Source organism: Larus michahellis, chromosome 1 (assembly GCF_964199755.1).
Source record: "Larus michahellis chromosome 1, bLarMic1.1, whole genome shotgun sequence".
NCBI classification, from domain to species: Eukaryota; Metazoa; Chordata; class Aves; order Charadriiformes; family Laridae; genus Larus; species Larus michahellis.
In genome coordinates, this window is record NC_133896.1 from 132,332,976 (window position 1) to 132,442,965 (window position 109,990).

General features: G+C 40.7%; 1 protein-coding gene across 3 annotated transcripts; it reads left to right on the plus strand.

The window, feature by feature from the left end:
• Positions 1 to 38,459: 38,459 nt before the first annotated feature.
• On the plus strand, positions 38,460 to 87,911 carry TAB3 (TGF-beta activated kinase 1 (MAP3K7) binding protein 3). 3 transcript variants are annotated; one of them, XM_074604240.1, is made up of 8 exons: positions 38,460 to 38,600; positions 67,846 to 68,034; positions 74,157 to 75,291; positions 75,436 to 75,609; positions 78,738 to 78,898; positions 81,340 to 81,433; positions 81,972 to 82,055; positions 85,043 to 87,911. In XM_074604240.1, exons 2-8 carry the CDS (start codon positions 67,933 to 67,935, stop codon positions 85,183 to 85,185), a joined length of 1,893 nt encoding a protein of 630 aa, XP_074460341.1. In that variant the 5' UTR covers positions 38,460 to 38,600; positions 67,846 to 67,932; the 3' UTR covers positions 85,186 to 87,911. The 3 variants fall into 3 exon arrangements, with proteins under 3 accessions (XP_074460341.1, XP_074460351.1, XP_074460332.1); XM_074604250.1 differs by having other exon boundaries at positions 75,472 to 75,609; XM_074604231.1 differs by having other exon boundaries at positions 74,157 to 75,609.
• Positions 87,912 to 109,990: the final 22,079 nt, after the last annotated feature.

Genomic DNA, 109,990 nt, shown 5'->3' on the forward strand with positions numbered 1-109,990 from the left:
AGAGCATTTTTTTTCCATGTTGTAGCACTGGACTCTGAGAGCTTCTCAGTTTTAATTCTCGGTCTGCTAGAGGGGTCTTCTTTACCATCAGGAGGTCAATTAATACTCCAAATCTCCATTTCCCCACAAACATCAAGCAGTGTTGTGGTAATAATTGGGAGTTTTTGATGGAGCTCTCATTAGCAGCAGCTTCATTAAAATTTTATTTAAAAAAAAAAAAAAGAAAAAAAAGAGGGGCTTCCAGCTGACATTACAAAAGAGTATTTTATGCAGAGGAGACAAAGATTCTGAGAGCAGGGGGTTGGAAATAGATGATCTTTAAGGTCCCTTCCAACTCTGACCATTCTATGGTTCCGTGACCTGTCTCTGACCTGGCCCTGTACAGCACGCTTGGTTAGCTTGCTGACGCCTACTCGGGCAGCCGTGGCAGACAGGTTTTTTCCTCACGCCATGAGCTCCGTGCATCCCCAGTGCCGGCGCCGATGGTTCCCAGCTGCACGGCAGAGGTGGGCTGCCCAGAACCACATCACAAATGCTGGGACCCTATTTATCTTGGTGGGTTGCAAAAAGGGCTGTAAATATGCCATGCTTCCAAAACCAGTTCCCAGTGCAACGAGAAGGCTTTTCTTTTCTCTCCCTCACCCACTTATTTATTATTTTTTCCCCCTTCCTGTAGCAGCAGGTAAGACAGCCCTCCCAGGCAGAGGCAACCTGCCCCAGGAGCGTGACCCAGTGGAGGAGGAACAAGGAGCAGCGGCTGCATCAAAGGCAGCCAGCTTTTCACCCTCACAGTATGGCATGCTTTTAATTGAAAAAGGAGGCCTTAACAGGCCCAGGGAACCGCTCAAAGCCTGCTTCTAAAAGGTACCGAGCGGTGACTCAAGGCCAGCACGCATTTTTCTGTTCCCTGCATTTCGGCTTGAGGCAGCTCTGTGCTTCTCAGGGGCTGCTCGGGACCCGCCAGCTCTGACTTCCAGGTGCCGTGTCCCGACAGAAGTCAGCGTGGCAGCCAAGTACTAAGAGGCACTAATAACGTTGTTATGCTTTGCAATCAGCTACTAGATTTTGCTTCTGACAGTCAGTTGGCAGGGGTCTTTTTTCTGAGTGTACCGGCACCCCTTGCTGACCAGCACGCTCGTCTTCAACACAGCACACACACCGGGGCGTCTACAAGGAAAATCTGTGATTTTTCTGTGCAGCAGGAGAATATACTGGAGTGTTAGGCCATAGAATCAGATGAAAGCAAAAAGAGGAAAGTGCCTGAAATATTATATTTTAATGTGTTTAAAAGTATTCTTAATCCGACAACTCGCAATATTCACATAAGCAGCAGGAATGAACTCTTAATGTTTTTGATTTCAGTGCCAGTCAGTTTTGGCGTGTGCCAACAGACGAGCTTCCCTGGCATCTCGTCAGGATGGGCCTTTATTCCCTGCCCTGTTTCTAAAGGGCTCCTCCTTTCTCCTCCTCCTTCCCCTGCTCTCTGTCCACATGGAAATTCATTTAAAAGGCAAAATAGCCAGAATGCCCTTTTACTGTAACTGTGTGTGGACTTCTTTCAAAACTCCCTTTAGAGCTCACTCATGGTTAATTAAAATCCTCTCATTCTGAGGAACCAGTTTCTGAGGTGGCATTGCCCTTGTTTTGCTGCCCTGCATACCCCCAATAAAGAGAGGATAAAGTAAATTCCAGGGCATCTGTGGCATCTGTAGCAAATCCCCCAGAAGGACAAAACAATTGCTGAGCAATATCTACACCATTCTAGCTTCTTGCTACGTTCAAATACTTAATGACAGCTAAAAAATATCCCCTGAGTGCAACGTCTGAGGAATATCGCAGTAAATCGTGCTTATCTGCATTGTTGCTGTTTTCTGCAGTATTGTTTTATATAGCGAAAAAGTAATTCTTCCTAAAAGCAATATTGCACAATTCATAACTGAAGGACCAGAAGGTGTTCTTGTGCAGTTATGCCGTGTTTGTGCTTTTATCGAGTCGGTTCTGGCCTGACGCAGGTCTGTGAGTGGCAAGTGCTATAAAAGGGCCATGGGGGACAGTCATCTTTCTTGGGTCTGCTGGGTGACATGCTGTCGTGTGCCTGAACTCTCCTGGCTGCCCAGCCTCCCTCCCCTGCCCTCTCCATGTGCTCCGGTCTGGGCACATCACACGCTACTGGGGAGGTCTGGTGAGGCTCCTCACCAGCACCGGGCTCTGCATTCGCTCTTTGCCGTGTTTTGCATCCCTCGGCCTCTGTCACGGCTCTGCTGGGCCTCTTGGCAGGTAGGGGTGGGAAGCATCGGTAAGGATTCAGTACCCGATCACATCCAGCAGGACGGATTCAGTATCCACTCACACACGTCACTTTACGGGAGGATTAAAATGCAGCAGCTCTAATAAGCTGGATTGGTATGCCTGGGCAGTCTTTTGAGGGATGCCAGAGGCTGATGGTGAGGTCAGATATCACCAATATCTGCATAGACACATGCAATTTCTGACAATACAGGCTCCGAAGGCATGGCTTTGGGACATCAGCAGGAATTAATCTTGTGGGTAAGCAGGGAAATACACCAAGATGCTTTAAGATGCGCTTTTCCCGGAGATACGCAGCAGCCTGCCTTAGAGTAATCACTTCTCAAAATCAACTTGTAATAGCAATCATTGCATTTAGCTTTTGCTTTGTTTGAACCTCGTGCTGGGAAAGAGTAAGAGGATTTGGATAAAAGCCTAAACCCGATTAATCTCTTAGGCTTTTATGTTTCCTCAATTTGACTTTGTTTTTTTAGTGTATTTTACATATAAAATTCTTTTATCTAGGGAAGATAAGTTTACATTATTTTGCTATCCGTGCTATTTCCTAAAGCAGGATGAGGCAGTCCATAGATCTGTAATGCCATTCAGTGGTCGCAGGTTATACAGCATTCAGCCTGAAGCACACGTCACTGATGGCATTTTATTTCTCTAAAGTATCACGCTTGGAATTTCCCAACAGAGAGCACTTTGGGCTTAAAAAAAGGGTTGTATGATTATTCTCCCTGCCTTGGCTGTTTGCTGAATGAGTTCTTTGCTCATGCACATGGTGAAGACAATGTCCAGAGGTTGGAGTCAGTAACACACTGTGTTTGGGTCTATGCTCACTAAATCCTGAGGTGGACAAATTCCCAGGTAAGGAACTGAGTGTTTCTTAAACACTCAGATACACAAGGATACCGATACTTTTGCAGGATATAAAACCAAGCCGGGTATGACAGGAAGGTGGCAAAACCACGACAAAGCAATTATGCAGCAGCAAGAGAGCAGCTCTGCCGACATCCCAGTCCGCCCTCGCGGCTGGTAACACCAATTAGCATGCCGCTGCCTCACCTCACGTTCATTAGCATATGCACATTCACACATCTCGTAAATTTTTATCACATTCAGTAAAAATTGTCCTTCTGTTCCCTTTTACCCTTCTGTGAGGAGAGGCATCGCCATGGAGCGGGCGAGAGGCAGTTTCCGAGGCTGCGCCAGCCGTTTCTTGGCTGGTGGTGGTGGTGGCGGCTGCCACCCGCGCCAGGCAGGGTGACTGTCCCACTGTGTCCCGCGGTGTAGCGGGAAGTCAAGCAAGCTAGGACCTTTGGGGAACGGGCAGAAAAATTGCAATAGGCTGTGTGAAAGGGACAACTATTACAAGTAACCATTTATTTTTAAATTCCCCTTCTAGCTGCTCCCAGCAAATGCAACATCACATGTGCCCTTTTGTCCCTTGCTGCCCGTGACGCTCTTGGCAGCAATGGAAGCCGTCAGGTGCTACACAGCACCTCGCGCTCGTCTTGGTTAAGAGACTGCTCTCTCCCACTAGCTCACTCAGTGATATATCGCAAACTCATTGTCCCAGATTTTTTAATTTATTTTATTTTATTTTATTATTTTATTTTATTTTATTTTATTTTATTTTATTTTATTTTATTTTATTTTATTTTATTTTATTTTATTATTTCATTTTATTTTAAATGCTTTTCTGAGAGCCTGAGACAAAAGACTGTCATAGTGTCCCTGTGTATCTACTGCACAACTAAAACCCCTTCCACCTGAAGTGATGACTCCTTGTACTTTGCAGTTTTAGCCTCTGAATGATCTGAAATGCCCTGACATTACTGTTCATTTAACCATGAGGAAATTAAAGTCCCTGGAACACATTTTCCTAACCCCTACTGACTTTTGTCCTACGAAGTGCTTAGTGTTTTGCTGTCACATGAATACCTGCAGCCAGTTAACACTGTTGTCATTAAGAAGTTTGAAAAGCTGAGTTTTCTTCTCCCTACATCAAAGGGAACTCAGATGAGCAGAAGCCAAGCAGTAAATCTCAAAGAGGGCTTTGTCTAAAATATCACAGTAACCCCCGTGCTAACAGTGAATGCCTAATGGAGACAGTTAATTCCCAGATAAGCCCAGATCAATAAGCCCAGGATGAAGCTTGTGACTATCGACAACAAAGTCTCCTTCCTCGAGGGGCTGCAGTGTTGGATGGGGGAGGATGTTGGGGCTGAGCAGGGCTGGGATATGCTACCTAACTCTTGTCCTTAGTCTCCCACTGAGGCAGCAGGAGTGGAGCGGAGAGAGGAGAAGAGAGGAGAAGAGAGGAGAGGAGAGGAGAGGAGAAGAGAAGAGAAGAGAAGAGAAGAGAAGAGAAGAGAAGAGAAGAGAAGAGAAGAGAAGAGAAGAGAAGAGAAGAGAAGAGAAGAGAAGAGAAGAGAAGAGAAGAGAAGAGAAGAGAAGAGAAGAGAAGAGAAGAGGAAACCTCTTTGCAAAGAGTAAGGAGATCTTATGCAGAAAGTCCCTGTTAAGTTTATCAGGCTATGGCTATGGAGATTGTGGGAACTGTGTCAATTTTTTTCAGAAACTGTTTTCTACAGAGTCAGCATTGAAATAAATGTGTATGATACTAATTTTTCCACAAAACCTTCATTGATTTCTGTGGCCCAGATTCAACAAAATGCCCATGTATGCTCTTAATTTTGGCCTATGGTGTACCCTAGTAAAACAAATGGGCAGAGAATACTTCTGCCCCACTGAAATCAAATGTTTCCTTACTGTCACAGCAGAGACCATCCCCAGTCCTTGCTCCGCAGAAGACTCTGTTTGTGGGCAGTTTGCTTGCCCAGAGATTGAACATGAGGAAAGCACAGAGCATCCTCAGCTAGAGGAGAAAAATGGAGCCATCAGCTGAGCAACATGGGGGTAGATGATGGAGTGCTGAAAAGTGTGTGCTGAAAGAAGAATGGAAGTACAATATTAGATGCTCAGCATTTATTTAAATTAAAAAAAAATAATCTTTTAAAACAGCAGGCAAAGAATGTGGAAAAGGTTTAGAGAAAAAAGGAGTACACATTTTTGTGTCCATACCACTAGCAATGTTTCTTGGGCTATTTATAATGATGTTTAAGACTAAAAATCTTTGAGATTACTTTAAACAAGCAGGCAGGCTAATCAAACTGACAACAGAACCAAAGCAGCAGTTTGGTAGGAAAACCCCAATCATTATAGGTCTTTGTATGAACACAAGCCAGTTATATTAACTTAATACAGTGAGAAAATCTTTCTTTAGAAACGGTTTTAACCTGAAAAGCAATCATGTGTCAAGTAAGTCCCACTTCCAAATGACTGTAAGTGCTCTTCTGTGCAAGATTTATCATTTTCAAAGATTTTTAATACCATTTGATTTGTTCCGCATCCAGCTGAGTGATCCCCTTCATGAGAGGGCACCAGCAAAAATCAGCCAAAGATCTTGCAGCTTGAAAATGCCAGCACTTTTGGTAAGGTTCAGTACAATTTCACTTAACACTGGTTTTCTGATAAGGGTCCTGTATGTGACCACAGCGAGCAGAACTAGTGGCTCAGCATTAGGCATTTAAATGTTGCCATCCACCTAACGCTCATACATACCAATCTGAATATTAATTTGCTGACTCCTTTTTTGCAGGTATGTGATGACACACTGGTCACGGGAAGTATAACATAAAAATATGTGAACTGCATATCAAACCTTGATACTTAAAGCACCAAAACAATGGTTTCTTTTCAGGCGGAGACACCTAAGATCTCCTGCTGAACAGCTGCGGTATTGGAGGAGGTAAAAGCACGACAGAAGCATCCACCTTTTTCCACATGGCAGCTCTGCAGTTGATCTACTCGCAGGAGTCGCGTTTCATGATTAAGAAGGAACTTGGGGAAGGAGATTTCTTCTGATTCTTGGTATGCAGCAGTAGAATATCAAGACCAAATATTTGTCTTAAAATCCGGGAAAGTTGCCTCAATAACCCATTCTTCTCCAGCCAGACTCTTCACTGCGAGGTAAGGAGTTGACTCTTCACTGTGAATCGAAATGCTGAAATTTCTCTTTCTACGTATGCACGTATGTCATCAGTCGCAAACCCGAGCGAACGCCACCGCAGCTCCCGGTAGCCTCAGAGGGCACCGCAGGACTGACACGGTGCTTCCCATCACTACCAGGAGGCGCAGCACTGAACTCACAGGTGACTCCGTTGTGACAGACACAGCTTTCCAAGCAGCAGAACTACTGGCATTGGTGGGGTAACCTGTGAATAAAGTTACTTGGCAATTACGAATTTTGCAGACTTAGGCCCTGTTTACTTGACTTGTCCTTGGTTGCTGTGACCAATCAAATATAAATCAAGTTTCAGATGGGAAAAACGTGCCAAATGCTGTTACTTTTGTCATTTAATACATTGTGACTTTACGACATTGAAAAATCCCCAAGGCATATGTTGCGCCAATTAGCTTGCTTTCAATAGTTGAATACATCTGAATAATAAATTCAATTACAACCTCTATGCATGTTATGGAAACGGCATGACATGAGGCCCTACTGATGTTTATTTAGCTGTGTGAGGATGATACCCTTAGCACAAGAAAAAAAATTAGAAAATATTGTCTTCATTGCTGAAAGAAGAGTGAAGCCAAGTCCTGCCCTGAAGAGGTCCAGCTACGGTCGTGGTGCTGCAGAGCCACGAGGGCCTGATGAGAAGGTGGTGCGGTTGGCCAGGGGGTTGCCATTAGCTTCTGCAGGCTTCTGCTCAGGTCCTGGGCTTATACCCAGGTAAGGATAATATCGTTGTGAGTGCAGAGGAAACGTGGCCAGCCAGACAATTTTTTGCAAGGCAGCAGAATATATCCCCTCAAAGAGCAATGTGGTGGTTGGTTCAGGAGAGAGGAGCAAAACCTCCAAACCCTCCTGTTACACTAACTCAAAGGCCTCATACTGAGAGTTTCCCCCAGTGAGGTCCAGCGACGCCCATTTCTTGCACAGGGATGAAGGAATTAGGAGTCTCTTAGAGAGCTCGACTGGTTTGTGATAAACGCTTGCTCAGAAGTCTGAGGCAGAAAAACCCCCAGACATGCATTGTGAATTATAATGTGTCCTCTTTCTAATTTGAATTAAACTACTTTGCTTTATTTGTTTAGTTTCTCCTTTTCTTGTTTTAACTGAAAAGCCAGAGGAAAAGCAAAGGACCAGTCTTAAATAAAACTGGTGATAATTTGTCATTTACATAATATAAGTACACTCGTGTTTGTTGAAATCACTTTATCTGCAGATAGATGCATACGACAACTGTATTCTCAGCTCAGGAGACAACATCAAATTGATTACACATATACACTGTGAAACCATAAAAATTGGCGTACTTTGTTTCACTAACATTTGGCTCCTCTGAGGGCGTGAAAGTACGACTTTGAGCATTGGCCTCAAGGACTAAATAAAGAGACCATAAGGAAAATCTTGCATCCCTTACAACCTTTGTGTTATAACCCCTCCTGACTGACCTGATCACTCTTTGTCATAACCTTGTATTTAATTATGAGCCAAATAATTATTTTGCACTAAACGTAGCGTAAACTCTGTGGTAATCAATTTAGGTCCCTGGAAGCAATTCCTATTGAATCCCTGTTTATCAAAGTTGCCATAAATAAAAAAAAGGAGGACAGTTTAAGGCACCGACTGAACTTAAGGGAGCCTGAAGGCAGTGCTTTGTTTCAGCAGCGTTGCTTCCCGGCTGTCCGTGCAGCCCTGCTGCTTCATGCCAGCTCGGAGGTGTCCCCTGCTGGCTGTAACATCAACAGGACCGGCCACTGACTGCCCAAAGCTTTCCTGAGGGATTAGATCAAATGCTCCAAAATGTAGGCAATGGATCAGGCTAAGTGTAGGTAAAATAGAAAAGATTTTAACAACAACAACAAATATATATATATATATGTATCTGAAAAAGCTTTTATATGATTGGGGTTTTTTTTCTTTCTTTGTAGCATGGGGAGTTGCCCACCTCCGTGGGTTTCCAGCGTCATCTAACCCATCCCTTGCTACAGCAGTGAGTCAGTATGATACCCCGCTCTTTTCTGGGCCACATTACGCCCGCTTCCCTTATACTTTCTTTCTAACTCTGTCAGAAGTGCTGGCAAATGTGTTTGTGCCCTGCAATGCCTCGGCGTCTGCAGTGTAACGCAAAACGCGTTCACATTGCTCAATTAGCAGCCCATGGAACGGTTTGCAGGGGCAATGGTGGTCCCTTCTGAATCCGCATTTCTAAAAATATTTCTTTGTTGAAGCTAAACTGTATGACCTTGCCTTTTGACACATCCTGTGCAAAGCTATGCTTATTCAAACATAGGCTTTTTACTACATTATAGCTGCTCAAAATGGTAAGAACAAACGTAATATAACCTGAAGTGCAGCAGAGGAATTGCAGGTCAGAGCTGTGAAGCCTGGTCTCACTGGTACTTACTACAGAGAAAATCTCTGTAGGGTAAACATTGTCCAGGTTAAAAGCAGAGAAGGAATGTGGGCAGAAGGAGAGAATAAATCAGCATCTTCGGAATACTTAACAATGTGACCCTTGATGCTTCTATGTTACTGACACTTAGTTCCTCACCTTTAACTGAAAATATGTATCCGAGGCTTCAGGGGACAGCAGGGTATAAAGGTTTTACTGGAGCTTACATGATATGGCACACCAAGAGAAATGCAGCACGCAGGTCATCTCAAATTAGTGCCAATAAGACTTTTATGTACTCTTTTTGAGTACTTAAATGGTGCTCCCATCTCGGTGCTAGCCAAGCACCATGAAGCATCAAAGTGCCCTGCTACACCACACTGCCGCGATTCTGTATGTTTCAGGTGTTTTGGATACTATTGCCATGGAAGCCACGGAAAGGATGTATACCAAATCAAAATGCACGGAGCGATGAATGTTTTAAAATTATTATTGAAGTAATTTTTTTATCTCTCTACCTAGAAGGCAAATTCTTTCATTTCTCCCAGGCCATGCTGTCCCATACATGCAAAATGCCAAAGAGGGGGTCCAACAAAGAAAATGGAGGAAAACGGTGGAAAGCAGAATACCCACTGGTGCTTTACTATGCTTTGGTGAGTGGCACTGGGCCAGGCTGACGCTGAGGAGCAATCTTCCCTCAGCCCACTGGCAAACCCAGGGTGGCAGCTCTGGCCTGCTCTTCGTAGATGCCTGACCAAGGAGCAAGGAATTTGGGGAGGCCAGTGTGCACAGGCAACTGCCTCCCTCTGACACTGGATATTCAGGGCATAATCCTAACCACCTTTTACTTTCCAAATCTAGCCTTAAGGGGCTACTGGGAACTAAAAGGAAACAGAAACAGTTTTCTCATGCATGAGAATGTGCTGACTTTAAGATCTACACTGACATTTTTAGAGCTAGAAATAAACGCTACGTATTACAGAGAGAAACTGAGAATATCCCTGCTTTGGTGGTATCGAATTATACGTCAAACCCTATGCATTGCAAAGCACTGAATTTTAAACATTTGAACGGTGAGAAAATGAATATTGCCCTTTTAAATGTGGAGAAAGAGGTTGGAGAAAGAAAGAGAAAAAAAAGTAAAATTAGTAATGAAGAGAGACTGTTTCAGTGTGCTGAGTCCTTGGAAATTAGAGTTAATCCCAGAGAAAAGGACTAGAAAAGATAAAGGGCAGGTGTATAAATCATTAGTGCATTAATCTATCCATAAATTTGTATTTACTGTAGTTGCCCGAGGAAGCTTAATTTATTCTCCTTGTGCTCGGATAGTAACAACAGTTTTGGCCAGAGGTCTTTCTAATCAGTTATCTGCATCTGGTTTAACTTGCATAGCCAGGAACAGGCTCCCTGATACAAAATGGCCAACCCCATTTCTCCTCCATTTTTAATACATTTTTTTCAAAGGAATCTCTTCTCTGTGAAAAGATAACCCAGCGAGGAACCAAAAACGGAGAAATAGTACTGAGCTGTCGAGCTTAACATCCTTCTTTGGTCTTGCCCGTTTCACTCTGCCCCAGCTGTTTTCCCAAGTGCTGTAATGAATAGGCCAATTGATTTCTTTTTTTAGTACAAGTTCATTGCAATTTCCATTTTTAAATATGAATTGGGCACTGAAACCCAATGTCATCATTGTGCCTGGTAGCCCTTCCTCTAGCTAATGTCACCAGGCTTAAATGTCTTGCTTTCAGATGCTTATGATTTAGTAACCTTTAAGATTTGCACCAGAATTTTCCAGGCTGGAGGCCTGCTTTGAGTTGTCTCTTGTTGTTGATTTTAAGTTTAAGTCATGGTGATCCAGCTGTTTGAGGGAATTAAGGGAAAGTGTTGGTAGTGAAAAAATGAAGTATGACAGAGAGGGTCATGCTGGTGTCAGCAGCACATCCTGATCGCTGCCAGGAAAATCTGTCCCCTCAAGTGACGTAAGCGACGACTATTAAAGAGGCAGAGTTTGTTTACAGAGACTCATTAGGGGTTAACAGGGAATTTTCCAAACATTATAAATGAACTTCAGCACCTCGCAGCTTCCCTGTGTACATGCTCACGGTCCTCGGTGAGGAACCAACCACGCTTTCCCACCGAGTGACAGGAACTAATCCAGTTTACATCTCGGTTGTTTCCTCTGGCTCCAACGCTCCAACAAGAAATGCTCCAATGCTCGTCCTCCCTCCAGCTGCCAAGCAGCACCCTTGGGGGCCTCTGCTGCCACTTGGGGATTAAGGAGGAAGCAAAGGCCATTCATTGGAAACACGAGTGATGAGGACCTGGACCTGCAGAAGGCAAAGGAAAAGACAGGGACAAAGCGCCCAATGGAGAGGGGACACTTGAAAGAAGGATGCTTGAAACTGTTGAGCAATTTTACTTATTGCCACCACCATCATCTCTGCCTCTGATAATCGTACTGATCTCTGTTGATACGGTATTTGTTCCAGGTTAAGCAAGGTGCTCCCTTGAGTCAGTTCTGGACAAGCACTTTTTAAAATCAGATCTGCTGGCAAATGGGGCCACCTGGACTCCCTGCAGACAGGTGGGAGCTGAAAAGTGTTACGTGTGCTCTTGAAGGTGGTATTCTGCAAGCACTTGTTGGGGATGCTGAGAACCAACTTCACGATTCCTATTCTAACTGAACAGATGGGGATCAGGAGATGAAGTATTAATCATCGGCGGAGGTGCTCTTAGGAAGGGAAAAGCCACCATTATTCTGATGGGGTGATTATTACAGAGAAAAGTCAAAGGATTTTGATTTCTCCCTGAACAGGAGCAAGATTACTGTGCTTGTTAAGACTGAGGTTTGCTCGTAAGCAAATTAAGTCTCTGTGTAGCGGAAGTGACAACCTGCCTCAGCAGAACCCTAATCTGCCTTGTAATTAACTATGAGCTCCAAAGAGCCTCGATCAGCCATCCAGGTTGCCAGCTGCAAATTAGGACACAGTGAGGCTTAAGACCTTGGTCTGCTAAGGTAAAGTAGTAATAACTCATTCTTTTATAGCATTTAACGTTGCCAGATCGAAGTACTTCATCACTAAGGTCAGTATCACCGTCCCCTTTTTCCACAAAAGGAGAAGTGGCAGCACAGGGAGGTGAAGTGATGTGTCCAAGATCATCCAGCATGCCCAATGGCACTTGTAGAAACATAACTGAGGACTCCTGAGTCTCAACCTGGTGCTGCAACTACCAAATTTTCTTTTATTGGAGAGAAACTATTTTTTACATAGAGTCAGGAGCACCATTTAAAACTGACAGGAAAATTAACACAGGAGAGAGGCTGAGGAATACATAGACTCTATATAAGCTTGCAGAGCGATTAGGCCTTGTCTTGTGGCAACCATGCTGGTTTAGTTGTGAAACTGTGCTAAAGCACAGACCTGCAAGTTGAGCCTCAAGGTCTCAGGGAAAATGGAATGACCTCTGCAACCTCTTGTACGATTCCTGATAAAAGGAAAAATTCTTGCTCCAGAGGCTGATCCAGCATACTGATGTGGTCCAGCAGGACGAAGCAGCTGGTCAGCATTGGCTTAGGAAGCTTTTCAAAGTCTAGCACTCTGGCTTCTGTCAAGAGACTGCTTAAATTATAGATGAGCAGACGTGAAGCTTTTCAGAGGCACGCATCAGACCCTGTGTCGCGCAAAAGGCATTGCCAGCATCTTTTAATAGAAAAACACAGACAACGAATTAGGACTGGAGAGTGATTCCCTTGTTTGGCTCAGGAAGCCCAGACCATACTCCCACAGGCCTATCTCTGCCCTGCCTGGTGTCTCATCTGTGAAACTGCGCAAATGCTACCTTTTGGCAAAGTACTTTCCACGTGAAACCGCTGTGAGAGAGAAAATTATTATTATTTCTTGCTATTTGCTCACAGTTGGTATACCTGGACTGGGGAACCTGAGAAACAAATACGGGGACGTGTGGGTAGGGAGCGAGTTAGAGTGCGCCTCATCTGGACCTCCACCCATCATATAGGATTCAGCAGACATGGACAAACACTCTTACGCTACAGCTCAGAGTCTGTGTAGTGATCTGCCTCAGCCTTAACCCCTGTAAATGTCTCAGACGTTTTTCAGAACTGAATTTCCACAAATGAGATCACAAATCGGTCCAAAAACACTACCGCGCCTCCAAATGCTCAGATTTGGATGTACATTAGAAAGGTAAGTTGTGTTTACTTCCAACTGCTAACACACACAAAAAAGAAGCTTGCAGAAAAAATGCTGTCCCATGTTAGGTTTTTTTCTTAATCTTGTTCTGAAAGAAAAGATACACAAAGAGTTTTACACATCTTTATTGAAAGTGTCTGAAAAATGTCATTGCATGCCACCAGTTTTGAACATGTTCTGTCAGAAGCACATGAGTGGCAGAAGGAAGAAGGATAATGTATGTGAGGCTGCATTGTATTGACACATATTGCAAAATAAGTAGCACAAACATCAGTCTAACAAAGGAAGGCAAAACTCCCCTCTAATACAGCTTTCAGGTGAGACCATGTGCAAGACAGACAAATAGAAAAAAGAACCAAAAAAGGGTAAAATGAAGATGGTATTAGGTAACACAGGCCAAGTCTTGTTTTATTTAGTGATTCAAGATCCGTATGCTTCTTAAAACATAGTATAAAAGCTATAAAAGGAGCTAAAGCAGTCTTCTGAACTCTGTTTTCATGCCTGCAGCACACAGGTAGGGCTGAGAGTCACTGCAGGCTTACGGCCACTCCAACTGAGAGGACAAGTTGGTCAATGAGACCTTAGAAACTGGACTACCTCTCGATTCTAACGCCTTTCAGTTCATGACTCCTTTCACTGAAATGAACTTTCTAAAGACGGGGTGAGGATATTCTTGCTCAAGATCTGACATTTACTTTTCTCCATTTTCCAATACACTGAAGTAATCTCTCAGCGCAGATCACAACAATACACGACTGGATAACCCAGCGCTTCCTGCCTTGTTCTTAATTTTCTACTTTGTTCTTGCACACATCTGAACTCAAAAAGGTCAGCTCATGAACACTGCTTCTGCTCATCAGAGCTACACAGGTTCTGAGTGCCGAGCACAGGTTACAAATGGGGAAATGCACAGGGAGTTACCAACATAGCCTCCACCATTGTGGGAATTTGGTCTGCTTATTTCCTGTGCAAACCTTGCGGGTGGAGATCCAAGAGGTCGCTGTGAGATCTTGAAGGCCGTGGTGCCCAGAGTGAGACCTTCTGCTTGATTATCTATGAAATTAATATTAAAGTAGACAGCCCTGAATATGATCATGAGTTTAAAGAAGAACATGCTAAACATATATGACTATAGCACTCAACTCATAGAATCATAGAATGGTTCAGGTTGGAAGGGACCTTAAAGATCATCTAGCTCCAACCCCCTTGCCATCGGCAGGGACACCTCCCACTAGACCAGGCTGCTCAGAGCCCCATCCAGCCTGGCCTTGAACACTTCCAGGGATGGGGCATCCACAGCTTCTCTGGGCAACCTGTTCCAGGGTCTCACCACACTCACAGTAAAGAATTTCTTCCTCATATCTAATCCAAATCTACCCTCTTTCAGTTTAAAACCGTTACCCCTCACCACTCTCCACTCAAATCTTGCTAAAACGTCACCCCAGGGAGGGGAAGAGATAAGGTTATGATATAAGGGATATCTGGCAGAGAGAGATCTCTCCCAGGGAGAAGAAGCTTGAGACTTAGATGAGACAGTCGACGGGCTGTGCTCCTCTTCCTCTACCAAGACAGGGATGCCTTCTTGGTAAGCATTGCGCCATCACCTTTTGGTGAAGAACACCCGGGATAGCACTTATTCATCTATTCATTTATTTTGCTAGCATTATTATAGCATATTAGTGCTGTTGCAGCTAGTGCATTTATCAATGGCAATTCCAAATCTGTTGTATCTGTCGTTTCAATAAATCATTTTTCTTTTCAACTTTGTGAAACTGTCAGTGAAAGACCTTTGTGGGGCTCTGAAACAGGGAAATGATGAACTGTTTCAGTGAAAGCCCTTAGCAGGGCTCTGAAACAGGAAACTGTTCATCTCTTCAACTTTCCGATGCTGTCTTTGTGAAAGCCCTTGGCAGGGCTCTGAAACAGGAACAAAACCAAACCCTTAACGCGACAACCATGCCGTTGAGGTTACAGCTGTGTGTCTCCCTGTGTGTCTTCACCCAACTGCTGCTACAAGGCTGGAGCACCCTCAGATTTGTCTTTTTAATGCAGGACCACACATGAGGGACTGCTGCCTTTTCATTTCTTCTTTTCCGTCCATGATTCCTTGCTTTCACCCAATTACATCCATGAAAGCCAGACAAACACCGCATCATTGTTCTGTCTTTACCCTGTGATTTTGAGAGCAGTCTGCTAATTCCGTATCAGACCAAGCCCCAAATAGGTGTAAACAGCATACTTTCTGCTAACTTCCCATTAACTAGACACAGAATCACAGAATCACAGAATCTTCAGAGTTGGAAGGGACCTCTAGAGATCATCTAGTCCAACTCCCCTGCTAAAGCAGGATTGCCTAGAGCACATCCCTCAGGGCTGCATCCAGGCGAGTCTTGAAAGTCTCCAGAGAAGGGGACTCCACACCCTCCCTGGGCAGCCTGTTCCAGTGCTCTGTCACCCTCACCGTAAAGACGTTTTTCCGTGTATTTGAGCGGAACTTCCTATGTTCTAACTTGTGCCCATTGCCCCTCGTCCTGTCACTGGGAACCAATGAAAAGAGTTTGACACATACATAGCAACTACCATGGCGGACACTAGAGAACAGCTAAGCCCTTGCTTTGATATTTCCAAGGTCTAAGTGTAGCCCTGACACAGAGGGTCTCTCCTGTCTTTGAAACAAATCTCCACCATGTCTGTCACCATCAAAGAGATGCTCTGCTTTCTTGCTTCCACCTGTTTGAATCAGGAGCATGTTCATTTGGCTTACAGAAAGAAAATGATTACATCTGCAAAAATCAAAATTGTGATGCATTAGTGGTGACATTCTTAGGGTTGCATATGATCTACGCTTTATATTACATCCAGTTTGATATTGCTGGACTGAGCAACAGAGTGGAAGATTATTTTTCTTAGCCATTCTACTTTCTATCCTACGATCTACTAAACAAAACTTTCTCAACTGTAATGTTATTCAGTCATTCACTTGTCTTGGTTCAGTCCACCTTGAAATATACAGGGTATACTTATATTCCATTGCTTCATATTTGCTGTTTGTTAAGAAATAAATATAGTTATGTGCTAAACTCACATTTTTAAACAAAATGTCCCAATTATGACAGCCTAAATGGTTGTCTCTGATATGCCAATATACTGATGTATCCATGTAAATTCAGGCTTTGGGTCTGACTGCAATACAAAACAAAAAAGACGTCCAATCCCTGCAAACTTCATGTTAACACTGAGATAAGAGACAGAAGCAGTCACTAGAGGGAGACAATGTAATTTCACAGAACACATCCAGAAAACTTTAGTTGGAGAATTTATGAAAAGCTGTATAATCCATACCTGTGAGAGGGTTAACTCGCTGGTATTACCTTGCCTAGTGAACTCAGAACTACAGAACCACAGCAATATTTGCCTAAGCTGGAAGTAGAGAATAGACATTACAGAAAAAAAGAACTAACTAACTAACCCACTTTTCTGTCATGAGCAGTATTCACTTTTAAAATGCTTTTTCTGAGAGCCTGAGACAAAAGACTGTCATAGTGTCCCTGTGTATCTACTGCACAACTAAAACCCCTTCCACCTGAAGTGATGACTCCTTGTACTTTGCAGTTTTAGCCTCTGAATGATCTGAAATGCCCTGACATTACTGTTCATTTAACCATGAAGAAATTAAAGTCCCTGGTACACATTTTCCTAACCCCTACTGACTTTTGTCCCATGACATACTTAGTGTTTTGCAAATTTATTTAAAAGCGATGGACAAGTTTCCTCAGAAACAAAGTTTTGGGATCTACAAGAAAATATAAAAACACCAGGAGGCAGTGCTAGGAATGCATTACATATGGGATTCAGAATATATTCAATTTTAAGTTTTAAGGGCTAGACAGGAAAGTTAACAAATTCATAAGCTCTGAGGTATGATATAGGTGTGTTGCTTTTGGTAAAAATACTCTCCTTAATTCAGCAAAATGAACTTACCTCAGCAGCCATTTCTCTTCTTCATTCTCACTTCTTTCCTTTAGTTCTCTGTTTCATCCCTTTCCCCATTCTTCTTTGCTTATGCTGCCTGTGGCAGCACCATTGATGACCTAAGGTTTAGTCTTCTGCGTCTGTCCAACTACAGACCCATCAGATGATTTTGATGAAAGATGCTAAGAGAGGGGCAGCACAAATGTTTACTGTTTCACAACCAGGTTTATTATGACTAAGACCTGGATAAAGCAAATTGCGTATTATATTCTTTTCCAGGAGTACTTGGGTCAGTGAAGCCAACAGGTTCCATGGTAAATTGAGGAAATTCAGCAAAACGCCGAGTGAGGACTGGCAGTAAAATAGCGGTCCCTGATAGGGACTGTAAAAGGATTGAAGATACTGCTGCCTCAGGGAGCTCCTTGCACTTTCTCAAAGTTTTTTCAATACAGGAAATTCATATTAGTTTAGCTGTGCTGAATTAGCAATATTCTTCCATGAGAGAATTGTGTATGCTAATCTAATCACCATTATTCATTTATAACAATATTCACACTGGAGGCTACCTGCTATAGCTATTTCTGTTTTAATAATAATAACAGCTAAAATGATACAAAACTTGTTTTATATGCACCCAGAAGCATACAAAATCAGCACCTGATGCAAAAGCGCTAGTCCTAAAAAATTTGTAACAGATGCCTTACCAATATCTACCATTCGAGTCTCGTCATCTGTAATTATGGAGCAAATGCTTCCTCCCAAAGCCCGCTTTCTATTTATTGTTCAGACCCCTCTTGAGATAAAACTGAAGCATAATCAGCTTTGAACTAATTTCTGTTCTCTGTCTTCAGAGGAAAAAATAATTCTACATTCTCCTGTTTCTGTCCTGTTTCTGTCACTTGTGACAAACCTGAAGATGTCCTGCCTGCTAACTCTGCTTGCAAGCATCCAGTGACAAATAGCAGCTGCTCTCAAGTGTGACAAAGAATGTTTGTGTTTTACCAAAATCACAGGTTGAGTTTTGTTGTTAAAACTTTAAGAAAAAAACCCCAAAACTCTCTCCTCTCTTCAATCCTTTTATCTGCTTAAATCTTATGCAAATGACAAAGGTAATTAAGTAAATTACAGATCGTGAAAACTGATGTGTTCATTTACTCAGGGCTGAAAATGAAGGGAATGAATATTCAAAGCAGTGTGATGTACCACTGTGTGAGGGGAAAAGACTTCAGCCAAACTGAATTAACTGTTTATTGGCAGCATCTTTGAACTGGATCTTGCTTTTATGAGTAACAAGGTCACTCGCCAACTACTTATAGAATCATAGAATCATAGAATGGTTTGGGTTGGAAGGGACCTTAAAGATCATCTAGTTCCAACCCCCTGCTATGGGCAGGGACACCTCCCACTAGACCAGGCTGCTCAAAGCCCCATCCAGCCTGGCCTTGAACACTTCCAGGGATGGGGCAGCCACAACTTCCCTGGGCAACCTGTTCCTGTGTCTCACCACCCTCGCAGGAAAGAATTTCTTCCTAATATCTAATGTAAATCTCCCCTCTTTCAGTTTAAAACCATTAACCCTTGTCCTATCACTACACTCCCTGATAAAGGGTCCCTCCCCATCTCTCCTGTAGGCCCCCTTCATGTACTGGAAGGCTGCTCTAAGGTCTCCCCAGAGCCTTCTCTTGTCCAGGCTGAACAACCCCAGCTCTCTCAGCCTGTCTTCATAGTACAGGTGCTCCAGCCCTCTGAGCATCTTTGTGGCCCTCTGCTGGACCCGTTCCAACAGGTCCACTCAATAGGTACTTCTCACTGAACTCAACAATCAGAAAAAACAGTGAACCACCAGCTCCTGCCTTTCACCAGACACTAAATCCTGCACACAGTAGTCCCCTTTCTTCTAAATTCAGAGGATCTGGACAGATTCTGTAGAAATGAATAGCATTTCTTGTGGAAACCCAGTTTCTGCTAAATTGGGTTGTGGTGCGCTTCACTTCTGCCTCCACCCCAGGCATGACACATTCTTAACATATATTTAAAAAAAAAATCCAAAGAAAAAACACAATTCAAAAACACTACAGCTGGTATGCCTTACTGTTTTTTAACCTAATCCTTGCCTCTTGTCACAATACTCAGCATTTTTCTTGGTTTGGGAGATTGCTGTGGCACTGCCTTTGATGGAAGGTTCAATTCACCTGCCTAATCCTACACAAAGAGCACTCGGGAATTATGATGATGGATGTGGTATTCAAAGAGGCAAGGTCAGCTAAGCCACGAGTGAGCTGTACGCTCCTGAAACAGTATGGATCACAAATCGTCTGCAAACAGATCTTTTTCATCCCAGAGGAAGGGTCTCTTGCTTTTTTCTTCTTGTGCTCTGATTTGTGGTTTTGCTTGAGGGAAGAAGTGAAGAGGAGGCTGCTTGAATGATTTCAACTGACTGGTTTCCATGTCTTTAGAGCTGCTTGAAGAAGCTTCTGTGCCATCACCAGAACTCCGCCTGTACATATTATAAACCGCAGATTCTTCAGATGGCAAAGTAGGTGAGATTTGGATGACAATTTGTGTGCATTTCCTATGATTGCATAAACTAGCTGTCCAAATTGCCATGCAAGTCCACAGAGGTACGGTAGATCCACTCTATTCCCTTTTCCATCCCTTTAAAACCCTCTCTGCAAGCATCCTTCTTTGGCATGGTAACAAAATTTTACTTACAGAAATACTTTCAGTGTTTATTTCAGAGTAACCTTAATGGCTTTATTTATGTTCTGACAATTATATCAGGCTCTTCAAAATACTGCTAATGACTCTGATAAGTAGGAAGAAAAATGCATCATTTATTTATGCTCATTTGCTACTTTTAACTTAATTCAAGGTGTCAACTACAGATAAAAACTGTTACCATTAATTTCAGTCCTTTTATATGACATAGTAGATGTCTACAGAGATCTTTATGCTGACGATCTTCTCTGTATCCCATGTTAATTCTAGCTTTTTATTGTTTCCGAATGTCATTCACTTATTACTGTGCATACAATCTCTGAAAATGTGTTGGAAATCCCTTTATTGCTGTAAATTTGGGAATAATCCTTTTATTTTCCATGAGGTGTTATTTGAATAAAATGCCACTAGAAACCTCTATACCCCTGTCGCAAACTGAAAAATAATTTTCTCATTATTCGAAAGTGTTCATCCAAAATTCCATGCTACCAAATACTAATTTCCTAAACAGTTTGTTTTTCTTCCCACCACCATATTTGGTTCACTGTCATTATAATTAATATTCATATTCTTGCCATAATTAGCATTATATTAACATAGCCTCACATCCTCAGTGCTAATGCTCTGACTACCATATTCAGAATAGCTCTTCTCGCCGACAGGTAATTTGTGTTACGCTGCTTTGTTGAAAATTGTTGCACTCAACCGTTTTGCTAGACTACTTCAAGATTATTAAAATTAGGCACTAATCTGTCTTTTCACCCGCTCCATCTAGAATTGTTTGTAAAACCCAGGCTGCTTCGCTTCTTTTGTAGGTTTTTCCTTAGTATAACATTAAAAGCAACAAACCAGTGTCTGCAGCCTGTTCTGCAGTTTCTCCTGCCCTCTGCTGGATGCCACGTTAGAACAGCTCCAGGAATTTGTCGTCTTCATTATTTTGTGCTTGGTCAAGGTGAAGAATTTACCCTCCTCTTTCTGCTTCCCAAGCGAATACTACTACTTATGCCTTCTCTCTCAGGTGGTAATATGTATTTGTGCAAAGGAAAGACAAAAAAAAAATATAGCTAGTCTTTTATTTACCAGGAAAAATAAAACAGGTAAGGCTTTTTAGGTTTCAGCTTTGGCACACTTCTTGCTCATACTTCAGCTTAAACAAGCGCGTGGGCTCTCTGAAATCAGTTTAGATATTGGAGTACCATGAGGTTAAACACAGTATGGTTGCTTTCCACTTAACTAAAGAAGAACTTACACTGGACCGGCTCTCTGGAGGTCATCTGGTCCAAGCCCTGCTTGAAGCAGGTCCAAAAAAGTCGTTGTGCCCACTGGAGTTTTGAGTACCTCCTGGGATGGACACCTCACCACCCCTCTGGTCACCTGTTCCAGTGTCTGACCACCCTTACTTGTGAAAACGTCCTCTGATCATTATCTACAAGCTCTCAATTTGCTCATCACCCTGCCACCCCTTTGCACAGAGCACAAACCTTCCTCACTGCCTTCCTGGCTTGTCTTTTCCTGAAGAGTTGTACATCAATATCACTATACCTACCTATGCAGCACGCCACTCATAGACGCTATCTCCCCACGTATGTGCCAACAAAGTCACAGCTCTGCAACTGTTAACAGGCTTCTAATTTCTCCTCTTTGTTTCCCCTGCAGCATAGATTTGTCTACAGACACTCAAAACGGACCCCGTCACTCTACATTCACAGAGAAGTTCAAGACTCTCCCCATCGTGCTGTCGCTTCCCCGTTGCTCCCTGTGCCTTTACTCCTCTATAGGTTATGACAGACTTTCCTCAGCTTACCCAGTTTCAAGCTGTCCTCACTAGGTCTGAAGCCTGAAGACACTCTTGCCATACTTTGTCAGATGGATCTTGTTCCTGCTTTGAAGTCTTCGCTCCTCCAAAACGATCACACGCGTGCAGAAGCCAAACTCCTGCCTGTGACACCAGCCATGCACCAAGTGTTGATCCACTGAAGGTGGATCACCCACTCCTGTCCAAAGCTTCCCCTCTCACTGGAAGGACTGAGAACATCACTTGTGCCCCCTCCCATGCCATACTGCTAATTACTGCTGGTAAAAGCCCGTTATGCCCTATCCTTGACCAAGCCATGTATGTATACTCCGTCATAAAGAGGCTGGGCTCTAAAAACGGAAAAAAGCTGTAACACTAGTGGCAAATTTCATAAGCATCAGCAAAGACAACAGCACATTAAACATGATCTTAATTTGTGACATGCCTTTGAAGCTATGCCACATGCTGAGAATGCTGACACCATGTAAGTGGCATGTTCTCTGCCCTTATCTGCACTGCTTTTCATACAAAATGAACCGGCAATCTCTCTCAGGTATAGAATCTAAATCAAAAACAAGTAAAAATATATCTAGTCATACCACTGATGTAAATTACCATGGTAGTAAAATTTTAAATGGCAAAAGGGAAAAATTCCCATGTTTTATCTTTAATGTATTTTCAGTTCTCTTGAAAGACTCCTAACTAGAATTCCCAGTGAAATCCCCCGTTTGCTCTCATGTCACACATACACTTGACAATACAAAGTCAAAATTTCTTTCTGTGACTCATTATTGTAGTCAAGCCCAACCAAAAGCATCAGTTCTAATTATGACAGGTATGGTCTTTGCTGCTGATAGGTCTTTTTGCTTATTTGCATTTCTGTTGAAGCCACTGGTGAAGATGCTACATATTTAATTAACTTTCTACAGTTCGCTTTCATACATGCAAACATAATTCCTTCAATCTGGACTACGTCTCTACCTACACAATGTACTAAAACATTATTTGTCTGATGACTTTTCTTCATCATGATCAACTTTACCCTGTAATCTGTATGTTGTTCCTTACTGTGCTGTTATTTCTCTTTAATTTTGCTTATGCTTTGAAGTGTTCAAGGTTGCAAAATAAAATGGTCCTGTCACTAAGCAACTTCCTTCTAAGCTGAGAGGTATATACAGAGACGACAGGATACAGTGAGGACCAGACATCCGATCTCGGTGGATTAGCAAAAGTTTTTACTGCTTTCCTAGGAATTATTTTGGATTTCCCCATGTGAAAGTAGAAACCGATCAAGAATGTTTGTATAGCCCAAGCAATCCCATACGCTGCTCACACTTCAATGGCAAAAGATTCAATATATTCACAAAAGTGAAAAAAAGACGGCAGCTTTGATTTAAGATTAGAAACCTTATGCTATCAGGACATAAATGAAAAATGAAGCGAGCTACTTTCCGTATAGGAAGAAGACGAGATGACACCAGACATGGAAAAACTCTATCAGCGAGGAGGCCAGATGTAACACTGTAACGCCCTGGGGCAAACTAGGGCAACTAAAACAAAGCAGCATTTTCAGGATTTCTAGAAAACTTTAGAATTCAAACCCATACAAACCAGGTGAAAGATTCTTCACAGCCTTCTCAAAAGGAGGCGGCTACTGCAGGATCACAGTCACACAAACATAACCCTCTTTAAAAAGGCCCGGGGTGGAGCTAGGAAATTATAGACCAGTTTGACCTTGGTGGTAGGCAAGATCCTAAAGATATTAATAAGAGATGAGATCACAAGGAACACAGACTGGGCAAAGTGATTAAAGGACATAATCTACTTGGATTTCAAAAAGGTATTTGACATAAAACTGCAAAGTAGATTAATGCACAACGGTAGCAAGCATAACATAGAAGGTGCCATCCTTGAATGAATAATGAGAAGCACAGATACTCCGAGACGATCTGCAACTGCACTCTCACAGGTGGTACGTTAACAAGTCAGATTCCTTTGACATATAAACTGCAGATGTACACACATTAAGGCTTATTTACTGTCCTAGGGCTGCTGGTCTCTTAAAGATATAGTGGACGTACTTTGCTCTCAGTTACACTAGTGAAGTCAGTAGAGTTGCTTAAAGTGTACAAAGGCAGGATAGACTGGAACCTACCCTAGGTCACTTGCCTTTGCTTAGCAGACATGTTTCACATATTATTTTGTTAGAACTAGTTTTTTTGGTTGTTGTTCCTCCCACCTCCGCCCCCAGTATACTGCATCAATTTCTCACTCTAATGTCTCATCGATACAGGTTTGTTTAGTGTCTCATCAATACAGGGCTGTTTGCTAGCAGATTTAGCACAGTGGGTGCTGAAGGCTATACACGTTCTGTATTAGGTACCGCATTTTCCTGTCAAACTAAATTATTTTGATTTGTCAGTCTTACTTTGGATTTACAACAGCGTAGATGAGAGAAGTATTTAGCTCTTCTTCCGCAGCACTGAGTACTTTGCTGGTCACTTTCAGGACCCTGATTCTGTATCCTTTGCATGTTTGTATCAATAGAAATCCAGGGCAAACCAGAGAAAGCTGTTCCACTCGCACAAACAAAAACCTAGCATTGAAAGGATTAAATGCGTACTTTGGGCCACATCGTCTGGAGAGACTTCATCTGAAGACTCAATTGCATCAATTACAGCAAGAGAGAATTTGGCTTATGTAGCTTCTTTACTGCTGATCCCTTGTAATGCCAAAAGGAAGTTCCTACCATTTACAAGCTGACGTATATAAAATGTGAATCCACTGGGACATTGTAAGTCTCCTTTGGAAACCTTGTCAACATCAACAGCTCAGGCTAATATCGGCAACTGCTGCGATAACAGTTCAGAACAGTCATTCCTTTTCCCAAGTGTAAAGTTGAAATGGCAAGATAAAGTTGCTGCTTACACTCGTGTTGTTACTTCAGTTGGTTATATTTATCTCATTACTACTGGAGAGCTTGGCAGTTCACTGAAGCATCGTGATGAACCGAAGTTAATGACAGCAGGGAAGCCAGCTCTGTTCCAGATTTGTCACGTGGATGTGACGCCATGCACCGTGGACTGCGATATCAATGAAGGAATCGGGGTCAGCTGATCGCCACAGATTCAGGCACCAACAACTACCACACAGCCACAACATAAAGTCTCCCTACAGCAAGAGACCATCAGACTGCATACTTCTGGTACTAGAAGAGGCTGCTGGCAGGAAAAGGCCCAGAAGTGTGTATACCAAAGTGGCGACGAATCTCTAAGTTCAGCTGGGTAACTGAGAAGGGAATTTGACTCATATCTGTTGACAGCCATGCGTGTGCAAGTCACAGTGCCTTTCAGGTGTGTTGTGGTGGGAGGCTGGTTTATTTTGGTGGGGGTGATGTTGCACCAAAACATGTTCTGAATTTGTTTCTGGGCTCTACCAGAAGTAACATCAGCACTTGACAGTAAAAAAGCTCTATTAAACTCTCTCTACATCATTGACCTCATACAAACCCAGTCCTCTGATTTAGCAAAGCCACACAACCCAGGTTGGGAAAATGCACGTTTCAGCTATTTACATTTATATTTTGCTAATGGTGCTCCCCTTTTGTTGGATCTCTATCATCTGAGAATTTCACACAGCCCTTTCCAAAAGGAAGAGAAAGCCAAAGAAACTATGTACTGATCCTGCTTCTTGTCCATGCCACAAATTTCTTGTAAAACTTATCAGAGGCAGCCTTAGGGCTTATAGTCCATGATCCCTTTCTTGCAGATGATATGCACTATAAAAAATAACCTTATCTTTTATTTTTAATTATGTCTCCAGTCTCTCTCTTTGTCAGAATAGTCATAAGCTGTTATAAAGCAAAAGAAGGGAATCTAGTTGCCAAGAGACTCTTGGAAATGACAAATAAACAAGACCCAATCTTTCCTCCTACAAACAGCTAAAATCTCCAAGAGAGAGGTCTCTCTCACAACATATTGGAGATTCGTATTTCAGTCTCTTTCTTTTCACTGGAAGCCTGGCTAATTTCTTGGTTACTGTTCCTCTCAGTCCTCCTCAACACCTCCTCGGCTGACACTTCCAAGTTTTTGGTCATTCAGATATGGTAGATTAGAAAGAACATGGAAAGAAACACATGTGTGTAGGAAGTAATGTGACAAACGAACTTAGAAAAGATGTAGTTATGATAGTTAAGAAGGATCCAATTACTAATGGAAGAGAAAACCAAATTCACAGATTTCCTGAAGCAGAAAGAAAATAACCACTGGACAAAGAAACGGCACAACTTTATCTACCATGATCTATCCTAAGACAGAAAAATTGAGTAAAGCCAGGAAGAATAATAAGGTTTACTGAAATGGTCTGAGTGTCAAAGGCATGGGGAATCATCTCACATACCAGGAGCTGGCACAGAGTATAAGACATTTTTGGAGAGTCATGGCTGAAACAAATTTGTTTTCCCATGCATGAATGGCCTTCTCTCCTCTTGTGGGCAACACAGGTCACCTCAACAAGTTATCAAAAATACAACCCAAAGTGATTTTTGACCCCATTACAAAAGCATTTTACATCAGTGCCAAGCTCTGCTGAGTTTTATTTCTTCTTACACGGACTCGGAATTTTATACAGTTATGACTTTAAACCCTTGAGCTTTGTGGCCTGGAGCAAGCAAACCCAATCAAGCCCAGAATTCAGACAGCACAGAGACAGCATGAAATTACTTTTGCCCACCTTATTCTCTGCTGGAGCCTCTTGCCAGGCTAAATACAGAATATGGCCCATCGTTCCACATGACTTGAACTAGAATTGTTAAAACCAAGCTGATGTTTACTTAGGATATATGTTCTTACTATGAATATTTCTCTTAAAGCATTAAGACAGCAACAACGTAAATATGTTAACACATGAACTACTTTTTGTCTGTTTACCTTACAATTTTATCAGAAAACGGGTGCTAATCTCTAAATAGCTTATTTACAAAACTTTTTTTTTCAGGAAAATTATCAAAATGCATTTTTTTCATGTAATGCTTACACGCATATTAGAATACAGTGGCTACAGAATTACTTAGAAGTCAATTCCGCTGAGCAAAACCTGCACTCTGTTTTAGATTCATGTGGCACCCCGGCAATAAAACTACCACGGCTCACTAGGGGAAGCGAGAGGCAAGTTTTTTTCAGACAACATACAGAAGCCCGTGATGGTGAAAACTGAACTGTCAATATTCTGTGCTTTCTGTAAAGCCGTGGAAAAAGACGCACATGGCTAACAGATCCCTCTGTCTCCAGGGGTGCTTGCTTCCTTTTGCTAGGAAGTAATGACCATGGAATTGCTCCCTTTTGGTATGCCATCTATAAATTGAGGGCTGTGTTGCTGTGCTGGAGGTTTAGCCCTAAGGACAGTGTGTTTTCTGAGTCCTACAAGGGATTTCAATGAGCAAAGGATTCTCAAATAAAGCTGTGAATCTGCCTCAATCTGTCTGCTTAGCCTTGTGACTAATTGAGCATCTCACAAAATGAAGGCAACTGAGGGAAGGCGGTACCAACTAGGCATGCAAATTAAATCGTTACAAAGATATGTGTTGAACAACTTTAGATAAAATAAATCACATTACTATGAAAAATTATAGGCTGTACAATTACACAGACTAAAGATGCTTCTAATTATCCAGTGTTAATTACCTACTTAAAATACATTGGGGAGGATGAACGAATAGGGTATCTGTTAGGAACTTGGTTTCTGCTCTTTATTGTGCAGGTTGCAATCACAGTATACGAGCTAAATTGTTTTAAATGAATGCCTGGAGAACAAAACAAAGGTGTTTTGTATCTTGGAGAGCAAATCAATATATAGAGAGAGTCTCAATATAACTATAGTTTAACTGTACTGGCAAAATCACATATAAGAAAAAATTTAAACTGCCTCACAACTTCTCGGCCAAATTCAGGACTTGGCGACATGTATTACGAATGTTCTGGTGTCACTGAAGATGCAGAGATGTAACTGAGGAAGGTACTTTTCACATTATTTAAAGAAAAAAAACATCCCATGTAGTTATTTTTGCCAGTGCTAAATGGATATGAAATGCTACTACTTCAGCCCAGAGTGTCCCCTACGCACACTTTGTCCCCGCTCTTGACCATTACAAATTATGAGATGTGGTGCAATGTAGTAACCGCTCACATGCAATCGTATGACAGGGTAGGGACACTTCCACAGCTGGTAGACATCAACATTAATAAACCATTACATTTATCTGAGAAATAGTTGCAGAACAGACAGAATTGGGATCTAACAAAACTTGACGAGATGCTAAGGCCTTGCAGAAATCAGCAAGAACCGTGGAGGAACAACAGTTTGCACAGGAGCAGGGATTTCTATACCATGGCAGTAGTGTAACATAGAAAACATAAAGATGCGAAAGATGAAGACACAATTCAGGCAAAACTGAAGAGTTTGGAGAAAGTTATTTATATAAAAAGAAGATATTGGACTGGAACTACCATTTCAATTTTAATTATAAAAGTCACCTTGTAAACAATTACCTAAACTGAGCTGACAAGCTGTCATTTCAGTTAGGACTCCAGGTTATCGTACTGCATGCATCATGGCAAAAGGACAGTGATCTAAACAGACCTAATTATAGACTTTTCCCATTCGTAGGCTACATGGAATTGAACTTCAAACAATTTAGCCTCTGGCAACCTTAACCTGGAAATAAACTGCAGTTTTGGTCTATCTTTAATGAGTATATTCCTCTTTTAATATATTCTGGGTGGTAACTTGGACTTGGGGGTATTAGCGTACCATGGTAAAATCTAGGTAAGATTCTCAGCTTACACAGACAACTAAGAGGACTGAAATGGAAATATAAATTGACAGTACGGGTTTCTGATGTCTGGGGATCCTGTCATTATCAACTAAAAACCACGCAGCAATGAAAATTTGCACATTGTCATAACTTACGGAAGAGAAAGCCCAGAAAAAATAATAATTTACCTATAGGAAGACATATATGCACGTTTAGTTCTCTTTCAACTAAGTATATCTTCGTCTTGATTCTCTTCTCAGATATTTAGGAGGATGGGGCCAGGCTCTTTTCAGTGGTGCCCGGCGACAGCACAAGAGGTAACGGGCACAAACTGGAACATAGGAAGTTCCACCTAAACATGAGCAGGAACTTCTTCACTGTGAGGGTGGCAGAGCACTGGAACAGGCTGCCCAGAGAGGTGGTGGAGTCTCCATCGCTGGAGACATACAAAGCCCACCTGGATGCGTTCCTGTGCAACCTGCTCTAGGTGACCCTGCTCTGGCAGGGGGGTGGGACTAGGTGATCTCCAGAGGTCCCTTCCAACCCCTGCCATTCTGTGATTCAGGGTCTGAGACAACTCAGGGGGAAATCTTCCAGCTATGTTAGGTTTAAGTGTGCTCCTTAAAAATCTAAATATAAAACCAGCTGTGATGAGTTTAAGAGTTCATTTCCGTACACTATGTATTTTTTTTCTAGAGTTGAAAAAATAAAAATAATCAATGCTGGTCCCATTTGATTACTGTTCTAAAATCTGCCTCATCCTTCAACAAACCCAAACCAAACAACAAATCACACAGCTTTTGCAAGTCCTTGCAAGCTTATTGACTTCAGTAACATTTTTGTCTGGGTGATGCTGCGGGGCTGACAGAATTCAATAGCACAAACTTGCTCCTGGACCTATACCAGCTCCCTTCTATGTACACCTTGGCAGACACATCTTCTGGCTCAAACACTGCACTGAGATAGGAAATAGAAGCAGTGAAAATCAGCCTCAGCCTCCCCTATGCTGATGGGTCGCAGAAGATTTATGGCGTTGCTAAGAAAGGCGCGGGGCCAGGAGCCCTGCAAACCCTCCGCTCCGGGGATACGAGCGGAGTTTTGTCTACGCTTTGAAGCTGGCTGCCTTCCCATGCAAACGATGCAGAAGGATTAGCTTCTGTGCCAAAGTAAGCGCAAATAATTTTGCCTTGACTTGAATGTTAACAAGTAGCAGACCCTCCGTATGTGAGATTTGAAAGGTAATTTTAAAAAGCAGCTATTTCTTTAAGCTTCATGCGGCGTTCTAATTACTGTAGAACTGAATGGTTTTCACTTGAAACCAGACACAAGATAGCCTGATAACTTCAGGTGACAGTTTTGGAGTGAGGTCCCTATTTCCAAGGATGAATAACATAATTCCAGCTATTATGTTGCTGAAAGTATTTTCAAAGGCATACGTAGACTCTGAAAGAAAACATTTTCTTGGGGACAATGTAGACAAAAAAAGTAACTTTTCATACCTGCAGACAGGCACAGCCTTCCCACACCATCAGCCACTGTCTAATGTGAAAAATGTAACCCATGTCAAGAACGTGCTCTGGTGGTTTATTGCAATAAAGGATTGTGTGTCTCCCTTGTGGCAATGTAAATTAAAAACACACAGCTATCTGTGTTTGGAAATTAGTAGATACCTCATTTGACATATAACTGAAAGAGGGAGTGAAGAAAACGATTGTAAGGAGAGGCTGAAAAAAAATAATGATTAAAAGGTTATTTAAAAGGTATTAGTTCCCTGAAGTATGTCTCTCTGATACTCAGAATTAATCTTTTTTTTTTCTTTTTGTTTTTTTCCTCCCTGAGAACTTTGCCTAGGTTTTCTGATGGCCTGCACCCACGCTAATTTTGCCTGGTCACGCAACTCTGGAGAATTGCTACAATTCTCTTTGTTTGCTCTTATTCCTGCGGTACCTGATAGAAGGTTAATCAGAACCTGCTTCTGTGCTCTGCTAACCTGTGTAGAGAAAAATATACAACGCTGGACTGTGACAGCCTTGAATAGCACAGAACAAACGTATCTAAGCTATGCATTTTAGAATAGTCGTGCAAGTCTATAAAATGTAAGCCTTCATACAAATCCAGCAGCAGTTTAGTTCTTCCTTGTCTTCAGAGAATATGCTTCTTTTCATTAAGGAGAAAAATGGTGGACTAAGTTGAGGAGTGTTTAGTTTTAGAGAGCGGAAGGGGTTGAATCTTTATTATGAGTGTCTCAGTGAAACACTTTCCCATAGACCATTTGGAATTTCCTAAAAATGGCCTTACTCAACATTCGTCTAATTCCACCTAGTGACAGCAGTGTTTATTTCCAAGTTTCATATGCTTTATATTAGGTCCTGTAACTAGCTTTTCCCAAACAACCAGTGATCTGCGCATGGAAACAGGATCATAGATACTTGATGTTGTGTGGCTTGATTCATTAATTGCTTTTAGGTTGTTACCAAGGTATATGTAGCAGCTAGCAAAAGGACCTCAGCAGAGAGACAGATGTAAGGAGAAGTGAAGATGTTTTTTTTTGCGTCAGCTGTCTTCACGTTTCACTTCAGTTGGGGTAAACTGCATTGGATGTGTTGGAAGCACCTGCTACTATTGACCGTCAGGTGGAAAAGCAGGGACAATGCTTTTCAGGTAGCTAGAGATGAGAAGTCCCACTTGGAAACTAATGCAACTCAGCAAGCAAGTTTGCAACCAACTCAAACAGCACATATGACCTGGTACGACTTTGACAAAATGAAGTTACATGCCCCCAGCTCTACAGGAGACACATTTGCAAGTGACTCTGCAAAATCTCGTTGTTGCATACAATAGTCCGCAGTGCCAAGGCTGCAGAAGGACACAGTACTACAAGCACAGAGGTCATATTGTGTGCAGTCCTTGAGAACCACCAACACTGTCTCGTGCTCTACTCTGACCTTAGATTATCATTAGACCTTTACAATATTCACAGATGTCACAGGCTGCTGGCTGTTTAGTGCTTTACTGATTATTGTCTTGAGGTGGGAGATCACAACAGGGAATGCAGTCACAGATATCTTCAGTTAAGCGTTAGCTTCTCAAGAATTGAGGGAACTGTTTCAATGAAGCATTGCAGCACAAGCCAGGATTTAAAAAACATGTTAGCTCAACTCTCCTGAACTACCAGTGTTCTTCAAGAACCCCACTCTTCCTCTACAAGTGGTGCTGATGACTTACAGAACTACTCTGGCTGTAAGGTATGCAAGTACTAGCAAAATAATCATAAACTGGAAATCAATGATCAAGACATTTTTAACTATTTAATTATGGGGGTTTACCTTAAAGCTTCCTTTTCAAGGTCCAAGAAGTTATATGCTTTGTCCAGTTACCTGAGGCAAAATCCTCCGTTATTACCTAGCAACACATGAAGGTCATAAATTACCTTTATCTCTGACTACTAACCCATAGTACTACGTACTATGACGACACTGCAGCCTCTGTGCAGTGTCTCCACAACAGAGTTGGTTGTAGTCTACTTGTGCATGCTCACATTAACTTCTATCTAGCTAGAAACAGCAACAGGAGTAATACAGACTCAGCAGCGCATGCTTCTTCATTGGCTCTACAAACCTGCAGAAACCCCTGTATATATACATATATATACGTGAAGTTTGTGAAACCTCAATAAAACCTATAGTGCTATGTTTTTATGACTGTTAAATTGCATGCTACTAGATTAAACTTGGCTCGGTTATGCCCCATCATTTACTGCACAAAGACACTCAGTACTAGCTCAACAGACTGAATGCTAACAGTGTTTTCTGCGCATCCTACGTCCTACTAAAGCAGTCCTACTGCTGCCCCTAAATATTTTGGTAGGGTTGAAACTAAACATTCCATATCAGGCTGTAAAATACAATTAAAACAATCACAGAATGAGATATATTGTATTCTAGTTAATGAGTAGGAAACGCCACAAACCTCATGTATTTGGTTTTTATTTGTATCCTGCAGCACAGATGCAACTTTCTGTAGTACTACAGAGCATGGTTTGAAAACTGTTTTCTATTATACTTGTGTATCTTTTCAGGAATATAACAACAGATATCAAAAGGAAATATTTTCATCGCAGTCAAAACACACTGTTCCTCCCCTCTGGAACAAAACACACAGCTCTAACACCCTTTATGTCTCTCTTGCCTGACAGATATGAGTAGGAAAGCAAGAGAGAAGGAATGTAAGAAATATTTGATCCTACGACAGTAGCGCTTCCTATATGTTGCACAGAACTCTTAGTCATTCCCATAAGGATGGGTATTTCCTTTCTACAGATCGGGTTTTTCTGACCCAATCATTCTGACTGCTCTTACTAGCAACTATATCTGATGCGATGTGGTAATCTGCTATCTGCCCATACTCCTGTTCACAGGACAAACTGTCACCGAGCAATGACTGGGCCGCTGACAGTGCGTGATGATGAGTTCAGACAAGCAGTCAGTACAATTCAAAAGTACTATCTCCCTTTCAAATGCCACATGTCAGTGAAAAATATGGGCACTGGAAATACCACCCTGATGGCAAAAAGGTTACTCTCATCTTGAATGGACTGCAAACCATCAAATCACCCTAAGTTAGGAAGAGCACATGCGATCTTCTGTTATGATAATTTACAAATGTATCTCTTTTATTCCTGAGAATTTCAAAATCCTTTTCCAGCAATTTTACAAATCACATACTTACCAATCTAGGTATATCTATACAACACATGTAGGTCATAAATGGTAAAATGGACTTACACCACAGTCATTGTGCCCACTGCGGAAGTATAGCCACACCTAAGATAAAAAAGAACAGCTAATTTTATAGACTACAGTAGCCTCACACAATAGTACTGGCACAGAAGGAGCAAATTACATCATTCATTTAAATTCCTGCTACCACAGGGAAACTAGGTATTCAGAAACTGGAACTGACCAGAGCACCAAAGTTAATTGCAATGAAAAATTCCCCCAAAGGAATCAATTATATATATCATCCAAAAGATAAATACGGTCTTCATGTCATTTTAGGAAAAAAAAATAATCACAAATCCTCTTTGACTTGTATTATTAAAGCATTTGAACCCTAACAACAAAAATGCATGCATGCAAGCATGTCTTTTGACTTCTCTCATACTACATATCCCTTTCAACCACTCAGAAAACACCTATGACACAACACTTGCTTTATATGTTATCACTGATTCAATTCATCAGCCTTTCAGCACCAAGTAGCTCTAGTGACAATAACTATGCCAGGACTGCAGCAGTTAAGAAGACTCTGCAAAGGAACACCTGAAACTTCTCGTAAGTTTTTAAATGTGCTTATGGAGTACCCGTATTTCTGTAGAATCTAGTTCTTCCAAGTCACAGAATAGAAATCTGTAAAGCAGCAGATTTAATTGTGGAAATTGCAAAGAGAAAAACAGGGACTGCTCCATAGCTTTTCTTTGAGGAGAGTGAACGCCAATTAAAAGGTGCACGCTGACACTAGCTCTACTGCTCTCCCCAGTATCTGTTGTATTCTGTGTCAAAAGACCATTCCTCAAACAGCAGCAGAGCTCTGTCCTCGCTTGCTAGACTCACTCACAGAACCCAAGAATACAAAGGCATGCCTTGAAAACTTCCTGGTCTATATACTGATGTGATCGTGGTGTTATATGTCTCATGTGGAGAACACCAGACACAGAAAAAACAATACTGAGGGATAATGCCTTCTCTGCCTTCTCATTTACTGGACACATATATGCACATTTATACATACACCAACAGGTTCCCCAAACTCTGTCAATTCCCTTCAGAGGGTGTAACAAGGGACAGTTGCTTAGATCTGCACTTTGTAAGGTAGAAAAGATTCCACCTTAAGACAAAGTAATAACATTTTTTGACCGCTCTTATGAATCTTTCCCATTTTCTCAAAGGTTTATTCGGACATCTCAATTTTGGTATTGCTGTGTTTACTCCTAAGTTCCAAGATAGCTTCATTTTTAACTCAGCTTCTTGATCCATGCTCCCCATTAAAACAATAAACATTTTATACTGTTCTCTCAAGAGTTACATGGCTGACACAAATTTGAAATGGAAAAATAACCAGGGTACCTGGTAGAGTCAAAACAACTTTGCTGCAAAAGGAAAAGTACAAAGGGTGATGCATAGGTCCAAAAAGTTTTGACTATATTTGGAATCTAGTAGATGAATCGTGCACTACAAACTGGTTTTAGGGCATAGAATTCACCTTAAGATGAGGAAAGACCGAGGACACATTCATTGAAATGTAATGTAATACAGAGAGGGGAGGTGGTCTTACAAACCAACGATACAGGATTTATTAAAGAACCGCTAGACAGTTTGAGGAGTTTAAACTGACACACCAGGACTAAAATTTCCTATTCAATTCTGTAGGCAGAATTAAAATTGTTATAGAAAGGATATCCTTCACTGTGAGCTCTGGTTCTACAGGCTTTCACACAAATAACTCTGCTTAGACCCTTAACTCTGCAGTTTCTTGTACACAAGTAAACTAGCAGAGGAGCCAGCAGGATCTGGTGCTAACTCAAGGTATTACCACAGGCCTATAGATTACTCTGCCTAGACTTCATCCCAAGATAGTATCCTTTCATATGTAAAGTGATACGAAAAAATGGTACCTCCTGACTTTAGACAGGCATTCTTGACATTATTTTTATAGTGATGTTAGTTACTTCAAGTACACAAAGACCAAAAAATGTTACTTCTTTTTGTAACTAAAACTATGACAAATTGGGTCATACGGTATTCTACTTTATGCATCATCAAATAAACCCATTAGGCGTATTCCAGTGACAAAATACACATTACTGACCACTGTGTAATAGGAAGAAAGAACTCAGTTTGACATTGTAGATTCAAGACTCAGTTTACAGTGCTTACATTGAAAAATTACTCTTTTGATTTGTAAATAGAACTAACTCAGTATAGGAACTACTCAGACAGAAAACATATGGAATGCTAGAGGGCCGTTTTATCAAGATACTTTTCTGGCTGCGATTCTTAGGCACAAACATACAGAAAATTGCTTTCTTCCAAAATAGGAAAATGTGTCTCTTAGATTGCTGTTCATAAAGAGGAAAGGGGAGCAGAAATAACTACATTTTTGTTCTGCTTGAAAATGAATGTAGCATAGAATTTAAATCACAACCTGAAATCTTTCAAAGATGCGTAGTAATAACTGCCATAAGCATTAATTTTTTAAAAAAACTCACAAAAACCCAAGGGCATTTTCATCTAGAAGTTATTACAGAACTGGATTTAACAATGAATTCCATTCCACTTTGAGTTACTGCCTGAGCAGCAAGTACTGAGGTCTAGTTTTCAAACTTTTCATTGCATATACTGCATTTTTTAAAATAAAGAAAAAAATGGTGATGTATTTCAGAGCCCTGTCTGATACTCTGGTTCTCACACAGCTGTCTAAGAACTGCCCTGATTACTCAGTGCCAGCTCTCCTTGTTTCCAGCTGCTAAATCCCATTAGAAGCAGCTAAAAATACATTAAATACTTTCCTAATATTACTTTTCCATATAATCAATTGTTGTAGTTGTCACATGGATAAGAGGAGGCAGAAGAATTGGATCAGCAGTAAAGTGAACTCCTTTCAGAGATGTGTTCAGCAAAGTTAAAACATATACAATCTTTGATTTCTGCGGTAGTCAGGCACCTAATATCCATAAGGATTTTTTTCCTAAACTCTTGAGCGGAGCTCTGGCTCTGCTATGATTAATTGTGAAGTTTCCAGACTGATTAATTTGCCAGTAGCACAATCCTACTCTCAAATCTATGACTAGCTAAGGGCAGATGAAAAATGCAAAGCCTCTGCAATTTCTGTTGGAACACTCCTGCTTTGAAAGTGGGATGGGTGCAGACAAATCAGGCAATTGCTAGCTGATAGTCCTCCATTACAGTCCATTGCAGAGGACTGCAGAGGAGAAACATCATTTCCAAACAAAAATAAAGGACTGGTTCCTGCTGAACAGAAATGGAGCCATTGACCTCACTTACATGATGCTGTGCTGGCTAGCTAAGATACCCTGGAGTACAACGAGTTTACAGACAGGCGGTGAGAAACCGCAGAGGAAAGGTTTGACTCGGATGTTGATTTGAAAGATCTGTAAGCAACAAATGACAGGATGAATTAAGACCGTAGGCTGGACAACACAAAAAATGCTGAACAAGCCAGGGACAGTACTTGAAATCCAGGGCACAGAGACTCTCATGTGCATAACAATCAACAGCTACACAAAGGGCTGTTTCTCACGTTTTAAGAAAGTGAGACTAGATAGAACTACTGGAACTATTCACTGGGTCCAAAAGCATGCATTTGTATTTGGAAATTATGGAATTTTGCTGAGGAATGTGCACTACAGCATCTTGATATTAATTCCAACCACAGGATAAGCATCAGTCTCTCTTAGGTAACAGTATTGTTGCACCGAGATCCTGTTTACTTCTGGTTTTGCATCTTGCCTCTCCAGAAATGCTAGTCAGGCTTGGCTTGTTTCCGATGTAGGGATTAAAATACAGGAATTCCTTAATTAACTTCACGCAATCTCTGACACAGAAGCCAAGGCCTCCACATGCGGAAGATGACGTGGAGAGTCAGTAATCACAATACGAGACACATGCCCCCTCCTTTCACCCCTTCACCCAGATCTTTACCAGAGAGAGACAGAAGGCACTCTGCATCTGCTCCGATTAATTTCTTTGCAATGGTGTTTCCGTGGCTCTGATGAACAGCACTAAGAGGAAGAAAAAAAGATCTAAGACAGATGCTAGCTAAACAAAGAATAATATTTGAACACAAAAAGAAATGAGAAACGCAAATCATGGTCTTTATCATTTGGGAGGAGATGCTCTAGACCAGTTTACACAGGCACACTCGCAGAAGATAATCTCAAACTAATGGCCCAATCTGTGGACGAAAACTCGACATACACCGACTAAACCATCTGCAAGGCTGTGCCCCAACAGGAAGATTTCAGCCTCCGTTGACGTCAACAAAAAGTCAATCTGTATCGTCACAATTGCCTGTAGTTTGTCCTGCAAGCAGAGGGACACAAAAACATTACTCAGAACGGCACAGGATGATGAGAGCTTAGGGCAGGAGCACAGCACATGGGCGTTTTTATGCTAATAGGTATCCCCCTACATAAATTGAGAACCGTGCCGTAGACTTTGTGTCTGCACACCTCATTGTTGCTGTCAATAGTCGAGAAAATAAGGCCCCAAAATTTCAATAACCGTGCTCAGAGAGAGGTTTCTGTCAAGGGGTAAGCTCTTACATAGTGATGCCACCTCCCACCCACTCACTCTGCCTCCCAGGCCCCGGCTGCCCGCTTGCCCCAACCAGGCCCCGCCAGCACCGCGGGGCTGCGCAGCTCCACGGCGGCACGGCCGCGACTCGCCCGGGGGCTGCCACGGGCACATCACCCTTCCTTCCTCTCCTCCCCTTCCCTCCCCTCCCCTCCGTTTGTGCGCCATACACGGCCCGGCTGCCCCCTCACGAACCCCTACCCCCGGCGGGCCGGGCCGGGCGGCCTCCAACCAGCCGAAACCGGCTCTGAGAAACCTTCACTTAAACGAGCTGAGGAAACACCCGCGGTAGGAAGGCGGAGGAAGCAGGAATACGAGGGGATCCTACGGCCAACAGCCGCCCACCGCCTTCCCCCGGCGGCCGCTGATTACCGCGCGCGTTCAAACCCCCGCCCCCCTCCCCTGCACGCCCCGCCGCCAAGTCTCGCGAGGGCGGGGTCAGCCGGCGGCGGCGCGCGGGCCCGCGCCATGCCGGAGCCTGGTCGGCGCAGGCCGGGCCCCTCCCCCAGCCGCCGCCGCCGCCGCGCGCCCGGCGGCCTCAGCGCCCCGCACTGAGCGTGCGGCGCAGCCCGCCGATCCCGGAAGCGCTTCCCGGCCGCGCTCCGCGCTCCCTTCCCCCTCTTCCTTCCCCCCCCCTCCCCCCTTCCCCCCTTCTTCCTCCTCTCGCCGAGACCCGGTGCCGCCCGGAGAACGTCCCCTGCCCCCCCCACCCCCCCTTTCCCGCTCCGCGCGCCCGCACCGGGGGGGGGGGCACGCGCCTTCCTCCCCTCCCCTTACCGGCCGGCTCGCGCCTAGGAGGAGCGGGGGGGCCCGCGCGGGGCGCCCCGCAAGGCCCCCCCTCCCCCCCCCCCTTCGCCGCCTCCAGCGATCGCTGTCCCGGAGGCCCGGGGCAGAGGCGAGGGGCCGGGCGGGCGGGCGGGCATGCCGCCGCCGGAGCCGAGCCCCCAACGCAGCACGGTGAGGGGGGAACAGGCCCTGGGGCCGGGGGGTGGTGTTGGGGAGGGGGGGGAGTGAAGGCTGAAATTGGGGGCGGGAAGGGGCTGCCGGCTGCCGGGGGCGCCGTGTCGGGGAGGGAGGGAGGCTCGGGGCGGGTGACACCTCCCTGCTCCCCCACGGCCCCGTTCCGTCCGGCGGTGGGGTGACCCCTACCCCCCCGCCCTCCGCCTGGCCAAAGGGTTGGGAGCGGGGCTGGAGGTGGTGCCCTCCCGTCGGCGGGCCGGAGGGCGACGGTGCCCTGGGGGAGGGAGAGGGCCTCGGGGGGGGGTGTGTGTGTGATCCGCGGGGTGCGTGGGGGTGTGCGGGGTGTGGTGATGGGAGGGTGCTGGTGTTGATCCTGGCTCTTGTTTTGCTGCCGCCCTCCCACGCACCGACCCGGGGAAACTTTGGGCTTTGTTTTTGGAGTCCTTTGGAGAAGGTGGCAGGTTGGCTGCCCGGAGGTCCTGTGCAGGTGTCCACTTGGCAGGGGCTGTGGTGTCTGCTGGGCTGCAGATGCTGTTATTGCTGTGTAAAAAAAAAACAAAAAAAAAAACCCAAATAAATTCACAGGTAAAAGAGCTGCTACTGCCTCCTTGACATGTTGGCTGCAGTATGCTGCTGGTGCTGCTGTGGTTTGGTTCTGGAGATAGAAGGCCCCCAAAGGTAGCAAGGCCTTAGTTATGCTCTGTCCAGAGTCTTGTCTTTAGGTCAGATTTGAGATGTTATTGCTTTTTTGTACTGGCTGTTGGGAAGAATAGCTTGGGTTTTCTTTTGGTTTGTTTTTTAATCTAGGTGGATATGGTGGAAGGATGCTACTCTTATTTATGACTTGATACTGTTCCAGTGTTAGTGTTTGACTGTGTGGTTGGTGTGTTTTCCCCTCATTCAAGCATGACTTGTAGTGTAATGTTGGCTGTTCTTTCCCTCCTTTAGCAAGGAGAAAACAAGGAGAGGAAAGGTAGTTGCTTAGATGCTTTGAGAGTAACTATACTTTGGATTTTGGTAGGGATTTCCTGTCACCAAAAAAGTGGAATGGTCCAGGTATGCCACACTAGAAGGTAATGGAAAAACTTAAAGCAAGACACCATAATCAGGTAGATATGCCCAAAACTGCCTTTGAAGGTTTTGGTGGTAACTAATTTGAAGATGCTCTTACTACTCTATTAATATCTTTATAGTTAATGAATACAGTATTAGTTAAATAAATTAGCTAAAAGGATAGCTATTTGTAATGTTTTTATAATTGCTTTTATAATAACTACATGTCAAAATTTTTCAGCTTGGTGTTATGTGGTAGCTTTCCTTTTCCCCTCTTCTTCCATTCTAAATAGATATTGAGAGTGGATAGGCCAACCTGTCCTGTTGATGTATTGATAGGCGTCTGTTATTTTTAGTGTTGGTGTTCACTGTTACAAAATTGAGTAGTAATTATTTATAGGCTTACGTTCTGTAACAGGTCCACTTGACCAGCTCTGATTTCAAAGGGCTTAGTATAAAAGAACTCTTAAAACTTACAGGTAAAGCCTGCGTGGTCAAAGGTCAGTGTCTGTTCTGATAACTTTTAATTTTGTTTTCCAGGTCTGTGAGAAGAGAATAATTTCTTCTGCCCCTTTTCAATTATATTTTCAGTTAACATATTTCATGTAAAAAGAAGAAATGTTAAATTCATTTCCTCTTAGTAGTGAGAGAGGAACAGGATTCTTAAAAATAAAGTATTTCACAACATTTGTTAAAGCCTGCCCTTTGTCCTGTGTTGTGAATGCTGTCAGTTAATAGCAGCACTCTGAAGAATGCTATAACAGCCCATATTAATGTATATATAGACTGTCTCAGTTCATACATAAAATTACTAATGTATCAAATTTTACACGCATTAGTAAGGGATAATAAAATCAGCATTTAAGTCTGCCTTTAGTCTTAAATATTTTTCAAGTACAGTGAGTTGGATAAGTGTGATGGATGGTTATTATAAACCTTTACTTTTATGATGTGTTTTTATCTGGCTTGCATCATAACCTTTACTATAAGTCATTGCAGATAAATATAAAGAGGGTATTGTGAGATCTGTGTCCATTCTTTCTTGTTGTTTCCTGGATGTCATCAAGGCTCCTTTCTCCTTCCATTAGTCGTCATCTTGAGGAATACAAGATAAGCTGAATAGGTGTTGTGAAAATGTGTTGTCTTTTCCACCTAGCTTTGGTCTGTGCTGATGTCTGTCCGCTGAGTTGCAGAGAAGTAATTCTAAGCAGTAGTCCTAATGGTAAAGGATTCCATTGAAGTTGTCCAAGACAATACATTAATATATTTCTTCAGGTTATCTGGTAATAACGTGTTTCTTTCTGTCCCCTCCCAAAAATTATGCAGTGCCTAAATTAAGTTAAGTTTTTGGTTGCACTGGTCTGTAGATGATTTCTCCTGACTTGAAACCGGCAATGATTCATTTCGTATGTATTTTTAAATAGCATAAGTAGCTTCAAAGTATGACCTGCAAAAGTACTCTTGGTTAGGGTCAGAGATACATGTTTTTTTATGTACTGCAGTACACAATAAACACGAAACTGAAGAAGGTGTTTTATTGAGCTTTTTTCTAAGCTACATCATCAAGTGGGATGGTAATTCAAATTTTTACTTCTGCAGCTACAATGTTCTAGCAAAATCACTAACAATACAAGCAAAAGCCTTCAATTTACTTCTTTAACACCCAAGATATTTTAGTGATGATCCAAACATTGAGTAAATGATCAAATCTAGTAAATTTTAGGTAATGTCAAGTCTATTATGTATGCTTAGTCATCCAACTCAACTGTGATACAACACATTTTGCTCTAGGAGTGTCTGTGTGATGCTCTTCTTCCTAGTGCTGTGAGCTGAAGTAGGTGCAGTGCCTGGTGTTTATGTACCTGTGTGGGTGCACATAAATGTAAGTAAAGGTATTTTCAGTGAAAAAGTTATCTTTGTTATATGGTGCACTTAAAAGGCAGGCATCAAATGGAGAGTGAAACTAAGAGAGAGTTTATACAAAGCCTCAAACATTTTCATAAGCACCTTTTGGACTACTTTTGACTGCAAGTGTTTTAAGTTACAAGGTAGAAATATTTGTGACCTGTCCCTGTTACTGTCTTTCCTCAAACAGAAAAATAAAGCTAAACTGGAAATTGGTGGTGCTGCGTAGTGCAGTCAACTGATATTAGGATATTATTTTCAAATCCCTGCCAAACATTTCTGGTATTATTTGACTTTTTATTTTGCAAGCTGAAGCTATACTTTAGTTATCTATATAATGTCAATTTTCTTTAGACTGTTATTTTTGTATGGGCACCATAGACTAAAATATTGTCTGAAGGGTGATATTACCTGTCTTGTTCTTGTGAAAGACCAGGAATCATTTTGTTGAGATTGAATGTGTGGTGATCTCATGGTACTAATTCGAATGCGTGAAACGTTATTTCTAAATGGAAAGATGAGGGTTTTGAAATACTTGTTTAGACTCCTGTATGCAAACATTGAAGGTGTTGGTTGAAAACATTTCTAGAATAGGTTCTTATATTCTGCCAGACTTTAAAGAATTAGTCAAAGTTGTTGTTTGAAAGGCTTTCAAATTGTGGATATGCTAGTTTTGCTATGCAAACTTGTCTCTCCAGCTTCAGACAAATGATGTAAGTCCTACCTGATAGTGTAGATGGTTCAGTGGTACCGAGTATCCATTCTGAGTATCTCTTATTCTGTATTAGGTGGATAGTTGGTCAGTGACTGTATTGTGTCAGTCAGTGCTTAAAAGGTGGCACTGTGGTATTAATATACAAGAGACTTATGTGCGCAACTACCAGAAAAAGTATCACTGAAGCCTTTTTATTGACATGAGAAGCTGAAATACATCTAGCAAAATTCAGTATGTAATAAGAAGATAAGACAAAGTTACAATGTTGCTAATAAAACATACAGATAAAGATCGGCAGTGAGTTTTTAATGTTTTGTTTTTTCTTTTTCTCTTTTTGAAGATTACTTATACTAGATAGATCACGCTCTGTGTCTCAGTTTGTCAGAGTGGAACTAGCATTTCAGTATTCTTACACCCCATTGATTACTACATTGAATGCTTTTCCCTCTTCAAGTACTGTTTCGTAATAGCCAGCATAGCACTACAGTATAAAAGTGAAAAATGTCATCTCTGTTAAGGTTATATACAGCTTTGTGTTCTTAAGAAGCATTAGGTCTTGAATTCCAGGTGGGCTTTATTTTATTCAGGGTTTGAATTTAAAGTAGTGGTATTTTAAAAGCCTCTTCAATGTGTTACCAGGTTTTGTGCTAGCCTACCTCTATTGTAAGGAAAATTCTCCTTTTGCTCCTTTCTGGGGCTTGTATAAAGCAGGATGGCTTTGTAAGCAAACAGTAAAGCTACAGAATAGAGATAAAGGTCGTTCTTCTATAGTAGTGTTCAGTAACCTGACAGTCACAGTTTAAGTATAGATGTTTTCCTACCAGCCGGTGGGCTTGCTGGTGGATAATTAAGAATGTTTTCTTAAAAACACCTTTCAGCAGAATATGTCCAATCAGTCATGTTCCAGATGCAATACACTTTAATGAAATACTTGCTTTCAAATGAAATTGTATATCGATTGAAGTGTATATTAATTTGAAAAGTGGATCAATTTCTGTAAAATTATGGTTAATCTAGGATTACTTTTAGAAAAACATTCTCATACTGTCAGTATTTGTCTTGGATGTTGTGGCAGACAAAAAGTTGGATGCTTTTCTAAAATGTATTCAGTGTTGACTGTTTCTTATCAGATTTGGTAACAAGTTCCACAACAGTGCTAGTATTTTAATGTTGTTGCAGCTTTAAGCTTTCGTTTTTCCCTTCCTTGGTTATGTTTTAAGTTAATTTGTACTGAAGTCTCATCTGTTTGAACAATTCGTACTGGTTTACAATGTCACGACTTACCGAAAATAGCTGGCAAAAGGCTTGTTTTGTTCTATGTATGTCATAGCATTTGTCACATTGGTATAAATCGTCAGGTATAATTCTTTTTATTCTCTGGGGAGTTTGTATAGTTTGACTTAACTGAAGCTGTAGACACTTATTGCTAGCACTTGAAAGAGTCATGGATTGGTTTTCTTTGTTTTTTTGGCATTGGGCATGGGATCAATAATAGTTCAGAGCAAGTAGAGGGGGTTGTTGGTTTGTTGTTGTTTTTTGATTTTTTTTTTTTTTTTTATCTGTATGTTGTGCTAGTTATGAAAGGAATGTAAAATTTGCCTAGGTCCTTTGTGGAGCATTGCTGTTGAATTTATCTGCCTTTCTTTCCTGAAATTCTTAAGATTATCTTGATTGAATAGTAATTCTCACTGTAATCCTTCTATGTCAGATGAGAAATGAAATGTCCAGGTATGACAAAGTGTTAATTTGGTTCAGTTTCTCTTCGTTGCTTCATATTTGCTGAAAAAAATGTTAATAGCATAAATTTGTACTAGTAAGCACTTCTACATCAAATATTGTCTTTCTTCCCACTGCTGACTTGAAGGTGGTAAAAACTTTTTATTATTTTGAGGGTAATTCTACTGAAATGCCTAATGAAATAGGTCCTTTCCTGGTACAATCAAGTTTTAGCTTCTAGGTGATCTGACAGTGTACAGATGTGACTTTAGTAATTTTGGAATTGCTGAGTAAGTGTTGTAACTGAAGTTGGAACATTTATATGAAATCATGTTTAAAAAGACACACTTTTTTTTAGTGCTTTTGTAGATTAGCATGGGTTTTGCAACTCATTAGTAAGTTTCAAATGGTGTAACAGTTATTTTAGTCTGGGTCTCTGCTTCATTTCCTGCTGTTAGGAAAGCATTGTGAAAATGTGGTTATAGAAGTTTGCTTGCTGTTCCTTCTTCATGAGCATCAGTGTTTTATAAAGGTATTTCAAAACAGATCTCACTGTTGGTCTGCAAATACTTCATGTGTTGTGATCTTATGAGCTTTTTGAATAATTGTTCAGGATGATGTATGCAGTTTTGTACTTTCTCTTGCTTCTATACTGAAGATGTTAGCCTTTAGTGTGTACCACATTCAGTAGCAGGTAGTCACAGTGAGGTGAGTCCCGGTTCACATCCGGCTTCCTTCTGCGTTGGTTTGAGCTTATTATCATTTTTTGTAACAAACATATTCTTTTACTATGGTTATCTTTAAGTTCAAAGTTTAAAGGAAGAGGGGATGGAAGGGGAAAGCAGTTTCTAGCATATTTTTTGCAGCAGAATTAAGTTTATAAATAGGAGAATGTAGACCCTCTTAAATGAAATCTGCCTCTGCTTTTGAAGCCCTTTCTCTAGATCAGTAAAGCTTCTTTTGCTTTGAAGAAAGTCCCAAGTCAAGTAAACGTTCTATGTGCCAATCCTTTTCCAGATTTGGGAGTTGAGGTAAATGAGGCTGAAGGTAGCCTTAGGCCTAAGAGAGACCTAAGTAAGATCAGGTTTTTTGATCTGTCTTTAGAAATGATCATCTACTGTATTAAAAAAAAAAAAAAAAAGAGAGAAATTGGGTCAAAAAGTCCCCAAAGTGTTGAAATAGAGTTCCTTCATCTAGGAGTAAGGGGTCTTTGAGAAGGAAATGAATTAGTGGTTTCTGTAGAGGACAACCTTAAGTTTTCCAAAGACAAGAGAGAGACTTACTCTCAGCAACTCTATACACCAGGTCTTGATGGTTTTAGTACCATTAACCAGATGACATCTTCCTACAGTAATGTGGACACTGAGGGATCTTCACTGATCTTTCCTGTTGTTACTCAGCGAGGCACTAGTACCAACAACACAGACATCGATGGTATTGTGACAAACAGTACTTCTATTTCTGGAGGAACACCCAGTCACTTGAAAGCTGTTTTTTCCCCTAACTGAGACCACTTTCTGTAAAAGTTGTAACAAAAATGCATGACAGGTCTCCTAAGAGCATATGTTACCCAAGATGTGATCAGGGCGCAGAGGCAGCAGCTTGTGTTGTTTGGTTCTTAGCTAGTTCAGTTCTGGGCTTTTAATTTTCAGAAGTCCTGGTGCAGTTTGTTCTCATGTACATCTGTTAGTGAGAAGTCACAGCACAGCATTAGTGGACAGGTGTCTTCAGTCTGATGGAGGATTCCCCTCCTAGAAAAAAACAGAAAAGATGAGGGAAGAACTCCTACTCCTCTTGCATTTAAAGGAACCCATATCTTCTCAAAGAGAAAATTCTGCTTACTCTTCTAGTGGTTGGGGGAGGTGGAGAAAACTTTTTATTGCCAGTCTTGGACTCGCAGAAGTGTTCTATGTGGGGATTGCTGTTCATGCACTTAATATCTCTAAGAAGTGCGTGAAGGGGAAGTGGTCTTAGGGAACTGGCAGGAAAGGATCAAAAGAAGTTTGACTATTCTTCTGTGAATTCAGTTAAAAAAACCCCACAAAGCCAAACAACAAAAAAAAAAAGTCCTTTTCTGTGTTGTGTTTTCTTTGTTTGTTTGTTTTTTTTTTTTCCCTTCCATTGATTCCTATTAAAATTTGAATCATAGATCATTGTTTAGTCCATCTTTCTGTAAAGAAGTCTAAAGAATTCTCTTAACGTCTCTATTTTTTTGAAAGGTCCAAAAGGTAAGGGTTTCATAAGTGCCTAGAGCGCTAGAAGAAGATAGGGGAGGAGAGGGAAAGAAAAAGGTTTAAGTATTTTTCTTTGATTTATAGTCTTTGATTCAGGAAGGAAAACAGTAGTTATGACATTAACATTTTAGAAACTCATGTTCTTATATTTTTATTATGTGGTAGAACACAGATTCCAGAAAATACAGGTGTGTCTTATGGTAAAAGTTGTGTTCTTGTGACAGTGGCAAATTTCTGCTTTGGGGCTACTCTGAATAAATTTCCCTGAGCATAACTGTTGGTCTACTATATCCACATGTTCATTCACAGAATACTTGAGTTTAAACTTTGTTGGTAGTAACTTATTATAAATGCTACTGATATTTTGACTTAATTCCTGAATCCTACTTTGCAAACTGAGCACGTTTATATACATTTTTTGCCACTGTTTGTTGTATTGCCATCAGTAAAAATGGTTATGATGACTGCCCCATCCTTAGGTAAGCTGCACTCATTTTTAAATGAAACTAATTATGGTACAGGCTATTTAGTCTGTTCAGAAAATGAAAACTCTACATACTTAGGAGGCATGTGTTTAGACTTCTTAGACCTTTCTTTTGTCTGCTTTCCCTGAGTCTTGTCTCTCCTTTTTTTTAGCTGCAGTTGGTTTTATTGAGGGTTTTACTTGTTTTGTTTTGTTTTCCCAGCAAGCATATGGTATACTTAAACTTGTAGGGCAAGTTATTTCTGTGTATAGCAGAATTTGTGAATTATGTAAACATGTTACATAATCATAATCTGAATTTTTATTAAACTATAAGAAACGTCAAGCAATCAGAAAAACTTGAAGTTTCAGACTATTTGTCCATGAGTAGCAATGATCCTGTTATGTAGTATGAGCATCTTAGTTGCTTGTTTACCTGGTAGTATGTGTAGCATGACAGAATGCTACTAGAAGTCTATTGAGTAGAAAGGTGTTCTGCAAAAAAATTGCTGGATTTCTTGCAATATTCAGGAAAACTTGTGGTGGTTATTTCAGGAACGCATGTGTAAAAAGCAGTAAAATAGTTGTTTTGCAATTGTATTACACAGTATTTAACTAGGGTTCCTTGAATGGTTAATTACATTGCTAGCTATGAAAAAAAGAATGCTTTAATATTAAATGACTTTACTAAGGTGTAAACCTCAAGATTGAATTATAGTAGTTTATTATTATGCGTCTATTTAAGTACATATAATTTGTGTTCTTTTTACAAAATAAGTTACAGATAGCCAAAGATGACTAACTTCTGAATATATTGATGTAATTGTAAAACTTTCTGCTGAATAACTTCTCAGGAGGGATCTGTGAGGATTGCAAACTACTTCTTAGGTGTTTGATTTAATTCTTTTATGGGACTAGATTAAACTCATATCACTTCTATGCATCTCATATTAAAATACTAACATTTTTCAAGCACAATATAGGTATTTTGCAGTTTGCCCTGCTGTTTGAGTTATTTTCTCTGTTGTGTTGATTCATCTTCTTTGCTAATCCTGGAAGTTCATTCATAACTAAAATGCACTGATAGCTTTGGGTTTTCTGTGGTCAAGGCTAAGAACTCTTCCTGACTCTTTCAAATAAAAACGAAAATGAAGACTCGGGCAGGTTTTCAGGGAAGTTGGGAACAATCAACTCCTCTCCAAGGTGTAGGTTCCTGCCTGTTGGAATGTAGATCACTTGGATTTTGCAGGCATACTGAGTGTTCTATCATTTAACCTTGCAAATAAGACCTCTAGAAATGTCACCGGTTTTTCTTCATCTAAAACACTAGGTATGATTAACCAGAACTATTGGGTGCATAGTTGGTTGCAACTGTGACGTGCCTGCGTGTCTCGGAAAGAAATCTGCTAAATGGAATCAAAGATTTATGACTTAGACTATCCTATTATGAAAGCAGTCCGATTTGTGAGTCTTTTACCTAAAGGGAGAATCTGCTTTTGAGATCTTCCTGGTGAGATCTTATTGTGACTGTTTTGATCTAACACTTCTAGGCCAGGTTGGATGGGGCTTCCTGGCCTAGTGGAAGATGTCCCTGCCCATGGCAGGAGTGTTGGAACTAGATAATCTTTATGGTCCCTTCCAACCCAAACCATTCTGTGGTTCTGTCTCTCACCCCTGCCTGCCTGCTTCTGTCTCATTGTTTTGTATTCGATTATGGCAAAAGATTTCATGGAGTTTTGAGGTGAATCCAGGAGCTGATCCAGATTGAGCTAGTATTTAGGGTTTACAAATCGAAGTTCAGCTTTAATAATGTTCAGTTTGCCATTTGGACCCTAAACATTTGTGCTAGTGCACTGGGAGGAGCAAGCATTCAAAGGAAAGGAGAAGCAAATTTTTTTTCAGAATTATTGTATTTTTGCTGGTTTAAAGTGATTATGAAACAGTCAGATGAGACTTCCTATGTGATAGTTTGCTCTTGTGGAAACACCCAGAGTTTGTGCTATAGCTAAGCATTTTGTGCTGGGACAAAGAGATTTTTTTTCCTACAAAACATATTTCCTGAAGTTAAAGGGATTTTGTGCCTAATGCTCACTGGTTTAAATTTTTAATGTTTGTCAGAGTTCAACAACAACAGAAAAAACCCCGTCTCTTTTTCTGGGATTGCTGCTGGCTGTTTGGTATTCTCAGTTGTGACACCATATGCTGGAGAAGAAAATGGATGGATTTGGATGTTCAGTATTTCTTTTCTCTTATGACTACCTATTTCTGTCTCTCTGCATAGAAGGGAAGTAGATTGTAGCCCTATGCTCCCTGCTTAAAAAGTTTGTAAGAAGCTTGATATTTGGGTGTAATTATGTTTGTAAATTTTGGTGTGTTTTTTTTTTTCCTTTTGTTAATTATTTTGCACTTCTGATGCTTAAGAATTTTTTTTCTTCTCCCTTTTTTTTTCTGGAAATTGCATTCAATAGCACCTTAATCAGAAGTTCTAATATTACAGAATTTACTAGTAAGTAGTTTAAGTCCTTCTACTGAATCCCAGACTAGCCTAGGTTACATTTATTCTCTAAAGAGACATATTTGTTAACAGTAGTAGTTTAAAAACTGATTTAAAAGGTAAAATACACTTAAGTTCAATTTTATTTAGATAAAAGTAGTTGTATGAACAATTCTGTAAATTGGGAACATGTAATTTTGAATATTAATGAGATTTCCTTTAATTGTAATTTGAAAGTAATCATTTGCATTTTAAAAGTTGCTTTTTGTAATAAATTATTAAAAATCTTCATCCTGCATAAATTTAAGCATGCTTGTTATGATTCTTTCATGATGCTGTTCAGTTATTGACAAGTTTGGTGTACATGGTGAATACTTGGACATAAATAAGTAGGTAATCAATACTACAGCGTTTGAACTTGTAGCTTAAATGTATGCCTGTTTTTTTTAATGTGCAGTTTCTGCTTATTCTAGGGATCATTTCAGTTGATTTGGGTGTGTATAACTTCATAAAGAAAGTCTTTACTTTTACACATACTTGGAAATTTGTTTATTATGAATGTAGTGTCTCATTGGAAGAGTATTTTGTCTGTGTCCCGATAACTTAGTTTTCAAATAGGTAGATAGTTGCTCTTCTGATCAGAGTGAATGGTTGGGTGTGGAAACCTGACAAATTATCAAAGTAATAGCGATCTTGTATTTGAGCAAGTATGTCCAGAATGTTGAATGTCCAGTTTCTTTTTCAAATTAGTGTGATATTTATTTTTAATTAACTTCAAAATTAGACAAAATATGTAGTAAGATAGTTGAATTAAGACTAACTCCACAGGTTAAACTGTTGATATGGTAACGGAGAACTCATGGGCCTCGAGTATCCAAGGTCTTTTGTATACCCTGAACGGAGCCTAGTAATCTTTGGCAGAAAAGTTTGCTAAAATACCATGCTGTTATGTAAATACGGTAACTGGGATTCTTTTGATTGTGGTTCTCAGGTAAATATTGTTTTGAAAAAGATTCCACTCTTTTTTTTTTTTTTTTTTGGCCAAGAAAACTCCCAAACTTTAAACAATACCGAATTTGATTTACTATAATGGAAAACTGGTGATGTGAAACAGTCATTAAGGTAAGAATCAATGACTTCTGTATTATAAAGGTTTTAAATTAAAAAAGATAAATTGTCGTCTTTTTTTTTTTTTAATCAAAGGAACAGGCATGTTAACAGAGGTATCTAAATACTTGCATATTTCTCCAGCAAGGGGAAAGAACAAGAGAATCTGCATGTGATCTGTAGTCAAACCAGACAGGTCTATTACAAGTATTCTCTGCTCATTTGGCCATTCAGGTATCAAAACCCAAGTTTTAAATACACAGTCCTACTTAGCAGAGTTATTCTTAAAATGTGCTTATTCATAGCTTTTTAGAAGTATGTTTATATCTAATTTTTAGATACGTTTGAATTTGTTTCAAAATAAAGTAACAATTTTTATTGTCCGGAAGTGTAGCATTGCATTCCATCCAGTAGGGAAAGAATGACAAGGAGGGAAAAAAAACACAGCGTATCCTTCTGAATAAGGCTTGTGCTTAAGCAGCACTATAAATGTCAAAGACTTTCAGCTCCTTCACTGTCTTCCCTCTCTTCTAAAAGCAGAGAAAACCCAAAGCATACACTTGAGCCCAGGTCATGCAAATGCTCAGAGCTGTGATTTGTTTGCGTTTAACGCTTGTGAGAATTCTGTTTGGTTAAGTAGAGGGTGTGACTACTCAGCTATGATTTCAGAATCAAGGCATCAGATTACAATGTTATTTTAATGTATTTTTGCTTTCAACTGCTTTTTTTTGTTCTGAAATGTACAAATCTGTCACTTTGTGCTGCTTGTGTCTAGGGCAGTCGTTATCTGTCAGTTATTGGCTTCAGGGGAATACCCTGGTGGCAGTGTGTTTGGCTGGTGTGGGGATGACTGCAAATTACTTTAAACTTTAATTTTTCTGCTGTCTAACCTCCTGTTGTATACAAGACTGCATTTGATTAGTGGGGAGATGCATGACCTTGATTTTTTTTTTCCTCTGTGTTCTCTGCAAGTGATGCTCTTCTAAGACTCCAGAGAGACCAAAAGATCTGTCTTTCAGATTGAAATTCTTAGCATCTAAATGAAGAGCTGGACATGTTTCGTATTGTTACACTCTACAAAACTAAGGGACACCGCCTCATTTTAACAGTCAAGAAATTGGGAGGTATCATGGTACCATACCAGATGAAAGACACTTAAGTTGTAGCTTGCATCTGCAACCACTCAAACTGTTGGATGGGTATCTGTTGCACTCTTCCGTTCTCATAAAGGTGAATAGCATTGAGCACAGCACAAAAACTAGAGCAATTTTTGGGTAGTGTAAAGAACGTTTCAACTGCTTTACCAAGTTATTCATAAGATGCTGTATAGCCCATAAGAATGGAGAGGTTAAAACAAAAAAGGACACTGCTTTTGGAGGATGCACCTACCTTGAGCTGCTGGACAGCATCTTCTTAGAGAAGTGAAATAATCCAAACCTCTTTAAGAGTAGAATGAGTTAGTAACTATATTAAGTTGAAGCTGTCTTTGAGCCCTTTTTTTTTTTTTTTTTCTTCTAAAGCAGGATTATGAGGATAGCTTCCTAAAAGGGAAATGAAATCAGAGCACTTTGTCCTACCAACCTTAATGGAGTACAGTAGGGCAGATCAGTGTGGAAATGATCTGGCTTCGGAGAGATTCTGATTGCTTTAAGTGTTTAATATGTATGTTTACCTTATATTTGGAAGAATATTTGTCATACAGAATAAAAATAAGGTATTTTAAAAACTGAAATTGTGAATACAAACTTTGGGGTGAAATGCTTTGAAAAGCCTAATACTACTTATTCCTGAAAGTTTTTTCAGAAAGTGCTTAATTCATTTTGTCTTGTATTCAGATTTATACTTTTTTTTTCTGTAGCTGTACCTGATGAAAGTGAAATTTGTCACTTCACCATCAGACAGGCATGCAGTGTCGACTGTTGAAAGACTGGCTAGTAGGAAAGGACTTCTTTCCCTTTAATTTTTATACTGTAAGCCTGATTTTTAAAGCCACAGAGTTCTTTAACATGTTCCTGCTATACCTTGTGATCACAGACTTTATGAAAGAGGGCTCTAGCTCTATCATCACAAAATTGGTCATCTTATATTCAGCTGTATGTAAAAAGTCATGCGTGCGCTAGACAGGAATTGCGTTAATCTCATCACTTGGATCTGGAATTTTCTGGCCTGGTACCAGACCAACAAAATTAAACAAATGTTGTGGCTGGTGACCTGAATACTGACAACCTGCCTTTCCAGACAATGTCATGGAGCAACCAAGGTGTCGGGACTGCAAACACAGTTTTCATTAACCGACCAGAGTCATGACCGAAAGCCTCTGGGAGAGAGGTAAAGCATGGTCTTTAGAATCAGCTCATGCTGTTATATAGCTATGAGTTACCTCTGAATGATTGTAATTAATAAAGCTTCTAGTTTAATGTTAAATTGTTGGAAAAATCAGTTTCCAATCCTGTCCTCTGCCCAGCACACACGGAAGAGTATGAAAATTATTTGGCAATGTGAAATGAAAATTAATATCATTTGTGGTAAAGTTCAGTGTTGGTGGCTGCCCTTTTACTGCTGCTATCTGTAGTTTCTCAGACTGCCACCTCTGGTGTTAAACACCTGATGTGGTGCCAGGCTCTCTGTAAGGAAGAGGACACTCTAAAGCTTTTATCAAGTAAAGCTATTGGATACTGTTCAAGCCTTTTGAAGCTGTACAAGAATTTTGGCAGGAATGCATCAGTGCATTTTAGGATGAACAATTGTGTTCATATTCTGGTCTTTCCATTATCTGTTTTGGCTTGTCCTGTTTCTGGCCTGAGATTATGGAACAAGTGGGTCTGAAATATCTAGACTTCCTCGTGGAGATTTGCCATTGAAGCAGTTACACAGACAGGGCAGCTATAGCTTTATCTGAGTGTCAATTGTTTAAACATTACGTTATACTACCAAGGTTTCTCTCTGCAACAGTTATAATGTAGACCTTGCTTATGGAAAGCAGGAAACTCACAGCTTTCCTTCCACCAGACTTTTTTTGTATACTATTAGTATTCTTCGTACAGAAGGCTGAAGCCAGTGCAGAATGAAAACATTTTAAAATGTCTACATTTGTATAGTATCTAAGGCTCATCTCCCCAGAAAGTCAGTCTGTGGCTAAGCTGAGATAAAATTTTTCACCTTAAAACAATTTTAATAGAAGGTGAATGTGGCCTTAAAAGAAAATTATGTCGCAGAAATAGAGAAATCTAATTTTAAGGCACTCTTCCTTCTCTGCCCCCAAAAGCAAAATCAAAAAGGCAGGGAAGGGGGAGCGAGAAAAAGCTCAATCTAGGATTTATGTGACATCTGTATATACACACACACCTATATACATACGTGTGTGTGTGTGTATATGTTGTTGGCATGTGATATTTTTATTTTAAGGTATCTTTTCTGTTTTCCTAGGAAATTGGGTACGGCAGTTCCTCAACTGTGGCTTACACTGAAACATCTATAGGTGTACACGTATGATTATAGATAACCTCAGCGTATTAATATGTTATAATTATATTGGAATAAACTTATATAGATAAAATAAATACGATTAATGTTAGGTGTAACCTTTTAATATGACCTCTTTTTGGGACACCCTTATGGGTGGGTATTCATGCAAAGACTTGTCAGAAGATACTACAAAATAAGCAAGGTTCATGTTACAGTTCTTTATCTTAACAAATTCTCCTGGAATGATGGAGGAGACGGGCATGGTGCATAACTTGTCTACCATATTTTATAGCAATTAGTCGTGTCAAAGAAATTTATGCAGTCAGGCCACCAAAGCTTAATTCAAAACTTCAAAAATGGAAGCTGATGTTTTCTGGTGTGTAAGGAGTATGTGGTTTGTATTTCTCTGTATTTTTGATAATCTTTTGCATTGCTCTGTATTGACTCCTCTCTGTTCCTTGTTTTTTCTATGTCTACTCTCTCCGTATTTCTGTCTTATTTTTCGTTCCCGTTCATATGCACCTGTCCACTTCCCTCCTCTGTTTCCTCTGTGTGGAGTCGTATCATACCCAGAATCACACACAGAATGGTTTGGGTTGGAAGGGACCTTAAAGATCATCTAGTTCCAACCCCCTGCCATGGGCAGGGACACCTCCCGCTAGACCAGGCTGCTCAAAGCCCCATCCAGCCTGGCCTTGAACACTTCCAGGGATGGGGCATCCACAGTTTCCCTGGGCAACCTGTTCCAGTGCCTCACCACCCTCATAGTGAAGAATTTCTTCCTGATATCCAATCTAAATCTACCCTCTTTCAGTTTGAGGCCGTTACCCCTTGTCCTATCACTACACTCCCTGATAAAGAGTCCCTCCCCATCCTTCCTGTAGGCCCCCTTTAGGTACTGGAAGGCTGCTCTAAGGTCTCCCCAGAGCCTTCTCTTCTCCAGGCTGAACAACCCCAGCTCTCTCAGCCTGTCTTCATAGTACAGGTGCTCCAGCCCTTTGATCGTCTTCGTGGCCCTACGCTGGATCTGTTCCAACAGGTCCATGTCCTTCTTGTGCTGACATGTATCCTCCATTAGTATGTATTTGCTGAGGATCCTGAAGTTTGGTTTTCTCATCCCCTCACTCAACTCCATTTCTCTCTAATCTAGGGGTTTTTTTCTTGTTTAAGGTGGCCACAGTGAGGAGAGGCTAGTAGTAGTCTTTTCTTTCTCAGCTGGTGATCTTGGGTGTAAGAGTTGTAGGGAACATAGGCAGTCTTTGCAATAGATGTTGCTTTTTTGCGCTGTTGTCAGTTACATGGGCCACCAATTAACTCACACGGGTAATTTAAGTTGAAATTAATGCTAGATAGTATCTCCTTTTATCTCTGCAGGAAAATGAATACTTCTTTACAGATATAAATATGCTCTGCAGTCATTTTCTTATTGATGCAGAAAAATGTGAAAGTTTAAGACAGGGTGTGTTACAGAAATTGTCTGCATCCTGTCCTGTAATGCTCTTCCATGTATGTAGTTACTAACAAAACAGAAATTTTTGATTCAGTCAGTGTATTCAATACAGAGTATTTTCAAGGTTCGTCATATAAAAACTCATCAGAGACTTAGAGAAAAATTGTATGAGTGGTTACTTTTAACTGTTGTTTACAAAACTATTACTGTTAGCCATCCCAAAAGTCTGTCAGGGATATTTCAGAATACATAATAAAACCTGATGCTTAACCAGTTCATTTAGAACTTTTTTCTTCTCTTTCTACCTTAAGAATGACTCAATTCAAATAGTTCAAATTTTCTTTGATAGCATAAACAATTAAATTTTATTTTTTAAAGTTTCTGTTCTCATCGATCACTTATCCTATGGCTATTTCATAGCATCGTTGACTAAAAGGAGTGAATTTAAATTTTGTATTTCTTGCACAGCTTCAGCTGACTCTGAGAGGATGGCCAAGCTTTTACTTCTCTGTGATACTGTTTATTGAGCCACCCAAGTAAATCAAATAACTGGTTAAAAATTCAAATGGTATAGCCCTGAATGCATGAAGTGCAGCGGTGTGCCTTTTATGGAAATACCAACACGCTCAGATGACTAACGTGATTATGTTACTTTTACTCTGCAGAAGGACAGTAGTTCCTTTCAGTTTTGTTGGTAGCAATTCATTTTTTAGAGCAAAAATTTTTAATAGGGAGAAGCCTAAACCAAAGTGAGAAGGTGAAGAAAAGTGAGAGAGACGTTTAGGGTAATTATGTAAATAGCCATTTGAATGCATAACAGTTGATTTATGAGTGTAGTTAACTCTGAAATTTTACAAGTTCTATGTGGTAAACCAAATGACAATTTGGTTCATATTTTTAAAATCATGACTGTTGTCTTTGGTCTTTTTAAAACGTCTGGCTTTAGTGAATACTGCTGCTCCGAACTTCTGCAAATGTAAGTACAGTGTTTCATTTTGTGGAAGTCTCTTGTGGAAAGACTTATTGCATTTTGATCAGTGTAGATAAATATATCTTGCAACAAAGTCTGTTCTGAATGTCTTACAAATGAATTCAAAGTGTAGCAATGAATTTGCAATGTAGGAGCAGGAGCTAATGCGGATAATCACTTACCTTGTGTAGGAACTATCTCTTAGGCTGGAACAGCGTTAAATTTCTGTTGAGCCGGTTGAGATTCAAACTGGTGACCTGCAGATAACTTTCCCTCCATAACAATACTCAGAGACATTTCTTCTTTGAGAAATGTTAATCTCACAGCTCTGAGAAGGAAGCTCACTTTCGGGAACAATTTGTGTATTAAACAACAGTCCAGTGTTTTTGCAATTTGTTAGCTAAGTTTCTCTCTAGTATAAACCTCAGCTTCTAGTAATTGTTAAACCTGAAAATACGAAGAACAGACTGTACTTAAAAAATAAAATGCTGAAGTTTATGATCCATGGATTTGCAGTAGACCTTTCCGATGCTTTATAGTATATACTTAGTTTCATGTTTTCTTGTATCCTTTCTGGCTCGTTTTCCCCCCCAAAAAATTGCATCGTTATAAAACTGCTTTTAGCAGAGCCAATGCTTAGGGTTTATGAATTGGAAAATCTGACAGTGTGCTTATTCACTGCAGGGTTGTTTTTTTCCAGCCAAAGACTATATTTCACAAACATTCAGTCAATAATCGTAGATCATATGTCCTGGTAAGAAAGGCAGTTCGTTGTCCTCATAGCTTTTGGTACTAACGTGATACTTGTGATAATCTCAGGATTATCTGTGAGGCATACAAACCCACTTGTGTTTACAGCTTTTAGTTTCACCTAGTATTCTGCAGAACTCTTTGGAAATTAGTACTTGTTGCATAGTAGCATCATTCCCGTGTCTCACTGCCTTGAAAACTTACTTCTCTTGTAACTTTCTTATGTAGCAAGAACTGCTTCCGGTTGCTCCTTGGAGTGAAAGAACCGTAAGTTCCTAATGAAGTATTTGCTTGTATCTGATGTGGCTCTTCAATATATAACAGAGGCTTATAAGAAAGATGGAGGGAAACCTTTTACCAAGGCTTGTAGTGACAGGATAAGGGACAGTGGTTTTTAACTGAAAGATGTTAGGTTTAAATTGGACATAAGGAAGAAATTTCTTATGGTGAGGGTGATGATACACTGGAACAGGCTGCTCAGAGAAGTAGATGCCCCATACCTGGAAACATTCAAGGTCAGCTTGGATGGGGCTTTGAGCAAGCTGATCTAGTGGAGGATGTCGCTGCTATCAGCAGGAGGGTTGGACTAGATGTTTTTTAAAGGTCCTTTCCAACCCAAACCATTCTATGATTCTGTAGTCTACTTGGTAGAGGAATTACTTGCTAAAATGAGTATCATTGTTCCAGTTAAGTAGTCTTCTCATTATTGTTCAGTTTTTAATATCTCCTGCTGTAATGTACCATGTAGCTATTAGAAGTAAATTATACTTTGTGGAGATTTGGCTTGTATATAGGCTAGAGATGATTTTTCACTCTTTTTCTTTTACTTCCAAAGCAGTGGAATAAACCATCCAAGTTTCTCTTAGCTCATAATTTCATATTGCTTTTGTGTGGTGAAGACAGACCCCATTGCATCACAATATTCCTCATTTATAGAATCCGTGGAAATGGTTTCAGACATGGATAAAACTGATCATTCCTTAAGTTTAAGCTAGTAAAAGAAAAAAAACCAAATCACCCCAGAGAAGGAATGTCTTCTTTGCTTTACACTCCCATTTTGTTAATGTGAGATAACAATCTTCTCATCATGCTGCTTTAATGAATTGCATTCCATTTCAGTAGTCCAAGCTGTTCTAGGCCATCAAATGGCGTATCTGTGTAAGTATTGTATGGCTAAATGGACAGGGGTATCAAACCAAGAATTATCAGGTGAGCTTGAATAATTTTACCATAATACAAGACACCAATTACTCAGCAGTGATAGCTTGTCAGCTTTATTTTTAGTTTTTATTTTGCTGTATACCTCTATTGTGCATCATATTGCCTTCCTACCATCCAGGAGCTTTATGAATCACTTTATCTTCTTTTATACAAGTGAACAAGTCTTCATCGTAAGACAGCTTGCGAAACCATGAAGTTGTGTTTTTAGTGATGTGGCCAGGCATTGAGAGCAGTGACAGCAGCATGCTGAGCTCGACTCTAAATATTGACTGCTTTTCTTTTGTTTTGTTGAACTTAATATGTCTGTATGAACTGATAAAACTTCTTTAAATTCTGTTGTATGTGTCTTTTCTCCTTTGTGAAACAATACGGTCCCGAAGCAGTGGGATATGTTACCCTGTAAATTCAAAAGCTTCTGTAACAAAAGGTTGTTGTGATTTGTGAGGTGGAAGAATTGTTCTTAACTATTTGTAATCCTAAAAATTATTTTAGCTGGACTGTTGCAGGGAAAAGTAATCTTTGGTTTTTGTCATGCATCATGTTTAAAAAGAGCGAGTGTGTGACTGAAGATGGTTGTGAGGAAAAACTGTTCTCTTGGCACTGTTAAAACAGTTTAGTTTCTCGTATTTCTGAGCTTTTAGGATCTTCTAGCTAACAAATCTTTATAAAGGTGTCACATTGCCGTAAAAATATTTGCCTGCCTTTGCTGCAAGAGCAATCCAAAGTCTTAGCTGGATTGATGGATGTGAGTGTTCTGACGTTTGTGGGATGAGTTGGTTAATTGTTTTTGTTTATTTGAATGGTTAAATAAATGGAAACTTAGTGTGCAGAATGGTTCTCTCTGTTATTCCCAGTATCAGTATAGTGTGATGACTTTAAACTGTTTACAGTTACGTTAATGTTCTACTGCAGGCACTTTTGAATTTAAGCCAACAGTGGTTCCAGAGGCTGATCAAGGATTAGAGGTGAGATTACGTGATTGCATCTGCAGCCAGGTCACATGCCAGGCATGTTTACAAGGCTATAATTGTGTGCAGATGCCTAATAAGTAGCAGGTATATGTGGGCGGGGATGCTAAAAAACACCTTTTTGCTTAATTAATCCTTTGTTCCAAGCAACTCAGTTTGAATCATCATCTTCAGTCATCATCTTCAAATGTCATGCTTTTATACAAGCTTGTTTACAAAAATGTTGCTATTTAACAGGTTTTCTGCTCTATGTTTGCAGTCATTGTAGGAAGCACCACAGTAATTACACACCTTAACATCTAGTTGAGTATTGAAATACAGAAGTGGAATTGGGATATGATCATGTAGTAATGTAGACTTTGGCCAAAATCATATTTAATTGTTTAAAATACAGTGTTAGGTAAAATCCAAAAGGTATTAATTCCTTGTCTAATAAAGTGCTTTCTAAATCTGTTGGCTGAGCTAATTCCCTTCTTGTCTTCTCATGTTTTACTACTGGCATGCGGTGTATGGAGGGTATTCTAGCCTTTGGAAGCATGTAACCAATGCATCAACGGAGATGTAGATGGTATAATCATATCGGTGATAAGGAGCAGGCTGCCTGTAGTCATTTGGTCCGTCATAGTTTTCTGAAAGAATTTTTGTAGAGAGCAGTATTGCATGGACTGTGGGGAAGTGATGTGGAGTTTGAAGTACAGTTTTGGTTTTGACCTCTTGCTGGTGGTATACCTTCTGAGCACAGCTCAGAGTCAGCTTTCTTGTAGTGCGACAACCATGTTCTCTAACTCCAATATTGACAGCACTTTGCAAAGTCTCCATTCTGTTTCAGTACTATTCATACAAGAACAGTTTCCATTCTTTTGTTCTAAGTCTGCTTCAGGTGAAGGTGCATTTTTGTTACGGCTTTAACTGATCAGTTGGCTTACCTGTGCTGAAGAGAGGGAGGTGGTGTTCCTGGTCCTGTCTCCTTTTCTCCTTTTTACCCTTTTTTCTTCTTTTCCACAGTGGTGTGATATTCATTGGGATATACATTGTGCAGGGTAAGCTTATTAAACTAGCAAAAAGTGTTGTGTAGGGGTTTTTTTTCACTTTGTTTTGTAGGCTGACTTAGTTCAGCTGAGTTGACTGGAGTGGGAAGAAAGGTAGAGAAAGCTGTTCAGTTGTGTATGAATTGTAACTCGCTGCAACTGATCTCACTGCTTTTTCATGCTGTCTCATATGCAGTAAATCTTGGCGTCCTTGGAGGACTGCAGCCAAATCTGTAGATGTCTCTGGAGGCAGTAGAAGTTTGTCCGTATCTACTCTAGAAGCTAAACTGACACCTGCCCCCTAAGCAGTCCTTGTTCATAGGGTAACCATTCAAGAAACTGTAACGAATTTGTAATTCACTGGATAGTTTTCATTTTCTGTAGGTGTGTATGTCAATAAAAACTTTGAAATCCTTTTCCAGTAAGGCACTTTCTAGCGACTTAACTTGCCCAAGTTTTTGTTCTGTGTGTTGTTTTTTTTTTTTTTTTTTTGTTGGGTTCCCCCCATCCCAAGTAATAATAATGCTTTGGACTAGTTGCTGAATTTGAGTGCTGAAGCTGGAGTAGGCAATATTTTACTTTTTTGAGAGGTGGAGTGTTTTACTATCTTTCTTGGGCCATAGGGTTTAATAAAGTAGTAAGGTAATCTTTTAAATGCAGCTTAAGTCTTTGTTTGTGTTGTAGTAGTACAATGAAATAGTTTTCCAGTTTGGGAAAATAATAGATTATTTGGAGAATCTGTTGTGCACTGTTCCTGGTAAAGGACAACACTGTAGTTCAGTAGCTGGATGACTTTTTGGTAGGATTATTTCCATACTATAAGACATCTTGAATTTAAGAATCAAGAAGTAAGTAGTCATGAAACATGAACATCTTAATATATGTTTTTAATAAGCAACTAATTTTTTTTAATTATATATATAAAAAGTTGTGATCTATGTAAAATTTTTTTTCACTTCCTAAGCACTCCGCATACTCGAAGTTTGCTGTATAGCAATATTACTTTGTAGAGCAAGTCTAGTAATACTAGGGGTTTTGTGCTTTGAGCATGTATGGTCTGTGTTCTTCTAAAAGGCTTTACAGACTAGAGCAGACTTTTTTCCAAAAAGATGGAATAACTTATTCTTGAGACCAACTTCAGAAAAATAAATAAGTAGGAAAAATGCAATGAGAAGACTGAAAAAGTAGTTTCAAGAACTGTAGCTAACAAGACCAAACTGAGAGAAACATCTCATGGATTGAAATTAACTCAAGAAGGAATATGATTAGTGAGATACATTCACAACTTTTTTCCATTCAATAAATAAATTTGGAACAAAAGATTTAAAATGTCACTCAGATTCAGAACTCATGCTGTGCAGCCAGTTAGTCTAGCATGGCTTTGAAAACAAAATGGCATGTTTTAGTAAACCAATTACAAATGAGTGTGTGTTAAGCTTTTGTTATTGTTCTTCCATTTAGAGAACATCATATATTTCTTTTGGGCGTGATTTCGTTTTTATTTACCCTGCCATTTTTGGTGAAAGTAAAATTCTGTACTAATGAAGATTAATGAAACAATTTTAGAATTTCATTATCTTTTTCTGCTTCCTCAGTTCCTATCCTCACTCTTCACGGTTCTCCCTCTATTCACTGCCAGAGAAATAAGGAAAGTTCCTGTTCAGGGAGGGTACTCAGACTGTTGCTGCTGTTCTGTTTGGCTCAGAACAGGAATAAAATTCTGATTGGCACTGATACCAGTGTTACTCAGAAGTTTTACGCCTAAATGCCACTAGTAAATATAAACAGGAATGAATTGTTGGTATTGGCAAATGATATTTAAATAGATAATTAATTAGGGATTACTGTCATGAGTTTGGATTGTATACCTGTTTATTGGATTTGCTACTTCATACTTACTACAAATGAGTTTAAATGCCTCTAAAGTCAAAGTCACTTTTGCTTGGTGGAGATGTTATATGTGTTCATTTTTCTTTCAGCCTACTGATTTGTGTTAACATTGATTTTGTTTCTTTCTGTTCTAAAGATTCCAGAATTAAGAAGTTGATATTGTTTTACTCTTTCATCCACCTAAATTTCATAGTATCTTCATACTCCAGTTCTTGCAACGCTTAGACAGAATAGAGCATCCAGCTTTACTAGCTTTCCCAGGATCCTTTTCTACCTCCTGGCTAAAAGCCTGTCAGTCCAGTGCAAGTGTTTGAGGGAATTGCCCTATGAGTGCTTAAGTAAAAAAAATTCCTACTGCATTTATGAATCCAAAGCCCAAAATTTATTTTCAACACTTTGATCAAACAGGCATGAACAAGGAGGAAAAAAAATAGATTAATTTACAGATATTAGGTTGAGTTCATATGAATGCAATTCAGTAAATCCACTTTTTATCTGTAGGTGTCAGTATGCGTTTGATTAGAAGACAGGACAATGGACTTTAAGAATAACTACATTTGCGTAGTATTCTGAGGAAAAATTGAGGTTCTTTACCTGACTGCGCTTAAATACATCTGTGTTTTCTTATCCTTGTTATCCAAAGATTTAAATAATATTTCAAGACGAAAGAATTTATGTAAAATGTATAGAAGCAGGATGCCTTTTGAGGTGTTGTCTTTATAAACTGATCTGTCTGGTATTGTGTTTTGTTGGTTTTTTATTCTCATCCTTCAAGGCCCAACTGTTATTGTAAAACTCTTAACAATTAACTTTAAATTGATGAGGCATGAGAAACTGTCTTCCAGGTAACCTGTTTTCTGGAAATTCACTCAGGAATTATTTTGGTTGCTGCATACATTGTAATTGCGTAAGTGCACACCAGTACATAACTTATAAACTTCCAGATAGTTTGTAATGACCTAATTTCTTTTTCATTTGGATCTCATTACTGATGATTAGGTGATTTAGTGCTTCAGAAATAACAGTAGTGAACTGGATTTCCTTCTGCAAATATTTGAATATGTCTGTAGGGAGTATAAAGACTATAGCAATTCTGTCGTATTCATTCTTTCAGAAGAGGCATCAGTTGATTGATGGAACTGTTGACCATTTTCTTAACTTGCAAGGTACACAAATGGCTTAAGGAAAGAAGATTAAGATGTTGTTTTCTTGTACATATAATATGGGCATGTAAAAGGTGTGAAAAACTGATTATTGTACTTGTTTAGGAGTTGAGTGATGCTTTGCATAATCCCTAAGATTCACTAGTGGGTCTTGGAGTCATCTCTGTGTGTTAACACAGCGGGACAAATTCTAGGACGATATCCTTTGTTTTTGCCATGAGAACTGCCATGTATGTTGCGATGTTAATTTATTCCTTCCTTGTGAAATACTTTTCAGCTAGAGTTTGGGTATCCTCAACTCATATTTTTAAAGTTACAGATGAAGTGACTTGCTTTCGTTGTGTCTTTGGGTTGTTTTTATGCGTTCTACTCTGTGAACTTTCAGTAATTGTAAGGCTGGTAGTGTAGCGCACCTTAGCATGTCCCTTAGCCCGTGCGTGCTGTGAAAGAAAGAAGCTTTGAAGGATTGCTTTCCTAGTGTCTTGTGGCTCAGTAGGAGCTCTTGTTGTCTAAGCATCTTAGCTGTGTAGTCTGCGCTGTAAACTTGGCTCTCTGAACAGCTTGCTTCTACACCTGCCTGGTGCTGTGGAGCAACGTGGGAAGCAAGCATTATATTCCAGACAGTTTGTGCCTGCTTAGGGTGGAAAATGTGCAGTCAGTTGTAGGCAGGTCAAGCAGAATAGGCAGGACAAAATGCTGGGCTCCTAGATATGGCAGTAGTGAATTTTGTGGTATTGGCCGAAAAATATCAAATTTCCACAGTAGTGTAGCTATGGAATCCAAAGAGTTCTGAATGATCGTGTGCTCGTGCTTCTCAAGAGAATTATTTCGGGTTTCTTGTAGAATTTTCAAGGCTATCTGTGTAACTGTAGAGACTAGAAGCCTCAACTCTTCAAAATGAGAATGGAAATTTCTGTTATCCATTAGTTGTGTTTAGAAAAGAAATCTGTGATAAAATTCATAGTTGGCCAATAACTGCCAGTTACTTCGAGTGTTACACCTCTGCTCACCACATACATTCAGCAAGTGTTAGAAAAACATAAATGAAATTATTAATTAAGATTCTTATAAAAGTATTGTAGAAAAACATTGTATGTATCGATGATGGATCTCCGGTCTGCTCACCCATGTTACATTTGAATTTGCATTTGAAGACTGAAGTGATGCAAAGGCTTTTGGTCATGCAAATGAAATTCTTAAAATTATTATTTTTTACTCAGGTTTTCAGATACTGTCACTATTATTCCACAGGGGTTTTAACTGCAATTTACTCTGGTAGGGTACTCCTCCGTTACTGTACTTCATACGCTGCCTCCTGGGAAAAGGAGAGTTGACTAGAAACACATAGAGCTAGCTTATTGCTGTCGGGTTTTCTTTGAGAATTCTTGTTGTGATCTGGCTTTCAGACTATGATGTTTGTTTGTAATTTACAAAAAATAAGTTTTTTATAAAAGATCCCCTACTGTGAGTGTAGGTCTGAAGTTTCAGCTGGCTCTTGTAGTCAGTGGAAACTCGTTTCCTTTTAAAATAAAAAGGGGTCTGCAGCATTACTGCAGTGGACAGAACGGCATTGTGATTATACAATGTAAGTTTATTGTTGCCTAACTCACGACAGCAGTATTTCTTAAATCACAGCAGGATAATTCACCTATCTCACAGTTGCTTAAACTTGTCTCATTTATCTTGAGAAAGCGTGTGATTTGACAGATACTGGATACTAGACTATATCAGATATGACGGAGAACAACCCTTCCAGTAAGCATATGTGTTATTTAATGAATGCTAATGTCAGTTAGGAGCTGTCCACATACCAAGTAGCCAAATAGTGGAGTGGACTTGACTTCTGTTTTTATTGTGGTGGTAGTTGTTGTTGGTTTGCCCCTTTTCAGAGAAAGGAAGTACTATTTAGAAAGAGGTGAAAAAAGAAAGATGTGTTTATTAAATATTCAAAATAATAAAAAACCCCAAACAAAACAAAACCAGAAAACCCCAAACACTGAAGCGTTTTTACCATAAACCAGACATTTTATATTTTTTTGAAGATATATGTTCTATTTTCTTGCCCATGAAAACTAAGAGACTTTCTTAGGAAGATAGAGGAAACTGTTGGAGTTTATTAGTGCATAAAGGTATGTGTATGTTTGTGCTGACCTGTTGTACTGCTCTAGACAGGTATTTGAAGTTGAGCTAACAAGTGAAAAGCTGATTGGAATACTTATACTATGTGCCACCCACAATTGCACTGAGGGTGAGATAAGATGTTTTAAACTTGGGACTTTTGAGTAGCTAATATATTACTTGAACACCACCTCTGCTGGTATCTGACTTTCATTTCCATTTTTGAACACAGCACTACATTCTCTGCCGTTAAGAATTCAACTGAGTAGTAATGTTGGAAAGGCTTTTGAAGCTTAGCAATAATAGATGTGTTACAGGGGCTACGTCATGTACCGCCTTCACACAAAGTCTTTGTGAATCTTTACTTAGACTTCAGCTACCTTTTGATTACTGCTGTGATCATGAGCCACAAGTGAGAAAAGCATTTGTTGACTCAGACTGTATTTGCCTTATAGTAGTCCTTGGGTATTGAAGTTCAGATAGAATTTTGCTGTTGAATACAAGAATCCTGAAATGGAAAGAGGGTTTTTTGTCACTAATCATGTTAGTATGAATATAATAGGTCCTTTACAAAAATCTTAAATGGATGCTTATCGTAATCCTAAAAAGGACTCTTTAAATTCTGTTTAACTCTTGTTGTGTTTCACAAAAATTGCTTCCAGCTGCTTGGGGTTTTAGTGATGTAAAGAGGAAAGAGTTTAAGCCCTGTTACTGGGGGAATATTTTTGGATAATTGTGCTACTTAGTTTTCCACCCTGTTACTTCCAGAGTGTTGTAAATAATAAAGACATACATGCTTAGTGATAACTTCAGACTTTTCTACAAACCGTTCAGAATTTCACTGGGAATAAATATGTAACAGTTCCATGTTATGCAGGCCAGATTAATTAAAGTTATACCTACATGGTACCACAGTGGTACTGCATAACATCTGAACTAACACATTCCAGTGACAAGTCATGTAGACATATCTGTGATATGTTAAGTGTTTTAATATTAGAATTGGAGACATGATGATTGTTACGCTTGTGTTTAAGCCATCGGCTGTCTTGATAATCATAGAATCATCTAGGTTGGAAAAGACGTTTAAGGTCATCAAGTCCAACCATAAACCTAGCCAAGTCCACCACTGAACCATGTCCCTAAGCACCAAATCTACATGTCTTAAATACCTCCAGGGATGGTGACTCAACCACTTCCCTGGGCAGCCTGTTCCAATGCTTGATAACCCTTTCAGTGAAAAATTTTTTCCTAATATCCAATCTAAACCTCCCCTGGTGCAACCTGAGGCCTTTTCTTTTCATCCTGTCACTTGTTACTTGGGAGAATAGACTGACACCTGCCTCTCTACAACCTCCTTTCAAGTAGTTGTAGACAGCAATAAGGTCTCCCCTCAGCCTCCTTTTCTCCAGACTAAACAATCTCAGCTGCTCTTCATAAGACTTGTTCTCCAGACTCCTCACCAGCATCATTGCCCTTCTCTGGACCCTCTCCAGCACCTCAATGTCTTTCTTGTAGTGAGGGGCCCAAAACTGAACACAGTATTTGAGATGGGGCCTCACCAGAGCTGAGTACATCCCCTAATCCTGCTGGCCACGCTGTTTCTGATACAGGCCAGGATGCTATTGGCCTTCTTGGCCACCTGGGCACACTGCCGGCTCATATTCAGCCGGCTGTTGGCAAACACCCCCAGGCCCTCTTCCAACAGGCCGCTCTGCAGCCACTCCTCCGCAAGCCTGTAGTACTGCATGGGGTTGTGCATAACTCGGTCCTTGGCCTTGTTGAGCCTCATACAACTGGTCGTAGCCCATTGATCCAGCCTGTCCAGATCCCTCTGTAGAGCCTTCCTGTCCTCAAGCAGATTGACACTCCCACCCACTTGGTGTCGTCTCTAAACTTACTGAGGTTGCACTCAATCTCCTTGTCCAGATCATTGATAAAGATATTAAACAGAACTGGCTCCAATACCGAGCCCTGGGGAACACCACTTGTGACTGGCTGACAACTGGATGTAACTCCATTCATCACAACTCTTTGGGCCTGGACATCCAGATAATTCTTCACCCTGCGAAGGGTATACCCGTCCAAGGCATGAGCTGCCAGTTTCTGCTGGAGAATGCTGTCAGAAACGGTGTCAAAGGCTTTACTAAAGTCTGAGTAGACAACACCCACAGCCTTTCCCTCATCCACTGAGTGGGTCATCTTGTCATAGAAGGAGATCAGGTTAGTCAAGCAGGACCTGCCCTTCGTAAATCCATACTGACTGGGCCTGATCACCTGGTTGTCCTGTAGGTGCCACGCGATGGCACTCAAGATGATCTCCTCTATAACCTTCCCCAGCACCAAGGTCAGACTGACAGGTCTGTAGTTCCCCAGATCCTTCTTCTGGCCCTTCTTGGGGATAAGCATCACATTTGCTAACCTCCAGTCAGTTGGGATAATGCAGTAATTCTTTTACACATGCAGCTGGGGAAGGAGGAAATGTTGTTGTGATGTCTTAAAAGATAATTGATTGTGTTTTCTTTCTTACAGAAAATGCCAGAAGCCTCAGAAGACCATAATCATCGGAAGGCTTGTTGACTTCCATTTTTTGGTAATCTGGAACATCATCAATCTGGCATGGCGCAGGGCAGTCAACAACTCGACGTGCAGGTACTCCATGATCTCCGGCAACGTTTCCCTGAGATACCTGAAGGGGTGGTATCTCAGTGTATGCTTCAGGTATGACAAAGAGTTTTTAGGTGTCTGTGTATTTTATTTTCGTAGTATGCAATTTCTTTTTAGTAGTGTACATGAAGCACAGATTTTCGGTCTTCTGGTTTTATTTTGAAAGGGTGGAAGGCTCCACTACTTGCATTTATGTCCTGGCTTTTATGTACAAAGATTTTATTATACTTCACTTTTGTGAAGTGAAAAAAACCCACTTTTGTGGGTTTTTTTCCGGTGACTATTCTTCCTTGTCTATGTGACCTGTGAATGTATGTTTACAGGGAATAAGGAAGGTGGCTAATGGGGTGATTATTGACGATGGCTATATTAATAACATACATATACTGCAGGAGATCTTAGCAAACAATGAGTCATTCTTCCAAGATAAGGAACTGGCCTTATCTGGGAATCTAAAGGTTTTCTGTCTTCATGGCATCTTTTTGCCACAGCTGTCCAAAAGTTTGTTTTTACTCCTCTTTTTCCAAGTCAGAAGGCAGGGGGGGTGGTTTTCTTTTGTTTGTTTGGTTGTTTTTTTTCCTTTCTATTTCTTCCTTCCACCTTCATCTAAAATCACAAATTGGAAGCGATAATAAGTGACCACACATAATCATTTTTCAAAGTCATGGTCATCTAGGAATACCTTCTGTTAATGGGAAGATTCATGAGTGGAATAGAAACAAGGCCTAGTTTGTCCTTGTGTGGCCATAGCTAAGGTGGGACCTAATGTGATAAATTGCTGCATCTGAAAGTAGTGAAGCTCTATTTGCACCCTACCTGTCCCTGGCAGAAGAGTACGTTTACTTAAAACTGTAGCTGTAATTTTTGCATTGTGTGTTTTCTAAACTGTACAAATACAAATGAATTGCTTTCAGACAAATGTAAAGCTAGGGAAGCCCTGCAGTATAAAGCTTTACTTATCCTGACAGTCATCTTGTCTGTACTGTTAAGTACACGTTCCTTTTGATGAACTATGTTTAAGTCATAGACATCTTGAGGCTTGAGGAGGGATGGGGGCAATATCAGGCTTTCCTGTGACAAGCTGTGGGACGACAGGTAACAATGGTTAGAGGGACAGTGTGGCGAGGGCCTGCAAGCCTGTTGCTCTGGGACATGCTGCCTACACTGCAGCACACATGAAGTCTTACAGAGATGAGACAGGGGCTCCTGAGGTAATAGGAGCCAACAGGGAAATGCCAGTGAAACACCCCAAAGGAATTAAGGAATGTTCCTCTAAGAAGGTGACACAGCTGACAGGCCAGCTGAAATGTCTCTACACCAGTGCATGTAGAATGGGCAACAAAGAGGAGAAGCTGGAGGCCACTGTGCTGCTAGAAAGCTATGGCCTGGTTGCCATTACTGAAAGTTGGTGGTACAAATCCCATGACTGGAGTGTAGCTATCAATGGCTACAGGCTATTCAGAAGGGACAGGTGAGGAAGGAGGAGCAGAGGTGTTGCCCTCTGCATCAAGAAGGGGATAGAGTGTGAAGAGTTGTCTCTGAAGAATAGCCATAAGCAGGTCAAAAGCCTATATGGGTAAGAATAAGACACCAAGGCAACAAAAGGAACCTTGTGGGTGGTGCCTGCCACAGGCAGCCTGATCAATGGGAGCTCATTGATGGAGCCTTCTTACTCCAGCTGAAGCAGGCTCTTGTCCTGCTGGGGACTTCAGCCACCCCGACATCTGCTGGAAAAGTAGCACAGGAATCCAGAAGATCCAGGAGACTCCTGGAGTGCATCGAAGATAACTTCTTAAGCCAGGTAATAGGCAGGCTCACCAGAGGGGATGCAGTACTGCACCTGATGGTCACCAACATAAGTGAGCTAATTGGTGATGTCAAGATTAGAGGGAGCCTGGGCTGCGGTGATCATGCACTGGTGGAGTTTGCAGCCTTGAGGGATATGGGTCAGGGGAAGAGTAAAGTCAGGACCCTGAATTTCAGGAATGCAAACTTAGAGTTCTTCAAGGAGTTAGTCAATAGGATCCCCTGGGAAACTGCCCTCAGGGACAAGGGAGCAGAACAGAGCTGGCAGATCTTTAAGGATACTGTCCGTAGAGTGCAAGACCTCTTGATCCCCAGGTGTAAGAAATCAGGAAAGGAGGGCAAGAGACCAGTATGGCTGAGTCAAGACCTGCTGGTCAAACTAAAGGGCAAGTAAGAGATGCACAGGCAGTGTAAGCAGGGACAGGTATCCTGGGAAGAGTATAGGGACACTTCCCCGGTTTTGAAAGGATGGGATCAGGAAGGCCAAAGCATGGCTGGAGATGAACTTGGCAAAGGATGCAAAGAACAATAAGGGCTTCTGTAGTTATGTCAACCAGAAAAGGAAGGTCAAAGAAAAGCACACACATCACACCCCGGCCCCCCCACCCTGAGTTGAGCAAGACTGGCAAACTGCTAACAATGGATGGGGAGAGAGCTGAGGTACTCAACAACTTTTTTGCCTAAGTCCTCACTGGCAACCTCTCTTCCCACATCTCTTGACTGGATGGATTGCAAGGCAGTGACTGGGGGAGAAAAGTCCCTCCAACTGTAAGAGAAGATCAGATTGGTGACCACCCGAGGAACCTGAACATACAGAAGTCTATGGGACCCGATGAGATGCACCCCGGAGTCCTGAGGGAATTGGCTGATGTACTTGCCAAGCCACTATCCGTGATATTTGAAAAGTCATGGCAGTCAGGTGAAGTCCCTGGTGACTAGAAAAAGGGAAACACTACACCCATTTTTAAAAAGGGTAGAGAGGAGGACCCTGGGAACTATCGACCTGTCAGCCTCACGTCTGTGCCTGGGAAGATCGTGGAACAGATCCTCCTACAAGCTATGCTAAGGCACATGAAGGACATGGACGTGATTCGAGACAGCCAGCATGGCTTCACCAAGGGCAAGTCCTGCCTGACCAACCTCGTGGCCTTCTATGATGGAGTCACTACATCAATGGACAAAGGAAAAGCTATGGTTGACGTCTGTCTGGACTTCCGTAAGGCCTTTGAAGCGGTCCCCTGCAACATCCTTCTCTCTAAATTGGAGAAGTATGGATTTGATGGATGGACTGTTCTGTGGATGAGGAATTGGTTGGATGATCACAGCCAGAGGGTAGTGGTCCATGGCTCAAGGTCCAGGTGGAGACTGGAGACAAGTGGTGTCCCTCAGAAGTCCAAACTGGGACCAGTGCTGCTTAATATCTTCACCAATGAAATAGAGAATGGGATTGAGTGCACCCTCTGTAAGTTTGCAGATGACACAAAGCTGAGTGATGCAGTTGACGTGCCTGAGGGACAGACTTGGGAAATGGGCCCCTGTGAACTTCATGAGGTTCAACAAGGCCAAGTGCAAAGTCCTGCACCGGGGTCAGGGCAACCCCCAGTATCAATGCAGGCTGGGGGATGAAGGGATTGAGAGTATCCCTGCTGAGATGGACTTGGGGGTAGTCAGCAATGTGCACTCGTAGCCCAGAAGGCCATCCGCATCTTGGGCTGCATTAAAAAAAATGTGGCCAACAGGTCAAGGGAGGTGATTCTGCCCCTCTGCTCCACTCCTGTGAGACCCCACCTGGAGTACTGTGTCCAGCTCTGGAGCCCTCAGGACAGGAAAGACATAGACCTGTTGGACTGGGTCCAGAGGAGGGCCACAAAAATGCCTAGAGGGATGGAATACCTCCTCTATGAAGACAGACTGAGAGAGTTGGGGTTGTTCAGCTTGGAGAAGAGAAAGCTCCGGGGAGACCTTATCATGGCCTTCCAGTACCTAAAGGGGGTCTACAGGAAAGATGGGGAGAAACAGTTTAGCAGGGCCTGTTGCAATAGGACAAGGGGTAATAGCTTTAAACTAAAAGGGGAAAGATTTAGACTAGATATAAGGAAGAAATTTTTTACAATAAGGGTGGTGGAACACTGGCACAGGTTGCCCAGGTGGTAGATGTGCTATCCCTGGAAACATTCAAGGCCAGGTTGGATGGGGTTCTGAGCAGCCTGATTTAGTTGAAGATGTACCTGCTCAATGCAGGGGAGTTTGGACTAGATGAGCTTTAAAGGTCCCTTTTCCAACCCAAACTATTCTATGATTCTATGATCTTTAAACCGATAAAATTAAAGAACCACTAACACTGCAGAAGCGTATGGTGATCCATATCTACAATACAGTGTTCTGGATAGCTAGTTAACATTACATTGCAAATATCTGTCAAGTGTAGAATTTGTTTCCAAACCCACTTTATATTTGTTTTAAGATACCTGAGCTGGTTTCCATTGACCTATTGCAATTCGTGCTCTAGATTTAAACCAGTGTGAGTTTTGGACCTATTAACAATTGAGAGTACTTTGCAATGACAAATACATTTTATACCTTGAGAAAATCAGATTTGGTCTTGTCCTGTCTATGCTCTCTCTACCTCCACCCTGACAAAGTGACCTAAGGAAACTGAGGATTCTCTTTATGAAGTCCTGTTTAGATGGCAAGTGGCTGATGGTAGATGGCAAGTGGCTGATGGTAGCAGTTAACTTTTTTGAGACTACCATCTTGGCACTGTGGTGCTGGGTATTATTACAAGGTCTGGTTTCCACATGTTATGGTTTTAAATTTTTCTGTGATACATGTGGATATTCCCATTGACCACTGGGGTCTAGAAAGGGAGATTGGCCTGAAGGGGAAATAGTCAGGGAGAAGTATCCCTAGAGTGAGAGCCATACATAATAAAGTGCTGGACTCTTCTGTCATGTTCGTTAGTGCATCTTCATCTGAGAGGATGCTGACTGTGTGTTTATCTGATAGTGAAATCATACGAAATTTTGGGAAAGTCATCTTCACTTTAGCATTAAGACTGACTAGGTATCAGTCCTTTAGAAAAGAAATGTAACTGTGACTTTTCAACCAACCAGATAGGCTGTTGAAAATTGTACTGCAAGGCCACAGGAGTATTAATATGTATACGAACTTTATATAGTGATAGTGTTTAAAATAGAAGTGAAACCATTATTAATGTATATTTCTTAGAATGGTAATCTTCACACACCAAAGAAGGCGGGGGTGTATGCGTGTTATATAAATATATACACAATCGTTCTGGTAGGAGGTGGTGTATGTCATAGAAGGTACTAGTCTTGGATCACAAGTAACAAAGTTAGGATGCTGAGGGCCAGATGTAGTTGAACTGGTCTTAAATTGATTTTTTTTTTTAACTACTGTTTAAATTAAAAACTGAACCACATCTGGTACAGGCTGTTGGATGAGAAACTGGGGAGGAAAAACAATTAATGCACAATCTGGAATGTTTTCTAGTGATTTTACTCTTTCAGAAAAGCTATCACTCGTGTCGTTCTTTTAACAAGACTAGATTAAGCTAAAATGAGCGGAGAGGGGAAGAAGGGAAAGGAAATTCCCCATTATACATTTGATTTGATTCATAATTTACTGTCTGTATAGTTTTAACTGCTGGCACCACAGAACAAATCAAACATTTACAGGAGTTATGATGTATGAATAAACCTTTTTTTTAGCCTTGATCCTGAAATTTTTAAAGGCAGTCGAAATTATGTCAGAATTGTAAGGTGCTTTATGGATTTGCCAGTACTTTTTCAGTGCTTATTCTGACTTCATTTTTAAGGCACTAAATTCTGTTCTACCAAGAGAAGCTGGTTTAAAATGTTGGACTTTTAAACTTTTCAGGTAAATCGAAATACTTAGGTAAACAGTAAAATAAAGGTGAAAACAGTAAACACTCCAGTAAACATTAAAACATCGTCTGCATTTTTGTTTTGATGTTCCAGAGTTTGCAATTTTGATCTAGTTTAATTTGATTTGTGGTGATGTTAGTAGTAGTTAATTGTACATACCTGTTCCTTGCAGAAAATAGCAAGAGTTGTAACCATTGCTTTCCCCAAAACTGGACTTGATTATTATTTTTTTTTTTGTATGTCATACTGTAGCTAGTGTTACTATAACATTTTTCTAGGTTCAATATGTACTGTGACCTAGAAGGTATTACCTTTGTTTCAAAATTCATGTCTGTGAAATGTTATTCCTAGTTGTGTTCAAGCTAGGCTTGATTGCAGCTTCAGTTGAATGCTTGTTGCATGTTGAGCAGTGGCTTTTTCTTTTGCTATTTGACAATAATAGCTGTCCATTCTTACTCCTAGAACAACAACAACCTAGATGCCTGTTGTCGAGCCCTCGCACAGGAGAGCAACAAATACTTATATATGGAGTACCATAGTCCTGATGACACCAGAATGAATAGAAATAGCCTTTTGCACATTAATCTGGGTATTCATCCTCATACCAGCTATCATGCAGGGGATGGAGCTCAACTTAATGGTGGTCGTACACTGGTACACAGTTCAAGCGATGGACATATTGATCCACAACGCACAGCAGGTAAACAGCTGATATGCTTAGTTCAAGAACCACATTCTGCTCCCGCTGTTGTGGCAGCTTCTCCTAGTTACAATCCATTTTTCATGAATGACCAGAATAGAAATGCAGCTACTCCTCCTCCACAGCCACCTCCACAGCCATCTTCCATACAACCAGGAATGAACACGTCTGCTATGCAAGGCCCTCCTCCCACGTATATGCACATACCTCGGTACAGTACAAATCCCATTACTGTTACAGTATCACAAAACCTCCCCTCTGGACAGAGTGTACCCAGAGCTCTACAAATTCTTCCACAGATTCCAAGCAATCTTTATGGGACTCCTGGCTCTATTTATATAAGACAAACATCTCAAAGTTCTTCAGGACGACAGACTCCTCAGAATACACAGTGGCATTCATCGCCACAGGGCCCAGTTCCACATTATACTCCCCGTCCTCTACCTGTGTATCCACATCAACAGAACTATCAACCTTCTCAGTATTCTCCTAAACAACCCCAGATCCCTCAGTCAGCTTTTCGATCACCACCGCCATCCCAGTGTCCCTCTCCCTTTGGCTCGCCTCAACACCAAGTTCAACCTCCTCAGTTGGGTCATCAGAGTTCACATGTTTTCATGCCTCCTAGTCCTTCAACTGTCCCACCTCATCCATATCAGCAAGCATCCCAGACTTTTCAAAAACAGGGCGGTCACTCTGTATCGTATCTTCCTCCTTTTGCTGGACCTAGTTTATCCAAAGGTTCCATGAATAAAATAGAAATTACAGTTGAGCCACCGCAAAGGCCTGGGACTGCAATGAACAGAAGTCCTTCACCAATAAGTAATCAGCCATCTCAACGAAACCAGCACCCGCTGTATACAGCCACTACTCCTCCTTCAAGCTCTCCATCAAGAGGTATGTCAGGTCAGCCCAAACCTCCATTTAGTGTTAATCCGGTATATATTACCTACACTCAACCAACTGGACCTACAGGTGCACCAACACAGTCTCCTCGGGTAATGGTATCTCAGCCAAACCCAACCATTTTTAAAATCACAGTAGGTCGAGCACCGACTGAGAATCTTTTAAATTTAGTGGACCAAGAAGAGCGTTCTGCAGCACCAGAGCCGATTCAGCCTATTTCTGTAATCCCAGGATCTGGAGGAGAAAAAGGAAGCCATAAGTATCAGAGGAGTTCTAGTTCTGGATCAGACGACTATGCTTACACTCAAGGTAAATGTTTCACCCTACAAATTGTGTTATTGTAAAATGCATTTTCAGCTTGATTTTGCTACTTGCTAAGTGAGAATTTTTGAACGTGCACAGAGAAGAATAGAAATTGCACCAAAAATCATCTAATGAGAGAGTTTGTTCTGATTTTTAAAAAAAATTGCCAAATTTCAGTCTAATACTTTTATTAGTATTAGACTTCTAATCTAATATCTTCTAATACAGAATTTCTGAGGTTCTTGCAGTTGCTATGCTTTTGATGTTAGAGGAATTTCTTAAAAGAAAACAGTACAGCTAACGAGTAAATGGTTTGTTAATATACTGTATGTCTGGTTTGTAAATTCTGTGTTGAAGAACTGAGTTATAAATTTACATGTGTATTTTATTATTTTTTGTATTTGTTCCATACTCGTGTGCTTTATAAACTTGAAGCACTGACATCTGGAAGGAATTTGAATCCAATTTATTTGGTTTAGATTGAAGAGTGTTAAGTGAGAGGAGAGAGAGGTAGGGTTGCAGCTAAAATTACTTCAGGTGTCAATACAAAACATATTTTTGTTTTGAAAGGTATTAAAGTAATTATTTTGGAGAACTTAATAGAGAGTTTTGAAACAGGAGGAAGAGATTGGCAGACAGATTTTACGAAATGTGTTCTGCTGCATAGGGATAGAACATAGTCTTAATGCCACGTATAAATGAAGAATTAAGTAATTTAAAAAAAAAAAAAGGTGAAATCTAACCTTTAGCTGAGAACTGCTTTTTGTCAGAGTAATCTGCTTTGTAGATTTGAAACATTTAAAACTGAGCGAATGAATCAGTCTGCAAGCATTCAAACCAATCACTTGGGATAATGACAGAATGATAACCAGCAGCAATTATTTAAAGAATGTGCTTTGTTTCTGGATTTGTGTTTGGAAAAGAGAGTCTGTTCCTCCATTGCTCCTTCTAGCCTTCCTTTCCCTTTAGAGCTGAAATAATGGTTATAACGCTGCCCTGTAGTTCTTGATTAATTATTTTGCTTTGTGTCTTTTGATCTATTCTAACTAATCAACAAAGAGCTGTTCTGTACCTTGTAGACCTTATTTGAAATGTTATTTAGACAAAACGAACACTAGTACGTCTGTAACTCCTAGGCCTTATGCTTTGTTTGGTAGAGTCCCTATTACAGTTTCATTAAAGATTGCCAGGTGAGAAAACTATAAGTAGCTTAACATAACTGTGAAAAAACTTATTCTGAAATGCCGAAATCTGGTTTTGGCTTTGTATCTTTGACTAGATTTGTGTATTTTGAAAACAAAAGCAATAAAACCAGTTAGTATATGCTTTTTGGGGCATCTGCTTTTGTGGCAATACCTACTGCAGCTGTGACTTTATTATAGCCTTTGGTATTGCTACACTCTGAACTCTTGATAGAAATAAATTGTAGAAGAATAAACATTATATTCTTTACTACCACAAAGGAGTCCTAAAGAGGAGTATATTTAACAGCTTAATATAGGGAACAAGTTTATTTAATTTTCTCTTGAATATGAACCATTGTGAAAAGTGTTACCAAAAATCTATTCTGATGCCTGTGTTTCTACTGTTTCTTTGTAGTGTGAGTCACATTTGATGAGTTGTACTAGAGTATGATGCAAAGCTATGTAATGTAGTCATATCAGATGTTAAGTTGGAGGAGTCGCACAAAGACAAGGTTTGATAGTAATAGTGGAAAATCATACAGCCTGGTAGCTGTACCTTTGGTATGGTTTCTTTTAATTTTGTGATCTCTGAAACTACTTGGATAACTTTTGTACTTCAAAAAGTAGAGAACAGTTCAGTAATACTGGTGCCTTTATTATAAAAACATCTGATGTTATTCTTGGATAGGATTTTCAGTGTTTATTCTTTTGCCATGAATTTGTGGATCCATACAAAATCCAAGGTATAGTGCTACTTTTTTTTTGTGCAGAATACTGACATCTGATAAAAAGCACTGTCATTTTTATACTCCCGACTGGTTGGGATTTTTTTTTATCCTCCCCCAGTAAGCTGTGTCATATTGTTCCTTATTTTTCTAACTTTTTTTTTTTTTAGGTAGTATGCAAATATCCTTGAGATGTTATGTGGTTTTTCTTTGCCTCTGTTAGGGTTGAAGAAAAGGGCAGATGCTGGATGGTGCTTTGTATGAAGAAGCATTTTGCAGATTCTACATTGTCTTCATACATTTGAACAGTTTGCTGGAACAGTGTTATATGAGCAGTGTGCTTGCCTGAATACCCACAGCGAATTTCTCTTATTTTTCTCTGTACTAGGAGACTTCAGTCAGATAAAAACAGCCAGATCAGGAAGTATTAAGCATCACGCTAATTAACTTGGACAGTTTTGCATCATGATGAAATACTGAGAAGTGTCTTCCTGCAGAAACTGAATATTATTTTCTAGCTACTCAAGATTCTTTCTTTCACTGCTCTGGGAGCCTAACATAGAGTCATAAATTTCAGTACCATGACAGAAATATGACCCCCTTCTTATTTTCTGGATTGTCTCATCTGTTTTATTGAAGTTCTATAGTTTTGCCTTTCAGCACTGCGAAACTTATGGTATTGAGAATTACAGGACTCTCTGAAAAGCTAAGACTACTTAAAGTTATTATACCATAATCTGTAATAGCAGTGAAAAAAATTCAGGACTGACATTTGGCTAATGTCTTAAGGCTAGTGTGACAGCTGCTATTGAGCAGCAGATATGAAGTGTGTGTTACCTTCTGATCTTACCTCTGGTGTTTATTTTTTTTGTCAGTACAGTATTAATATAACTAGGTTGCTGTTTCATCCTGAGAAGCTGTCTCCTTGTACAGGTGCCTTTGTATTTTTGAGACGAGAAAGACCAAATGCAAAAAAAGAAGCTTTGACCAAAATGGTAATATCAACTTCAAGTTACTGTCTAAACTGTGTTTTTATTCTGGAAGAACTTTGTTCTAAATTGTAGTTCATTTGGCATGAAAGCATCTTCACACTGATATTTGGCTGCATGTTTATGATCACTTTTTTTTTCCAGAAAGGTCACTCATGAATCTTACGCATAAGTTAAGAATTTAGTTTTCCATGGGTTTGTGTATTAGTAACTATTTCTTCCATGTAAAATATTAGCCTTGCTGTTACATCAACGAGCAAGGATGGAGAGATTAGCAAAGGAACTGAAGATAGAGAAAGAAGAGCTTGAACGCCTAAAAGCCGAAGTCAATGGTATGGAGCATGATCTAATGCAGAGGCGGCTTCGAAGAGTTAGCTGTACAACTGCAATTCCAACAGTAAGCAATTTGTTAGTATTTTAAATCAAGATACGAATTTATTTTTTTGTGTGTTTTCATGAACTAAAGTATTGTACAAAACAATACTTAGGAGTATAAAATCTTGACTGGAGATTATTTTTTGTAAGTTCTTGGCTTGTTGTAAGCCAGTTCTTATAATTTAAGAAACAGGTATATGTCAGGCTTTTAGTGCTCACAGCAGAATTTCTGAATCTTGTGTACATGTGCTTTTCTGGACCACAGAACTGAATAGATAGTTATGTTCCTAACAACCTGTAAAAGTGTATGTCCAAGTCTATTTAAAGATCCCAAGCCATATACAACTTCGTGTTCATGCAGCACGGTTTCACTTTTTTTTTTATAAAAAGGGTATTTTTTCTATGTTGAGGTATTTTGAGTAGTTGCATCTCCTAGACAATCTATTTCCTATTTAGTAGGTACAGGATATGCCAAGTAACTTCCAATGGTGGTGTTACCTCAAACAGTTGGCACCTCTCTCTCCTCTTTTCTTTGTTGGTTCTTCCTATCTGCGTGACTTCCACCTGCTGCAAGTGACTCTAGCCCAAATATCTATGTGGCTCTGATAAAAGAATTCATCAGACTGAAAAATAACTTCTGCTTTGTGCAGTTGTTAGCCAAATCAGTTTAGACTTACTCACTGTGTTGATGTAAACAATGCACACAGATGTAGGCTGGAAGGCATAGTAGGAGCTGTTAGCTGCTTAACTAGTATGGCCGCTGTATGTCTCACCCGTCTCAGGGCAGCATTTGGCAGGTACGTTCCTGGGAGGAATATAGAGGTGTTGTCTGAGTGTGCAAGGATGAGGTTAGGAAAGCCAAAGCCCGACTGGAGTTGAATCTAGCACGGGATGTCAAAGACAAAAAGAAGAGCTTCTGTTAGGACATAGGTGACAAAAGGAAGGCTAGTGAAAATGTGGGCCTATCGCTCAATGAGACCTGGTTACATAGGGCATAGAAAAGGCTGAGATACTGAATGCCTTCTCTGCCTCAATCTTTACAGGCCTTCAGGAATCCTGAGTCCCAGGGACCCTGGGAAAAGTCTGGAGCAGGGAAGGTATACCCTTGGTGAAAGAGGGTCAGGTCAGGGAATACTTAAGCAAAGTGGGCATACATGAGTTTGTGGTCCTGCATGGGATGTCACACGAGTGCTAAGGGAGCTGGCAAAGAAGGCTAATGATATCCTGAGCTGCATTAGGAGTGTTGTCAGCAAAGGGAGAGAGATTACCCTTCCCCTTTATTCAGCACTGGTGAGGCCACACTTGGAGTATTGTGTCCAGGAGCGGGCTCCCCAGTACAAGAGAGAGACGTGGTCATACTGAAGAGTCCAGTGAAGGGCCACAAAGATGATTAAGGGACTGGAGCATTTCTCCTGTGAGGACAGGCTGAGAGAACAGCCTGGAGAAGAGAAGGCTCAGGCAGGATCTTATCAATGTATATAAATACCTGAAGGGAGGTTGTGAAGAGAACCACAGAACCAGAGACAGTGGGTGCAAACTGCAACACAGGAGGGTCCCTCTGCACATCAGGAATGACTTTTTTACTCTGTGGTTGACTGAGCACTGGCACAGGTCTCCCAGATTGGTTGTGGAGTCTTCCTTCTTGGAGATATTCAAAAGCTGTTTGCCGTCTGGGCAGAGGGGTTGGATCAGATGATCTCCAGAGGTTACTTCCAACCTCAAACATTCTGTGACTTTGTGATTCTGTCTGTGATGCTGGCATGTATCCTAGGATAGGATAGTTATTCCTATATACATGTTAATAATCACTGCTGCTAGCATAAAGAACACTATTACAGTAACTTGGGGTTTCTTAATGATAATGCAAATATATGGACTGATATATTTGCATATATATATAAAATATATATGCAGATATATATAAAATATAAATGATTATTCTGTTAAGAATAATTAATGGCTTGCAGCATTGAATGATTTAAATATACTGGGCTAGAAGGTTTGGCATGTTGGAGCTCCTTGGGGTGATGCATAAATAAACTTCTGACCTTATTCGGCTATAATCAAGTAATAATTAATGTGAACTTCAGCTTGCATTCTGTTTTCTGATCATTTTGATGTAAACTCATGTAGCAAGTCATCAATTTATGCAGAATTTCATAAGGTGTATGTTTTTATAAACGAGCTCAGCTATGTCTTCTTACTAATGAATTTTAATATTAAGTAGTTTGTTCATTTTTGTTGATTTGGTTTGTTTTGCTCCTCAAATACCAATAGAAGAATGTTTTTTGAGGGAATAAATTGGGTAGACGGGATGGGACAGACAGTGGAATCCATGTTTTTCAGTGCCTTATCTATACTCAGTTTCTAATAAAGCCATTAACAAAGATACAGCAATGTTATTTCTATGTCAGATAAGATACTGACTTACCACAATTACTATTTTGGGTTGTTTCTTTCTAGTCTGAGGAAATGACCAGATTGAGAAGCCTCAACAGACAGCTTCAGATAAATGTTGACTGTACACTGAAAGAAGTTGATCTCCTTCAATCTAGAGGTATAGAATTAATAATTTTTTAAAAAATGTAATTTAAATACGGGCAGGAGTGTTACAGATGACACCAGGTTAGGCAGAAGTATTGATCTGCTTGAGGGTAGGGAGGCTCTACAGAGGGATCTGGACAGGCTGGATTGATGGGCCATGGCCAGTTGTATGAGGCTCAACAAGGCCAAGTGTCGGGTCCTGACCGTGGGTCACAACAACCCCATGCAGCATTACAGAGAGTGCGGAGCATGGCTGGAGAGCTGCCTAGCAGAAAAGGACCTGGGGATGTTGGTTGACAGCTGTCTGAATATGAGCCAGCAGTTTGCCCAGGTGGCCAAGGCAGCCAGTAGCATCCTGGCTTGTATCAGAAATAGTGTAGCCAGCAGGACTTGGCTACAAGTACATGACAAAAGTCTACTCGGGAAAAAGCTAATCTATGACATCATAATAAAAAGGTGTATAAAATCTGAAGCCTCTAGATGTTCATATCACTGGCATAAGCATGTAAATAACCTTGGAGTTACGCTTTCTTACTTCTCTCTTCTGACAGGGAACTTTGATCCGAAAGCCACGTGTAACTTCTATGATAACATAGAGCCTGGTCCTGTTGTGCCACCAAAGCCATATAAAAAGGGTAGGTCAACAAAGAATTACCTAGTCTGCATTGAGAAAGCTGCTTTTTTTTCTTTCCCTTCTTTTTCTAGAAATGCCTGTGATGATAGGATGCAATTCTAATTCGTATAATTTTTCTATATATATAAACTGAAACAGAACATTTTTATATAAGTGCAGTAATCCTGGCTACAACTTGTTTTCCTCAGGCAGGTTGTTGCAAATGAATGTTCTGTTAATACGTTGTTTGTAAATACTGTTGTTCACTATTAGAAGAAGAATTGAAAGCATACAAACTTCTGTGCGTTAACTTGAGCTTCCTAATCGCGGGGTTTTTTTTAAATACTTCTAGGTTAAAAGCTCTATGTCAGGTTTGTTTGGCTGTCTTGTAATACGTGTTGTTAGGATTTTATAGTTTAGTTAGCATCTTTTATGCAAGTTTAATTGGTCACAGCAACTCTTTAAAATTTGCATTTATATTTTAATTATATTTTAACTTGACTTGTCACACTTTACCTATTTGTCGTGCAGAGTATGAATTTCACAGTAGCCCTGAAGTTTTAGCACAGCAAGAGCTTCAGACATTTTAAGGACCAAGACAGAACATTTTTCTTCACATTGGTCTAAAGAGATAACAGTGTCCAGTTGTAGAAGTTTATGACTGATTTCTAAAACTTTCTGTGCTAATTGTATAGTATCTAGGATTCATATCCAGCTGAGAACACTCCAGTTTTACCTAAGCACAGAAGCTTAAACCATTTAGTCTCAGTTTTTGCCCAGTGAAGATTCAGACAGTACATCCCGGAGTGACTCAGCTCACCGTTAGCAGACACCTAGTGGCCGTGTAGCTCAGTAGCTCTCTAAACTCCGCTACTTTTAGTGGTGATTTTGTAGCAGAATCCTACCTGTTATCTGAGGTATTTTTGGACTTTTTTTTTTTTCCTTCTACTTCCTGAAATCTGTTAAAAGAATGATTTCAAATGTTACCTTTCTGCTGAAATAGCCCGTCTGGGATCCTGTGCTGTGATATAGAGAAAACAGTGATCTCTTTCTCTGAAAATGTGTGATAAGACTTACAATTTCGTGTCTCCTCTTGCTGTAACTAATGTGTACTAAAATTGCTAGTGGAAAAGAAGTCCCTTATGAATTGGTAATCACAGTCTGCTTGAAAATCCAGTTTTTGTAAATAAATTCTACTTGCTGATAAGCACTTCACAAAGGTTTTTGCACTTGTACAAAGGTGGGTTTTTTTTAATATGAATTTTGAATTCATATAAGGACACTTCCCCCCTCTTTTGAAACAAGTATTTTACCCTTCAATGTAATAAAATGCTTAGTATGTAGAAATTTAAAAGAAAGACAAGGCCCAGAACTACTGCTTGTGGATAAAAAAAAAAAAATGCAAAAATACTGGGATGTGTTCCAGGAAAGACAGCAGCAGCGAGTGAGCGATGGCATGAAGGCAGCTGCCTGGATTCATGTTAAATTACAGTGGTCATATGGTTGATTTCAGGCACTACTATTTTGTGATGCTCAAATAGATTCTCTTAATGACACTAGCTGATTTGATTTATTATTGCAAAGCAAAATAACATGCAAAAGTTGCATGAGAGAAGTGATTTTACTTGGCAGTTGGAAAGATAGTGTCTGGTAAGGATTTGTACAGCTTTTATAACTAGCTTCCTAGTTTTGTCTGTCAACTTATTAGAGATCAGTTTTAGGGCTGGTGTACTGTAATCTGACCTTGGCATTTAACACAGAATCATCAAAATATTTTTTTTTTTTTTTTCTTAAATTCCATTTCCTTAATATTCAACTGTTGGAAGGCGTGGGCAGACAGACAGATATGGGCAGATAAGGGTCTGGGCTGCCCACACTACTTATTTTTGCTTAGGAGGAATTTGTTGAGGCCAAGCACTGTTAATGAGACTACACAACTTCTGGACTGAAGAGGGTTTACATCTAAGCAAGGAGGTTATTTTTATTTTCTTGAAGTATGTCTCTGAAGACAAACCTAAGTACTATTTGCACTAACTCTGTCATCAGCCATCTGCTAGATTTCTTAGCAGATGACAGCAATGTGTGCGCGTTGAATTATAAATTGCAGTCCTTTTTTACAACGTAAATTCTCTTACAATTAAGCTTTTCTACAGATGTTCGTTTAGCAGATGGGTATCTTAACCTTACCTTCTAGGTATGTGTGCTAATGTTGTTTTGAATATTAACATTTTGTAAAATGTTGTTTCCACATCCTAGGAGTATTGTCATTTCTAGTATATTATATAACCCGTGGTCTTGAAGTGGTGGTAGGAGGCATCGGAAAACCGAGTCTCTGTGTGGGTTAGTACCTAACATATGATTTGCATACATACTCATTTTATGAATGAAAACATACTTAGGTGCTGCTTCACATACACACATCCCTGCTGCAAAGCCATGAGGAAGAAAAACAATCATCTTGTTTTGAAACAGGCCTACCATTTTATTTTTATATTGTATTTTCGTCAGCCTGGATAAATGCTAGAAAAAGATGCAGAAAATATATCATCTGTCAGACTGTTCGAATGAACGAAGTTAGAAGTAGTCTTTCACTTCAGGTAAAGTAGGGTTATTGGAATTTAGAATTTGGAAATAGTGTACTGTACGCAAATCTATGAAGTCATTCCTTAGCAGGATGGTGTTGCGGTGCCAGTAACAAACTTCTAGTACGTTTTAAGCTATTAAACCTATAGCAGTATTAGTGACTTAAAGCGGTGACTGCACTTTTTGTTTTTAAGGTACTATGGTTAAGTGACTCTTTACAGAAGTGAAATACTTTTAAATATTCACATTTCACAAATTGTATTAGAAGTGCTTTAGCAAAAGACCCTTAATGTTACCTAAGTGGAAAGGTTTACATGTTCATTTGAAGATAGAATGTCTAATGAGGTGACAAACCAGTAGTATGATCTTGCCTATCATCCTTCTCTTCTGAAATAAGAAAAAATGTTTTCCTTTGGCTTTTTTTAGAGCATCAAACCAGCTCCAAACAGACTCCACGGACTCAGCCAAGAGATGAAGACTTTGAAGGGGCTCCATGGAATTGTGATAGCTGCACCTTTCTAAATCACCCAGCACTGAATCGCTGTGAGCAGTGTGAAATGCCACGATAAACCTGAAAATCAGGAAGGGGCTGCATTGGGTTGAAAACAGGCTCTCAAGCCGTCAGCTGTAGAAGGAAACATGGGGAACCTTTCAGTCCATCTGCCCGGCCTTTGCCAGTCAACAGTCTTCATATTGCAAGGGGTGGGAGTAAAGTGTTAAGATGTTTCTGCTTGTGCTACACTGAAAATAAATAAAGGGTGAAGTTCTTTCTTATCCCATTGCTGTGAGCAAAGCAGAAAATGAAACCTGAAAATGTAAAAGGATTAATTTTGGGAAGAATGTATACAGGAAGGCAAATAACTACTGGTGTTTAGTCCTGTGGTTATAGTTACTGCTTAGTGGCTCTGAAAAAAAAACAAACCACAAACTGTTGTTGTTTTTTTTGTTTTGTTTTTTTTTTTTTTTAAAAAAATTATAGGACTCTTAGTAATGGTGTGAAATGTTACACTTAACCAGAAAAACTGAAGAGCCAGAGCTGACTTAACCTGGCCGCAGCTAGCTGGAAAACAAAGGCTCCCTGTGCTTCTAGATTGTAAGCTACTGAAAAAGAAGACAGGTAAATGCAAGGATAAAATTTGCAACGTATAAAAAAACAAGGAGAAGGGTATTTGTAATTGCTGCTTTTTTTCAGGGTAACTTATGTCCACAAAACTTGCTGTTTGAAATAGTAACCTAAGGTGACTAAATGAGATACTGTATGAGTGTTACAGAGAGTTTAATCAGAGGTAGTTTTTTACAATCCTTTTTGCTTGTACAGTGCTCACCTGGCTGTGTCAACACTGGTAATAAACTAAGAATGAATTCTACCGTATTATGGATGAAAATACTGCTGCATGCTTTCATTAGGCCGTCGTGTTTCAAAGCTAAAAGTATGCTTTTATATACAACGATCTTCTAAGCCTGTGCTCTGCAGCAGGACAGTGACATATGCCAAACACAGACTACTCCAAATTCTGTTTGGAAGGCTTGAGCTCAGCCATGGTTGTGTATGAGAAGAGTTTGTACCCAGTTCCTTAGGCCTTTTCAGCTTCCAATTTGTGAAGAATTCATGATGTTTACAGCACAGAAGGTACTTTGTGCCCCAGTTCAAAGTTAGCTGAAAAATAATTAATCAATTAGCTCTTCAGTAAAGGTTTATTTGCACACTGTTAATAAACCAGCCTGTATAAAACAGCAGATGCCAGATCCTGAAAAACTATACACTGTATTCTTTTTATTTTGGTCAGGAAATATTTGCTGTAGGTTGAAGAACACAAGACTTGCAACTGAAAATCATACTGGTACTTTTAGGCATATGATATTCTGTATTATAAAGGTGATGTTCCATTTGTTTGAATGCTTCAGGTTGCTGTAATAAAGCACTCAATACTTGTGAAATCAAATTTGGGTTTGGGCAGCTGAATGATTATGTTACACAACTGCGCAACTGAGTAGGGTGTTGTTGTGTACTGGTCAGAAGCTGGTACAGTGCATTTGAGTTTTTACGTTATAACTTTGTCAAGATTCAGAGACGCAACCAAGCACGTCAGCTGAGTTACGGTAATTGACTTTGCAACTGTGAGGCAAAATGTGCTAGCTAAACCTTACCAGAAGAGATCTAAACTACTTCATTTTATATTGTTCTAAGCTCCCGGCAGCCACATCCATATGGTCAGTTACCACAACTCACTTGATGTGTGATAACACGTTAAGCTGTGGTAGAACAATCATGTGTCTGAATCCTTATTTAAAATCAAGCAACGTTTATAAGGGGTGGGTGGAAGAAAACTCATCTTGACTGCATGGCGCAATCTGCTGTCTTCTCTCCCTGCAGTTTATAAAGATAACAGTAAAAAACCACACTGTGATCTTAGATGAGGAACCAATATTTTATCTGGCATTTTTCAATATGTTCTTGCACTAATTAAATCTTCAGCATAATTTTAAATAAGCTAAGAGATCTCCAGCAATCAGTGTGCACCACTGATGAGCAAAACAAAGTCAAAGGCATCAGAGATAGCCCTCCTTGCCTCCACTATGTGGGGAGCTCATCACACGTGGAAAGGGGTAAAAAAATTAGTCAGATGAAGTTAGAAGGCAAATATTAATGTTGTTCATGTAAGTGGACAGTCTGACAAAACTGAGACAACTAGAAAACAGATGAGCAGAAGCATTATACCTAGGATAAGCAGTACCATTGCTGTTATCAGCTGTATAATGAATTACTCAAAACAATACCAGTAACTTCATGACTTTTCTATCATGATGCCTTTGCCTTTGTATTATTTCAAATTTCTGTTCATTTGTACTTCTGTTGAAGTTCTAGAAGGATTTGTTTTTGCTGGAATTACAAAATGATAGCAACTGAAATGACAGTCAGCAAATGAGAGTAGGTGTGTCATGCATCAATACAGTTGTGCCATTTTCAGGCAGAATAGATGCTACTTTTGAAGGGGGGGGAGAAAAATGCGTGCAGTCCAATAATTCCCTAAACTGTAATAACCATAAGTGGAGACTTGCTAATCTTAGTCATAGCTTTTCCAGAGGAAGAGAAGGAAGGCTGTCATGACTACAAGATCCTTTTTGGAAGACTGAGTGCCATTAAATTGCAAATTAATTCCTTCATACCAATAATTTTACTCCAGTTTTTCAATTACTCTCGTTTGTTGATTGTACAAAAAAACCCTTCTCTTGTATTCTTTTACTTGTAAATGCCCTCAAACATTTATAGTAAAGACTTTAAATGGTGCTTGAATATTTTTAGTTTGTTAGAATGTAAATTGTATTTTGAATATTGGAAGATCCGTTTTCCTTCTGAAAGCAGGTGATGCCGTTCACCCCCCAACTGAATCGTAGATTATGCCAAAAAGATTGGTTTATGTAATATTTATTGAATGCACATAAAACCCTAATGTCAGCTGGCATACAAAATGCACTGTATTGTATAAAACGTGTGTGTGTGTGAATGGTGGGATGCTAATGCCATTGTGTTGAGTTAATGCACTACTTGTGTTTTCTTTTTTTTCCTTAATGACTGAGCTTTCCCTCAACCATGCTACTAGGGTGGTAGAGTTTGTAACTGACTTGGACGTTCAGATATTCAAAATGACTTCACTGTTCATTGAAATTTTATAAGGCTTATTTTATATTTACTGTGCTATTAAGATGAATTCCCTTTAATTATAGAATACTACTGTAGTTTATTTAGAGTGGGGCTTGTGGAAAATGATTCAGAACATGGTAAACCAAAAGAAATGCTGAACTTTGGATCTACTTTTAATTTCATGTAATTATTAGTCTTGTTTGGGTGAAGAGGAAAGGGGTGGGAAGTCAAGCAAAAGGAAGTACTTTGTAAAACGTAGTCTTAGATCAGATTGAATTGTGTATCTGTGTGTCTGTGGTATGTGTGTGTTTCCCTTGAAAAATGGGAGGTGTGGTGAAAAGGTGTAATAATTCTTAAAAGAGCTGGTCTCAGTACTTTCTGATTATGATATACTACTAAATCACATTTTTTAAAAAAAAACTTTTCTTTCAGTTACTTTATCTGTCCCAGTTATACATCTCTGATTTCAATTTCTAAACACTTTTACATTTAATATTGATTGTAAACCCCCTTGAAGCTGAAATAAAAATACTTGAGTTGAAATGGGGACAAAACAAAATAAACCCAATAAAGAATGTTTTAAAAAAGAATGTGAGAACATTAAATACGTTAAAAAAACCAAGCTTGTCATCAGGGTGATAGTTTTTGTTTTAAAATTCAGTGGTATACCCTAGAATGTGAAAATGACTATTCTGAGGAGAAGTGGACAGTTGGACATAAACAATTCATCAGCTTGTTTGGTCCCACAGAATTTACGTGCTCTGTAGTACAGTGACTCTTAAATCCCGTAAAGAAAGAAGACGTGCACAGATATCACATCTCATAGTCAGTACTGTCTCTATGTGCTGCTGCATTTGTTTCGTTTCAAAACGTCAATATTATATGAAGCTAGCCATGACTGAATTTCGCCAGATTTCTTCAGTTTGGGGCTTTCATTGCTGTTTATGTCCATAAATATCAATGCGAATATTTTTTCTTGGTTTTGAATAAGCGGAAATCAATGGAGTTAATGCAATATTATAACCCTGGATTTTCAGTACCTTTGGAACCGATTTTAAAAAAACTGTGTTCTTGAAACTTATTTATTTATGGTGGCACCAGTGTATCTAATCCATATTTCCTGCTGTGTGAAACCCTGTTAAATTTTTTCATTAAAAAAAAAAGAAGACACGATCTTGTTTAATCCTGTATATATGGTGTCTACATTCTAGATTTGTGTATGCTGTGAATGAACTTATTACTAAGAGATGAAATTGTATAAAAGCATTCTGAGGCTATGCATGCATGGTACCTCCAGAAAGTGCATACTCCGAGGTGCAGATTCCTGCAAAAATAAATTAATAAAACTAAGCAAACATCACATCCTGCATTTGTTCTTGTATGTAGTAGGAAACATTTGGAAAATACAGCCTTTTTTGCTTTCATAGACCGATTGTTTCTGGTCTTCCACTAGAACCCATAGCTATAGCAAATTTGTTTCAGGGCTTTTGGGGTTTTCTTTGTGGTGACCAGTATGATTCTCGTGAGGCGATTGCTGAATGTTGAACAGGGGTCCAAATCCTGTTCCTGTGAACGTGGACAGCTTGTAGAAGCAGGAGTCCCATTTAGGCCATGGATATTCTGTGGAGCTGGTGTGGAAACGGGACGTGGGATGTTCAGCGTGTGAAGTTCAGCTCATCCCTTTTATTTTGGAATGGAAAGCTGTTGCTAAAGGAGTGGCTTCACCTCCGCTAGCAGGTCATCACCTTCATCACCTCTTGTTTGGAGCCTTGATCGAAGGCATTCGTGCTTATCCTCAACAGGATTGAGCATCTGCATGAGAAAAGCCCATCTTCTCTGTAACCTGTTGTGGAAAGGCACAGCTCTGGGAGAGGATGGGGAATTTGAACTGCATAAATCAGTATGCAGGCGATTTATTAGTATGTTTTCTTAATTATCTTGGTTTTATCAGCTCACCATAATCTAAAACTTGAAAGCTCTGGAGCTCTGCTGCAGCTGTATTTTGCTCCCATGCAATTTCAGTCATTAGACACGTTCTGGTCTAACAAACCTACTGTGACTTTGGTTTTGAGCGTTTGTCAGCAGATGCATAAAATAATCTAGTTTTGCATTCGTTTTGCTAAATGGAATTTTAAAAAAATTCAGGATAGATTTTTATTTTAATCAAGCATTCAATTCTTTCACTTTAGAAATCATTGTAATTGAAATACTTAGTTTCAAAGCTTTTAAAAAAAGTTAAAAAATGTCGAGGTACCTGTAAAATACATCATGCTAATGGTGAGCACACAAAGCCAAAAGACACCAGATCTAACAACTGCCAGCGGCCACTATTTTCTTCTTGTTTCCCTGAAGTCCTGAGGAGGAGAATCTGCTTGAAATAATTGCATAAAAATAGTTGATTTATTCACTGCTTGGTTTTGACAGTATTACGCCACCTCTTAAACCGGCAGTGCTTAGAGAGATGCTTTGTCTTGTGATCTGGTAAGTATCGCAAGAACTAAGTGCTGCTGCTTCTAATCCTTCAAGATGATCCGTAGTGCTGGGTAAGTAGGTACTGCATTGTCGTTAACGGCACCCTCTCGGGTTGTAAACACGCTTTCTGGAAGGAGGTGACTCAGGTAACTAATTTCAGTCCTAGCGGCTGGACTCAAATCATTATATATTAAATGGGTTGCCTGACGTTTTGTGGAAGCCTTGTGGAGTTGTTATAGGAGGGTCTCTGTTAATTTTTAGACGGGGTCTGTGCTTGTGACGTGGTCTGGTTTGATGGTAAAAACCAGGCCAGACCCGTAAATTCCTCTTACAGGAGTGACGCTTTGTTTTACAAAATATTCTATCTCTCTAGAAGTAATGTTTTGATGTAAAAACAAATAAAGAGTTAAAAGGCATTCATAAAAACTGCAGATAATGTCTTTCCAGTTAGGCAAGACTTACAACCTTGCATGTATTTGCTGATTTTATAAGTTACGTTTTGGAAGATTTTGACAAACGAATTATCCTTTATTCCCAAACCATAGTGACCTTCTTGAAGTTAACCAAGTTTGCTTAAAAAATGGAGTAAATACAGTTCTGCGACTGCTTTAGAAACAAAATCTAAAAGCCTCCAAATGCAAACATGCAACATAAGTACTACTTGATTTTTCATTAAAAGCTTCGTTATTTATTTTTTTTTAAGTGTTTTAGGAAAAAAGGTTAGGCATGTGCGAGTGGGTTTTATTTTTTCCTTTTTAGGAGAAATACGGAATATTTTAGGAAAAATTTTGCTAGTTGAGGGAGGTTATCATAGGCTTGAAAGCGATACAGCTGTTGTATAACAATTGCTACCGAATTCCGGCGTTGGTCACAAAGACCAGGAGTGGTGGATTATGACAGCCAAAGCTGGGGCTTCGCTACCCTAAATTAGAGATGTAAGTCACAGTTCGATGCATATTCATCACGAGCTCTCCAGGGCTCTCTCCAGGTGTGTTCTCAAGTGTCCTGAACCAGCCTTGCAAATCCCTGGCACTGGGGATTGTATTTCACCCACGATTTTTCTTTACCTAATTTTGAGCCTCTTCAATGAGCTCTAATGACTTGGCAAAGCTGAAGTTGCTTTTGGCTACGGAAACGTGACTGTGCGCAGAGTGCCCGTGTGCTGGAGAGAGCCTGGTGTGGCTCTGGCCAGGGTCCGGGTCTGCGCCTAAGTGGTACCCTGGTGACCCATCCCACGAGGAGGGGGAGAACAACAGCCAAATACCCTCTCCAAATGGATACGTGGGTTAGAGTAAGCAGGGTCTGAGAAAGCATTGCGGGGAATGACGTGCGTCTTTATGATCGTTTGTGAATCCTTTCCCCTAATTAGGTTTCTGTATACGCTTTGCTTGGTTCATGATGAACAGCTGTGGTGATGAAAAGCCTTGGTCATCTTCCATCACAGCAGATACTGAAGCCTAATGGATTGGCTTGGTTGCTCTTCCAGGTGACTGATTTTAACTTTCCCTCCCCACCCCCCCATATTTGTCTTAAATGATTGTTCATAGGCCAAAAAGACATTCTTTTCTCTTTTTTTTCTTTTTTTTTTTTTTTGGCCGGTAATGATATATGAGCGTGAATCTGTCACTGGTCATTACCTTTTCAAACTGAAAGTTTCAAAGCTCACCTACAGTGAGTAGGTAACGAGCTGTGCGCGCATTCACACTCGTCTTCACAGCAGTGATACCTCAGGTCAGCGCCGTATCACACAGGAAGAGCTAGATAAATACTTCATAAACCTATAAAGCAAATCTTAAAAATACATGTCATTTTGTAACTTACTTCAGGCTTTACTATTACTTTTTAATGAAACTGTTTGAGAAGCACACTGAGGACTGTTTTCTCTGGTAAAACGGCAACTGCCAGACAAATACCTTGTTTTGTACAACTGCAGTGAAATATCTGAAATAAGTTTATTTTTTAAAATATGTATGTTGGCCTTTAATAATGAAAAGCTAAGTGATTCGCCTGCAAAATGTCCTCATCTAGTAGTCCATGTATTAATTACAGTATTAAAACGGGGAATCACCAATGAGATTTTTCATGAGACTGGTAACAAGATCCTTTTTATTTTCAACTGCAGCATTATTAAACTTACCGAATGTGACACCATGTGCCCTCAAATGTTCTATCATGTTTTCCCAGTTGATTGCCACACAGTTCTGGTCCAAGATGAAATATATCTGTCCTGGCCAATCAGGTTCCGCAACTATTTGATGGTTCCTTGACAGATGTTGTCTGATGGATAGCAATTTTTTTCCAAATTTCCGACTTTCAAGTCTGTAACCGTTCTGGGTGCAAACGGTCACCTTGTAAACGTCACCTTAGCTCCAACAATGCTTCTGTAAATGAAGCAGACTCTTAGAAGTGAAAAAATTCAAATAGATTAACATGAACTTCTAAAAGACAACTCCGTGAGTGCTGAACAGCTGTGCGCATGCAGGACCTGTCACGAAAAATAATTTTCATTACTGAAAAGTTATTCTGAGATGTTATTCCATCTGGAAGAGTGGCTGATGCAATTTGTGTCTCAGTGCAAGAGCTGCTGTTCATGTAGAACTTCAAGTGATTCCTCCCTCCAAATTTAATCTTTTAGAAAAACCAAGAATGAGTTAGCTGTATCAACATGCCTTTTTGACTGGATCTTTCCTAGGTTTTCCAGTTAATCCCTAAATTTGGATTATTTTTTCCCCCCTCCAGTGGGATGGAGGTGCAAAGCCCTAACATTTGTGATTCTTTACAGTGTCCTATTTTTTTCTAATAAATCCTTAGTACGAGTTCTATTCTCGTGAGAGGTTGACTATTTCAAATCCCAGCTATGTGTTTTTGGTATGTAGAACTGAGAGGCAATAGCCATTTTTCCTTCTTGTCTTTTTGATCTACTGGGATCAATGGCAATGCTGAGGCTCCCTGCAGCCACCCAGGCCGCTGATCTCAGAGCACCGCTGTGTCCTCTTCCCAGACGCTCTCCCTCATTGGAAATCACGTGGGGTTGGCTGGCTGTACTGACAGGGTGCCCATGCTACTGGGGTTATGGAACATCAGATTATTAGGATCCAAGTCTTACACCTTCAACCCGTGCAGATTAGGGTGGGTGGATACCCTGTGCCGGGCAAGGAGACTGAGAAGGCTTTGGAGGAAAATGCAAGGGGACACAACTGCTCCTGTGTGCCGGCTGCCAGCAGCTGGGGCAGGCGAGGGGCTGGGATGGCCCCTGGAGAGACCCTATGCTGAGCTCAGCTGTCGGGGGACCCACATTGGACACGTGTGTATCTGTATTCCCACCAACAGACTTTCATCCTGATCTGCTGGAAAGGGATCGGGTGAGACCCTTGTAAATGCTCAGTGTGTCTGTGGATCTGGGTGCCCAGCCACAGAATCATAGAATCGCTTAGGTTGGAAAAGACCTTGAAGATCATCAAGTCCAACTGTAAGCCTAACACTGCCAAGTCCACCGCTAAACCACGTCCCTCAGCACCACGTCTGCAAGGCTTTTAAATACCTCCAGGGATGGTGACTCAGCCACTTCCCTGGGCAGCCTGTTCTAATGCTTGTCAACCTCTTTCAGTGAAGAAATTTTTCCTAATATCCAATCTAAACCCCCCCTGGTGCAACTTGAGGCCTTTTCCTCTTGTCCTATCGACTGTTACCTGGGTGAAGAGATCGACCCCCACCTTGCTACAACCTCCTTTCAGGTAGTTGTAGAGAGCGATAAGGTCTCCCCTCAGCCTCCTTTTCTCCAGGCTGAACAATCCCAGCTCCCTCAGCCGCTCCTCATGAGACTTGTGCTCCCAACCCCTCGCCACCGTACGTATCCGTGCTTGTGTATCGCACCGTGTGTGTACGTGTGCCGATGGGGAACACGCGTTCTGCCCTGCTGCTGGTCTGAAAAAAAACAGGGGGTTTGGAGCAGCTGCAGCCTTGTCTCCATCAGGCCACAGTCCCGGCCACTCCACACCGCTGGCAGTATGTAGCTGTAGGAACGCACGTCAGAAGGTGCAGTCATTCAGGAGAACGTAGCACATAAACATAAGAGAGATATAATCATAGCAATGACAACAGAGTAACAGCAGGATGTTATGCTAAATACGGCTAAACTGTTCAAGTGTATTCTGGTTGTGACACGAATCATCTATCCACTAAGGAGGGAAACAGAGATGTTTTCATGAGTTATAAAACACACCAAGTGTGTGAAATTCCCACAGGGTGATGCCCGGCTTTAAAAATGAAAGCAAGTTTATTACAGCAATAAATGCAGAGTGTGTAAATGTTTCCCAGTAGTTTTCAAAGCTGTTCCTTAAAACTGGAAGTGAAAGATAACCACTTTGCTCTTTTTCCAGCTCACAAATTCTACTGACATCAAATTTGTTCTACAAGAGAAACTGCTTTGAAAAAAATTCTCTGCCCTGACAAATGAGAGGCCTGTTCCTTATCCAGAGGAGTAGCTTACTGTTTCTTTCTGGAGAAGAATTTTGTCTTGTCGGGGTTTTTCTAACTTCTGCAGATATGCAAATCAAGTCGTGCCGTTCTTCAGCTGCGACATTTTTTCACCTGCCTTTGCCAGTTGCAGGGAAAGGCCTCGGTGGCCTCCTGCGGGTCACTGGTCTGATGCTGAAGACCTGCTGTGTGACAGATATGCACATGGGTAATGTAGACAGGTTTATTAAACGAGTCATGCCAATTTCTTATGGGGAGAGGTGCCCGCGCGTGCTGTTCCATTGGGATTCAGAAATCCCAGCACCACCTCGGACGCTGGTTCCTCTCATGATCTTGGTCACCTCTGAGAGTCTCTGCATCTCTGTCTCTGGTTGCCCCAAAATCAATCTGAACTGCCTATTTTGAAACTGTGCCAACCCAAGTGCAGTGTATTATCATTAAAGATATCTGATAGCACCCGTGTAATGCCATATAGCTGACTCTTGCCTTTTTTCCCTGCCCGGCCAGAAGAAAGTACTTTGGAGCTCAGTTCTACAAGCGCACCCAGCAGGACTCACTCTGCTGAAGTGGAGAGGATCCTTTACCTGCACCTGGTTTAGTTAAGCGTGTTTTGGCAGATTAAGATTTTAGTCACAGAACATGCGAGTAACTACACCCAGTTGCTCTTTTTATTTACACTATTCAGTATTCAAGTGCGAGAAGAGCCAGATGTCAGTGAGGAACATCAAGAGAAAAATACGTTGTTTCCTTCGTGTAGTTGTTTACATAACATACTGTATTCAAGACATCGGGATTAACTTTTTATTGGCAGTGGTTATCCTTCATAGCTAAAACCACACCTCCCAAAAAGAAAAAGAGTGGGGAAGTTTGAAATGTGAGCATCTTCCTCTCAGCCTGAAAACATTAGAGAGGCGCAATATTGATCGTGCATGACAGTTATATGAGACCACAGCTACAAAAAGATTTTCTTACCCACGTATTTGGAAGGCCTAACCAAGGTGTATCTGTCTGAACCTCACACTGTTTTTCCAGTTACACTCATTTGTTTTCTTCTCATATTGACAAACTTCAAAATTACTCGACGTTATCGTGTCTTTCTCTCAGCAGTTACAGTGCAATATCTGCATCTTACAAAGTATAACAAAATCTAGCTACAGCTGGGCTTTTCCCTATTGCCACAGCAAGTTTTGTTACTAGTGATCGTCCCTTATTGTCACAGTGCCTTTATTCACACCTCTAGGCAGTGAAGACGGGTCAGGTAAAACATAGATAAGCTGGTCCTTTCAATATTATTTTGCAATAAATTGCAATTAAGCAGTCTTATTTTGTCTCTCTCTCTCTTGCATCACCTTGACCTTACTGTCTTTTTTTTTCCCCTACCTAATTGGGTGCACAGTTCGTTAGTCCAGGGGTTCTGTTTCTCAGGCATACACCAACACAAATGTTCTACCAAGGGGTTACATGTATTTCGGACATTTTCTCATATAAAATATCGACAGATGCAATGAGTATCTTCCAGGCTCCTCAGGATCTATGTTCACAAATATATTAGTTCATGTTTACGTATTTTTTTTTCCTTCTTTTTTGATTCATTGCTTAAAAAAAGGTAAGGCGCCCTGATGTGCTTCACTAATTCTGGACGCTGAAGAAAGGTGCACTGATAGCACTAAACCTAATTCACTTAGTTTTACCTGTCAGCTTTCATGGGATAACCTGCCGGTAAAACCCCCGACATCCCTTTAAAATGTACCTCTCGGTCATCGGGTTGCATTTATTCCCCCATTGCAGTAGTACAGAATTTCTAACAGGTTAAGCCCAAAGCCCTTTTCAAAGATTTCAGCCATGCCCTACAAAGAGCAACTGTGGCGTTGATTTTTTTTTTCCTATTTATTGAGCACTGAAACAGTGGCCCGTGTCTTCCAGGAGGAGGAGGAGCCGAGAGCACAAGTTCTGTGGACAGGGGAGCAGTTGTAACCTGCTACACATCCCTCTGTTTCATCACCATGACAGATTTTGAAAGCAACAACAATACGAATTAATCTCAAATTATATTGGTGTGATGCACGGACTTCTCACGTGTAATGCTTTGTTATTGTTTCTTACCTTCCAATTTACGGAGTTGTGCAATTGCTGTGTTGTACATTCAGCTGCGGTTAAATCACCGAATTTAGCAAAGAAAAACTACCTACAAAGGGAGTATTCGTGATATGAACCAGAAGATGGGTACTTATATCTGTTTTGGTTTTATTTTCATCTGATTGATAGGAAAATACTGCCTGTTTTATCTGTTGTTTACCTGCCCTGTAGGCAGGCTGTTTGGTATGGTAGAGGGGGGGGTGCGTGTGTGTCCACAAATAAAATAGATAATCCAGTTTACTGATAGCCTGTAGCCGGCCCCAGTGGAGCTGTACACTCACATTCATTGAATTAATGTGTTAAAATAGTAAGAAATACATTACGGGGTTGAAACTGTAAGAAACATGCCAACAGCTGTTAACTTATTAAAAAAAGGATTCAATATAAGTAACAAGAGCCTTGGAAATTAAGGAAAACATCCTTTGCTACATCAAAATTAGAAACAAACAAAACATACTATTTTTAATGTTGTACCAAGGTAAAAGAAAACAAAACCCTCCCTGCAGGCAGATGCAATGTGCATTAGCTGGTCCTTACCAGTTTTAATGACATTTAAATAGGTAAATGGACAGTCTTAAAAAATGCCGAAGAGAAATATCAAAGGTGTTTGCTGTCAGTCCATTGAAACTGAGTTATCCCCCACATCAGATACGCATCACCTCAGCCAAAAATAACTGCGAAATGGCTCGGACTGAGCCTGTGTAAAGCAGGCTCAACTGAACTATTGTTTTACGACAGTTTGGTGTATGAGTTTATGCTCACAAAAAAAATCACGACTTAAGTATCAAGCTTGCAATGGCATCTTTCACGCTGAAAAAAAAGCCTCTTGCACAAAACTGATTTCAGTAAAAATTCTCAGGATAAGTTACAAGGAGAATGTTTCAAAACTCACCTACAAAGGAAAAAAGAACTCCCTTCCTCCAAAACTTCTATCAAAATCCAGTTGTCCCAGGCATGCCCTCTGTGTTACTGCCCCAAATTAGAACATCTGGGAACACAAACAGCAATTTCATTTCATCTGTTTACAAAACTATGAGGTCTACATCATAACGTCACAGCGAAAAAGGACCTCAAATGTTATAGCCTACGCTTTCCCTTTTTGGACATGGACCTGTTGGAGCGAGTCCAGAGGATGACCATGAGGATGACCCGAGGGCTGGAGCACCTCTCCTATGAAGACAGGCTGAGAGAGTTGGGGTTGTTCAGCCTGGAGAAGAGAAGGCTCCAGGGAGACCTTATAGCAGCCTTCCAGTACCTGACGGGGGCCTACAGGAAGGATGGGGAGGGGCTGTTTGCAAGGCCATGCAGCGACAGGACGAGGGGCAATGGTGTTAAAGTAGAGCAGGGTAGGTTTAGATGAGACATTAGGAAGAAGTTCTTTACAATGAGGGTGGTGAAACACTGGAACAAGGTGCCCAGAGAGGTGGTGGAGGCCCCATCCCTGGAGACATTCAAGGCCAGGCTTGATGAGGCTCTGAGCAACCTGATCTAGTTGAAGATGTTGCTGCTTACTGCAGGGGGGTTGGACTAGATGACCTTTGAAGGTCCCTTCCAACGCAACACGTTCTATGATTCCCTACATCCATTTAAAGAAAAAAACAATATCTGCAACGAGATCCGTACTGAAAAAAATACCAAACTTGGACCTCAAACTAAGATCTGTGCACAGGGTGCCACCAGAGAAGACAGCTCCGGAGCAGCTCCTTGTACTTGGACCATCTCTGGAGCCAGGACCCAGAGTGAGGAGTTGTCAGCCTCAATCCAGCCTTGATTCAGCAAGGTACCTAAGCCTCTGTCTGTAAGGGTATGGCCACAGGAAGAGAAGGTTCACCCATGGCTTGTTTAGACATACCGCTTCAGCCAGCCTGGGTACTGTCTCCAGCTCTGTAGCCCTCAGCACAGGAAATACAAGGACCTGTTGGAGTGGGTCCAGAGGAGGGCCACAAAAATGATCCGAGGGCTGGAGCACCTATGCTATGAGGACAGGCTGAGAGAGTTGGGGTTGTTCAGCCTGGAGAAGAGAAGGCTCCAGGAGACCTTATAGCAGACTTCCAGTACCTAAAGGGGACCTACAGGAAAGCTGGGGACAAACTGTTTAGCAGGACCTGTTGCGATAAGACAAGGGATAATAGCTTTAAACTAGAAGAAGGGAGATTTAGACTAGATATAAGGAAGAAATTTTTTACAATAAGGGTGGTGAGACACTGGCACAGGTTGCCCAGAGAGGTGGTAGTTGCCCCATCCCTGGAGACATTAAAGACCAGGTTGGACAGGGCTCGGAGCAGCCTGATCTTGTTGAGGATGTTCCTGCTCATTGCAGAAGGGTTGGACTAGATGACCTTTAGAAGTCCATTCCAACCAAACTATTCTGGGATTCTACCGGCAGCTGCTCTCGGGTGCTGATGCAGAGAGGCGCAGCAGCAAGGAATTGAACTGGAGTTGTCTGGTGCGTTTGAGAAGCTGCCCCTGAAGTAGTGTGGAGGAAACCCAGCAGCTGGCTGCATTTCAAATGAAACTTTTATAGTTCACAGAACACGATCATTCAACCATAGGCCTCAGAGAAAAATACTGCTATTCCTTTTTATCTGTGTGTTTGATACTGTAAGGTGCAGACATCGTTCATCTCCCCAGCGTTTGTGGTGGCAGCTGGGAAACTCAGCACCCCGTGGAGCTGGGCTGGCTGAGACCCCATGATCCACTACCACAAGCGATGCTGGGCAGCAACCCTTAACAGGGCAACCGAGTTGGTTTAGACATCCTTCTTTTTTCCCCTCCTCTTTCCTCACTGTTTTTATAAGTCATTTGAAGATACCTGAATTTATCATAGTCATGTAACTCTCCCTAAAGCAGTGTAGATTCACATAACACAAGTAAAACATTTACTGAGAACTACCTAGTACTGATTTGGATGTACGACAATTCTTAACATGCTTTACAGGAATATTTATGGGGAAAACAATAACTGTGGTTTCCAGCATTCAATGTTCAATGTGCATTCTTGAAACATATAAATTATAGTACTTAAAGAGACTACAATGCAGAGTGAAAAGGTATTAGTCTGGAATATAGAGTTTTATTTATTTATAGAAGCCAATTTTATTTTATAGGAACATACGGAATAAATCGGCTCTAACACTAGTGCCATTTCTTATTTCCAGCACTAAAACACTTTTGCAATAATGGAAACTCAGTGAAGAGTGTTAATGGAAAAAGTCTCTGATGTTCACGTGCTCAGTTCTCCTTTCAGTAAGAAAAAACATTTTTTTGTCCACGCCTCCCACAGATGTCAGTGCATCCTTTTCAATCTGTTGCTTGTTTTGACAGCTCGGACTGAGTACGTTGAGAAAGGTACTGTAGGCACAAGTGCAGGGACAACAGAGAATGAATAGAATTTGGTGCCAAAACATGGAGGTTACTTGTCTCGTTAACACAATGATAAGGCATGTAGAACGAGGCAAAGTAAATAGCAAATACCTGGCAGTCCTACCTGAAGACCTATCATCCCTAGAAAAGATCAACAGAAATAATCACATCCTTCAAAACTGCTAAGAAATTAAACTGTACAAATTAAATTTTCCCCATTTTGTCTGGCAAAAACTGTCGATCATGTAAAACACAGTAAACAATTCTCTGATTAAAAGAGCAGAAGCAGCATATATTTTTTTCCCCAAAGAGAAAGCAGAAAAAACTCCACAGCAGATCCCATGTAAAATACAAAATGTCTGTCTCCCAGTCAGACACTGGAGGAATATAAAAGATGCTGTGATTGAGTTTCAGGTTCGCCGTAACTCACTCTCACTGCAGTTTGTAGAATTATTAAAGCAGACACTCAGCACAAAGCCCTTTTCATAATTCCCTATCTGCAGGGAAAGTTTGCAGTTATTTTTCCTCAAATAAAGCCTCTATACCATATTTCATTACTATTAACTGGGGCACCAAAACCTGAAATAAAACCAAATGAATAAATCATAAATACCATGCTATTTTTAACGTTCAGCTCATCTTTTACCTGGTAAAAAGAAGAACCAATAAGGAGTAAACCGCTGGTGGCAGGTTTATACTTTTTTGGTCTATTCATCACAACTCCCCAAAACAGCACAGAATTAATTTAGCCAATTTAGTCTTGTTTTATTCATGGCATCCAGGTGGAGCTATTTACTGGTACCTTACCAGGTACCTCCCAGCAGCGCTAGGGGTTTGACCCACTGCACAGCCCTTCCTAGCACATTCCTCTTCAATGCATTCATGCAGCCAGCATCTTTACTAAATTTAATATGAAATGTCAAGGTTTACATTTAAAATTCCCTAAACAATTCTTCCCACCCCCCCCACCCCGGGTGCAAGCGTTTAATCTCTGTTGAGGAAAAAGGGTTATCTGGAGCAGTTTCTCATGACGTCGGTAGGCTGTTAAAGGAACAACTGAGATGACGTTGTGAAACAGAGCCAGATAGAAGGCTTAACTTGGGGATTTCTTTATGTCTTACTGTATGTTCAATATTCACAGAAGATACCTCCTTCTCCATGAGACAATAGAAGAAAAAAAAAGAAAGAGCATAAATATAAGAAAAAATGTAGTCATGAAGCAGAGAGGGAAAGGAGGAGCTGGCACTGAAGTGAACATGAGCTATTGAAAGAGAAAAAGGGATAGGGAATTTTTTTTTCTGAATAAGAACCCATGCATTTACATTTAAAGTGTAATTAAAGAGAAGTCTGGCTGGCAATCTAATATAGATAAGATGTCAAATAAGCATTGCACAATGGTAAACTCTTTTGGCTTAGCCAAGCCGAAGGATGAAATAAAGACAGTATGTCCCAACTTTAACATCACCAGAGATGTAGATATATCTGAATTGCCAATACCACTAGGAATAAAGTTACTTAGACTCTTGTCCTTCCAAAGGCTAGCCTAATCAGCTACCACGCTTATTTCCTAGTTAGAAGTTTGTTATTATAGTACAGTACTGCCTCTGTTGTCCAGAACTCCTGAATTCATGATGTTAAATATTTCCATGCCTTGAAGCAATAAAGAAACTCAAGTAAAAGCATTAAAAAGGCTACCCCCCCAAAAAAAAAAAAAGTTTTTTTTTTAAAAAAAGAAGACAATTTCCAGCATATACTCATTAACTTCACCTCACTCAGACACTTTTTTGTCCAGCTAAGTAAGCAGCCGCGTGGTCCACCTCCCTCTACCTAACTGCATTGCCCCTCTGCAAGGGAATGAGGTCCAGGTGCTAACTCAGATCACCAAAGGTCCTGACTACACTCCAGCAGTGACTTTCTCTGATGAATACAGACAGGGCTAAGGGCAACAGAAACTTCGGAGTACCTAAACTGGGGGCATGACTGTCCAGGACAAGGATATAGCTGCAAAAGAATCACAGAATGGCAGGGGTTGGAAGGGACCTCTGGAGATCACCTAGTCCCACCCCCCTGCCAGAGCAGGGTCACCCAGAGCAGGTTGCACAGGAACACGTCCAGGCAGGTTTTGAATGTCTCCAGAGGCGGAGACTCCACCACCTCTCTGGGCAGCCTGGTCCAGTGCTCTGCCACCCTCACAGTGAAGAAGTTCCTTCTCATGTTTAGGTGGAACTTCCTATGCTCGAGTTTATGCCCATTACCTCTTGTCCTGTCCCCGGGCACCACTGGAAACAGCCTGGCCCCATCCTGACACCTGCCCTTTAGGTATTTATAAGCATTGATAAGGTCCCCCCCTCAGTCATCTTTTTTCCAGACTGAAAAGACCCAAGTCCCTCAGCCTTCCTTCATAAGAGATATGTTCCAGAACACGTTTTCCACACTGTAGCTTGGTGACCTTTTAGTACGTTTTTTGTTCGAGAACATGATACCCACATCCAAGAATGTCCTCATTTGGAGAAGGAAACCATCAGGAGTCAATACCTAGTGCAGAACCATCAGTCTCAGAAGGGTTAACCACACAACTACTGCTACAGCAGACAGGGCTGCATGTTGTCCTTCGGCTGGCGGGTCTGTACGGGAAACCAACCAGTGAGCGGTCCAAGCCCTGAAAGCCTGAAACACACAAATGCAGAGGTTATGAAGTTTCCTCAGGGCAGGGGGCAAATTTTTGTCTGTCAGGCTGGTATTTGATCCGCATGTTTTCTTTGGTCTCTGGTTAGTCCAGAATTTATTTATACAGGAATCCAACCTGTAAATGCCACGGGTTTAACATAAAATTATAATAAATTGTCATAAATCAGCTAATGGTGCAATGTTGGGTAATGATTAACTGAAAAGCTGAAATAATAGAACTTAAAAAATGATCGCATTAGGGTATAAAAAAACCCCACCGAAACCTTTCTTTTCAAACATAAAGGACTATGGATGAGCCCTCACAGTCAGTAACAGAAACTTCAGGTTTGTTGTCTGGCAGCTGGAACTGTTCTTCTTACATACTACGTGGAACTAATGGTTTTCCAAAAATAATCAGTCTCTGTGACCTTGAGTAACAAATATGTAGCTTTCGAGGGTGGTAAAAGTCCTTAACTTTTCAGGGTTCTTCTATCTAATTCAGTAATGACCTGCTAGTGCCTTTCAAAGGATAAATATAACATAAAAATCAATACCGAGTTACAGAAATTTTTGGTACCTTTCCCATTATCGATTAAACTCTTCTTAGAATTTAAGGCAATGAAACATTTATTACTTTTTCAAACTTTTTTTTTTTTCCCCCGGAAAAATTCTTACTCCAGTTTTGCTGTCCTGTCCTTACATTGACTGATTTCACTTTGCTTCAGGCAATTCTGTATTTCAAGGAGTCTGTGATGTGAGACACGCACCAAGATGTTCCCCACTTAAATTTGCTCTATCTATTTTACTACATCTCCTAAAAGGACAATTGTTTAAAAAGACCGCTGTACGTGATCTGTGTATTCGTCATTCTCACCCATCCAGGAACCCCGACCCCTGCCCCTACTGGGGAGAAGGATTAAGCACGCAAATTGTTCAAAGTTGATTTCTTATTCTGGAAGCACACAACTACTTCTTTCTCACCGAAGCTGACGATAACGTTAAAATAGAGTTAAACACCTTTTCTGAATGGAGATATTTCTCCAGACTGGGGCTATTACACCCAGTACTTTGTCCTGGGTAGTATTTTTTTTTTTTGCATTTGCCTGTCCTGAAAACACAAAGAAGAAATGCACCATCAGCGGAAACTAAAATCCCTTCCTGCCCTTCAACTAAAAGATGGGAAAAGCACAAGAGCAAATACAAAAGTAATGACTAGACATCTTCTGATTTACAGATATTCATTCATCTTAAATCAGGTTTCAGTTATAAATAAAATAGCGGTAAACTATTCCTTCATTGTTTTTTTTATGAGGCTTTTAAGCTATCAGATGGCAACATGCATCAATAGTTCTGTTTAGTTGCAAAATCCAGGTGCCGTGTATGCACGACTCATAAAGACTTCTTATGATATCTGCTCTAATTTTTATACTTCACCTTTTAAATACTTCTACAAAAATCAGTTTATGTTGACAAAAAACCCCACTCAGAGCTCAGGCTATGTTTTGCGCTTTACATACTCATTTTTGGGTTTATATGAAACAGTACCAAGGATCCGTACAAATTTCAAATGAGAGGCACCACATCTACCGCTACCCCAGCACACCCGGCTGTACGCTCCAAGCAATTTCACGCTGAGATTTTTGTAGCAGATCCCAGGAAATTGATGCTTTGGCTTTAAACTCCAGCTTCATTCCACAGAAAAGACGCGGCCACGTATCAGCGCTGGGTGAAAGGAGCTTACAAATCGTCTGGAAAGAATTGACATATCTTGCAGAATTTAAAGGCAATACCTTTCCTTTTCTTAAAAATCAAAGTACGAATCCTTCCTCATTGCATTTACTAGGCACATAGCAAGCATCAAGATAAAAGCTGCTTTAAGATGGGTTGAAAAGTTTCCCTGTGCAAGTTAATACAAGAACAAAAGTATTGCTTGATATAGGCAGAATTTGTAGCAACTGTTTGAGGCTTGTGCTTGGGGAGGAACAGAGTAAATTACGCATGCACGGCTGCGGTGAGAGGTCTGTCTCAGGGAGACAAGGCGACTGGAGCAAGGGACTGACTGTTTCTCCTTCGTTTCATAGTCATCAACTCATAAAATCATACAATGGTTTGTGTTAGAAGGGACCTTAAGGATCATCTAGTTCCAACCCCCTGCCATGGGCAGGGACACCTCCCACTAGACCAGGCTGCTCAAAGCCCCATCCAGCCTGGCCTTGAACACTTCCAGGGATGGGGCATCCACAGCTTCTCTGGGCAACCTGTTCCAGTGCCTCACCACCCTCACAGGAAAGAATTTCTTCCTCATATCCAATCTAAATCTACCCTCTTTCAGTTTGAGGCCGTTACCCCGTGTCCTATCACTACACTCCCTGATAAAGAGTCCCTCCCCATCCTTCCTGTAGGCCCCCTTTAGGTACTGGAAGGCTGCTATAAGGTCTCCCCAGTCTTCTCTTCTCCAGGCTGAATCATCATCATCCTCTCACCAGCAGCGCTCAACACCCCTCCACCAACACTCCCAAGGCAAACAGTGAAAAGCACACCCCAGTGACACCCCACCGCCTGCTCTCCTCAGCCGACTGACATCTGTGGGGCGACTGGGAAAACGTTGCCGAGCGGTGGGAAGTGCCACCGGAGTCAGCCATGGTCAGCAGCTCCCCAGGTCTCCGGCAGCCCAGATGTGACCCCTGCGCTGGTAAGTCACACAGAAAGTCTTGTGCCAGTGGCCACTGCACAAGATTTTCTGGCAAAAGCTGCCCTTGAGCTACTAAAAACCCCAGTGAACTGTCAGGTCACTTTTATTCCCATTATTTGCACTTAATTATGGGAAGGATAAAAAAGATGTCCTTGGGCACTGGTGAACGACTTCTACTGAAGAAAATAAGGAGAAAGTATCCTGTCTTCTCTGGACCCCAATTCATAGTCTTGGTAACTGCTGGAGTAAACCACCTCTTTAGATGTGGTCACAGTCCAGTCAATGTGTAGGTGTGTGTCCACATCCCTATACCTTCTTCCTGCTCTCTGTGATGAAGTTGAAGTGTTTGAAAATGTTATTAATTGCAAACAAGACCCAATCAGACCCATAGACATATAGAGACCCGGTCAACAACCCACTACATAACATTTATCCTGGAGAAGCTACGTAAACATCACTTGGCTGATTTAAAATGACTAATCATGGCTTGCAAGAGCAATGTTCTTATCAAAAAATGTTTCTTACCAGCAATTCAGTTTTGCGTTTTTAACTGCCTTTGGGGTCTTTTACATAAGCACTGCTCATTAGCCCCTTCAGGAACAGTGGTAAGAGAATAAATGTTATTTTGAAACTAAAATGATCACGCAAGGAAACAAGCACTCTGGCTCAAAACTTAATCTGGAGCTGATGGGTCATCATGGTTATTATGTAATAGATCTATCATACAATATAAATAATACAAGTCACACCATGGAGTCTGGAATGCACAATAATTACGAGGATTTTACATATTCATCCACCTACTCACATTTTGATTCTAGAGTAGTCTGTGAACTTCTTGCATGCTAATAATAAACCCCCCACCAGAAAAAAAAGTCAGACTACAATTAAGACAATTATTCATTATGTTACAGATTAAATCCTAAAAAGCAGAAAATACCATTTAATTAAAAATAAAGAGTCGGGAAAATAAAACTCAGCTATTTGACATATTACAACTTTATGAAGCACTATAGTGTAAATTCATCTTTTAAGAAAGAGAGGTAATGGAAAAATAATAAACTTCAAGTACAATATTCCTGATGTCCTCACACTGCTCCACATATAGAAAAAATAAAAGGCACATAGTAATAAAGAGAAGCTCTAGTAGATCCAACAGACCTTCTATCTAAGCTGTTTTCCAAAGCCCAGTTAGAGGACAGAAATATGCCGCTAAGTCCAACAACTTAAACGCTAAATGGTTTGAAAAATAGAATTATTTTTGTCTTCTTCTTGATCTTGAGAGAGAGAGAAAAGATTGAAAAGGTGAGAACTAGAAATTTTAAAATCTGTGCCTGCAAGTAATAATTTTAATCCACAACTCTAAGTACTGTGAAACTTGTATTAAAATAATTAAAGTTAACAATTGCAATCCCATTAGGTGGAAAAGTGATCCCTAGGGAGGGAGAAAGAGGAAAAGCAAAGAATTTATGGCCAGAAAACCAGCTGTAGCCCCTTGGAGGAGGGGAATAAATCCTGTATATTGCCTGTGCTCCTTAGGGTGTATATACATCTACCTCCATTTGGTAACTACGTTGTCCCTCGGGCAGTGCTGAGTCATGACTTTCCTCACCAGTTAGAAGGCTGACAGCAACAGGGAGGCTGGTGGCAGTGAAAATCATCCACCCCTGCCCCGCTGGGATGAGTAACTTCCTAATGAAGAGCTTTACCTTCCACCCCAGAAACACGGATGTATCTTTGAAACCCGTTTTGGATGTAGCTGTAAAGAATCAAATGCCACTGGCTGTAACTCATTTATTGACTGTCTAGGAGTGCCACCGGGGCTCTTCCTAAATCATGAATAAAGAGCAGTGGAGTCTCCCCTATCGCCAAATGGGTGAGCAGCAATCAGGGGAAAAGCGTGTGCATCGCGTGAAGGAGTAGGGCAGAACAGCTAAGTTCATCTTTCGTATAATACTGGATATAATATCCAGATAATACAGGATCCTGACTATATGCAGGAACAAAAAGCAGCAGGCTGACAATCCTGTTTGAGTTTTGTGACCTTTTCCAGATGCATCCTCAGTAATGGCACTTTGGCTCCCACTGGAGCTAATCCTGCAAAAGCTGATCTCCGTATATTGGACTGCCCCAAAGAAATCCCTCTCTGCCTGACGGCATCTCTTCCATAGAATCACAGAATCATAGAATGGTTCGGGTTGGAAGGGACCTTAAAGATCACCTCGTTCCACAGGCAGGGACACCTCCCACTGGACCTGGGGAGAGCAACGAACAGCAGCTGTTACAAAAGGCAGAGCCCTTTTCCCACCCCTTATTTCTCAGAAGCCATCGGACCTTCTTTATGTGCAGAAACAAACCCAGAAAAACAGCAGGGAGAAAGGCTGGACCACATGAAACCCATTTCTATTTGTCCTTCCTCCTGCCAACGGAGCGCAGGAGGGAAGACACAGGAGCAGATTTGGGATAACTGGAGGAATATATTCCCTTGGATTTTTTGAACCACTCTTGTAATTGAGATGGAAAAGCTGCCGGCAAGGAAGAAGGGGGTCTGGGCTGGAGGGCAGCCAGCCTTGTGTCTCGTAGCCCAGAGCCCTGGAGCTCGGCCGTCCCCACGGGCCCCACTGCAGCTGGACGGGGGTGACCACCTGCCCCATCACACCTACCTTCTCCCCCCACACCTCGGGGAGGGGTGAGTGGGTGGTAAGTTACTCCAACACAGTGATATCAGCATGGCCAGGCTCTTTGCCTAGAAATAAATGATTGCCAGTCTTGTACGAAGGGTGCATGACATAGGAAGCATTAAAGAGGGGTTGTTAAACTCAACCTGTTGAAGGGGGAGATTCTTCCTCCCTTTCCCTGCCCTGTATGTAAAGGGACCAGGCGCTTGACAAAATATGGAAGGAAAACTCAGAAAATCCAGCTTCATTTTGCCAGAAAGCTGTAATTCGGGGTCAGTTAAGCCGGAACGGGGAAAATGAAGCTGTGGCTCTGAAAGGGGTAGAGAAGGGAGGAGGGAGGGAAAGTGGAAGTGATGAAAGCACCGCCTCCACTCTCACGCTTTTAATGATATCCAGCTGTTTTTTACCACTGAGAATATTACTTTCCTCCCTCTGAAAGTTAAGGTAATGCATTCTATTAAACAGGAAAGAGAGTCTGAAGTGACTAATAGCCACTCTTGTGCAGAGAGGTTTCGGCACGGTATTTTTATTCTTCTCCTTCCTATTCCATCAGTAAAACAGCAGAGAAAGCCATGTTGAGTAGCGTTACACAATTAATACCATTGACGCACTGGCATTTTCCATTAAAATCCTTTTGCCAAGATTTAATTACAAAACATGGTGGACTCCTTTTACACGCTGAAATAAATTTTAATTAAAACTTTTGTCGTGTTTTGAGTCAATCTGCTTTACACAATTTACTTGATAAATTCGATAACTATGTGCAATTACGGTACTCTGCATTTTTAAATTGGTTTTATTTTTGTCAGGAAGCCCTTGGTGGGTTTCCAAATGTCGCCCGGGCAAAGCTGACAGGATGTGAATGGCTGAGTGGGAGCTGCCCTGGGCTGCCGTCCTGGTTAAGGACTTGGTCTTTGATCAAACTACGCGTGTCTGTCTAGGACCTGTCACTTGAGAGTGATGGCCCTGAGTGAAAGCATCTCAGACTCCTGGTGTGACCCCGGGTGAATTATGTAGTCCTATTGCGAGCACAGTGACTCACTGTCTTTGAAGGTCCAGAATTAATCCTCAAAGTCCCCACAAAAGTATCACCTTGTGCTGCACACAGAATCACAGAATCACAGAATGGTGGGGTTTGGAAGGGGCCTCTGGAGATCATCTAGTCCAACCCCCCTGCCAGAGCAGGGTCACCTACAGCAGGTTGCACAGGAACGCGTCCAGGCGAGTTTGGAATGTCTCCAGAGACG

Bases quoted from the DNA above. Each gene is read 5' to 3' on its own strand.
- TAB3 (XM_074604231.1), top strand. From the start codon at position 67,933: ATGGCGCAGGGCAGTCAACAACTCGACGTGCAGGTACTCCATGATCTC. The intron at 75,610-78,737 runs GTAAATGTTTCA...GTAAAATATTAG, and splicing joins CGACTATGCTTACACTCAAG to CCTTGCTGTTACATCAACGA. The intron at 78,899-81,339 runs GTAAGCAATTTG...GTTTCTTTCTAG, and splicing joins GTACAACTGCAATTCCAACA to TCTGAGGAAATGACCAGATT.